The sequence below is a fragment of the Mustela erminea genome, chromosome Y (genome assembly GCF_009829155.1).
Source record: "Mustela erminea isolate mMusErm1 chromosome Y, mMusErm1.Pri, whole genome shotgun sequence".
Lineage (NCBI taxonomy): Eukaryota > Metazoa > Chordata > Mammalia > Carnivora > Mustelidae > Mustela > Mustela erminea.
Genome location: NC_045636.1, coordinates 689,934 through 834,112, shown reverse-complemented (window position 1 = coordinate 834,112; position 144,179 = coordinate 689,934). Strand labels below are relative to the sequence as shown.

At 42.1% G+C, this 144,179-nt stretch overlaps 1 pseudogene; it reads right to left on the bottom strand.

Moving 5' to 3' along the window:
* Positions 1-51,523: 51,523 nt before the first annotated feature.
* Positions 51,524-122,297, bottom strand: LOC116583936 (annotated as a pseudogene).
* Positions 122,298-144,179: the final 21,882 nt, after the last annotated feature.

The window sequence follows — 144,179 nt, the reverse complement described above, 5'->3', positions numbered from 1 at the left end:
TGGCCCTAATCAATTCCATTTTGCCATCCATGGCTTTCTCCAACCTAGCTATTGCCTGAATAATTGTTAGCCTGAATTTTCTTTCTGACATATTTTCTATGTTGATAGCCTTTAGCTCTGATGTAGAAGGTTCATCCTCTGTAATTTTCTTATGTTGGGCATTCCTCCTACTAATCATTTTGGTGAGAGATGAGTGAAAAGATGTAGCTGGATGTATTGACCGTGGTGCAGTCAAGGTGCACCCTGGAACACTTCTGAACAATCAGGATTCCCCATCCGAACGAGAGACAAAAGAAAAGAAAAAAAAAGAGTGAGGGAAAGAGACAGGAAAGAAAGGGAAGATGAAAGAGAAGGTTCAACCGAAATAGCCACAAGGTAAGATTTATGAAGTAGACAAACAAAAACAGACAAACAAAAAGGCTGATAAAAGTATATGACAAGAGAAAAAAATATATATGCAAATAAAGGAAGAACATCGTCAAAAAAACCCCAAGTGTAAGATTTATATGCTATCAGGACAAACACAAAAACACAGAAACACTGGTGGAAGAAAAAGATGGGAGAGTGGTTATAAATTCTCAGTGTGGGCGAGGAAGGTTGTTTTGATTCTTCCTGGATGTATCTTGATATCTTGGTTAAAGGACTCAACTTTCCCTAGATAAAGGGGCATTAAAAATTGGTTTACCTTTAGGGGTAGTATTGATAGGGAAAAGTGGATTACTTTGAAGTTTAACTCTATATGAATATTAGAAAATAAAAATAAAAAGGAATAAACTAGACTAACCTAAAGTAAAATTGAAAAAAAGGAATTCAAAAAATAGAGATGCAAAAGAAAAACATAGGTGTATGTATCAAAAAACTTCAGGTTAGAAGGTTATTATGGAATTTGATGTACTGGAGAGCTCGTTGTGATGGTAAGTAGGTTAAGAAAATTATCTATATATAAAAAAATTAACCATAATAGTGGGAAGGAATAAAAAATAAAAGTTTTCCTATGAAGTAGTGGTTGTTCTCTTGTCATCCTTTTTTTTGTCTTTTTTTTTTTCTTTCTTGGTTTGTTTTCTGGGGGAGGGGCCTGCTACGTGTGTTTTCAGACAATGATGTTCCCTGAGTTAAGTCCTCCCGTCCCCTCAAGGGGGTGGGCTCTGAGGATACTGTTTTTTTTTTTTTTTTTCAGGCTTTTGTTCTCTGGTGGTTTTTATGTTTGTTCACTTTTTTTTTTTTCTCTCACCTTGACTGCTTTTAATGGTTTTTGTAGTTTTAGAGGAAAACAAACTGCACCCTGACCTCCCTTTCAGAGAGAAGTCTCAGTCTGGCTGCAGAGCCCAGAGAAGTTCCCCCTTGGCCGCTGGCAGAGCAGGTTCCAAGTCACAGTCCCTGGGGATGCAGGATCTTTTGCTTGTACCCAAAGCCACAGTAGTGGCAGCTATCTGGGCAGCTCCAAACCGCCAAAGAGGTTCCAAGCAGCAATTGCTCACTGAGATTTTCCCACTGGCCTGGGCTAGGAGTGCCTGGTTTCTTTGTCTAAGAGTGACAGGCTTGCACGCACCAGTTTCAGGGGAGACTGTGGGTCGCATGCGGGTCTCAGGCCCTGAGAACGGAGAGCAGGTCCGAAAACACCTGGCTGGGCCTTTGGGAACCTCTCTGTGGGGAGAGTTTGGTGCATGCATCTTAGGCTCTGAAACAATGGCGTGCATCAAAGGGCTCCAGCTGGGCCTTTGTACATCTCTCAGGGAAGGAGGTAGGGTGCAAGTATCTCAGGCTCTATAGCAGGGCTCTTGCGTTCTGCCATTCGGTGTGGCTCCTATCCATTCACAGAAGTCAAACCCCACGTGTTCTCGGGTGCGCTGGCAGCTTAGGGACCAAGAACTGGTTTCTCAGCCTCACTCTCTCTGGCTTAGCGCCAGGGGAGGTCCTGGGACCAGGGGCTTAAGCCCCTGACCCTACCTGCCCCAATTCCCACAATTTTAATTCCGTAATCCTTTGCTCTTTTGGAACCAGACTCCAAGTTAATGCGGGTCCCCAGATACAGGGCACTCTCATATTAGCTGTATTACTTTCCCACCATTCGCCTCTGGTGACTCCCTCCCCCTTTTATCTTCTGATATCAGTTTGCCGTTCCCACTCCACTTTTACTGCCCACTGGCATCTTCTGCCCCTGTAGAGATTCAGAAGTGTATAATTCTGATCTCAGGCTGATTTCATGGGTGATCGGAGTTCTTTGGTAGGTAACCAGCTCACTTTGGGGTACAGGTTGGAAAGGCCCTTCCTCATACTTCCCTGCCATCTAGTCCCCCCGTCTGAAATTCTCCTTTTTGGTAGGATTTTTGCTTGGTTTAGGGATCAGGGTAATGCTGGCTTCATAGAAAGAGTCAGGAAGTTTTCCTTCGCTTCAATTTTTTTGAAACATCTTCAGGAGAATAGGTGTTATTTCTTCTTTGGATGTTTGGTAGAATTTCCCAGGGAATCCGTCAGGTCCTGGGCTGTTGTTGCTTGGGATGTTTTTGATCACTGCTTCAATCTCGTTACTATATATCAGTCTATTCAAGTTGTCAATTTCTTCCTAGTTCAATTTTGGGAGTTTATAGTTTTCCAGAAATGCATCCATTTCACCTAGGTTGCTTAGCTTATTGTCATATAACTGTTGATAATGACTTTTGATGATTGTTTCTACTTCCTTGGTGTTAGTTGTGATCTTTTCCTTTTCATTTATAATTTTATTATTTTGGGCTTTCTCTCTTTTCTTCTGGATTAGTGCAGCCAATGGTTTATCAATCTTATTGATTCTTTCAAAAAACCAGCTTTTGTTTTATTGATATGTTCTACTGTATCACTGGTTTGTATGTCATTGATCTCTGCTCTAATCTTGATTGTTTTCCTTCTTAGGTGTGGAGTTTGTTTGATTTGTTGTTGATTCTCCAGTTCTTTTTTTTTAAATTGATTTCTTATTTATTTTCAGCATAACTGTATTCATTATTTTTGCACCACACCCAGTGCTCCATGCAATCCGTGCCCTCTATAATACCCACCACCCGGTACCCCAATTTCCAACCCCTGCCCCTTCAAAACCCTTACAGTGTTTTTCAGAGTCCATATTCTCTCATGGTTTATCTCCCGTTCCAATTTTCCCCAATTCCCTTCTCCTCTCTAACTCCCCATGTCCTCCATGCTATTTGTTATGCTCCACAAATAAGTGAAATAATATAATTGACTCTCTCTGCTTGACTTATTTCACTCAGCATAATCTCTTCCAGTCCCGCCCAGGTTGCTACAAAAGTTGTGTATTCATCCTTACTGATGGAGGCATAATACTCCATAGTATATATGGACCACATCTTCCTTATCCATTCATCTGTTGAATGGCATCTTGGTTTTTTCCACAGTTTGGTGACTGTGGCCATTGCTGCTATAAACATTGGGGTACAGATGGCCCTTCTTTTCACTACCTCTGTATCTTTGGGGTAAATACCCAGTAGTGCAATTGCAGTGTCATAGGGAAGTTCCATTTTTAATTTCTTGAGAAATCTCCACACTGTTCTCCAAAGAGGCTGCACCAACTTGCATTCCCACCAATAGTGTAAGAGCATCCCCCTTTCTCCACATCCTCTCCAACACATGTTGTTTCCCGTCTTTCTAATTTTGGCCATTCTAACTGGTGTAAGGTGATATCTCAAGGTGGTTTTAATTTGAATCTCGCTGAGAGCTAGTAGTGATGTACATTTTTCCATGTGTCTGATATCCATTTTTATGTCTTCATTGGAGAAGTATGTGTTCTTATCTTCTTCCCATTTTATGATATGATTGTCTGTTTTGTGTGTGTTGAGTTTAAGGAGTTCTTTATAGATCGTTGATGTCAACCTTTTGTCTGTACTGACAAAAGGTTTTTTTGAGGGAGACTTGGATGACTATGTATTTCCCCCTTAGGACCGCTTTTGCTGTATGCCATAGGTTTTGGACTGAAGTGTCTTCATTCTCATTGGTTTCCATGAATTGTTTCAATTTTTCTTGATCTCCTGGTTGAAACAAGCATTCTTTATTTTTTAATTAATTTATTTATTTTTAATAAACATATAACGTGTTTTTATCCCCAGAGGTGTAGGTCTGTGAATCACCAGGTTTACACATTTCACAGCACTCATCAAAGCACATAACCTCCCCAATGTCCATATCCCCACCACCCTCTCCCATCCCCACACCCAGCAACACTCAGTCTGTTTGCTGAGATTGAGTCTTTTATTGTTTGTCTCCCTCCCAATCCCATGTACTTTTATTTATTCTTTTCCTACCCCCTCATCACCCCACATTGTATCTCCACTTTCTCATATCAAGGAGATCATATGATAGTTGTCTTTTCTGATTGGCTTTTTTCACTAATCATAATACCCTCTAGTTAAATCCACGTCATTGCAAATGGCACATTTTCATTTCTTTTGATGGCTACATAATATCCCATTGTGTATATATTCCACATCTTCTTTATCCACTCATCTGTTGATGGACATCTAGGTTCTTTCCAAAGGTTGGCTATTGTGGACATTGCTGCTATAAACATTCGGGTGCATGTGCCCCTTCAGAGTAACATGTTTCTGTCTTTAGGATATATACCCAGTAGTTCAATCGCTGTGTTATAGACTAGCTTTATTTTCAGTTTTTTAAGGAACGTCCACCCTGTTTTCCAGAGTGGTTGCACAATCTTGCAATACCACCAACCGTGCCAGAGAGTTCCCTTATCTCCACATCCTCGCCATCATCTGTCATTTCTTGACTTGCTAATTTTAGCCATCTGGCTGGTGTGAATTTTATTTCCCTGATGCCGAGTGTTGTGGAGCATTTTTCCATGTGTCTGTTAGCCATCGGGATGTCTTTTTTGCAGAAATGTCTGTTCATGTCCTCCGCCCATTTCTTTATTGGATTATTTGTTCTTTGGGTATTGAGTTTGCCAAGCTATTTACAGATATTGGATACTAGCCCTTTATCTGATACGTCATTTTCAATATCTTCTCCCATTCTGTCAGTTTTCTTTTGGTTTTGTTCACTTCTTTGCTGTGCAAAAACTTTTAATCTTGATGATATCACAATAGTTCATTTTCCCCCCTTGTTTCTGTTGTTTTGGTGATGTTCCTAGGAAGAAGTTGCTATGGTTGAGGTCAAAGAGGTTGCTGCCTCTGTTCTCCTCAAGGGTTTAGATGGAATCCTTTCTCACATTGAGGTCTTTCATGCATTGGAATCTATTCTTTTGTGTGGTGATCCAAACATTTTTTTTAATTAATTTTTTTATTTTTTATAAACATATATTTTTATTCCCAGGGGTACAGGTCTGTGAATCACCAGGTTTACACACTTCACAGCACTCACCAAAGCACATACCCTCCCCAAAGTCCATAATCCCACTCCCTTCTCCCAACCCCTCCCCCCAGCAACCCTCAGTCTGTTTTGTGAGATTAAGAGTCACTTATGGTTTGTCTCCCTCCCAATTCCATCTTGTTTCATTGATTCTTCTTCTACCCACTTAAGCCCCCATGTTGCATCACCAATTCCTCATATCAGGGAGATCATATGATAGTTGTCTTTCTCTGCTTGACTTATTTCGCTAAGCATGATACGCTCTAGTTCCATCCATGTTGTCGCAAGTGGCAAGATTTCATTTCTTTTGATGGCTGCATAGTATTCCATCGTGATCCAAACATTTTTAAGAAAGGAGCTCTTTAGCTTCCAGGTGTTGGAGTGCCTTAGGAAATTTTCCTCGTGATTGAGCTCCAGTTTCAAAGCATTGTGACCTGAGAATATGCAGGGAATAATTTCAGCCTTTTGGTATCGGTTGAGTCCTGATTTGTGTCACAGTATGTTTATTCATGAGAAGGTTCCATGTGCACTTGAGAAGAATGAGTAGTCTGCTGTTATATGTTGGAATGTTCTGTATATATTTATGAGTTCCATCTGGTCCAATGTGTTATTCAATGCTCTTATTTATTTATGGATTTTCTGTTTGGATGATCTGTCTATTTCTGAGAGAGGCGTGTGTTAAGATCTCCTGCTTCTATTCTATTCATATCAATTTGACTATGTTGACTAACAGTTTTCTCATGAAATTGGCTGCTCCCATATTGGGGGCATAGATATTTACAATTGTTAAATCATCTTGGTGGATAGTCCCTTTAAGAATTATGTATTGTCCTTCTGTAACTCTGACTACAGTCTTTAGTTTAAAACCTATCTTATCTGATATGAGAATCATTACCCTGGCATTCTTTTTATGTTCATTGTCATAAAAGATGCTTCTCCATCCCTTCACTTTCAGTCTGCGTGTATCTTTAGTTTCAGAATGGGTCTCTCGTAGACACCATATAGATGGGTTCTGTCTTTTTATCCAATATGCAACCCTGTGTCATTTTATGGGCGCATTTAAGCCATTCACATTAAGTGTGATTATTGATAGATACGTTTTTATTGAAATCGTGTTACCTTTGAAGTCTTTCTTCCTGTAGATTGTCTCTATATTTCTGTTCAATGCTATTTTCCTCTTTTATAGAACCCCCCTTAATATTTCCTGCCGTGTCGGCTTGGTGATTGCATAGTCTTTTAAGCCTTGTCGATCTTGGAAATTCTATCTCTCCATCCATTTTGAATGTCCGTCTTGCTGGATAGAATATTCCTGGCTGCATGTTCTTCTCATTTAGTGCCCTGAATATATTTTGCCAGCCCTTTATGCCTTGCCAGGTCTCTGTGGACAGGTCTGACCTTATTCAGATGGTCTTTCCTTTGTACGTAAGGAACCTCTTTGTCCTAGTGGCTTTGAAGAGATTGTATCTACACTTATGATTTCTCAATTTTACTATCAGGTGCCTTGACTTATTATTTTTTTTTTGAATCTGTAATCTTGGGGGGAGACTGCTCTGCCTCTAGTACATGAACGCTGGTTCCCTACACAAGATTGGGAAAATTTTCATGAAGAAATTGGTCCACTATATCGTCTAGACTTTTTTCTTTCTTGTCCCCCTCATGGATTCCAGTGATTCTGACTTTGGAATATTTCATGGCATCATTTATTTCCTGATTCTGTTTTCATAGCTTCTAAGCTATGAAAGCTGTTTGTTCTAAGCTGTTTATTCCAGGATTCCTCATGATCCTTTTGTTCTATCTGTTTGTCCTCCAGATCACTAATTCTATCTTCTTTTGCTGTTACCCTAGCTTTTAGAGAATTTAGATTAGACTGGAACTCATTGAGAGCATTGTGAACCTCATCCCTGATGGCTTTTAGTTCTCCCTAACATTAGGAACATTATCCCTGGTGGCTTTCAGTTCTGCCCTAATCGATTCTTTTTGGTCATCCATGGTTTTCTCCAACATAGCTATGGACTGTATTATTGTGAATCTGAATATTCTTTCCGACATATTGAATATGTTGATAGCTGTTAGCTCTGTTGCAGAAGGCCCATCCTCTTTATTTTTCTTCTGTTGGGCACTCCTCCTTCCAGCCATTTTGGTGAGAGATGACTAAACGGATGTAGCTTAATATATCGACAGTGGTGTAGTCAAGGTACACCCTGGGATGCTTTTGAGCAATAGGTTTCCCCACCAAAACGAGTGAAAAAAGAAAATGGAAAGAAAAAAGGGAGAAAGAGACACAGGAAAAAAAAGAGAAGATAAAAGAATAGGCTCAGCAGAAAGATTTGTGAAGTATAAAACAAAAACAAAGAAAAAACTGATAAAAGTATAAGCAAATGAAGGAAGAACCTCGTCAACAAACAAACAAAAAAAAAAACAAAACAAAACAAAAAAACAAGTATAAGATTTATATACTATTAGGACAAACACGAAAACCTAAATTCACTGCCGGAGAAAAAAGATGGAAGAGTGGTTATAAATTCTCAATGTGGGCGAGGAAGGTTATGTTGATTCTTTTGGATGTATTATGATATCTTTGTTAAAAAACTCAACTTTCTGAAGATAAATGGGGATTAAAAATTGGTTTACCTATAGGGGTAGTATTTATTGGGGAAAGGAGATTGTCTTGACATTTAACTCTATATGAATATTGGAAAGTAAAAATTAAAAAGGAATAAACTGGACTAAACTAAACTAAAATTAAAAAAAAAATGAAAAAGAAATGCAAAAACAAAAACAAAAATAAACCAGGTGTATATATCAAAAAGTTCAGATTAGAAGGTTATTATATAGTTAGATTTACTGGACATTGCACTGTTATGGTAAATAGATTAAAAATTATCTACATAAAAAAAGAACCAAAATAGTTAAAACGAGTTAAAAATGAAAGCTGTATCTATGAAGTAGTGGTGGTTGTTCTCTTGTACTCTTTTTTTTTTTTTTCCTGGTTGTATTTCTGAGCGAGAGGCCTGACACGTGGGTTTTCAGTCAATGAGATTCCCAGAGTTAAGTTCTCCCATCCTCCCCAAGTGGAGGCTATGAAGAAACCGGTTTTTTCAGGCTTTTGTCCTCTGTTTTTATGTTTATTCACTTTTTCTTTCTCGCCTTGACTGCTTTTGATGGTTTTTGGAGGTTTAGAGGAAAGCTAACTGCACCCTAACCTCCCTGTCAGAGAGAAGCCTCAGTCTGCTTCTCTGTAGGTGCTGCAGAGCACATATAAATTCCTGCCACTGGCAGAGCAGGTTTTGAGATGTGTTCCCGGGGGACACAGGATTTTCCCTTGTACCCAAAACCATAGCAGCAGCACTGTCTGGACAGCTCCAGACCACCAGAGTGGTTCTAAGCAATGATTGCACACTGAGATTTTCCCACTGACTGGGGCTTGGAGTGCCCGGTCTTTCTGGGTCTAAGAGCACCAGGCTTGTGAGCACCACTCTCAGTGGAAGGTGTGGGTCACGGGCGTTTCTCAGGCTCTGATAGTATTGAGAGGGTCTAAGAGCATCAGGCTGGGCCTTCGTGCACCCCTCAGGGGAGTGTGAGGGGTGTGCACATATCAGGCTCTGTTAGCAAGGCTTAGTGATATGTTGTCTGGTGAGGCTTCCACCCCTCACAGGAGCCGGACCCAACATGTCTCGGGTGCACTGGTTTCTCCAGGCTGTCTGCACCTGGTTGCTTGTTGGTGTCCTCTGCAGGAGAAACACAGTGTTCTCTCAAGTCGATGTCTGCCAAGCCTGCTGATCTGAAATCTCAGGGCCTCAAGACCCCTTGTTGGCAAGAACTCTTTCCCTTCAGACCCTCTGCTGGTCACAGCCAATGGTATTGGGAAACATGCTCCTTGTGGGTTCCCAGTGTGCTCTGCTTTCCTGTGCTTTTGTCTTTTGCATTGGCTGACTGCCATCTGAAGCACCAATTGCCCACGTATTCCCTAAGCCATGTCTCCAATCTTTTCCCATAGTCTCTGCAACTTCTTTTCTCTTTCTCTGTAGAGTGATTTGTAGGCTTCAGGTCAATTTTCTCCAAGTTTCAGTTCATGTTGTAATCATCCAGTTGTGTTCATGGGTGGACAAGCCTCTGGTTCCCAGACACTACCACCATCTCACTGTCCTCCAAAGGCACCACAGACTCTTACCAAGACATAAGCAAGAATGAATTCTTGCCACTTGCCTCTTGTTGTGGATTTGTGAAGTGCATTGGGTTACGTCACATCTATTAGTCTCTGAAAGACAAATAACATATGATTTCATTCTCTCATGGTAGTGAAGAAACATGTGAAAAAGCAGGGAAGAGGGACAAACAATATAACTCTAACCAGACACAAAAAATTTTGTGTGTCTTTGAAGGCAGTTTAGTGAGAATGGGTGTTATTAAAAGAAGACTAAATTTGACATTTTTTACAGGTATTCTGGATGAAAGTAATGGAATTTGAGTTTTCAAGGCATATCAAATTGAATTGCTATCCAAAAAGACCAACTTCCTATATCTTGATTTTACATTATGAGATATTGTGAGATGACTCAAGATAGCGGGGAAGTAGAGGAGGTGCCATTTCAACCTACCCTAAATTGAGCTGATTACCTACCAAAGAACTCTGATTAACTATGAAATCAGCAAAAAATCAGAATTATACACGTCTGCTTCTTTACAGGGGCAGAAAACGCCAGTGGGCAGGTAAAGCAGAGTGGGAATGTCAGACTGATATTGAAAGATAATAAAAGTTGGAGGGAGCCATCAGAGCCAACCAATTGGAAAGTAATACCCCAGTATGAGAGTCCCCTGCATCTGGGGACCAGAATTAAGTTGGAGTCTGGTTGAAAGCACTCAAAAAGAGCAAAGGATCAGGGGTTAAATTGTGGGAATCAGGGGCTTAAGGACAGGGGCTTAAGTCCCCTAACTGAGACAGTCTCCCTTTGTGCAGAGCCAGAGAGAGTGTGGTGGAGAAACCAGATCTTGGACCCTGATCCACCAGCACACCTGAGAACTCGTGGGGTCTTTCTCCTGTGATGGGCTGGAAGCCTTGCCACACAACAGAATGCACAGCCTTGCTAACAGATCCAGAGATGCTGGTGCCGCTCATGTGTGAAGGCCCAGCCTCGTGCTCTCAGACCCTCATTCTGCTATCAGAGCTGGAGTCGTGCTTGACCCACACAATCCCTTGAGAGAGGTGTGTACAAGCCCGGCGCTCTTAGACCCAGAAATCTTAGACCCAGAATCCCTTAGACCAGGCTCTCCCAGCCTGGGCACGCAAGAAATTCTCAGTGTGCAATCGCTGTTTGGATCCTCTCCGGTGGTCTGGAGCTGTCCAGACAGCCGCCACAACCGTGGTTTTCAGTACAAGCATAGGATCCTATGTCCCCGGGGACCGCATCTCAAAACCTGCTCTGCCAGTGGCCAAGGGAGAATTTTTATGTGCCCTGCAGCACCCACAGAGGAGCAGACTGAGGCTTTTCTCTGACAGGGAGGCCAGGGTGCAGTTTGCTTTCCTCTAAACCTCCAAAAACCATCAAAAGTAGTCAAGACAAGAAGAAAATGTGAACAGACTTAAAAACCTCCAGAGAACAAAAACCATGATAAAAGCGGTTTTCTCAGAGCCCAGCACCTTGAGGGGGACGGGTGGACATAACTCAGGGAACATCATTGACTGAACCCACGTGTCAAGCCCTTCTGTGAGAAAACCAGCAGGAAAGAAGAAAAAAAAAAAGAAAAAGCCTACAAGAGAACAGCCAGCCTTTCTTCATAGATACTACTTTTACTTATAATTCATTCCCACTATTTTGGTTCTTTTATTTATATAGATAATTTTTTGACCTATTTACTGTCACAGTGAGATGTCCCGTAAGTCAAAATCCATGATAACCTTCTAACCTGAAATTTTTGATATATACACATCTATTTTTCTTTTGAATTTCTATATTTTTATTTTTTTAAATTTTAGTTTAGTTTAATCTAGTTTATTCCTTTTTATTTTTATTTTCTACTATTCATATAGAGTTAAACTTACAGGTAATCCCCTTGCCCCATTCAATGCTACCCATATAGGTAAACCAATTTTTAATCTCCTTTTATCTTAGGAAAGTAGAGTTTTTTAACAAAGATATCAAGATGCATCCAGGAAGAATCTAAATATAATTCCTTGCCCACACTGAGAATTTAAACACTCTGCCATCTTTTTCTTCTGGCAGTGTTTCGGTGTTTTTGTTTGTCCTGATAGTATATAAGTCTTATATTGGGAATCTTTTTGACGATATTCTTCCTTTATTTGCTTATATTTATATTTTTTCTCTTGTCATATACTTTTATCTGTTTTTTGTTTGTCTGTTTTTGTTTGTATACTTTATAAATCTTTCCTTGAGGCTCATTTAGGCTGAAACTTCTATTTCATCTTCCCTTTTTTTCCTGGCTCTCTCTCTCCCTCTTTTCTTTCTATCTCTGTTCTTTTTCTCTCGTTTGGGTGGGGAATGCTGATTGTTCGGAAGTGTTCCAGGGTGCAATTTGATGGCATGACGTTCGATACATCCAGTAACATCCATTCAGTCATCTTTCACCAAAATGACTAGGAGGAGGAATGCCCAACAGAAGAAAAATACAGAGAATGGGCCTTCTGCAACAGAACAAATGGTTATCAACATATTCAATATGTCGCAAAGAGTATTCAGGCTTACAATAATACAGTCCATAGATAGGTTGGAGAAAGCCATGGAAGACCAAACAGAATTGATCAGTGCAGAACTGAAAGCCACCAGGAATGATGTTCCCAATTTTAGGGCAGAACTAAAAGCCACCAGGGATGAGGTTCACAATGCTCCCAATTAATTCCATTCTAATCTAAACTCTCTAAAAGCTAGGGTAACTGCAAAAGAAGATAGAATTATTGATCTGGAGGACAAACATATAGAGAGAAAGGATCAGGAGGAAGCCTGGAACAAACAGCTTAGAAGATACGAAAACAGAATCAGGAAACAAAAGATTTCAGAAAATGTTCCAAAGTCAGGATTATTGGAATCCCTGAAGGGGACATGAAAGAAAAAGTCTAGAAGATATAATGGAACAAGTTCTTCATGAAAATGTTTCCAATCTTGTGAATGGAACCAACATTCATATAGTAGAGAAAGAATGGTCTCCAACCAAGATTATAGATTAAGAAAAAAAAAAATCAAGGCACCTGAGAGTAAAAATGAGAAATCATAAGTGTAGATACAATCTCTTCAAAGCCGCTAGTACAAAGAGGCTCCTTACGTACAAAAGAAAGGCCATCAGAATAACGTCAGACCTGTCCACAGAGACCTGGCAAGGCATAAAGAGCTGCCAAAATATATTCAGGGCACTAAGTGAGGAGAACATGCAGCCAAGAATACTTTATCCAGCAAGACTGACGTTCAAAATGGATGGAGAGATAAAGAGGTTCTAAGACCGGCAAGGCTTAAAAGACTATGCAACCACCAAGCCAACACTTCAGGAAATATTAAGAGGGGTTCTATAAAAGAGAAGATATCCTTGAACAGAAATACAGACAATCTACGAAAGAAAGACTTCAAATGTAACACGATGTCAATAAAAACATATCTATCAATACTCACTCTCAATGTGAATGGCCTAAATGTGCCCATAAAATGACACAGGGTTGCATATTGGATAAAACGATAGTACCCATCCATATGGTGTCTACGAGAGACCCATTCTGAAACTAAAGATACACGCAGACTGAAAGTGAAGGGATGGAGAAGCATGCCCTTATGACAATGGGCATGAAAAGAATGCCAGGGTAGCGATTCTCATATCAGATAAATTAGAGTTTAAAATAAAGACTGTAGTCAGAGATACAGAAGGACACTATATAATTCTTTAGGGACTATCCACCAAGATTATCTAACAATTGTAAATATCTATGTGCCCAGTATGGGAGCAGCCAATTACATAAGAAAACTGTTAGTCAAGATAAAGAGTCATATTGATACGAATAGATTAATAGTTAAAGATCTTAACACACCTCTCTCAGAAATAGACAGATCATCCACAGAAAATCCATAAAGAAACAGAGCATTGAATGACACATTGGACCAGGTGGATCTCAAAGATATACACAGAACATTCCACCCTATAACAACAGAATACACATTCTTAAGTGCACATGGAACCTTCTCAAGAATAGACCACATACTGGGTCACAAATCAGGATTCAATCAAAACTACAACACTGAGATTATTCCCTGCATATTCTCAGATCACAATGCATAGAAACTGGAGCTCAATCACAAAAAAAGTTTCAAAAGGAACTCAAACACCTGGAATTAAAAGACTACCTTGCTTAAGAATGCTTGGATCAACCAGGAGATTAAAGAAGAACTGAAACTATTCATGGAAACCAATGAGATTAAAGACACTTCTGTTCAAAAACTATGGGATACAGCAATGGCAGTCCTAAGCGTGAAATAAATAGCCATCCAAGACTCCCTTAAAGAAATGGAAAAGAACAGAATACACCAGGTGTCTCTACACCTTAAAGAACTGGAGAATCAACAACAAAAAACCAACTCACATAAGTAGGGAAATAATCAAGATTAGAGCAGAGATCAATGACATAGAAACCGGAGATACAGTAGAACGTATCAATAAAACTAGAAGCTGTTTTTTTTAAAAAGAGTTGATAAGATAAACAAACCATTGGCTACACTAATATAAAGAAAAGAGAGAAAGCTGGAGTTAACAAAATTATGAATGAAAAGGGAGAGATCACAATTAACATCAGGGAACTAGAAAAAATCATTGGAAGTTATTATCAACAGTTATATGCCAATAAGCTAAGCAACCTAGATGAAATGGATGCATTCCAGGAAAACTATGAACTCCCAAAATTGAACCTGGAAGAATTTGACAACCTGAATAAACTGATATTGAGTAAGGAGATTGAAGCAGTGATCAAAAACCTCCCAAAAAACAAGAGCCCAGGACCTGATAGATTCCCTGGGGAATTCTACCAAACATTCAAAGAAGAAATAACACCAATTTTCCAGAAGCTTTTTCAAAAAACTGAAGCAGAAGGAAAACTTACAGACTCTTTCTATGAAGCCAGCATTAACCTGATTCCCAAACCAGGCAAAGATCCTACCAAAAGGAGAATTTCAGACCAATATCACTGATGAATATGGATGCTAGGATTCTCAACAAGATCCCAGCAAACAGGATCCAACAGCACATTAAGAAGTTTATCCCACATGACCATATGGAATTCATCTCTGAGCTACAAGGATGGGTCAACATTCGCAAATAAATCAGTGTGATAGATCAAATCAATAAGAGAAGAGACAAGAACCACATGGTCCACTCAACTGATGCAGAAAAAGCATTTGACAAAATCGAGTCTTTGTTCCTTATTAAAACACTTCAAAGTATAGGAATAGAGGGAATATTCAGGAACTTCATCAAATCTATCTATGAAAGACCCACAGCAAATATCATCCTCAATGGGAAAAAGTTTGCAGTTTTCCCGTTGAGATCAGAAACAGGACAAGGAAGGTCACTCTCACCACTCTTTTTTAACATAGTATTAAAAGTCCTAGCAATAGCAATCAGAAAACAAAGGGAAATAAAAGGCATCCAAATTGGCAATGAGGAAGTCAAACTATCTCTCTTCACATATGACATGATTCTTTATGTGGAAAACACAAAGGACTCCAACCCAAACTACTAGAACTCATACAGCAATTCAGTAACATAGCAGGATACAAAGTCAATGTACAGAAATCAGTGACCTTCTTATACACTAACAATGAAAATACATAAAGGAAAATTAGAGAATCGATTCCATTTACTATAGCACCAAGAACCATAAGATACCTGGGAATGAACCTAACCAAAGAGGTAAAGTATCTCTACTCGAGGAACTACAGACCATTCATGAAAGAAATTGAAGAAGACACAAAAAGATCGAAGACATTCCATGCTATTGGTGTTAATGTCTATACTGCCTAGAGCAATCTGTACTTTTAATGCCATTCCAATCAAAATTCCATTGGTATTCTTCAAAGAGCTGGAACAAATAATCCTAAAATTTTTATGGAATCTGAAGAGACCCGAATCACTAAGGAAATGTTGAAAACAAAAGTAAAACTGGCGCCAACACGTTACCTGATTTCAAGCTTTACTACAATTCTGTGATCACCCAGACAGCATCATACTGGGATAATACAGACACATAGCCCAGATATGGACCCTCAACTCTATGGTCAAATAATCTTCCACAAAACAGGAAAAAATATACAGTGGCAAAAGGAAAGTATCTTCAATTAATGGTGCTGGGAAAACTGGACAGCTATGTGTAGAAGAATTAAACTCGACCATTCTCTTACACAGTACATAAAGATAAACACAAAATGGATAAAAGACCTCAACATGAGACAGGAATCCATCAAAATCCTAGAGGAGAATATAGGCAGTAACCTCTTGGATATCAGCCACAGAAACTTCTTTCAAGATATGTCTCCAAAGGCAAAGGAAACAAAAGCGAAAATAAACTTTTGGGACTTCATCAAAATCAATTCTGCACAGCCAAGGAAACAGTCAAGAAAACAAAGAGGCAACCCACGGAATGGGAGAAGATATTTGCAAATGACAGTACAGACAAAAGGTTGATATCCAGGATCTACAAAGAACTCCTCAAACTCAACACATACAAAACAGACAATCAGATAAAAAATGGGCAAAAGATATAAACTACAAATGGCTATCAGACCTACAAATGGCTATCAGACATATGAAATATTTTTCATCATCATGAGCCATCAGGGAGATTCAAATGACAACCTCATTGAGATACCACCTGACACCAATTAGAATGGACAAAATTAGCAAGACAGGAATCAACATGTGTTGGAGAGGATGTTGAGAAAGGGGACCCCTCTTACACTGTTGGTCAGAATGTAAGTTGGTGCAGACACTTTGGAGAACAGTGTGGAGATTCATCAAGAAATTAAAAATAGCACTTACTTTTGACCCTGCCATTTCAATACTGGGTATTTACCATAAAGATACAGTCGCACTGAAAAGAAGGGCCATCTGTAACCCAATGTTTATAGCAGCAATGGCCACAGTCACCAAACTGTGGAAAGAACCAAGTTGACCTTCAATGGACGAATGGATAAGGAAGATGTGGTTCATATACACTATGGATTAATATCTAACATTTGTAGCACCATGGATGGGACTGGAAGAGATTATTGATGAAAGTAGTCAAGGAGATAGAGTCAATTATATATGGTTTTGCTTATTTGTAGAGCATCACAAATAACATGGAGAACAAGGGAAGTTGGAATGGAGAAGGGAGTTGAGGGAAATTGGAATCAAGGTGAACCTTGAAAGACTTTGGACTCTGAAAAAGAATCTGAGGGTTTTGAACGGACGGGGGGTGGGAGGTTGGGAAAACCAGCTGGAAAGGGCATGGATTGCATGGTGCTCTTGGTGTGGTGCAAAAAACGATGAATACTGTTTAACTGAAAATAAGTAAGAAAAAAAGAGAAAGTAAACAATAAACTGGTAACAAGTAAAAAAAAAAAGAGAGAGAGAGAAAATTACTGTGTACCAGAGATTCTTGTATACCTTCCCTTTTTCCTTTTATTGTTTCTATTTAAATATATTTAATATATATTGTTATATTAGTTTTGAATGTACAATAAAATAAGACAACAATTCTAAAAAACAAACAAACAACAAAAAATATCTGGCCCTTTCAAAAACAGATGAAGACAGACAGAGAAAAGGAAATATTAATATTTTATTATCTATACTTATTAAAATGGCATGTAATTTGTTTCCCATAATGTCCTTATCGGAATTGGGTCTTTATGCTTGTAATTAGAGTCTAACTGTATCCTCCATTTCTGGAATCAATGAGAAGACACGACATTGCCTTCATTAAATGTCTAGAAGTGTTGACCAGGAAAATACCCGAAAAGGGACTTTCCGTCCCTTAGTCTTCCCTGACCCATAAGGAAAAGATGCTGAGAAAGGACTCTCTCACCCACTGGATGATAAAACTCACAGAGAGCTGATAATACCCAAGAGGCCTCACTGTTTCTTGAGATCTCTAGAAATTGCAGTGGAAATAGGAAAACCTTGCCATCTCTGGAGAAATGTTGCCCTAAAGGATGCTATACCGAATATCATTTTCTTTTCTCTTTCTCTAAAAAGGGGAAGTGGGAAATTAACACACAAGACAACCTAAGTTCTTGTTCAATCTCAGAGGGCTCTTTTTCTATCCTTCCTGCGGCTTAGTACCTAAAGCATAGGACTCAAATGTCATGAGAGAGGGACTGCTGTTTCAGTGAAGCCAACTTCTGTGATGTATCCAAGTTTTGAGGTCATAGTAACTTCTCCTCGTCAGCACACACCTGATCACTACACTCGGCTGGAGTAGTCATGGGTGGGCCAAGAGGATCCCAAGCCCTCCCAAACCACTGGAGCAGCCTTGGTCTCTCACCAAGGCAGTTGTGAAGTGAGTCACTGTCCCCTTCTCCATGACCGAATTCATATTCTTTGGTCGTGACTATCACCACTAGCCCTCCGGAGAAAGGCAAGAATCCACCATTTTATCTTACCCACCATAGGTCAAGAAAGAATCAGGTGTCAAATAATGACTCAGGGGAGGAACTCTGTGCCCTGTACATGTCTATGGTCCTCTCACCCAATCAGGGCGCTTCTGATCAGAAAAAAATGTCACCCAGGAAAGCTCCCAGGGAACATCTGTAACCATGCCAAAGACATGTCTGGTATCTTTAACACTGAGGTCACGAGTAACCCTAGCGTCTCCAGACACCATGCCAAAACGGCCTCCCAATCTTCAAAAGTGATCAGGCACCAAAAGTAGACACTACACCCGAGAACTGGAGGCCCAGGATGGACTCATGTACTTCGAGTCCACAGGAGCAAACTTGGAGCTTGTTGGAAGAGAGCCAAAGCCCAAGTGAAACCATCTGAAAGACTTTCATGCCCGTTTCAGGATGACGACCTGTATGTCCAAAAGGACGCAAGGAAGAGGATTCGAATGTCACAGAATCTTGAGCATTCCCACAGGGTGGTAGGTACCCTCTGGGGAACTGAATGGAGATGTGGCAGCACAGGACTGCCTTAACCCTCTCATGATGATTCCCCAAATGGTTTCATGCGATAAGCAAAGAGGTTTCATGCCTCTTTTGGAAGATGGGCATATTCTAATGGAACAAGGAGAGAACAATGTGATTATAAATGGCCACTCTAGCCGGAGAGAGAGTGGATACTACAGGTTGGTGAGGAGATACAGGAAGACAAAGAAGAACAGAATGAACAGAGGAGCTAAGAGCGATGGTCTGGCACTTCAGGATTGTGGGAGGAGCTCTGTACCTGGTTGCATTCCATAGAGACCTAAATCCAAATTAACTAAACCATCCTCTGGCCCCAGTAAACACTTGCACACAGTTTTTTTTGTTTGTTTGTTTTGTTTTGTTTTGTTTTTGTAAATATATGGACATGCACGTATTTGACAGAGAGTTAGGGAGATTAAAATCAGGAGATGGAGCAGGGAAAGGAGAAGCAGAATTTCCCCTGAGCAGGGAAACTGAGAACAGAGTCGATGCCATGACCCTGGGACCATGAGTTGAGCTGACACCACCTATATACTGATGGACACACCACAGGACCCAATCATTGTCTTCTTGATACATCCTAGTTCTAGAGAAGAACCACTGCTCTGTCATTGTTCAGAAATGCAGGAGATACGGATTTGGGCTTGGGTTGGTGTTGCTTGCTTTATACGACTGGCTTTTAGAGCTGGTATAGCATGTCGTTTTGAAGTCAGTGACTTGGCTATGGACAAACTACTCTCCCGAGCATATTTGGGTAAAGGTAATTCCACCATTGCTAGCTTTTTCAGGGGGAATGACACTATGACTTGTTTTACACTGCTTCTGTGAACGTAGATGGGACACCTCTGTGCCTCTGAATCTGGATCTCTATTTCTGCTCCAAGATGAGGGACATTTTCAGCTCTGATTTCTCTAAGAAATGTTCTGCACTCTTTTTTTTTCTCTGACTCCTAGGTCTCCTACAATAGGCACCTCTTTCCATTCCTTGGAGTAGATGATTTCCCTAAGCTTATTGTCTTGTTCCATCATTCTTCCTTCTCTCTCTGGATTTGCTTCCTTATTTTCCAGTATGTGTCTTCCAGATCCCTAATTTTATCCTTTGCTTCTTCCAGCTTTCTGCCCTTTGTATTCAGTGTGCTTCCAAACTTTTCATCAGAGACTCCTCATTTTATTATTTTCATCACTTTTATCTCTGTGGTTCGAGAATCCCTGATGACTTCTGTATTTTTCTGATGTACAGTCAGTATCCTGACTGCTGCTTTCCATCTCCCATCGGGTGTGCCCCATGTAGACGTTTCACTTCTATTGCATGAACATGATCATTTCTTGTTCTTTTTTGTCAGTGTTAAATGATTCTTCCATCTTTGCATTGGATCCAGGTCTCTATCTTCTTCTCTATATTCGAAAAGCCCATTCTGTTTTCTACCCTGAGAGTAAATTCTTTAGGATTACAACATCATGGGGTGCCCAATGGCTGGCCCTTGAGGGAGTCGCATTTGTGTGGCATGCATGCCCTCTTCTGTTGTGTTGTGACTGTCCCCTGACCTTAAGGCAAGTAATATTCAGAGGCTCTCCTTGCCTGCCATTTGGAGTGTTTGGTGTCTGGGCTGAATATGGTAAGGTTTAGCATGGTAGGCTCCTGTGTGCCCGTGAAATGAGACTTTCAACCAACTCAACAGAATGAAGACTTGTAGAATGCTATGGTCAGGAGACAGCATGTGGGCAGGGCTTTCTTCTAGTCCCCCCTGGGAGAGTCTGTTCTCTGGGGCAAAGCAACTTGGACTGAGAAAGGGAGTACTCCGGGTGTTCAACGGTCAGAACTTCATATTTGCAGGTTAGGCAGCTAATGTCCTCACCATCTCACCAGTAGCACCATCTTTATGCTGCTGGTGTGAGAACCCAAAATGTTGTGTGCCCCCATCGAGACATCTCCAAAAAACACTGCCTCTCACGAATGCACTGCCACAACTCACCATCTTCCCACTATGTCTCCTGGGATTGTGTCTGATCATGGATTGCAGGCTATCTGCACCTGGTTGCTTGTTGGTGTCCTTTCCAGGAGAAGCACAGTGTTGTGTTGAGTCGATGTCTGCCAAGCCTGATAATCTGAAATCTCCAGGCCTCAAGACCCTTTGTTGGCAAGAATTCGTGCCCTTCAGACCCTTTGCTGCTCACAACCAATGGCATTGGGAAACATGCTCTTTGTGGGTTCCCAGTGTGCTCCTCTCTCCTGTGCCTTTGTCTTTTTCATGGTCTCACTGCCTTCTGATGCACCAACCGTCCACATTCTCCTGAGATATTTCCCCAAACTTCTCCCATAGACTCTGTTACTTCTTTTCACTTTTGCTATGGAGTTACTTTGTAGGATTCAGGTCCATATCCACCCTGTTGCATTTGATGGAGTAATTTTCCAGTTGTGTAGCTAGCTTACGACAAGCCTGGAAATCCTAGACACTACAACCATTTCACTGTCTTCCAAAATCTCCGCATACTCTTGACCAGCCATAAACAAGAATGAATTCTTGCCGTTTGCCTCATGTGGCCAAATTGTGGAGAGCACTGGGCAACATCACATATATCCGTCTCTGGAAGACAAATAACATGATTTGCTCTCTCAAGCCAATCAAGAAACATGTGAAAATGCAAGGGAAAAGGGTACAAACAATATGACTCTAACCAGGCACTTAAAATTTGTTTTTTGTTTTGTTTTGTTTTGTTTTTGAGGCAAGTTAATGAGAATATGTGTTTATAAAAGAGGACTAAATGGGACATTCCTTGCAGGAAATGTGGCTAAAATTGATGGAGTATGAGTTTTCAAGGCATAGCAAATTGAATTTCTATCCATAAAGGAAAGAATCCTACCTCTTGATATTTTATTATAACTGTTATTTGAAACACACACAGACAACACACACACACACACACACACACAGATAAGACACACGAAAAATGGAGAGAATGGGAAAAATCGCACTAAAAGGATGCAAACCCCAAAGAAAATACCATAAAAGGGAAAGACACAGAGAATCCAAGTCAGAAAACAACAAAAATGAGAAAGTTAACTCCTTACATGTAAATAATTAGTTGAAGTATTCAGGACTAAATACTCCTATTCCTATAAAGACATTGTTGAAAGGATGAAAATTTAAAAAAAAAAGGCAAAAAAGGTCAATAAGAAAACAAGGAAAAAAAAAAAACAGCTCAACCTTATGTTGGCCAGAGGAGATTTCCTTCGACAATAAAGATACAAGAGCTTGAAAGTGATGGAATTGGGAAGATGTATGTAGTGCAATTTCCAAGGATAATAGAGCCAAAGTGATGGTGCCTATTGCAGATTGAGAGATTTTGTGTGTTCAAGAAACTAAAGATTACCAGAAGGTGTTTTGTCTTGATGCAGCATCAAACATCAGAAACGGAGGAATTGCCAACATATACACCACCAATTTGGTTGATTCTAATTTTGGAAGCACATTAACAGAAAGGAAGGGAGATGGGGACCACAATCCAATATTTTGTGGATGACGATACCCACATACAGCACAGGAAAGATCATGCGGATGGAAAGGTGGTAAGGAATAAGAGACGTCATCATGGGCACTCTAGACCACCTGAGCTTTGGGGAAACATGCATAAGATTGTGTCTCTGAGGACCATAAGAGACGTTCTTCCCAAGGGCAGACCTAACTTTGTCTATCAGAGATCCTGTGCTGGCATTCAAATCCAGTTGTAATTAATAGAAGAGAATGCACATCCTAACTTGTATACTTATGACCATGAAGATATAAAAACAGAAAGAAATCACTTATGTATGGGAAACACAGCCAGACACTCATAGGTGGAAAACACAACACTCTCCCAAAATAGCAATGAGTCAAGGAAGAAAAAGCAAAAGGAAAATCAGAAAGTACCTTGAATAAAGGAAATTAAAGAAATTTATGGGATGATGCCAAAACATTTTATGGGGAAACAATATAGGGTTAAACGCGTGTATTTCCAAAAATTAAAAACACCTAATAAAAGCAACCTAACCAATGGCATAAGGAACTAGAAAATGATGAAACAAACTGCAAAGTGAACATAAAAAAAGAAATAATATATATGATCATTGAAATATAAAAAAATACAAACAAATCAATAGGAAAAATCCAGGAGGACTCACATGTCAGTTTTGAAAACTTAAACAAACTGGAATAGCCATTACCTGGATTACATGGGGAGACAAGCATACAGCTGAAATTATGAGACCACAAGCCAACTGATAGAAAGGAAAAACAACAACAACAACAGTGAAAACGCCCCTCTACACAATTATGCTAGCAAATCCTACACTGAGGAAAAGGATAAATTCGAAGACACATATCTACTCCCAAGATTAGGTCAGGAACCCTACAAAACCTTAGCCTTCTAGTAGTGACTAAAGCGTTTGAAGCATTAATCAAACACCTCCCAACACACAGAAGGTCAGGTCCAAATCATTTTCCTGTGAACACTTCTAGAAATTTAATGAAGACAATGTCATTTCTTCTCATCGATTCCAGAAATGGAGGAGGCGGATAGACTCTACTTTAAAAGTATAAAGATCCAATTCAGATAAGGAAATTATAGGATACATATTCCATGACATTTTAATAAGTAGAGATAATAAAAATATAATTTTTCCTTTTATTTGTCCATCTTTACCTGCTTTTGAAAGGGACAGCTTGTTTTTATTTTAATTTTTTTGTTCTGTTGAGGAAATAGGCGTATCATCCATCATATGTTTTTTACAGAGTATTCACGGATGCTTTAGTTCCATATACGAACTAGTGCTCCTCCTAATATATGCCACAACTCCTGAACACCCATTAAACAGTTCCCTTCTTCCATGCATCTCTCTCTTTTCTGTAACCCTAAGCTTGATTCTTCAGAGACCTGAGTCACTTCTGGTTTGTCTCCTTCTCTGACTTCTTCCACTTCGGTTTTCCCTTCTTTTTACTAAGGCCCATGGTATTCCTCCTGGGGCACATATGAGAGAAGCTATATTATATTTCTTTTTGTCTGCTTGCCTTTTTCATTTTGCATCACCCAGTCATGGGACATTCATGTCAATGCAAGTACCAGGAGTTCCTCTTCCCTGCTGACTGAGGAATACTCTGTTGCCAAGATAGAACACACCTTCTTTATCCTCTAGTCTTTGCAATGGCATTGAAGCTCAATCCACAGTTCTGCTCGATTGGACCTTACAGGCCATCAATATAGTCTGTTCCTTTTCCTCTGATTAAAGAGAATTAGTCTACATGGCTATACCCATTACCACAGTAGGTAGAGTTAACTAAAGATGACAAGGAGTGCTGTCCAGGGCTCTTCCTTAATGGTAAGCTATCACTCTCCTTGAAGCCTTTGCAAAGGTGTTCAAGGTAAAGCCAGGTAGACAGAACACTAATCCCTTATGAATAGTATTTCTTAACATGAGGAGATGAGGACACAGACAGCACAATACATCCATTCCTTAACATTTTTCCTTGAAAAGGGACTTTCCGTCCCTTAGTCATTACTGACCCATAGGTAAAAGACGCTGAGCAAGGACTCTCTTACCCACAGTATGACACACCTCACAGAGAGCTGATGATACCCAAGAGGTCTGTCTATTGAGATCTCTAGAAATTGCAGTGCCAAATTGCAGTGCTAAACGTTGCCATCTCTGGAGAAATGTTGGCCTAAAAGATAGTAGGTTGTACGTTATTTTCTTTTCTCTTTGTCTAGAAAGGGGAAGTGGAAATTAACACACAAGACAACCTGAGTTCTTGATTAGGCTCAGAGGGCTCTTTTTAGTTTTTACCGGGCTTCCTACCTAAAGCCATAGGACTCAAAGGTCATTAGAGAGGGACTGCTGTTTCAGAGAAACCAGCTTCTCTGATGTCACAAAGATTTGAGGTCAGAGCAACCACTGCTCCCCAAACCATGCCTGATCTACACTTGGTCGTAGTAGCCACGAGTGGGCACAGAGGATCCCAAGCCCTCCCAATCACTGTAGCCCACTGGGTCACTCATCAAGTCATTTTGCAAAGTGAATCAGTGTCACATTCTCCATGGCCGATTTTGTACTCTATTGTTGTGAAAGTCAGCAAAAGCCATCTGGACTCTGGAGAAAGACAAGTATCCATCATTCCATCTTACCCATGAAATGCCAAGAAAGAATGATGTCTCAAACAAAGAGTCAGGGGAGGAACTCCGTGTCCCGCACATGTGTATCATCCTCCCACCCAATCAGGGTGCTTCTGACTAGGGAAGGCCACCCAAGAAAACCTCACAGGGAACACCTGCAACCTTGTCAAAGATATGTCTGGAGTCTTCAACAGTGAGGATAATATAACCTCTAGCATCTCAAGAAATCATGGCATACGGCCTCCCAATCTTCAAAACTGACCAAGCACTAAAGTCTACACCCTAGAACCTGAGTCCCAGATGGACTCATTTACTTGGAGTCCACAGCAGCAAGCAAGGAGCATGGTGGAGGAGACCTATAGCACAAGGGAAACCATCTGAATGACACTCTTGCCTGTTTCAATATGAAAACGTGTATCTACAAAAGACACATGGAAAAGAATTTGAATGTCGAAGAACCTTAAACATTCCCACAGGGTGGTGAAACTATACACTGGGGAACTGAATGGAGATATGGCAACACAAGCTTGCCTTAAGCCTCTCATCACTATCCCCCAAATGGCTTCATGTGATAACCAAATTGTGCTTCTTGCAGAAGACGGGCATGTTCTAATGGAGCCAGGAAAGGATGAACAATGTGACAACAAAGGGCCACTATAGCGGGACAGACAGTGGATGATTCAGGTTGGTGAGGAGATACAGAAAGACAAAGAACAGGAGAATGAACAAGGGAGCTCAGAGCAAAGGCCTGGCATTTTAAGATGGTGGGAGGTGCTTTGTACCTGACTGCATTCCATTGGTACCTAGGTCCAAATTAAAGAAACAATTCTCTGGCCCTAGTAAATCATTGCAAACTGTTTTTTGTTTGTTTGTTTGTTTATTTGTTTGTTTTTGTCAAACGAATTACATGAACGTACTTGAGAGAGAGACAGAAAGATCACACTCAGGGGGTGGAATGGGGAGTGGAATCAGACTTGTCCCTGAGCAGGGAACCTGAGACCAGAGACGAGGCCATGACCCTAGGATCATGAACTGAGATGAAGACTGGTCCTGAACTAATGGCCCCACCCCAGGAGCCAATATTTGTCTTATTATAAGCTCAGAGTTCTAGACAAGAACCACTACTCTGTCATTGTTCAGAAATGCAGGGGATATGGATTTTGGCTAGGGAAGGAGTTGCTTGCTCTATCTGACCTGCATCGAGAGCTGGTATAGCTTGTCATCTTGACGTCAGTGACTTGGCTATGGACACACTACTCTCCCACGCATTTTTGAGTAAGGAGAATTCCTCCCTTCTTATCTTTTTCAGGGGTAACGACACTATGTCTTCTGTTGCTCTGCATCTGTTGATGGTGATGGGAGTCCTCTGTGCCTCTTAATATGGAGCTCTGTTTCTGCTCCCAGATGAGGGACATTTTCATCTCTGATTTCTCAAAGAGCTATTTGGCCTTCTTTATTCTCTCACTCTAGGTCTCCTAGAATAGGCACCTCTTTCCATTCCTTGGAGTCGATGATTTCCCTAAGCTCATTGTCATGTTCCATCATTCTTCCTTCTCTCTTTCGCTTATCTTCCTTTATTTTTCAGTATTTTTCTTCCAGGTCACTAATTTGATCATCTGCTTCTTCCAGCTTCCTGGCCTTGCATCCAGTCTGCTATCAATCTTTTCATCAGGCACCCTGCATTTTATTTTTTTTTATCACATTTATCTCTGTGATTCGAGACTCCCTGATGTCTTCTTTGTTTTTCTATGTACAGTGCTGCTTTCAACCTCCATTGGGCTTGTTACATTTAGAGGTTTCACTTTGATTGCCTGGCAATGATCATTTCCTATTCTTTTTCCTTGGCATCAATTGAATCTTCTATCTTTGCGTTGGTCAGAGGTCAGAGGTCTCTGTCTTCTTCTCCCTATTCACAAAGTCCATTCTGTTTTCTACCCTCAGGGTAATGTCTTTAGAAAGAAGAGATCATGGAATGGCCAATGGCTGGCCATTGAGGGAACCTCGGGTGTGTGTGGGGTGCATGCCCTTTGCTGTTGTGTTGTGGCTGTCCCCTGACCTTAAGGTAGTCATCTGCAGGGGCTTTCCTTACCTGCCTTTGGAGAGTTCGGTTTCTGTGCTGAATATGCTGAGGCTTAGTTTTGTGTGCACTGGTGTGCCTGTGAAAGGAGACGTTCTACCAACTCAACAACGAACGCCTGCAGAATGCTGTGGTTAGGAGAGAGCATGTGGAAAGGGCTTTCTTCTAGTCTCCTATTGAAGAGTCTGTTCTCTTTTATTTATTTATTTATTTATTTATTTTTAATTTTTTTTAAAGATTTTTATTTATTTATTTGAAAGAGAGACAGTGAGAGAGAGCATGAGAGGCGGGAAGGTCAGAGGGAGAAACAGACTCCCCACGGAGCTGGGAGCCTGATGCGAGACTCGATCCTGGGACTCCGGGACCGTGACCTGAGCCGAAGGCGGTTTCCCAACCAACTGAGCCACTCAGGCGCCCCATGTTCTCTTTTAATTAAGAAACTTGGACTGAGCAAGACTGTCCCCCTGGTGTTCCACAGTTGAGACTTCGTTTTTGTACATGAGACAGTTAATGTCCTCATCGTCCTATCTTTTTCAGTAGTTCGATCTTTATGCTTCTTGTGCGAGAGCCCCAAATTACTTTGCCTGCATCGAGTTATCTCCAAGAACACTGCCTCTCACGGATGCACTGCCAGAACCCATCATCTTCCCTCTGTGTCTCCTGGTATTGTCTCTGATCATGGTTTCCAGAATCTCTGCACCTGGTTGCTTGTTGGTGTCCTCTCCAGGAGAAACACAGTGAGCTCTCAAGTCAATATCTGCCAAGGCTGATGATCTGAAATCTCCAGGCCTCAAAACCCTTTGTGGGAAAGAACTCATACCATTCAGATCCTCTGCTGAACACAGCAAGTGGCATTGGGAAACATGCTCCCTGTGGGTTCCCTATGTTCTCCTCTCTCCTGTGCCTTTGTCTTTTTCATTGGCCACTGCTCTCTGTAGCACCAACCGCCCACTTCTCCTTAAGTCACGTCTTCAGGTTTCTCCCAAGGTCTCTGTGACTTCTTTTCTCTTTTGCTGTGGAGTTTGATTTGTAGGTTTCAGGTCAATTTCCACCAAGTCGCAGTTGATGTAGTCGTCTTCCAGTTGTGTTCATGGCTGATGACAAGCCTGGAATTCCCAGACACTACTGCCATCTCACTGTTTTCCAAAGGCACCACAGATTCTTACCCAGACTTAAGGAACAATTAATTCTTGCTACTTGCCTCATGTGGCAAAGTTGTGGAGATCATTGGGCTATGTCACATCTCTGAGTCTCATAAAGACAAATAATGTATGATTTCACTCTCTTATTGTAGTAAAGAAACGTGAAAAAGCAGGGGAAAAGAAACAAGCAATATGACTCTAACCAGACACATAAAATTTTGTCTTTCTTTGTAGGCAGGTGAGTGGGAATACGTGTTATAAAATAGGACTAAATGGGACATTCTTTGCAGCAAATATGGCTGAAAGTGATGAAATTTGAGTTTTCAAGGCATATGAAATTGATTTGCTATCCATAAAATGCTGACATCCTATCTCTTGAAATTTCATATGTGTTATATGAGATTAGACAAGATGACGGGGAAGTAGGAGAAAGCGCTGTTTCAACCTGTACCCCACAGTGAGGTGATTTCCTACCAAAGAACTCTGATCACCCATGAAATCATCCTGAGATCAGAATTATACATGTCTGGATTTCTACCAGGCCAGAAGACCTCAGTGGGCAGGAAAAGCAAAGTGAGAACGTTGGACTGTTTTTGAAATAAACAAAAGTGGAAGTGATGCACCCAAGGCGACCAATTAGAATGTAATACTCCAATACAAGAGTGCCCTGCATTGGGGAATAGCATTAACTTTGACTCTGGTTGAAAGCACTCAAAAAGAGCAAAGGATATTGGTGGTAAATTATGGCGGTAAATTATGGTAAATCATGGCGGCTAAGGACAGGGTCTTAAGTCCCCAGACTCAGTTCAGACTCCCCTGGCACTGAGTCAAAGAGAGTGTGTTAGAGAAACAAGGTCTTGGTCCCTGAGCTGCCAGCGCACCCATGATCGTGTGGGGAGCAGCTACTGTTAGGGGCTGGGAGCCTCACCAGACAGCAGAACAACGAGACTTGCTAATAGAGCCTGAAAGGCATGCATCCCTCACCCTCCCATGAGAGAGGTATGGGAAGGCCCAGACCCTTGCTCTTAGACCTGCACCATACTATCAGAGCATGAGACGCACGCGTTCCCCACATACTCCCCTGAGAGAGATGCTTGGAAGCCCAGAACTCTTAGACAGAGAATGAAAGACCAGGCATTCCCAGCGAAGGCCATCATGAAAATCTCAATGTGGGATCGCTGCTTGGAACCTCTCTGGTGGTCTGGAGCTGCCCAGACAGATGCTGCTGCCATCGTTTTAGGTACAAGCAGAAGATTCTTTGTTCCCTGGACCGCGACTCAAAATCTGCTCTGCCAGCGGCCAACGGCGTATTTATATGGGCTCTGCAGCACCCACAGGGGGGCAGACTGAGTCTTCTCTCTGAGAGGGAGGTTGGCGTGCAGTTTGCTTTACTCTAAACCTCCAAAAAAATCCAAATAGGTGAAGGCAAGAGAAAAAATATTGAACAAACATAAAAACCTTTAGAGAACAAAGACCTGAAAAAACAGGATTCCTCAGAGCCCACCCCCTTGAGAGGGGTGGGAGGACTGAAATCAGGGAATATCATTGACTGAAAACCCACCTAGCAGGCCTCTACACCAGAAAACCAACCAGGAAAAAAAAAAAAAAAAAGACTACAAGAAAACAACCACCACCACTTCATAGATAAAACTTTTTTTTTAACTTGTTCCCACTATTCTGGTTCATTTGTTTTATATAGATAATTTTAGCCTATTTACCACCACACTGAGATGTCCAGTATATCAAATTCCATATTAACATTCTAACCTGAATTTTTTGATACATACACCTTCTTCTTTTGCATTCTATTTTTTTAATTTTTTTTATTTAGTAGAGTTTTGTCTAGTTTATTCCTTTTTGATTTTCATTTTCTATTGTTTATATAGAGTTAAACTTGAAGGTAATCCCCTTTCTCCAATCAATGCTATCCCTATAGGTAAAACAATTTTAAATCCCCCTTTATCTTAGGAAAGTTGAGTTTTTTAACAAAAATATCAAAGATATCAAGATACATCCAGAAAGAATCACAATAAACTTCCTTGCCCACACTGAGAATTTATAACCACTCTCCCATCTTTTTTTTTCCATCAGTGTTTCTGTGTTGCAGTGTTTGCACTGATAGTATATAATTCTTATACTTGGAGTTCTTTTTTACGAGGTTCTTCCCTTATTTGCATATAAATATATATGGGCATATATATATACATATAGATATAGGCATATATGTCTATATATATGCCCACATATATGCATATATATGTCTATAGATATATATCTATGTCTATCTAGATCTATATATCTACACATAGGTATATATCTATGTCTATCTAGATAGATATAGATATATATTGATAAATAGACATGTATAGATATCTAGATAGATAGATATAGATATATATAGAGAGATAGATATAGCGATATATAGGTATATATCTATGTCTCTAGACATGTCTATGTCTATATAGATATATATTTATGTCTATATCTAGATATATATATGTATATATTTCTATATGGAAAGACATCAAAAAGACTGAAAAAATATATGAAAGAGAAATATATTGTCTTTTCATATACTTTTGTTTTTGAAGTTAAATGAATTCTTATTGTTTTCTTTTTTTTAAAGATTTTATTTATTTATTTTACAGAGAGAGATCACAAGTAGATGGAGAGGCAGGCAGAGAGAGAGAGAGAGAGAGAGGGAAGCGGGCTCTCTGCTCAGCAGGGACTTGATGTGGGACTTGATCCCAGGACCCTGAGACCATGACCTGAGCTGAAGGCAGCGGCTTTAACCCACTGAGCCACCCAAGCACCCTGCTTATTGTTTTCTTAATTTATTTTTTATATTCAGCATAACAGTATTCATTATTTTTGCACCACACCAAGTGCTCCATGCAATCCGTGCCCTCTATAATACCCACCACCTGGTACCTCAACCTCCCACCCCCCGCCCCTTCAAAACGCTCAGATTGTTTTTCAGAGTCCATAGTCTCTCATGGTTCACCTCCCCTCCCAATTTCCCTCAACTCCTTTCTCCTCTCTATCTCAACAGGTCCTCCATGCTATTTGTGATGCTCCACAAATAAGTGAAACCATATGATAATTGACTCTCTCTGCTTGACATTTCACTCAGCATAATCTCTTCCAGTCCCGTCCATGTTGCTACAAAAGTTGGGTATTCATCCTTTCATATGGAGGCATAATTCTCCATCGTGTATATGGACCACATCTTCCCAATTCATTTGTCCGTTGAAGGGCATCTTGGTTCTTTCCACAGATTGGCGACCATGGCCATTGCTACTATAAACATTGGGGTACAGATGGCCCTTCTTTTCACTACCTCTGTATCTTTGGGGTAAATATCCAGAAGTGCAATGGCAGGGTCATAGAGAAGTTCTATTTTTAATTTCTTGAGGAATCTCCACACTGTTCTCCAAAGAGGCTGCACCAACTTGCATTCCCACCAACATTGTTTAAGTGGGTTCCCCTTTTTCCCCATCCCCTCCAACACATGTTGTTTCCTGTCTTGCTAAATTTGGCCATTCTAACTCGTGTAAGGTGATATCTCAATGTAGTTTTCATTTGAATCTCCCTGATGGCTAGTGATAACATTTTTTCATGTGTCTGATAACAATTTGTATGTCTTTATTGGAGAAGTGTCTGTCTATATATTCTGCCCATTGTTTGATATGATTGTCTGTTTTGTGTGTGTTGAGTTTGAGGAGTTCATTATAGATCCTGGATATCAACCTTTTGTCTGTACTCTCATTTGCAAATATCTTATCCCATTCCTTGGGTTGCCTCTTTGTTGTCTTGACTGTTTCCTTTGCTGTGCAGAAGCTTTTGATTTTTATGAAGTCCGAAAATATCATTTTCATATTTGTTTCCTTTGCCTTTGGAGACACATCTTGAAAGAAGTTTCTGTGGCTGATATAGAAGAGATTACTGTCTATGTTCTCCTCTAGGATTCTGATGGATTCCTGTCTCACGTTGTGGTCTTTTATCCATTTTGAGTTTATCTGTGTAGGGTGTAAGAGAATGGTTGAGTTTCATTCTTCTACATATAGCTGTCCAATTTCCCAGAACCATTTATTGAAGAGACTGTCTTTTTTCCACTGTATATCTTTTCTGCTTAGCCGAAGATTATTAGACCATAGAGTTGAGTGTCCATATCTGGGCTTTCTACTCTGTTCCACTGTCTATGTGTCTGTTTTTATGCCAGTACAATGCTGTCTTGTTGATCAGAGCTTTGTAGTAAAGCTTGAAATCAGGTAACGTGATGCTCCCCGTTTTATTTTTGTTTTTCAACATTTCCTTAACGATTCAGGGTATCTTCTGATTCCATACAAATTTCAAGATTATTTGCTCAGCTCTTTGAAGAATACCCGTGGAATTTTGATCAGAATAGCATTAAAAGTATTGATTGCTCTAGGCAGTATAGACATTTTAACAATGTTTATTCTTCCAATCCAAGAGCATGGAATGGTCTTCCATCTTTTTCTGTCTTCTTCAATTTCTTTCAGGACTGTTCTGTAGTTCCTCAAGGACAGATTCTTTACCTCTTTGGTTAGGTTTATTCCCAGGTATCTTATTGTTCTTGGTGCTATAGTAAATGGAATCGATTCTCTAATCTCCCTTTGTGTATTTTCATTGTTAGTGTATAAGAAAGCTACTGATTTCTGCACATTGACTTTGTATCCTGCCACATTGCTGAATTGTTGTATGAGTTCTAGTATTTTAGGGGTGGAGTCTTTTGGTTTTTCCATATAAAGAATCATGTCATCTGCAAAGAGAGAGAGTGTGTCTTCTTCACTACTAATTTGGATACCTTTAATTTCTCTTTGTTATCTGATTGCTGTTGCTAGGACTTCTAATAGTATGTTGAACAAGAGTGGTGAAAGTGGGCATCCCTCTCATGTTCCTGATCTCGAAGGGAAGCCTACAAGCCTTTTCCCATTGAGGATGTTTGCTGTGGGTCTTTCATAGATCGATTTGATGAAGTTCCTGAATGTTTCCTCCATCCCTATACTTTGAAGCATTTTAATCAGAAACGGATGCTGGATTTTGTCAAATACTTCTTCTGCATCAATTGAGAGGATCATGGGGTTCTTCTCTCTTCTCTTATTGATTTGCTCTATTACTTTGATTGATTTGCGAATGTTGAACCATCCTTGTAGCACAGGGATGAATCCCACCTGGTCAGAGTGCATAATCTTTTCAATGTGCTGTTGGATCCTGTTTGGTAGGATCTTGTTGAGAATCTTAGCATCCATATTCATTAGTGATTTTGTCTAAAATTCTCCTCTTTGGTAGGGTTTTTTCCCACTTTGGTCCTCAGGGTAATTCTGGCTTCATAAAAAGAGTCTGGAAGTTTTCCTTCTCCTTCAATTTTTTGAAAGAGCTTCTGGAGCATTGGTGTTATTTCTCTTTGAAAGTTTAGCAGAATTTTCCAGGGAATCCATCAGGTCCTGGGCTCTTGTTTTTGGGGAGGTTTTTGATCACCGCTTCAATTTCATTACTAGGTATTAGTCTGTTCAGGTTGTCAATTTCTTGCTGGTCCAATTTTGGGAGTTTATAGTTTTCCAGAAATGCATCCATTTCATCTAGGTTGCTTAGCTAATTGGCATATAACTTTTGATAATAACTTCTGATGATTGTTTCTACTTCCTTGGTGTTCGTTGTGATCTCTCCCTTTTCATTCATAATTTTATGAATTTGAGCTTTCTCTCTTTTCTTTTGTATTGGTGTCACCAATGGTTTATCAATCATATTGATTCTTTCAAAAAAACAGCTTCTAGTTTCCTTGAAACGTTCTTCTGTATCTCTGGTTTCTACCTCATCGATCTTAGCTCTAATCTTGATTATTTCCCTTCTGATGTTTGGAATTGGTTTGATTTGTTGTTGATTCTCCAGTTCTTTAAGGTGTGGAGACGACTGGTGCTTTCTGGATTTTTCAATAGTTTTGAGGGATGCTTGGATGACTATGCATTTTCCCCTTAGGACCGCCTTTGCTGTATCCCATAGGTTTTGGATCGAAGTGTCTTCATTCTCTTTGGTTTCCATGAATTGTTTCAGTTCTTCTTTGATCTCATGGTTGATCCAAGCATTCTTAAGCAAGATGGTCTTTAGCCTCCAGGTGTTTGAGTTCATTCTGAACTTTTCCTTTGCTTGAGCTCCAGTTTCAAAGCATTGTGATCTGAGATGTTTCAGGGAATAATCTCAGTCTTTTGTTATTGTTCGAGTTCTGAAACATGCCCATAAAACAGCACAGCATTGCAGATTGGATATAACAACAGGAACCACCCATATGTTGTCTACAGGAGAGCGATTTTGAACCTAAAGATACACCCAGACTGAAAGTGAAGGGATGGAGAATCATCTTTCATGCCAATGGGCCTCAAAAGAAGGCTGGGGTAGCAATTCTCATATCAGACAAATTAGATTTTAAACTAAAGACTGTAATCGGAGATAAAGAAGGACACTACATCATTCTTAAAGGGACTATCCACCAAGATGATCTAACAATTGTAAATATCTATGCCCCCAATATGGAAGCAGCCAATTACATAAGAAAACTGCTAATCAAGATAAAGAGTCATATTGATATGAATACACTAATCGTTGTAGATCTTAACATGTGTCTCTCAGAAATAGACAGATCATCGAAGCAGAAAATCAATAAAGAAACGAGAACATTGAATGACACATTGGACCAGATAGACCTCACATATATATACAGAACATTCCACCCTAAAACAACAGAATACTCATTCTTCTCGAGTTCACATGGAACTTTCTCGAGAATAGACCACATACTGTGTCACAAATCAGGACTCAACCAATACCAAAAGACTGAGATTGTCATATACTTTTTTCAGTACTTTTGTTTGTCTGTTTTTTTTTTTTTTTTTTTTTTTTTGTAAACTATATAAATCTTTCCTTAGGGCCCATCTGGGATGAATCTTCTCTTGTATCTTCACTTTTTTCCCTGTCTCTCTCTCTTTTTACTTTTTCTTATTTTTTTTCTCTCATTTCGGTTGGGAATTTTTTTGTTGTTGTTCAACTTCATTTATTGCTCAGAAGTGTTCCAGGGTGCACCTTGACTGCATCACAGTAGTTACATCCAGTTATATCCCTTCAGTCATCTCTCACCAAAATGTCTAGGAGGAGGAATGTGCAACAGAAGAAAAATACAGAGGATGGGCCTTCTGCAACAGAGCTAAAGGCTATCAACATAGGCTATATGTCGGAAAGAGAATTCAGGCTCACAATTATCCAGGAAATATCTAGGTTGCAGAAAGCCATGGATGTCAAACGGAATTGAGTAGGGCAGAACTGAAAGCCACCAGGGATGATGTGCACAATGTTAGGGGCGAACTGAGCACCACCACGGATGAGGTTCACAATGCTCTCAATGAATTCCAATCTAATCTAAATTCTCTAAAAGCTAGGGTAACTGCAAAAGAAGATAGAATTAGTGATCTGGAGGACAAATAGATAAAGAGAAAGGATCAGGAGGAATCCGGGAACAAACAGTTTAGAAGCAATGAAAACAGAATCAGGAAAATAAATAATGCCATAAAATGTTCCAACATCAGAATTATAGAAATATATGAAGGGTAGGAGAAAGAAAGATGTTTATAAGATACAGTGGAAAAAGTTATTCATGAAAATTTTCCCAATCTCGTGATTGGAACCAGCATTCATGTACTAGAGGCAGAACGGACTCCCCTCAAGATTATAGATTTCAAAAAAAAAATCAAGGCAACTGATAGTATAATTGAGAATTCATAAGTGTAGAAACAATCTTTTGAAAGCCACTAGGACATAGAAGCTCCTTATGTACAGAGGAAAGCCCATGAGGACCATGTCAGACCTGCCCACAGAGAACTGGCAAGCCAGAAAGGGCTGGCAATATACATTTAGGGCACTAAAAGAGAAGAACATGCAGCCAAGAATATTTTATCCAGCAAGACTGACATTCAAAATGGATGTCAGAGATTCCAAGACCTGCCAGGCTTAAAAGACTATGCAACCACCAAGCCGACACTGCAGGAAATATTAAGGGGGGGTTTATAAAAGAGAAAAAAACCCTAAGAATAGCATTGAACAGAAATATAGAGACACTTTACAGAAAGAAAGACTTCAAAGGTAACACGATGTCAATAAAAATGCATCTATCAATAATCACTCTCAATGTGTATGGCCTCAATGTGTCCATAAAACAACACAGGGTTGTGGATTGGATAAAACTACAGGACCCATCCATATGATGTCTATGAGAGACCCATTTTGAACCTAAAAATACACCCAGACTGAAAGTGAAGAGATGGGGAAGCATCTTTCATGACAATGGGCCTCATTAGAAGGCCAAGGTAGTGATGCTCATATCAGATAATTTAGTTTTTAAACTAAAGACTGTAGCCAGAGATACAGAAGGACAGTACATAATTCGTAAAGGGACATATTCTTAAAGGGACCAAGACGATCTCACAATTGTAAATATCTATGCCCCCAATATGGGAGCAGCCAATTACATGAGAAAATTGTTAGTCAAGATAAAGAGTCATATTGATACGAATAGATTAATAGTAAAAGATCTTGTCTCAGAAATAGACAGATAATCCACAGAAAATCCATAAAGAAACAGAGCATTGAATGACACATTGGACCAGATGGACCTCATAGATATACACAGAACATTCCACCCTAAAAACAACAGAATACTCATTATTCTCAAGTGCACATGGAACCTTCTCAAGAATAGACCACATACTGGGTCACAAATCAGGAATCAACCGTTAACAAAAGATTGAGAATATTTCCTGAATGGTCTCAGATCACAATGCTTAAAAACTGGATCTCAATCACAGGGAAAATTTCAGAAGGAACTCAGACACATGGAATCTAGAGCCCACCTTGCTTAAGAATGTTTTGATCAACCAGGAGATCAAAGAAGAACTGAAGCAGTTCATGGAAACAAATGAGAATGAAGACACTTCAGTGAAAAACCTATGGGATACAGCAAAGGTGGTCCTAAGTGAGAAATACATAGCCATCCAAGCCTCTCTCAAAAAAAAAGAAAAGGAAAAATCCACAATACTCTAGCTGTCTCTACACCTTAACGAACTGTAGAATCAACAACAAATCAAACCAACTCCACAAATAAGAAGGGAAATATTCAAGATTAGAGAAGATATCAATGAGGTAGAAACCAAAAATACAGTAGAATGTATCAATAAAATTAGAAGCTGTTTTTTTGAAAGAACCGATAAGATCGAAAAACCATTGGCCACACTAATCCAAAAGAAAAGAGAGAAAGCCCGAATTAATAAAATAATGAATAAAATGGGAGAGATCACAACTAACACCAGGGCAGTAGAAACAATCATCAGATGTATTATCAACAGTTATATGCCAAAAAACTAAGCAAACTAGAAGAAATGGATGCATCCCTGGACAACAATACTCCCAAAATTGAACCAGGAGAAACTGACAACCTGAATAGACCAATATTGAGTACGGGATTGAACCAGTGATCAAAAACATCCCAACAAAAAAGAGCCCAGGACCTTATGGATTCCCTGGGGAATTCTACCAAACTTTCAAAGAAGAACTAACACCTATTCTGCTGAAGCTGTTTCAAAAAATTGAAGCAGATGGAAGACTTCCAAATTCTTTCTATGAAGCCAGCATTACCCTGATCCCCAAACCAGGCAAAGACTCTACCAAAAAGTAGAATTTCAGACCAAGATCACTGATGAATATAGATGCTAAGATTCTCAACAAGTACTAGCAAACTTAATCCAAGAACACATTAAAAAGGTTATCCACCATGACCAGTTGGTATTCATCTCTGGGCTACAAGGATGGGTCAACATTCTCAAATCAATCAATGTGATAGAGCAAATTAATGAAAGAAGAGAGAAGAACCACCTGGTCTTCTCAATTGATGCACAGAAAACATTTGACAAAATCCAGGATCCATTCCTGATTAAAACACTTCAAAGTATAGGGATAGAGGGAATATTCCCGAAAATCATCAAATCTATCTATGAAAGACCCACAACAAATATCATCATCAATGGGAAAAAGCTTGTAGCCTTCCCGTTGAGATCAGGAACATGACAAGGTGCCCATTTCACCACTCCTGTTCAACATAGTATTAGAAGTCCTAGATCAGACAACAAAGAGAAATAAATGATATCCAATATGGCAATGAAGAAGTCAAACTCTCTCTCTCTTCGCAGATGGCATGATTTTTTATATGGAAAACCAAAAAGACTCCACCTCCAAACTCCTAGAAATCATACAGAATACAGCACAACCAAAGAAGTAAAGGAACTGTACTCGAGGAATTACAGAACATTCATAAAGAAATTGAAGAAGACAGAAAAATGGAAGACCATTCCATGCTCTTGGATCAGAAGAATACACATTGTTAAAATATCTATACTGTCTTGAATAATCTATAAATTTAATGCCATTCTGACCAAAATTCCACCGATATTTTACAAAGAGCTGGTGCAAATAATCCTAAAATTTGTATGGAATCAGAAGAGACTTTTAATCGCTAAGGAAATCTTGAAAAACAAATGTAAAACTGGGGGCATCGCGTTACCTGATCTCAAGCATTACTACAAAGTTGTGATCATCAAGACAGCATTGTCCTGGTGTAAAAACAGACACATATACCCGTGGAACAGAGTAGAGAGCCCAGATATGGACCCTCAACTCAATGGTCAAATAATCTTCGACAAAACAGGGAAAAAAATATACAGTGGACAAAAGACAACCTCTTTTTTCTTTTCTTTTTTTTTTTTTGTGCTCGGAAAACTGGGCAGCTATATGTGGAAGAATGAAACTCGACCATTCTCTTACGCCGTACAAAAAGATAAACTCAAAAAGGAAAAAGGACCTCAACATGAGACAGAATCCTAGAGGAGAACTTAGGCAGTAAACTCTTCGATATCAGCCAAAACAACGTCTTTCAAGATATGTCTCCAAAGGCAAAGGAAACAAAAGCGAAGATGAACTTGTGGAAGATATGAACAGTCACTTCTCCAGTGAAGACATACAAATGGCTATCAGACACATTAAAAATGTTCATCATCACTAGCCATCAGGAAGATTCAAATTAAAGCCACATTGAGATACCACCTTACACCAGTTAGAATGGCCAAAATTAGCAAGACAGGAAACAACATGTGTTGGAGTGGATGTGGAGAAAGGGGAACCCTCTTACACTGTTGGTGGGAATGCAAGTTGGTGCAGCCTCTTTGGAGAACAGTGTGGAGATCCCTCAAGAAATTAAAAATAGAACTTCTCTATGACCCTGCAATTGCACTCCTGGGTATTTACCCCAAAGATACAGATGTTGTGAAAAGAAGAGCCATCTGTACCCTAATGTTTATAACAACAATGGCCACGGTAGCCAAACTATGGAAAGAACCAAGATGCCATTCAACAGACGAAAGGATAAGGAAGATGTGGTCCATATACACTATAGAGTATTATGCCTCCATCAGAAAGAATGAATACCCAACTTTTGTAGCAACATGGACAAGACTAGAAGAGATTATGCTGAGTGAAATAAGTCAAGCCGAGAGAGTCAATTATTATATGGTTTTACTTATTTGTGGAGTATAACAAATAGCATGGAGGACATGGGGAGTTAGGAGAAGGGTGTTGGTGGAAATTGGAAGGGGAAGTGAACCATGAGAGACTATGGACTCTGAAAAACATTCTGAGGGTTTTGAAGTGGTGGGGTGGTGGGAGGTTGGGGGAACAAGTTGGTGGGTATCAGGGAGGGCATGTATTGCATGGAACACTGGGTGTGGTACAAAAACAATGAATACTCTTATGCTGAAAATAAATTTTAAAAAATTATTTAATAAAAAAAGAATTTTCCTTATTTGATGTTGAAATGCCTGATGGATTGCTGATTAGATGTAAACATAGGGGCCCCTTTAGGAATTATTATCACAATATTAGGGCCTAGATATCTATTCCTGCAGGGATACCACAGCCTGATGCCAGATAGGACACTGCATCCTATACATAAACAAAGGAAACACAGAAAGCTGGAAGACACACCACAGAGTGCAAAAGCATCTCTCACAACCCCAGGCCAGAGAAAGGTTCTGCTCCAGACTATACTCCAAGTTACAGGGTTCCACAGGTACAGACCAAACACATGCAAGTTCAAGGAGGAGGATATACACACAGGAAGCATATGTCAAAGATGCAGGAACTCCAGGGAAAGGACTCAGGCAAAGGAAACCATATGGAGGCAGCACTGGTCACCCTCAGATTAGCAAGTGTCTGGTCTGGGGAACAGCAGCCCCGGGTAGAATGTAAGGAAACAGAGGTCCAAATCAGGCCTACTGGAGGGAAGGTTTATGGATACTCCTCTCAGGAGAACAGTGAGAATCAACCAACCCAGGCTGCAGGAACACCCATCACTCATTAGGGTTTGTCCTTAGACTCACCCCAGAAAACTCAGGCACGGTTTTTCACAGATGTATTTTCAAGAGTGTTGAACACAATGGTGGTGGGGACAGGAGGGAATGGAACAGCTCTAATGCCCAAAGAGATGGATGGGATCCACAGTCCCAGTCCTCATGATAAAATATCTTGTAGCTACTGTCCCAGGGTCGTCTGGGCACAGGATCCAGGAAACCCCTCCAGAGAACCCCCCTTCTGCCACCCTGCCCCTGGGAACATTCAGAATTGTTTGAGGAGGTGGAGAGAATCAGGGTGACAGATGGCCAAGCAGAAGGAAGGTCACCCTGGGAGGATTGCTAGACTTGCCCTGAGCCACCATCCAGAGACCAGGCTGTGTTGCTCTTTATGTGGGTTCTCACCCCAAATAATGACACCTGATGTATGGACCAGCTTCTGTGGTATTACTATCTCACTACTTAACTCATCTATTCACTCCATCACTCATTCCCCCCTTCCTTCAACTTTACCCCCTTTCCCTCCCCACTCCATTCTTCTCCCTCTCTCAAATCCTCCCTTTGATCCTCCCTCCCTACATCCATCTCCACTTCCCTCCCATCCATCTCCCTCCTTCCTCTCTCTACTCCCTCCCAACATCCTGCCTCCCCTCCAGCTCACACTCATCCTTCCTCCCTTACTCTCTGCCATTCTCCTTGCCTCCCCACTACCGCTCCAAGCCTCCTTTCCCTTCTCCCTCCCCTCTCCCTCTCTTTCATCTTCCCTCTTTCTCTCTCTATTTCCCTCACTCCCTTTCTCCCTCATGCCTCACTCAGGAAAGGATATGGGGACCCTGCTCTGTACTGAGCACTGGGGCTTCATTAGTGAGCACCCCCAACCCACATGGTCATGTCCACTGTGGGAGGTGACAGGGGGCAGTTCTCAGGGCTAGCCATGGTGATGAACACCAGGAATCTGCTCAAGAACACACAGGCCATTTGCAAAAAGAAAATAATGTACTGCCTCTAGAAAAATCCAGTCCTGAAAAGTGACAAAAAATAAAAGTATCCTGGACTTCATATAATGTGAGTTCTAATGGCCCATACATGCTGAATCCTAGAACCAGCAAGGAGTAAATCATCAACAGCTGACTGGGAGTTTAGGACACAACTTTTCTGAACAAATGACCTCCCCAGGCCGTCTGAGTTTTCCTAAGGGTCTCTGTGATCCTCTGACTCTTTAATTGACCTCCTGGGGAAACCCTGTGCTGTCATCTTCCTTGTCTCCTGCCGTCCCAGTGTCTAGGGAGCCTGAGGGAGTTCATGGCACAGTGAGCACACAGAAGGGGAGTGAGCACTGTGGGGGACTGGTGTTCATGCCCCCTAGGGGACCATGTCCTAGAGCACTGGCTCTGTCCCCCGGGCTTGAGGAACTTGGGATATCCACCCTCCCAGGCTGCAAGTTAGCTGTGACTGGCAGGATAGATGCATGGCTAGTGTAGAAGAGAGCCTACTTCAGAGGGGAGGAGGAAGGTGTTCTTCCAGCAGCTGGTGGAACTCTGGGTATCCACCATACCAGGCTGCAGGCTGGAAGTAATTGTAAGGAGAAGAGAATGGCTGGTGCAGGAGAGAGCCCTCTGCAGACAGGAGGGGGCAGGCACTTCCCCAACTGCAGGTGCCCTGTGGTGGGCTGATGGGGCATTAGTGGACAGCAGTGTCTGCAGCCGGGATCTCAGCACAAGCTTGTCTGGATGGTCTTTGTCTCCCAAACACAAAATCTGGCCTAGGACCTCCCTTAAACTCCCACCCCAATCCTTTGTACTCAGCTCAAGTGACAAAAAAGGGATGATAGTTTCAGTGATTTAGGGTACACAGAAAAATATGTTTTTTCTGGCCCACACTGTAACAGTGCAGGAATTTTAAAAAACTTGGGGCTTTGATTGAAAAACTGTAGGATGCTGAATACCCCAGACAGCTTTCTGGAAATCTGTCTCTGTGCTTTGCAGCACTCCCATTCCACCTGCTCTATTCAGAATCCCTCCAGGCCACAGACCCACAGTCTTGGGTTTTCAGATGGCCCAGACGACGTGCCTTCAAACAGTGATCCAGGTGGGGCAGCAAGACACACTGTGGATTCCAGCAAATCCCCTCCTAGAATGTGAGGGTGCTGCTGAACAAGCCTACCGGTAACAGCCAGGTCAGGGTCACAGGAAGACACGAGAGGCACAGGAGTAAATGAAGAGCATCTGAAGTTCAGGTAGGGGCAGTGGTAATCATAGGGTGTTTTTGCCTAGGGGCAGCTCCTGTCCCCCTAAACCCTTGGTGTTATAACTCTGCTGGTGGGGGGATGAGGGAGGGACCATGCCTTGAGGACCCATGGCTCCACTGTCAGAGGTCACCAACTTGATCTTAGCACAGGTGGAGAAACCTGTCCACACCCCAAGGAATTCCTGGAAATTCAGTGATAGCTGACCTCAGAGGTCAACTTTCCATCTGCCTGAGGTGGGATGGAGACACAGACCAGCACACTAGCCAGAAATGAAAAAAAAAAAAAAAAAAAAGAAAACCAGTTCTTCATTTCAATAGTTTCTGAGTTACTGGTTTGTTTCTATGGTTGGTATACTTTGCAAGGCCTTGAAAATGTTCTCCTCGTGTTCTCTGCTAGAGAGGTTCTGAAAAATCTCTGGTTTATAGATACAATCACTCAGAACTGACTTTGGTTGGCACAACCATGCTGGAAAAATTATGGAGATTTCCCCAAATACTAAAAATAGAACTGTATGACCCCACTACCAAGTAGACATTTGCAGAAAATGAAGTCAGTTTCTAGAAGTAAAAACTGCACTCTCCCACCCAATCTCCATGAGGAGAGGTGACCACCTTTGCAATAGGGCACACATGAGGGAATTCGTAGGCAACCTTTCCCTGGAGGCAGGTGCCTCCCTGGACAAAAGGCTGCCCCAAGGCTTCGAAGTCTCTGTGGCGACACATCTGGTGTCCTGGATACTAGGTAGAGGCAGAGTACAGCACCAGGCAAGTGAGGGTCAGGATAAACTACTCCAAACATGGCACTTTGGCAAATTAAATATAGAAACTGAAAGAATTGTGCATAGAGCAAAAGCAGGAACATCCCTCTGATCCACAGCCATCAGCTCTTGTCCTGAACCAGGTTAGAATACTGCCACAGGGCACTTTCTCTCCCCAGACCATAGGGAGGACAAGCTTATCATGAGTCAAGGAATTTAGAGTCACAAAGGCTATAGGAACAAACATGGTTAAATTAACCTTTGTTTTCCTAGTTACCTTTTTACCATTTACCAGCACTCGCTCAAACCCCCATGTCTCTCAGTTCTTCACACACTGATTGCTTCTTTGCCTAAAACGTAGAAGAGCTGTCTGCTCCAATCCCCTCTGTTGGTTTCCATGTTCCTGTGAGGCTCCCGCCAGAAAAAATCCATACACTTTGCCAGCTTTTCTTCTGCTCATCTGTCTGTCAATTTCCAGATCCAGCCAGAGATCGTAAGAGAATCTTAAAGAGGATCTTAAAGATCTTCAAGAGAATCCTCTTAAGATCTTAAGAGGATCTTAAAGTTTTCTTAAGAAAACTTTCCTCTCTTGCAGCCCTGGGTGGGATAGTGGTGTTAGGTGGAGTCAGAAAAATCCATCCTTTCTCCCTGACCTTGGTTAAAACTGCCCTCTTCTGGGACGAAGCGTAGGGATGTGCATAGCTGGGGGAAGCAGGTGAACAAGTAGGAAGCTACCTGACCCATAGGCAGGGGACTTGGCCCCAATGACAAGTCCAGAGCGTGATGATGAATACTATGATGGAAGCATATGGAATAGCAGACCTTCCCCACCCCAGGCTTCATTATTGCTGCTCATTGGGGTTGCTACTATTGGCTTAGTGACTTTTCTGAACTAACTTTGTCCAGTCTGTGTTCTTTGCTGTATATGGCCACTGAACCTCTGTGCTGTTAACTTAATGGTCAGCCAATGACTGGGCAGAGAGGTCACCCGTGTTTCCTCGTCATGTCTACAGATTGGAGGGCCCCACAACCTCCTCTCAGTTTCAAATAATCAGCTCGAGTTGCTCACTGAACTCAGAGAAACACCTTACTTACTAGATGACCAGTTCATTAAAAGAGAAGTACTCAGGGCTAGGTAACTGGAAGTGATGAGCTGGGCAAGGTGTGTAGCAGAGGCTCAGAGCTCCCCCAATCTTGTATCTTACCCACCTGCATCCTGACCTTCATCTGTACTTCCTAACTGATGATGTCCCTCCTTCAGGCCCATCTGTTAACTCAAGTCAAAGACCTGGCAGGCACCAAAATGACCCTTCATTTGCGAGTTCTACTGGTCCTCCAGGAGCCTGCCTAGCCACCATGGGTCCCATAGGTCCTCTAGAGACAGTCTAGCAGCTGCAGGCCCCATAGGTCGACCTCCACCACCTGATGAGAAGCCAAGGTCAGTTGGTGAGCCTCCACCAATGATCCCCACCCTCCCCTTGCAAAAGGACCCAATTTAATAAAATTTGTTCTGGTCCCTGGGGATATGCACCCGGGACTGCAGCTGGCTGTCATAGCTGAAGTCCTCATGGGCCACCTACTAAAAATGGGTACATGGAACCAAAGAGTGGGACAGTGTCTCCACACCCACATGTGTTCATGGAACTTCAGGTCTGTGTCTTCTCACAGCAAGTTGTTGACCTCATGGAGGAAGCATTGTTCTGAGAAGCTGCTGATTATCTCCATGCAGTGAATGAACAAATAATGCCAGGTCAGGAGTCAGGTGCAGCCTCTGGTCAGGGAGGAGGAAATAAAACCCCTGGAAGAAAAGGAGATTAAGGCCCCAGCCTTGAACCCAATGGGGGTAATCTTCTCAGTCCAGATCTACATATCTCTTGCCACAAGAAGTTGAGTTTTCTGTCCAGCTATCTCACATGGCTGGACACCCTCTGAGGGGGCTACCTTCTCTGCACCAAGGGGACAGTAACTTTTACATCATCAGCTGATTATGTGTGTTGATCTCCCCTGAGCCTTAATTTTTGTGCAGACACTAAAGCTTGTTCCCTATTCCTGCCCCATCACTGGGAGGTTAGTAAATTTCTCACAAATGGAAGGCAGGCACTACATTTAAATAAGGGACACACACACACACACACACACACACACACACACACACACACACACACCCAGTAGGCATGAATCAAGTCATCAGGGGGCAAATCAAGGCCCAGCCAATGGGGGAACAAGCCAGACATGAAATGGGGGGAGAGAAGAGTGATCCAGGCAGAGGACAGAGAAAATACAAAGACTGGGAGTCAAGTATGAGGAAAGGTGGGGAAACCACACCCCTGGGTTCCCACAGAGGGGCAAGATACAGTGGGAGAGGTGAGGCTAGAGAGGATGTGCAGGAGGGGAGCAGGTCACAGAGAGGTCCAAAGGTTATTTTCCAAAATGATCGCTCTGTTTACTGTGCTGAAGAGGACAGGGAGACCTTCAGGTAATCCAACCATAATCCTAACCTTTAACCCCAATCCTAACTAATACCAACCTCAAGGATATCATCAAAAAATCAGCAAAATGTATTCCTATGCATTTCTTAAAATAGATGTCAGGAACTTGATCAGAAAAATTGCAAAACCAAGAGCTCTTAAATATATTATGCCCCATAAATAAGTGTCTCTTCACAAACATCTCAAAGGTTGTTCAATATAGTGAAACTAAGCAATGTTATCCACCACAATAAATTTTCAAGTAAAAATATGTGGTTACATTAATTAATGCAGAAAATATTCTAACCAAAATCTGATATCTTTTGCTGATATAAACACTCATGAAAGAAGGAAAAATGGGTAATTAAAAAAAATCTATGGCAAACACCCTGCTAAAGTATGAAGATTGTCAGCTCTACTCTGAAATCAGGAACAAAGACAGGATGCAGGTTTACACACAGGGGCAGAAATGGTATTATTCCACTTGGATGAGGTATCTGGAGACACAAAGTTGGATGTGGCTCCAGCGACTGAGGGGAACAGGAAATGGGGAGTTGGTATTTCATGCATACAGTCTCCCTCAGGAAGAATGAAAAAGTTCTGGAGAATTATGTACAACTATGTCATCAAGGTCAGAGACTGTGCACCTGAAATGTCTGACATAGTCAATGTTATTGTTTAGAAACACTAAAAAATGAAGGACTGATACATGTCACAATGTGGATGGAGACTGAAAACAGTCCCAGTCACCAAAACCATACGGAAAAAACCCTCAGATTGGAGCTGCCTATGCTCCTTAAATCCATCAGCATTGTGCAAGTAGGTGAAAGTCTTGGGAGAAGTTCTAGAAAAAGAAAACTGGACCAGAATAGAGAAGATATCTCAGACAGTGGGGTAGGAGACGACAGCTGGAGAGGGCCCATGGTCTGGGTTAAAATGTGAAAACTGTCATTATTTCTTCACTCGGGGTTAAATGGTGGTTCCATGGGAAAATTTCCCTGTTTGGGGTAAAATGCGCTGAAGTAGTCCATGTGCAGCGGCAAAATGGTAAAGAGATGACAGCTTGGGAATCTGAGGGTACACATAAAGCATATTTGTGCTGCTGTAACAAGTGAAATCACCATAGAGGAAACAAGTCTTCCAAACAACCACATCAGCACCACATCACAAAAACAGAGAGGACATCAGACTTTGGGATAGAAGCTGAGCCCTTCCAGATCCAGGTCACCCACCATGGAGAGGCCACTCACCCCTGGAGGAGGCCACACATTAGCAAGAGACCCATGGGAGGATTGAATCAGGCCACTCTGTCTTGGGTGCAGCAGAAGTAGTGGGATTTCGGTTCCAGTTTCCTACGATGCCCCCCCTCCCACAACCTGGTTAGAACTGTGAGGAAACTGGACAAGAGGCCTCAGTAAAGCAAGTGGGGATGCTGGAAGGGAGGTTGGAAGAGGGCCCCTAGTGCTCATAGCACATTACAGAAACCCATTAGAACTCCTGCATGAGAGATTCACCCAGTCCAGGCCCCAGAGGGGAAGCTGGAAGTTCATCTGCTACATGAAATCACCATCCCTGCAGCTCAGCCTGAGAACCCTCTGTCAGGCAGAACCCCTACTGCTGTTCATGGATTTTCTTTCAAAACAACCCTCCCAACTTCTTCCCCATTTTCCATGAAATAATGTTCCTCTCTTTTGCCTCTTACACTTGCCTGTGATGGCACCGTAGCTTGCTCAACCCAGATTATGAGTCTCTCCTATTCCCAAACAAACGCATTTTGCTGGCAAAATTACTGGCAGTTGGAGTTTAAGGTTAACAGAACTAATAAATTCAAGAAAGTCACAAGGAAGAAACTCAATATACACAAATCAATTGCATTTCTATATGCTCAGAAGGAACTACCAGAAAAAGACTATGGAGAACAATCACATTTATAACATCCAAAAGAACAAGACTCCTAGGAGTCCCATGAACCCAGGTGACAGACCTGTCCTCTGACAGCCATGAGACACTGATGACAGACATGGAGGGAGACACATGAAGGTGGGGAGACATTCTGTGTTCAGGGAAGAACTGATGCCAGGAAAATACCTACTTTCCTCAAAGCCACCAACAGAATCTGCATTGTCTCTCCCAAACTCCCAGACTCTCTACCCACTCTGCAGGGGGTGTGGATGTGGGAAGGACTCACAGGGCCAAGGCAGGGAGACAACAAGCACTGAGGTGGGTGGCCGCTCCCTGACTGCAGACATTCTGAGAAACCACAGAAATCAAAATCATGGGCACACAAACACAGCCGTAGGACCAGGTAGGATCCAAGCCCAGAAAAGACGGACTCCCCAGCCCCACACACAGCCCCATGGGAGCCCCACCTCCCCGCACACAAAGCCACAGAGGCCCTACCATTCACACAGTGTGCCCTTCCTCTGCGGAGCCCTGAGAGGATGCACCCCTCCACAGTCCCAGCTCAGAGAACTCCTCCTCACGTTCTCCTACCACAGTGGGTCCTGAGGAAGCCAGGCTTTTGTTGGCATGCAGGTGGCCCCACGTCATCAACTGCAGGTACTGTTAGTGTAGATGAGGATCCACGTTCTCCATAGCAGTTTCTGATGATGTAAGGGCTCCTCCAGCACGAATGCAGCCCAAGTCCCTCCGAAGCATCCACAGAAGATCCTATATCATGGTGGTGAAACCCACGTCCACCCAAAGGCTCACAGAATTTCTGAGAAAACCGAGATCCTCAGTGTGGAGGCAACTGCACATTTTTCATACTGACTCCTGGCGAGTTCTGGGCTTCTGTTGCGTCCACAGAGCCCTAGGTCCTCCGCAAGCATGCAAATCCTCAAGGCTCCCATTACTGCAGGCAAAAGCCTGGGACTTCTAAGCTCCAGTGTGTCAGAAGCTGTGCTCGGGCGCCCCCCGGGAGGCGGTGTAGACAGTGCAGGAGGCGGTTGTGCACTCAGTTCCAAGGATGCACCTAGACCTTTCCCAGGACTAGCCTAACTCAATAAACTCCGGGAATTTCTAACTGAAATAGAGTACAATATCCTGGCTTCCCAAGAAATACTCAAGGAACAATGAATTGGAAACCATATAATAGGAAATGAAATGTAGACAAAACCTTTACACTTTCCACCAAAATTCACTCAAATTTGTACACAAATTTAAATATACAACTATTAAAATATCAGCAATAAAACATGCAAGAAAACCTACACGACCTTGGATTTGGTGATGAGTGTTGACATACAACACCAAACTCCAGTCCAGGAAAGAAAAAAAAAAAAGTGATGATGTGAAATTTACACAGTTAAAACTAATACTCCGTGAAAGACCTTGATCAGAGAACCAAAAGACAATCCACAAACTGTGAGAAATATTTGCCAAACATACATCTGATAAACTATCTGCATTTAAAATACACAAAAAACTCTCAGAACTCAACAGTAAGAGCACAAGTGACCTAATTAACATTGGGTTAATATTTCAATGGCCACCTGGACAAAGAAGATGTACAGATAATAGATAAGCACGCAAAAGTGCCCTCTCCTTCCTCTATCAGTAGGAAGTAATCAATGTAGACAACAGTGAGATAGTGCAGCACACCCATGGGAAAGGTAAAATTCCAGAAGATGAGGATACCAGTTATTGTAGAGTGAATGACAGAAATGTTTCTTCATGCTGGGGATACACATACAGCCACTTTGGAAAACAGTTTGGCAGTTTTATCAAGGCTAGATAAATGTCACCTGAATTTTCAAAAATCACAGTTCTACTATTTAGACAACTGCTTTGAGAAAATATTTCCTCAAGAAAACAAAAACAAAAACAAACAAACAAAAAAACAAACACAAGCAAACAAACAAAAACCTGTCATGAAATGGTGCACAGAAACTCCATCAGAGTTAAAAACTTAGAGAAATCAGGAAGCCCTTCAATAGATGAATCCATAACCAAATTGGGGTGCATCAAAGGGAAGTGTTCAAAGAAGGTCCCACCACTCTGCAAAAAGGGTGAACATGGGGACTGTGGGGCCCCCCCGCACTCAGTCCTGCATAAATTCACACATGTCTACTGAGTGCCCTCACAGGTCAGGGCTGTGCTGACACCTGGAGCTTCCCCCTACAGAATGGGGCCAGCTGCACCCTTGCCAGGTGGGACAAAGGAAAGAAGAATCCATGACCTCTGACACCCTGCACAAGCCTTCACTGGGGTTGGGTTGGATTTGAAACACTCAGTGACAAGAAAGATGTTTCACTCTTCTATTAGAGCCCAGGACTTAAGGGTGGAGAACCAAGGCTTCAGCTCAATCCTGAATTCATGTGTGACCCTGAGCAAGTCCTATCCACCCTGGAGGCCAAGGCTGATGGAGAAGGGCAAGAGACCAGCTATGTCTAAACTTAATCTTGACCCAGACCCCAAACTCTAACCCCAGACCCTGAGTCTAAGCCCAAACCCAAATCGACATCTTATTTCCTAAACACATATTAAACCCATCTGCTCTGCACTACCCTACTATGTCATAGGCTGAGCATGTAGCACTTGGTAATAATGTGCAATTGTGACAAGCTGTCTGATTTTCTCTGCCTGTGAGAGATATCTAACTCTTGGGTGTTGACCATTAAGACCCCCTTATTCACATTTCAATCCATATCTCAAGTCATCTGTATGTTCAACAGTTCTCAGGACAATAATCTTCTAGGTGTTTGGGGATCTTGTTTATTTCCCGGTGTTCTTTATCTAAACTAGGTAAGCAAATTATTGCAAATCTGAACACATTTCTGAGTTTATATACTAATATTAATTATTCTGTTTATTTTGAAAACTAAATATAACATATCTCTTTTTTTGGATTTATAAGGAAGTTTGAATGTCAGTTATATTGCTGTGCAAATAAACTGCTTCCTACATTATCACCATGTTTAATCATTAGAATGTAGGTATAAACTTACCAGTTGTTCACAGTTCATTCAGTCGACAGTTCAAGGGAACTGGGATTCACCTTTTCTCTCTTTTTTTAATGATTCTATTTATTTATTTGACAGACAGAGATCACAAGTACGTAGAGAGGCAGGCAGAGAGAGAGGAAGGGAAGGAGGCTCCCCGCCAAGCAGAGAACTCAATGTGGGACTCGATCCCAGGAACCTGGGATCATAACCAAAGCTGAAGACAGAGGCTCCAAACCACTGAGCCACCCAGGTTCCCCTCACCTTCTCTTTTTTATATACCAATCTCTCCCAAGGGAATAAGTTGTATCTATGTCTCTCAAAACTTTCATATTTCCCTTTCTACTGACTGTCCAACATATTTCTGACATAACAAAGAATAGAGCAAAATTTAATAAACACACATACTTCATCACCTTGCTTATCATTAAGGTTACTTATACCAAAAAGTATCTATTACTTTTGGGGGGTTTATTGATTTGTAATTGTATGATAAATAATGATTCCTATGTTATGAAATAATCTACTCTTATGTGTTATTATATTTTTTAAATTTTAAAACTCATAAACATGATTTATAATGCAAACCTTACATTTAATGTCTAAATTCACAAAAACTTAATTATAGTTCTTTGGATTGGTTCGTCAGTTCAATGGTGACCATAAATAGAATTCATGTCACTGATAAGCCTCTTTCTCTGCATTCATACAAATGACTCCTGTAGTGTAGCAGAATGCTAAGGAGTGATAAATTAATTTTCTTTATTTTCTAATGATCAATTAATTTTCTTTAAGAAGACAAAATTCTGATTCCTCCTTTCATGAAATTTCTTCTAGAAATTCTATTTTCATTTTTAACTAGAAAAAAATAACAGATGATCAGATAACGTGATGGAAAAAGGCTGCTAAATTTATCCAGTTGCTGCATTTTCTTACTTCTATAAAATACATAAACAGTAAAAAAGGTGTTGGTCCAGTGAAATAAAACAAAGAAATTCACCAATATGAGAATAACATGGGTAGCTTTGTTTTCAGGAGAGCGTGATGGAGACTGGATGGTATTTTGAACATTCTAAGCTGTTTTGTGGTGTCTGTGAAGAATATTCACCATGTAAATACTATTACATGTCATCAGAGAGAGAGAAAAAATCTCAAATGAATATTGTGCTTAGAAATAGTGATGCTTGAGGGGGGGTACAAGATGGCGGGGGAGTAGGAGGAGGCGCTTTTTCAGCCGGTACCCCAAAGTGAGCTGATTACCTAGCAAAGAACTCCATTCACTCATGAAATCAGCCTGAGACAGAATTATGCACATCTGGATCTCTACAGAGGCAGAAGACGCCAGTGGGCAGATAAAGCAGAGTGGGGAGGCGGACTGATATCAGAAGATAAACAAAAGGGGGAGGGAGCCACCAGAGGTGACCAGTTGGAAAGTAATACCCCAATACGAGCGAGAGTGCCCTGCATCTGGGGACCAGCATTAACTTGGAGACTGGTTGAAAGCACTCCAAAAGAGCAAAGGATCGCATGGGAAATTGTGGGAATAGGGGCGGATAGGGACAGGGGCTTAAGTCCCAGGTCACAGGACAGCCTCCCCAGCGCTGAGGCAGAGAGAGTGCGAGGGAAAAACCAGGCCTTGGTCCTGAAGCCGCCATTGTGCCGGAGAATGCTTGGGTTCTAGCTTCTGTGAGGGGATGGGAGCCACGCCGGTTGGCAGAACCCGTGAGCCCTGCTAAAAAGCCTGAGATACATGCACACGCCCCTCATGCTCCCCTGAGAGAGTTACAAAGGCCGGGCCAGTGCTCTTTGACCCGCCGCGCCATTGTTTCAAAGCCTAAGCCACGCACCCCAAACTCTCCCCTGACAGAGGTGTGCAAAAGCCCAGCCTGGTGCTCTTGGATCTGTGCCCCATTCTCAGTGCCTGAGATGTGCGCGTGACCCATAGTCACCCCTGAAAGAGATGCAGGCAAGCCGGACACTCTTAGACCCATCAAGACCAGGCACTCCCAGCCCGGGCCAGCAGCAAAATCACAGTGTGTGATTGCTGCTTGGAACCTCTCTGGAGGTCGGGAGCTCCAAGACAGCTGCCACTGCCTTGGCTTTGGGTACAAGAAAAAGATCCTGTGCCCCCAGGGTCTGCAACTTGGAACCTGCTCTGCCAGCAGCCAAGGGGGACTTATTTAGGCTCTGCACCCAGACTGAGGCTTCTCTTTGAGAGGGAGATCAGCGTGCAGTTTGTTCTCCTCTAAAACTACAAAAACTACAAAACTACAAAAAACTACAAAAATAAAAAATCAAAGGCTGTCAAGGTGAGAGAAAAAAAAAAAAGTGAACAAACATAAAAATCGCCAGAGAACAAAAGGCTGAAAAAAAAAAAAACAGTTTCCTCAGAGCCCACCCCCGAGGACTTAACGCAGGAAAAATCATTGACTGACAACCCACGTGGCAGGCCACTCCCCCAGGAAACAAACCAAGAAAGAAAAAAAAAAGAGAGAGAGAGAAAAAAAGGAGGAAAAAAATCAAAAAAAGGACTACAAGAGAACAACCACTACTTCATAGGAAAACTTTTATTGTTGACTCATTCCCACTATATCGGAATTTTTTTTTTTTACACATAGGTAATTTTTTTAACCTATTTACGATCACAGCGAGCTGTACGGTACATTAAATTCCATAATACCCTTCTAACCTGAATTTTTTGATACACACAACTATGTTTGTCTTTTGCATTTTTATTTTTTGAATCCCTTTTTTAGTTTAGTTTAGTTTAGTCTAGTTTATTCCTTTTTATTTTTATCCTCTAATATTCATATAGAGTTAAACTTCAAAGTAATCCCCTTTCCCCAATCAATACTACCCCTATAGGTAAACCAATTTTTAATCCCCTTTATCGTAGGAAAGTTGAGTCCTTTAACAAAGATATCAAGATACCTCCAGGAAGAATCAAAACAATCTTCCTCACACACACAGAGAATTTATAATCACTCTCTCATCCTCTTCTTCCACCATTGTTTCTGTGTTTTTGTGTTTTTCCTGATAGCATATAAATCTTACACTTGGGGTTCTTTTTGACAAGATTCTTCCTTTATTTGGATATTTTTTTTTTCCTCTTGTCATATAATTGTATCAGTCTTTTTGTCTCTTTTTGTTTGTCTACTTCACAAATCTTACCTTGGGGGCAATCTGGGCTGAACCTGCTCTTTCATCTTCCCTTTATTTCCTGTCTCTCTCTCTCTATATATATTTTTTCTTTTTCTTTTCTTTTTCTTTTCTTTTATTTTGTCTCTTGTTTGGGTGGGGAATCCTGATTGCTCAGAAGTGTTCCAAGGTGCACCTGGACTGCAAAACAGTTGATACATCCAGCTACATCTGTTCAGGCATCTCTCACTAAAATGACTAGGAGGAGGAATAGCCAACAGAAGAAAAATATTGAGGATGGACCTTCTGCAACAGAGCTAACGGCTATCAACATAGGCAATATGTCAGAAAGAGAATTCAGGCTAACAATTATCCAGGCAATAGCTAGGTTGGAGAAATCCATGGATGACCAAAAGGAATTGATTAGGGCCAAACTGAAAGCGACCAGACAGGATGTTCACAATGTTAGGGCTGAGTTGAAAGCTACCAGGGAGGAGGTTCACAATGCTCTCAATGAGTTCCAATCTTATCTATACTCTCTCAAAGCTAGGGTAACTGAGACAGAAGATAGAATTAATGATCTCGAAGACAAACAGATAGAGAGAAAGGATCAGCAGGAGGCCTAAAACAGTTTAGAAACCACGAAAACAGAATCAGGAAATAAATGATGCCATGAAATGTTCCAACGTCAGAATTATTGGAATCCCTGAAGGGGAGGAGAAAAAAAGAAGTCTAGAAAATATAGTGGAACAAGTCCTTCATGAAAAATTTCCCAATCTCGTGAATGGAAAGAGCGTTCATGTACTAGAGGCTGTAAAGTCTCCACCGAAGATTATACATTCCAAAAACAAAACAAAACAAGACAAAAAAAAAAAAAATCAGGACACCTGATTGTCAAATTAAGGAATTATAATTGTAGGTATAATCTCTTGAAAGCCACCAGGGCAAAGAGCTCCTCACTTACAGAGAGAAGCCCATCAAAAAAACGTCAGACCTGTCCACAGAGAACTGGCAAGCCGGAAAAGGCTGGCAAGATATATTCAGGGCACTAAATGAGAAGAACATGCAGCCAAGAATACTTTATCCAGCAAGACTGACATTCAAAATGGATGGAGAGATAAAGAGTTTCCAAGACCAACAAGGCTTAAAAGACTATGCAACCACCAAGCCTATACTGCAGGAAATATTAAGGGGGGATCTATAAAAGAGGAAAAATCCTAAGAATAGCATTGAACAGAAATATAGAGAGAGTCTACAGAAAGAAAGTCTTCAAAGGTAACTCGATGTCAATAAAAACGTATCTATCAATAAGCACTCTCAATGTGAATGGCCTAAATGTGCCCACAAAATGGCACAGGGTTTCAGATTGGATAAAACGATAGGACCCATCCATATGTTGTCTACAAGAGACCCATTTTGAACCTAAATATACATCCAGACTGAAAGTGAAGGGATGGAGAAGCATCTTTCATGCCAATGGACCTCAAAAGAATGCTGGAGTAGTGATTCTCTTATCAGATAAATTAGACTTTAAACTAAGGACTGTAGACAGAGATAAAGAAGGACACTACATAATCATTAAAGGGACTATCCACCAAGATGATCTAACAATTGTAAATATTTATGCTCCCAATATAGAAGCAGCCAATTACTTAAGAAAACTGTTAATCAAGATAAAAGCTCATATTGATATAAATACACTAATTGTATGAGATCTTAACATGCCTCTCTCAGAAATAGATCATCGAAGCAGAAAATCAATAAAGAAACAAGAGCATTGAATGACACATTGGACCAGATGGACCTCATAGATATATACAGAACATTCCACCCTAAAACAATAAAATACTTATTCTTCTCAAGTGCACACGGAATCGTCTCCAGAATAGACCACATACTGGGTCACAAATCAGGACTCAACCCAACCAAAATACTGAGATTATTCCCTGCATATTCTCAGATTACAATGCTTTGAAACTGGAGCTCAATCACAAGGAAAAGATCAGAAGGAACTCAAACACCTAGAAACTAAAGACCACCTTGCTTAAGAATGCTAGGATCAAACAGGAGATCAAAGAAGAACTGAAACAATTCATGGAAACCAATGAGAATGAAGACACTTCTATCCAAAACCTATGGGATACAGCAAAGGTGGTCCTAAGGGGGAAATACATAGCCATTCAAGCCTCCCCCAACAAAATTGAAAAATTCAGAATACACCAGCTGTCTCTACACCTTAAAGAACTGGAGAATCAACAACAAATAAAACCAACTCCACACATAAGAAGGGAAATCATCAAGATCAGAGCTGAGATTAATGAGGTAGAAACCAGAGATACAGTAGAATGTATCAATGAAACTAGAAGCTGGTTTTTTGAAAGAATCAATAAGATCGATAAATCATTGGCAAAACTAATCCAAAAGAAAAGAAAGAAAGCCCAAATTCACAAAATTATTAATGAAAAGGGAGAGATTACAGCTGACAGAAGGAAAAAGAAACAATCATTAGAAGTTATTATCAACAGTTATATGCCAATAAGCTTAGCATTCTAGATGAAATGGATGCCTTCCTGGAAAACTATAAACTCCCAAAATTGAACCAGGAAGAAATCCACAACCTGAATAGACCAATATCTAGTAACGAGATTGAAGCACTACTCAAAATCCTCCCAAAAAAGAAGAGCCCAAGACCTGACGGATTCCCTGGGGAATTTTACCAAACTTTCAAAGAAGAAATAACACCTATTCTCCTAAAGCTGTTTCAAAAAATTGAAGTAGAAGGAAAACTTTCAGGTTCTTTCTATGAAGCCAGCATTACCCTGATTCCCAAACCAGTCAAAGACCCTACCAAAAAGGAAAATTTCAGACCAATATCACTGATGATTATGGATGATAAGATTCTAAACAAGATTCTAGCCAACAGGATGCAACAGCACATTAAAAAGATTATCCACCATGATCAGGTGAGATTTATCCCTGGACTACAAGGATGGTTCAACATTTGCAAATCAATCAATGTGATACAGCAAATTAATATAAGAAGAGAGAAGAACCACATGGTCCTCTCAATTGATGCAGAAAAAGCATTTGAAAAAATCCAGCATCCATTCCTGATTAAAACGCTTCAAAGTATAGGGATAGAGGGAACATTCCTGAACATCACCAAATCTATCTATGAAAGACCCACAGCAAATATCATCCTCAATGGGAAAAAGCTTGCAGCATTCCCGTTGAGATCAGGAACAAGACAAGGATGCCCACTTTCACCAGTCTTGTTCAACATAGTATTAGAAGTCCTAGCAACAGCGATCAGACAACAAAGAGAAATAAAAGGTATCCAAATTGGCAATGAAGAAGTCAAACTCACTCAATTCGCAGATGACATGATTCTTTATATGGAAAACCCAAAAGACTCCACCCCCAAACTACTAAAACTATACAGCAATTCAGCAACGTGGCAGGATACAAAGTCAATGTGCAGAAATCAGTGGCTTTCTTATACACTAACAATAGAAATACAGAAAGGGAAATTAGAGAATTGATTACATTTACTATAGCACCAAGAACCATAAGATACCTGGGAATAAACCTAACAAAAGAGGTTAATGATCTGTATTTGAAGAACTACAGAACACTCATGAAAGAAATTGAAGAAGACACAAAAAGATAGAAGACCATTCCATGCTCTTGGATTGGAAGAATAAACATTGTTAAAATGTCTGTACTGCCTAGAGCAATATATACTTTTAATGCCATTCTGATCAAAATTCCACAGGTATTCTTCAAAGAGCTGGAGCAAATAATCCAAAAATTAGTATGGAATCAAAAGAGACCCAGAATTGCTACGGAAATGTTGAAAGACAAAATTAAAGTTGGGGACATCACGTTACCTGACTTCAAGCTTTACTACAAAGCTGTGATCACCAAGACAGCATGGTACTGGCAGAAAAACAGACACATAGACCAATGGAACTGAGTAGAGGGCCCAGATATGGACCCTCAACTCTATGGTCAATTAACCTTCGACAAAACAGGAAAAAATATACAGTGGAAAAAAGACAGTCTCTTCAATAAATGGTGCTGGGAAAACTGGACAACTATAAGTAGAAGAATGAAACTTGTCCATTCTCTTACACCGTACACAAAGATAAACTCAAAATGTATAAAAGACCTCAACATGAGACAGGAATCCAACAGAATCCTAGAGGAGAACATAGGCAGTAATCTATTCGATATCACCCACAGCAACTTCTTTCAAGATAAGTCTCCAAAGGCAAAGGAAACAAAAGCGAAAATAAACTTTTGGGACTTCAACAAAATCAAAAGCTTCTGCACAGCAACGGAAACAGTCAAAAAAACAAAAACAAAAAAAAAAACAAAACAAAACAAAAAAACAAACAAAGAGACAATGTCGCTCTCGCCAGCAAGAACGACCCGCAAACGTGATGAGTGGCAAACTTCTTTATTAGGGGTCCCCGCTCAAGCAAGTTCTGGCAATATATACATGTAAGCAGTCCAGCCCGACTATCCAATCACTGCCCCGTGCACGCGGTCTCCTCGTGAACCCTTATGTAACCACGTAGGGCTCTATTGTTTTCAAGCAGTAATCATGCGTTTCTCTCTTGGCTCCTGGTGCTGTTCATGTGTCAGCCACGAGCGCACCCATACCCTACCTAGCCAATCATTCTCACTTCCTCAACCTTCAGGCATTTTCGTCTACGTGACTCCTTGCATCTGCTGGATGGCTCTCCACAGCTCCCCCTTTTTTATTTGTTTACAATAAAATTTGTTTATGGCAGGGATCGTGCCTGTCTTAGGTTGCCAATCCTCAGCACACATGCTTACCCGTCATCGGGTACTCCCCCTGGTCGAGGAGCCCCTGTCTTAGGTTGCTATGGTGAGGGATCAGTCTTACCCGTCTTTGGCTACCGATCCAGCATACTAAGCCATATTTGGGGGGAGGTACCGGCCTCCAGAGCCATCATGGCTTAGACCAAAGCCCGTTGCTATAGCCGCTGTTGTCGCGCAATTCTACAGATGCATATTAGAAGGAGTACTTGAGCCAGAATCATCAACATAATCAGGGCTCCTATGCCTGCCCAGTTTTTGAGGAACGAGACTGATTGTTATAACATACTAACCCAATCGCTGACGGAGCCAAGAGATACTTGAGTGGCGTTCAAGGTGATACTCTGAGCCCACCGCGGTTGACTAGCTGGTGGCTACGTATGATAGTTTTCACCTTATAAACTTCTGCGAATATAATTTTAAGTGCACAAGGCAAGAGGCACATGAAAAGAACAATTACCACTAGTACTCCTACAATTGTTCCTACAACATACCATGCGTGCGTCAGGGAAGGGAAGTGAGAGAATAAAGAGCTCACAAAGCTTTCAGCAAGCTGAGCAACAGTTAACTTGGCATGAGGAGCCTCCTCAATGTCTAATATTTCTTGATGTAATTGCAACAGATCAAGGGATAGATTGGAGTTAGACCATACCCCCTCGAGATGGCGTTGTACTCGTTCCCAAGAAGTCTCAGAGGCATTATATTTCTTAGAGGTTACACAAATCCAGTGATAATCGCTATGACACTGGATCCTGGTGCGCAATTTTAAGCTCTGAATTTCCTCCCCTAGAAATCTAACAGTATCATATAATGCATTTAACCGGGTTTCAATCCTTTTATCTATATCTTCCTGAATTCCCAGCACGACAGAAGTGTTATGTGCGAGCTGATCCACAGTATCAGCAGCATGCACAGCCTGAGCAAGGGACACAGACGCTGTGGTAGCTGTTGCAATTAGGGTGATTAAGGAAACTATCCCGAGTATCAACAGTCCTAGCTCTCGTCGGGGTCGACTTAGGGCAGCCTGTACGCGCTCCCACAATTCTAAACCGGGGTCAGAATACCATGGTTTGGAAATATTAACTGGGATCATAACAAATGGGGGCTGTTTTACTACTAATAATCCATCGCCTGGCAACATTCCTCGAATACAATTGGTTAGGGTACAGTTATAACAAGAGAAATGATAAGTGGCGTTATCCTTTGTTACTGTAAGGTTTCCTACAACCAGCATGAATGGATGGGGCACGCAGGCTTGGGGATATCTGAGTATCTGTCCAATATTCTCATATCCAAATATGGTCTTAGCGTTGCTGGTTTGCGGGACAAGGATGGAGGCGTTTCCAAAAGCGGCAATAAGTTTCCATATCTCAGTCTGCACCGGGTAGCCGCACTGAGGAGTGAGAATTGGGGGTATTTTCGGACGGCATTCAGGACAGCTGGAAGATATTATAGGCCCCCAATCCCAGAGCTCAAATCTATCTTCTAGTGAGTACTTAGTAGCATTTTGTCCTTGGCAGAGCCTCCAGGGTATTCCAATCCCCTTAGCGATACTTAAGTTAGCTGCACAAAGTGGAATATCCCGTGGGGCTATACCGGAGGTCACCATGGTGCTATTGGTAGTGTCAATGCTAGCTATACTCACATCACTGTAACTAGTTCGCGGGGAAACACTCAAACAGCGTGGTATTGTGCGCTTCATCGCAAAGCATATGGGATATACGTCAGAATAGCCCCTGTAGGATATGGCAGCCTGCTGTGGCCGGAGATGAACAGAAGAGGGAGGGCCTAGCAAGACAGTATCATTGACATACACAGGAAGAGGGCTCATATCCCATCCCACGGGCTGTAACAGGGGTGGGTCGGGGACGTATGCCCAATATAAAGAGCCCTGGATTGCCAACACGTGTTGCATTAAAATAAGCGTCAGTAACAAACATGAGTTAGGGTGAGAAGATTGCACTCTATGCTGAGCCATTTGAAGAAGGGCTTGAAGCTGGGCAGTCTCTTGTCTCGACCACAGTTGAACTGGCTCCGCCTTCATGGGAACAGGTTGCAGGACAGTCATCGTCGCTATCATCACCATCACCAGCACCCTCCACAGGTTCCACGGCCACCAGCCTGGTGAGACGTTCCGGCACCCAGAGTGGAGCAGGCGCATCCTGTGGGAAAACACAAAGGGAACCTCGGTGCCACCTAAGCACCGGGTCGGGTCCCTTCCATAAGCCAGTAAAGACATCTTTCCATTTCACCATTGACTGCTGCATTTTCTGTTGGCCCCAATGACGTTCGGCGGACGAAGTGCCGTCCTTGTCAACCGTGAGGAAATTTAAAATAAAGGTGACCAGATTGGTGAGGTCATTGGGTGTACGATACTCCTCTCCAATTCCCCCTTTTTGTATTTTTTGCAATGTGGTTTTGAAGGTTAGGTGCGCGCGTTCTACGATGCCCTGTCCTTGTGGGTTGTATGGTATTCCTGTGGTATGCTGAATATTAAAGCAGGCCATAAAGCTGCGAAAGCCTGCGGAAGTGTAAGCAGGGGCATTGTCTGTTTTCAAGTGTTTAGGTACTCCCCAGCAGGCAAAGCTGCGTAGGCAGTGGGTCATCACGTTTTTGACATTTTTCCCCCGTGAGGGGGTGGCACTAACAACCCCCGAGCAGGTGTCCACACTCAAGTGGACATACCTTTGCTGCCCGAAGGAAGGAACGTGTGTTACATCCATTTGCCACAGATGGTTAGGCAGTAGCCCTTTGGGATTTACCCCTAAGGAGGGCATGGGCAAGTGCACCACACAATTGCCACAAGACTTCACGATGTCTCGTGCGTCAGCTCTTGAGATGTGAAAGCGCGCCTTTAATGTTAGGGCATTAACATGCCATCTTTCATGATATCTTTTAGCATCTTCCAGAGCGCTACAAACATAAAAGCGCGCGGCCGCGTCAGCCATTCGGTTTCCCTCAGCCATAGGTCCCGGAAGGTCTGAGTGTGCTCTGAGATGTCCGATATAAAAAGGGGCACCACGGGAGAGTATAAGGTCTTGCAATTCAGTCAGCAGGGAGGAAATTTCTGATTGACTGGCTGAGATAATAGCAGTTTCAATAGATCTGGTAGCTGCAACTGCATATTTACTGTCTGAAATAATGTTGATAGGCTGATTTTGAAACCTTTGTAGAACACACATAATTACCAACAACTCTGTTCTTTGAGCTGAGGTCGATGGCACAACAACCGGAATTACCTTTCCTTCCACCACGTAGGCGCCAGTTCCCGATTTACTACCATCTGTAAACACTGTGAGAGCCCCGACCAATGGCTCCAATCGGCAGGATTTAGGCCAAATGAGGGGTGTATTTTTGTAGAACCCAATTAGGGGGTGTGAGGGATAATGATTATCAAATGTAACAGGGTAGGCAACCGTCAAAATGGCCCAATCATCATTTTCATGCGTCAGAATGTTCATTTGGGTTTTGTCATAAGGGATTATACATACATCGGGCAGTCTCCCGAGGACTTGTATGCTAGCTTTGAGTGTTTTGCTTGCCACCATAGCTACAGCTGTAGCATACGGGGTGATGACGCGGCTAAGATTATGGGGTAGGTAGATCCATAGCAGGGGTCCTCCTTGCCATAAGGCTCCTGTGGGTGATCCAGGGGATGGGATAACTATGGCATTTACAGGCTTTTCCGGGTCACATCTATCTGCTGCTGTTAAGGCTAGTCTGCTTTCAACCAACTGCAATGATCTAATGGCAGCTGGGGTAAGAATTCTTGGGGAGTCTAATCTAGAATCTCCAGGCAGGATATCAAATAAGGGTTTCAATTCTGCTGTAGTGATTTTTATATATGGTCGGATCCAGTTAATGTCCCCTAGAAGTTTCTGGAAGTCATTCAATGTGTGCAGGTGATCCCTACGGATCTGTACCAATTGAGGTTTTACTGCTGCGTTAGAGAGCTGCATACCAAGGTATCTCTGTAGGTTTCCTGCTTGGATCTTTTCAGGGGATATAGTTAGTCCCCACTCTGCCAACTGCTTCTGTAGAAAAGTTAGAGCCGAGGGAAGAGATCTCTCATTTGGCCCACAAATCAGGATGTCATCCATATAATGATAACAAAGTAGGTTTGGAAATGCTTTTCGAAAAGGTTCCAATGCTCGACTCACATACAACTGACATAAGGTGGGGCTATTAGCCATCCCTTGAGGGAGTACTCTCCATTCATATCTTTGATCTGGCTCAGCATGATTAATTGATGGCAGAGTAAAGGCAAAGCGCTCCATATCCACAGGGTGTAAAGGAATGGAGAAGAAACAGTCTTTGATATCGATTATGATAGAGGGCCAATTTTTGGGTAACGCTGTCACGACTGGGAGCCCCAACTGAATGGGTCCCATGACCTGCATTTGATCATTAATTTGTCGCAGGTCATGTAGCAATCGCCATTTGCCTGATTTCTTTTTTATCACAAATATGGGAGTATTCCACGGGGACGTGGATTCTTGAATATGTCCTGCTTTGAGTTGTTCTTGGACTAATTCTCTTGCCGCTTGTAACTTGTCTTTTGTTAAAGGCCACTGAGGCACCCAGCGCGGCTCCTGTTGTTTCCAAGTTATTCGAATTGCCTCAGTGGCCGCTAGGAAAAACCCTGACCTCCCATGGAAGGGGGATCGGGATCTCCCTGGCCCTTGGCTCCAAGGCCTTGGCCAGGCTTATATCCCATGTTCCTCATTATGGTTTGGGAGGCCTCACTATACAGTTTTTCAGTAGTAAGTCTAATATCCATCTGCTCCAGCACATCGCGTCCCCACAGAGAAACGGGGGTGGCACAAACATACGGTTGGAAAATGCCTTTATGTCCCTCCTCATCTTCCCAATCTAAGGATGCGGCACTAATATCTGGGCTGGTAGCTACCCCTAATCCTCGGAGGGTTTGATTAGCCTTAACTAGGGCCCAGGCTTTTGGCCAATCTAGATGATTGATAATACTTTTATCTGCTCCTGTATCTAGGAGCCCCCAAAATGGCCTTCCTCTGATCCTTAATTTAAGCATGGGCCTCTCTTTCATGCCCATGGTAAGGCACGCGAGGGAAGATCCTGTGGATCCTAGGCCACCCTTCCTCGCCTGGCCTGTGGATGGATATTTTTCGTGATTGCTGGGCAATATTAGGAGCTGTGCGACTCTATCCCCTGGATTTATAATGTTAATACCCCTCGGGGATGAAATCAGAATCTTAACCTCCCCTTCGAAATCGGGGTCAATGACTCCCGGGTGAACCTGAAGGCCCCGCATAGTGGAGGAGCTCCTACCAAGGAGGAGCCCCACCGTTCCTTTTGGAGGCCCTCCATGCAGGTCAGATGGCATGGTTTGCACCCCCATTTCAGGCGTTAGGACCATTCGGGTGGTGGCACAGACGTCAAGTCCGGCGGAACCTGTTGTGGCTCTCCTGGGCCCTGCGTGGATTGGCCCTCCTGATTGGAAGGTGGGAAAACCCATCGCGGCTTGGTAGGTAGGGACATTGCCACCCCGTACATTTGATTCGGGCCCCGGGGGGTGGGGCCCTGCCTCCCGTTTTTTGAATTCCCCCAGTTGTTAGGAGGCAACGGGTTCCCTTCAATGTCCGCCACGGAGCGACATTCATGTGCCCAATGATTTCCCTTCCTACATCGCGGGCAAAGCTGAGGCTTTGAGCCCCCTGGCGGTATTTTTGGGTATACCTTCCCAGCCTGGGTTCCACGCTGCGGGCAATCCCTCTTAACGTGTCCTTCCTGGCCACATTGAAAGCATCCTTTAGAGCGGGCTCCTCCCTGACCCTGCATGGCTTGCGCGAAAGCCGCTGCCATGACCTGTCCCTGAATTATGGGTCCCGTTATATCCCTGCAAACTTTGATATAAGCTGATAGGTCCTTTGCTTTCCAGGGTCTGATAGCCTCCCTACACCATTTATTAGCATTCTCGTAAGCTAATTGCTTGATAAGTGGCATTGCTGTATCAACATCCCCGAACATTCTGCCTGCGGTCTGCATTAATCTATCCACAAAATCAGCATAGGGCTCGTTGGGTCCTTGCAATACTTTGGATAATTGGCCTTGCAAGTCTCCTGCCCCTCTCAGAGTCTTCCAAGCCCTGAGGGCCGCCGTGGCTATCTGTTGATACACCGCAGGGGGGTATGTACTCTGCACTTGGGCCCCGAGGTATGGCCCCGTGCCCGTCAGCATTTCTAAATTCCATTGCGGGTTACCTGCAGCTGCATTTCTCCGTGCTGTGTCCTGACAATTGTCCTGATTTTGGATTTTCCATTCTAGATATTGTCCTCCACTTAATACCGCCCTGGCCAAGTTGGCCCAATCCTCGGGAGCGAGGTAGAGTGCTCCCAGCGACTCCACAAGGGAGACCGTAAAGGCTGCCTGGGGCCCATAGCCTCTAACTGCCTCCTTCAGCTGCTTTACCAACTTAAAATCTAGTGGCTGGTGGTACCTCTGCTGATTCTGATCTTCTAACACTGGAAAAAAGCCTTTTCCCGGGCCAAGGACCTCTCTCCAATTTTCCGCGGCGCAGCCCGAACAATAGCACGTCTTGGTGCAGCTGGGCTTATAAGGCGGGGGCCACTCATGGGGTGGCGCCATGTGGCTAGAATGCGGAAGCGGCGTAACTTCCGTTTTTAATTTCGACTGCGCCACAACTGCGGCTTCCGCCCCTGCTCTCAGCTGCGCCATTACTTCTCCCTGCACTCTTAACTCTCCTAATACTTTTTGCAATTCCGCCTCCTTATCCTCAAGTCGTTGCCTCATGGCTTCCAAGTCTGTCTGGAGACCGGGAGATTCCTCCTTCTTGTTGTTTGCCTCTATCTTTCCTAGCTCCTGCAACTCGCTTTCTGACATCCCTTCTGAGCTTTCGCTTTCGGGGTCAGAGTCTCGGGAGGAGCCCTTACAGGATTCTTCTTTCACTTGCTCAAAAACTTCCCCTCCCTGTAGTACTGCTCGCTGTAGGGGCTCTCGGGGGGATTGCAAACATACTTTCACCAGGGACCACACGGCGAGAGTCCCCGGGGATGTAGAGGGGCAGCGTTTTAAGTCCTCGCCCAGGTGTTCCCATTGTGGCACATTTAGGAGACCTTCTTCTATAAACCAGGGGGCAATCTCTCCCACTTCTTTCAAGAAGGCCCGGGCTGTTTTTGCCTTTAAGGGGGTACCGTTCATCTTGAGAACGTCTTTTAGGGGATCTTCCATCCTACGTCTACTAAGCTCGTTCCCCATCCCGAGGAAACCTTTACTTGTATCGTCCCTGCAGATCGTCACAAGCCGCCTAACCTCCGATCGTCTCCAGGGAACTTCCCTGTCAATGGACAGTTATTGGTGCACTCCTTACCTTATCGTTGCTCTATCTCAATCTCCGTTTTGCGATGCGGACAGATCCCGGGTTTCGGCACCAGATGTCGCTCTTGCCAGCAAGAACGACCCGCAAACGTGATGAGTGGCAAACTTCTTTATTAGGGGTCCCCGCTCAAGCAAGTTCTGGCAATATATACATGTAAGCAGTCCAGCCCGACTATCCAATCACTGCCCCGTGCACGCGGTCTCCTCGTGAACCCTTATGTAACCATGTAGGGCTCTATTGTTTTCAAGCAGTAATCATGCGTTTCTCTCTTGGCTCCTGGTGCTGTTCATGTGTCAGCCACGAGCGCACCCATACCCTACCTAGCCAATCATTCTCACTTCCTCAACCTTCAGGCATTTTCGTCTACGTGACTCCTTGCATCTGCTGGATGGCTCTCCACAAGACAACCCACGGAATGGGAGAAGATATTTGCAAATGAGAGTACAGACAAAAGGTTGATATCCAGGATCTATAATGAACCCCTCAAACTAAACACACATGAAACAGGCAAACATATCAAAGAATGGGCAGAAGATATGAACAGACACTTCTCCAATCAAGACATACAAATGGATATCAGACACATGAAAAAAATGTTCATCATCAGTAGCCCTCAGGGAGATTCAAATTAAAATCACATTGAGCTATCACCTTACACCAGTTAGAATGGCCAAAATTAACAAAACAGGAAACAACATGTGTTGGAGTGGATGTGGAAAAAGGGGAACCCTCTTACACTGTTGGTGGGAATGCTAGTTGGTGCAGCCTCTTTGGAGAACAGTTTGGAGATCCCTTAAGAAATTAAAAATAGAACTTCCCTATGACCCTGCAATTGCACTCCTGTGTACTTACCCCAAAGATACAGATGTTTTGAAAAGAAGGGCCATCTGTACCCCAATGTTTATAACAGCAATGGCCACGGTCGCCAAACTATGGAAAGAACCAAGATGCCCTTCAACAGACAAATGGATAAGTAAGATGTGGTCCATATACACTATGGAGTATTATGCCTCCATCAAATACGAATACCCAACTTTTGTAGCAACATGGACGGGACTGGAAGAGATTATGCTGAGTGAAATAAGTCAAGCGGAGAGAGTCAATTATCATATGGTCTCACTTATTTGTAGAGCATAACAAATAGCATGGAGGACAAGGGGTGTTAGAGAGGAGAATGGAGTTGGGAGAAATTTGAAGGGGAGGTGAACCATGAGAGACTATGGACTCTGAAAAGCAATCTGAGGGGTTTGAAGTGGCAGGGGGTGGACGTTGGGGTACAGGGTCGTGGGTATTATGGAGGGCTCAGATTGCATGGAGCACTGGGTGTTGTGAAAAAATAATGAATACTGTTTTTCTGAAAATAAATAAGTTAATTTATTTAAAAAATAATAAAACAAAAAAAAAGAATTAGAAATAAAAAAAAGAAATAGTGATGCTTTATGGTGATCATATGCACTGCTTTTGCAATAAGGAGTATAATACTTAGTCCATCAATGGTGGTATTCCTGTTGGCCTTAGTTTGTAAAATGACCACAGAATAAATGTCTACGTTGATCATCCAGAAGAAAACTAAGGAGTGTGGAATATAAACATAGAGATTCTGTGCTTGAGCAGGTCCATTTATGATTAATTGGAGTTATAATCATTCCCTGCAATGTACTCAGGATAGTGGTGGTGCACAGAGAAACACCTGGGTAACTCTCTGAATATAGAGCACTACTTTACATCCAGTATTGTCCATCTCCAGCCTAAATCCAAAGGATGGCATTGTCATTGGAATCCTTCTGACTGTGAGTTTCAAGACATTAGCCAAGTTAAGTGGACAGAAATCATATCTCAAGGCTTATTCTTATGAGGAAGAATTAATAAGGTATATATATATAAGGTAAATAACAAAGAATTCCCCATGAAACTAATACAGGTTTTAAAGATAAAGAAGATACCAAAATTATTTCACTAGAAATGATTGTCTTTCAGTTCACTTAAATCTTCAACCCAAGTTTATTACATCCTATTGACAAAGAATTTCATCATGAATGTAAATATTAAAGGTAATTAAGACTGAGAATGATGTTATCAAGTTTCAAGGAGTCTTACTGCAGAATCAGCAAATATAGAGCCATACAAGATCAATGGAACAGAATGCAGTGTTTATGAAGAATATCATGTGTTCTGTGAAAAAAATAATAAAAGTAAACTATGTTTAAAATTAAGCTGGGGTTCCATAAAAATTTAGGATTTTTGTTCCAACTATAAGAAAAAATGTCCATGTTATTTTGATTGTGATGGCATTGAAATTATAGATTGTGCTGGGAACTGTAGACATTTTAACAATGTTTATTCTTCCAATTCATGATCATGGATTGTTTTACCATCTCCTTGTGTCTTCCTCAATTTCTTTCATAACTGTTCTGTAATTTCTAGAGTATGGATTTTTTATCCCATTGGTTAGGCTTATTCCTAGGTATCTTTTGATTTTTGTACCATTGTAAATGGAATTGATTCCTTAATCCCTTTTTCTTCGGTTACATTATTGTTTATAGAAATGGAATTGATTTCTGTGGAACCAGAAAATACCACCAAATCAACTAGGGGAATGTTGAAAAAAGAAAAAAAAGGCAGAGAACATCATATTGCCTGACTTCAAGGTACATTACAAAGCTGTGATCATCAAGACAACATGGTATTGAGAGCAAAACAGACGCATATCAATAGAACAGAATAGAGGACCCAGATCTGACCCTCAACTCTATGGTCAACTATTCTTTGACAAAGCAGGAAAAAATATTCAATAAAAAAGACAGATTCTTCAAAAAGTGGTGCTGGGAAAATTGAACAGTCACATGCAAAAGAATGAAACAACCTTTCTCTTATAACATACACAAGATAAACGTGATAAAATCCTGAGGAGAACAAAGGTAGTAATCTCTTTGACATTGGCCTCAGCAACTTCTTTCAAGGCACATCTCCAGAGGGAATGGAAACAGAAGCAAAGGAACTTCTGAGACATTATCATAATAAAGAGCTTCTGCACAGCAAATGAAACAGTCAAAAACAAAATAAAATAAACAAAAAACAAAACAAAGAGGCAACCCACGGAATGGCAGAAGATATTCACAAATGGCATTCCAGACAAAGGGCTGATATCCAAGATCTACAAAGATTTTCTCAAACTCAACACCCAAAAAACAAATAATCCAGTTACAAAATGGGCAGAAGACATAAACAGACACTTCTCTAAAGAAGACATACAAATACAAATGGCTAACAGACACATGAAAATGTATTCTTCATCATTAGCCATCAGGGAAATTAAAATCAAAACCACATTGAGATACCACCTAACATCTGTAAGAATGGCCAAACTTAATAGGACAGGAAACAATGTGTTGGAGAGAATGTGGAGAAAGGGGAACCCTCTCACACTATTGGCAGGAATGTAAGTTCATGCAGCCACTTTGGAAAACAGCATGGAAGTTCCTTTAAAAATTAAAAATGGAGGGACGCCTGGGTGGCTCAGTTCGTTGAGCAGCTGCCTTCGGCAGCGTCCTGGGATCGAGTCCCACATCGGTCTTCATGCTCCGCAGGGAGCCTGCTTCTCGCTCTGTGTCTGCCTGCCACTCTGTCTGCCTGTGCTCGCTCTCACTCTCTCTCTCTCTGACAAATAAATAAATAAAATCTTAAAAAAAATTAAAAATGGAGCTACTCTATGACCAGGAAATTGCACTACTGGGTATTTACTCCAAATATACAGATGTAGTGTAAAAAAGGACCATAAGCCCCCTAGTGTTCATAGCAGCAATGGCCACAATAGCCAAATGGTGGAAAGAGCCAAGATGCCCTTCAACAGATGAATGGATAAGTAAGGTGTGGTCTACATACACAATGGAATATTACTCAACCATCAGAAAGCATGAATACCCGACCTGTGCATCATCATGGATGGGACTGGAGGAGATTGTGCTGAGTGAAGAAAATCAAGCAGAGAAAGCCAATTATATGGTCTTACTTATGTGTGGAACATAGGGAATAGTATGAAGGATATTAGAAGGAAGGGGAAAATGAAGGGTGAGAAATTGGAGGAGGAGACAAACCACGAGAGATTGTTGACACAGAGAAACAAATTGAGGGTCTTGGGGGGGTGGATATGGGTTGGCCTTGTGATGGGTATTAAGGAGGGGATGCATTGCATAGAGCAATGGATATTATATGCAAACAAAGAATCATGGAACACTACCTACAAAACTAATGATGTCAGGGCACCTAGGTGGATCAGTGAGTTAAAGCCCCTATCTTAGGCTCAGGTAATGATCTAGGGGTTCTGGGATTGAGCCACACACTGGGTTCTCTGCTCATAGGAGAGGATGCTTTTTCCTTTCTCTCCGCCTGCCTATCCAACTACCTGTGGTCTCTGTCTGTCCAATAAATAAATAAAATCTTTAAAAAGAACTAATAATATACTGTATGGTGACTAACATAACATAATAAACAAATAATAGTAATAATAATAATGAAAAGTATGTGAATTTGACAAATTTTTGGGATACAAGATAAACACACAAGATTCAGCTTTATTTCTTTATACTAACACTGAACAATCTAAGATTTTTTTTTTTAGGTCAGCTAAATTTAAAATGGCATTTGAAAGACCATGAGACTTAGGAATAAATTTAACCAAGGAGATGTCATATTTATACACTAAAGTCTAAGAAACATAGCAGTAAAAAATTAAAGCAGTAAAACAAATGAATAGAAACACGTTCTATGACCACGGACTGAAGGACTTATTTTTTTTTATTGTGTTATATTAGTCAACATAAAATACATAATTTGTTTTTGATGTAATGTTCCAACATTCATTGTTTACCTATAACACCCAGGGCTCCAAGCAATATATACCCTCCTTAACACCCTTCATCCAGCTAACCCATTTCCCTACACCCATCCCTTCTAAAATCCTCAGTTTGTGGAAGACTTAATCTTGTTACAATGGCAATGTTCCATGAAGGGATCTACAGGTTCGATTTAGTCCCAAACACGATCCCAATAGCCATTCATTTTTTTTAAAGATTTTATTTATTTATTTGAAAGACAGAAATCACAAGTAGGCAGAGAGGCAGGCAGAGAGAGAGGAGGGGAGCAGGCCCAGCCCACTGAGCAGGGAAACCAATGTGGGGCTCGATCCCAGGACCCTAAGATCATGACCTGAGTCGAAGGCAGAAGCTTAACCCACTGAGCAACCCAGATGTCCCCCCAATAGCCATTCTTGTAGAAATAGAAATCCTGAGCCTAAAACATCTATGGGATTTTGAAGAACCTCAAACTGCTTAAGAAATTTTTAAAAGAACAAGGCTGAAAGATGCACACTTCTTGAGTTCAAAACTTTCAATAAACCTAAAATCAAAGCAGTGTGGTACTGGCATAAAGATAGAGATAGAGATGAATGGAATGGAATGGAATGGAATGGAATGGAATACAGAGTCCAGAAATCAATGATGAACTGATTTTTGACAAGGATCCCAAGAAAATCAGTTGGGGGAAAAACAGTGTCCAGTGTTGGGCAGCTCAATATCTGAATGCAAATGAGAGATGTGGACCCTTATTTTGCATCATATGCAAAAATTAACCCAAAATAGATCAAAGGACTAAAGAACTACAGGGCAAATGTTTATGTCCTTGAAATCAGCAGTGTTATCTCAAATAGGACAACAAAAGAAAAAGCAACAAAAGAAAAAATAAGTGAATTGGAATTCACAAAATTAAAAGTTTTAGTACATCATAAGACACTCTCAGGCAGATAAAGAGATTTCCCAAAGGTCGGGAAAAAGTTATTAGCAAATAATATCTCTGATAAGTTTCTACTATATGGAATAGAGTATATCATATATGGAATATATTAAAGAAAAACCTGTTAAACCCAAACACAAAAGGCAAACAACTAAACTAAAATGAGGGCAAAAATCTTGAACAGATATTTCTCCAAAGAAGATATTTTAATGGCCAAGAAAAACAAGAAAACGTGTTCAATATTTATTAGAGAAAGACAAAGAAATTAAAACCACAATGAGATACTACTCCACACTCACTATGAGTATCATAATCAGAAAGAAAGAAAATAATGACAAGTATATGAGAAGTTGGAACTCTCACACATTGCTGGGGGAAAAGTAAAGTGGTCAGCCTCTGTAGGAAATATTTAGTGGTTCCTTCATACATTAAATATATTATTATATGATGCAGCAATTATAATCCTAGGCCTATACCTGAGTGGAAATAACTGTTCAGACAAAAACATGTACACAATCATTCATAGCTTATCCCATTCCAATAGCTACAAGGTGGAAACAACCAACTTGCCTAACAACAGGATGGATAAGCAAAATTTAGTACATTCATATGCCAGACTATTTTTTTCAGCTATAAAAAGGAATGAAGTTTTGATACACACTGCCAGCCTTGCCAATGTTATGCCGAGCAAAAGAAGCCAGACAGAAGGCGTCCATATTGTATGATTCTATTTATAATAACTGTAAATTTATATAAATATAAATATCCAGAAAACGTAAATCCACAGTGATGAAGAGAAGAGTAGCAGTTGCAGGAGACTGGTGGTGGGGAGGGAATGAAGAATAACTGCCCACATGGCATGAGGTTTTCATCTGGAATAATAAAAATGTTCCAAAACTATATAGTGGTGATGGTCTCTTAATATTATGAGTGAACATAATGCTACTGAAATATACTTAATAATATACTTAATACTATAATACTTTCTTACTAATACTATACTTACTAATACTATAATAATAATATACTTAAATACTTAAAATGTCAAAAGAGTAAATTTTATGTTATATGTATACTATCACAGTAAAAACATGAAGAAATAGAACTTAGCTCATCTTTGAGCTAAGTTTCATTATTATATGAAAGTTGAGATTATCATTCTTAAGAGTGTTTTGACACTTCTAGTGGAAATCAGAAAATAGAACTATATCTTTAGTGTGATAAAAAAAAAACTCCTAGAAATTAATTAATGGTGGGAATATTACTTCAGGTAGACTGAAGATATTTTCATATGGACACATGCAAACATGCACACATGCAAACAAACCACACCCCACAGACACACACGCGCACACACACACACACACACACACACACACACACACACAGTCATTACAAAAGGAAATTCTGAAGAATGTTTTTTAGGTATAAGAAAACTTCCCCTGAAGTACCAGCGTCCTAAGTTGGAATCTAAGAAGCAGCACCTACAGCACAGCTGCCAAAACCCATCCACAAGTAAATTGTAGACCCAGTGAACATCATGGCGAACTCTATTAAATAGTCAAGGTACAAGTAATTCCACACTTATATTTTGGCCAGTAGTTAAAATTGCGAGCATTCCACAACTCATTTTATTACACTAGTAATAAATGTGTTTATTTATTACACATTATATAATGTGTTTATTTATTATATAAATGTGATCATTTATTATATAGTTTATAATATATTATATATTATTTATTATATAAAGATATAAATGTATTATATAAATAAACATATATGTTTATTTATTATATAAATGTGTTTGTTTATTATACATTACACATTTATTACACATTTACAAATATAAAATGTGTTTATTTATAAAAATTATACATATTACAGTAGTAAAATTTTAAAATAAAACCAGGAAATGAAAATATGCAAAACATCAATACCATTCATGAAGATATAATCCTGAACAGGGTCAATTAATTAATCAACAATATACAAAATTATTGTTTCCATGAATGAGTTAGGTTTCCCCAAGAAAACAAATTTACCCTATTATTAAGATAAAATAGTTAATAAAATTAACTATATTCACAAGTTAAAGTATGATCTTCTAAATACTTGAATCAAAATTCCTTGATAAGCACTGGGTTTTATATGCAATTAATGAATCATTGAAGACAATATCAAAAATTATTGGTGTAAAATATGTTGGTTAATCAAACTTAATAAAAAAAAATAGAGCTATCATTTGACCCAGCAATCACACTACTTTGTCTTTACTGCAAAGATACAGATGTAATGAAAAGAAGGGCCACATGCACCCTAATGTTCATAGTAGCAATGTCCAAACTGGAAAGAACCATGATATCCTTCATCGGACAGATGGATAAAGAAGATGTAAACCATATATACAGTGGAATATTACTCAGCCATCAGAAACAATGAATTCCCCAATTTTTTTATCAACATGGATGAGACTGGAGAAGATTATGCTGAGTGAAATAAGTCAAGCAGAGAAAGTCAATTATCATTTAGATTCACTTACTTGTGGTGAGGAATAGCCTGGAGGACATCAGGAGAAGGAAAAGAAAAAAGGTAGAGGGGGAATCAGAAGGGGAGATGCACGATGAGAGACTATGGATTCCTGGAAGCAATCTGAGAGTTTTGGAGTGGAGGGAGGATGGGCAAATGGGTGAACCTGGTGATGGGTATTAAGGAGGGCACATATTGCATGGAGCACTGGGTCTTATGTACTGTATGGTGACCAACATAACATAATAATAAATAATTTAAAAATTAATAAAATTATTTAAAAATACAATAAAATATAATAAAAATATAATGAAATAAAAATATTAAAAATATAAAATAGAATATTATATTAATATAATTATAATAATATATTAATATAATTAAAAATATAAAACAATAAAATAAAAATAATAAAAATATAATAAAAAATAAAAATAAAAGGATACTTTAACAGAGAAAATACAAGTAAACAAACAAACAATTCCCTGATAAAACTCAGAATACTTTCAAAATTAAAACAAATGATAGAAAACTAAGAATAAAATGCCACATGCTTGACTCAGGAAAGTAATAATGCTCTGGGCCTGCAAGATGACAAAATACTGAAAACTCTCTATGAATGGGACAATTCCTGGTTATATCTTTTCATAATTTTTGTATGAGAGGAGCTTATCCACAACCTAAGGTAAGAAAATGACCAGTACACATTTTGGAAAGGGAAAAATACCCACAATTTTCTCATTAGATGATATTATTTTCTATGTATTAATTCCAAGGAATCTAGAGTTTAAAGGTTAAAAAAGAGAGTTTTATAAGGTAAATGAATAAAAATATCACTATGAAATAAATATTTGCAGTTATATATCAGAAACAAACTATATTTCTATAAAGCAAAGTTTAAGGTTTAGGATACTACATACACAGTATAAAATTACCAAGTAACTATAAATAAAAACAAGAGACATGTGAAAGAAGAGAAAATGCATGTAACTTTTCATGCTCAAGGACTCAATGATGTAATATCTAAATGATGTCCACATTTCCAAAGTGATGTATAAATATTGTAGAATCCATATCTGATTCTCAAAATGATTTTCCCAACTGTACAATGTCTGTGATATGCACAAAGTCAAAAATAGCCAAAGCAACTTTAAAAGAAGAAATGTTTACAAATAATTGTAAATATAATTCATTATAAATGAGTATGTAATTCATTATAAATGGCTATGAAATTATCTTATTAATATATGATGGGTTTGTTGCTAGGAGCCACCTAGGAAACAAATAAGAGTTCCAAGCAGTCAATCAACACATTTTTCTAGTCCTCATACATGATGAAGTAAAGAAGTGGGAAAAGAAGAGACTTTTACAACAATAGTGTTATCTCTTTTCTAAGTATGGTCTGAGATATTTCTGATATAAAGTCATATAAAATATAATTTTCTTATGCACTGAACACATAGCTGTAAAAACAAATCTATTAAATACTTTAGAATTAATATAGATAATATCTTCAAGAGATTAACCAGATATGTTTTTCTTAAAAATTTAAAAAGCACAAATATAAATAAAACTATTAAAGCCTTTACCACATTAAAATGAAGAACATAAAGTGATTGTGCTAACAAGCCCCAGGAAGGAGTAGCTACTTGTCACAAACATAATAGCAAATTAGAGCATACAGAATGTATTTGGAGATGCACAGTGTATTCCGTCTGAGCATAAAAGAAACAAAGGTAAAAGGGAGGAAATGCAAAAGGACAACAAATGTACCTCTGAAAATAGGGTATGGTAGTGAAGATCTTAGCAACAGCAGAAATAATGTGATTATTAGCAGAAAGGGAGAGAGTGATAGGGTTGTAGAAGTAGATAAATGGAAGAAAGAGAAAATTACATATAAATACTACCTTGTGGGGGACATGATTACATTCATACTTAAAAGAAATACAAGACTGTAAAGCATTAAGGCAATGCCCTAAAAACAAGTGCATATGGGGTGCCTAGCTGGCACAGTTGATTAAGCATCCAAGTCTTGGTTTTGGCTGAGGTCATCATCTCATGGGAAGGGAGAGTGAGCCCTTCCTGGAGTAAATATGGAGACTGCTTAAAACTCTCTCCCCATCTTCCACTGTCCCTGTCTCACCCCATGTTCTGTCTGTCTGTCTCTCTCTCAAATAAATACAGAAATCTTTAAAAACAAAACAACGGCCCAAAAAAGTGCATAAAGCTGAAAAGAAAGTGCAATAGCCACTAAACAAACAAACAAACAAAAAGAAAGAAAGAAAGCAATAGCCACTATATACATTGACATGCATGAAACTGGAGAAGATTATGCTAAGTGAACTAAATCAAGCAGAGAGAGACAATTACCATATTATTTCACTCATGTGTGGAACATGAGGAATAGGGCAAAGGACCACAGGGGACCAGAGGGAAAACTGAATGGGAAGAAATCAGAGGGGGAGACAAACCATGAGACACTAGGAACTCCAGAAACCAAACTGAGGGTCACAGAAGGGAGCGGATGGGGGCCTGGGGAGAAAAGGTGATGGGTATTAAGAAGGGCACGTCTTGGGTTGAGCACTGGGTGTTATATGGAACTAATGAATAGTTGAAAACTACAACAAAAACTTATGGTATTCTATATGTTAGTTAATTGAACATAATAAAAAATAATATAGGAAGGAAGAAGGAAAGAGAGAGAGAGAGAGAGAGAGAGGAAGAAACGGTAGTAGGATAAGTTGTAAGTCAGACAAGCTCCAAAGTGTGAAGAATAAAGAAGGGATGACAAGGAGGGATGGCAAAGAATAGGTGATATTATCAATACATAGTATATTTCTACCTACTATCAAGTATATATAAGACAATACACTCATAAAGTTATCTCAGTTATGTGTAGACAGATTTTTCTTAAATAAATTCAATGAAAGAAGAAAAATTGATAAGATCAGGAAAGCCAAAGGAGAAGTTTTGTATTGCATGGAGCACTGGATATGGTGCATAAACAATGAATCTTGGAGCACTGAAAAAATAAAGTAAAATTAAAAATAAAAGAGAAGAGAATTTGGTTAATGGGAGATTAACTTATAGAATAGAAAAATAAGGTACGCAATACATTTTAAAAGTCAGTATAGTAAAACCGATTGGGTTATTGTACCATAAAATAAGTTAATATAAAGAAGAAATCTGAAATAGAGGAAATTTTAAGAGATAGAAGGTAAAGTTTAGACTTTGAAAGAAGAGAATAAAATGATTGGTAGAATTCTGGAAAGGGTTTACTATCTCTTTTGCAGCCCTGAGCCCCAGTTACAGCAGCAACATCCTTACCAAAGCCAGCATCTGTGGCCACAGTGCAGAAGGGTAACACTCACAGGTTTTCTGAAACACAATAGCAGGATGTCAGGGTTAATGGGTAGGGGCTGTGGGACTTCATCTCCCCCTGGGCACTAGCTACTTTGCTATCCAAATTCGAAATGGCCTTCTGTACAATGACTCAGCCTGGCATGTACACAGGAGCTCAAACTCTGCTCCCTGGTGTGGGGTGTCTCCTCTTAGGGTCATTAAGATCGTCAGTTGCAAGGGCACAATTACCTTCTGATAGAACAGATTGCTCCCATGTTGAGCCAAGTTGTAAATTATTCCTCAGGGTTCCGGAAGAGTGATGGTACACTAACCAGAAGTTTAGTTCTCTCAGCTACGGAAATCACATTAATACTCAGTGTTACACCACCCACAGTGCAGCATCCTTGAAGCTGGGGTGGTGACTCTTCAGACTTGGGTTTCAAGTTTCTGAAACTTCTATGTAGAACAAGCAAATTGCTTTGTCTCATTCAGTGACTAAATTCTCAACAAGAGATCCATTATATAACTCACACAACGTTAACTATAGGAAACCTATACTTAGTCTTTTTTTTTAATTTAAGTGTTTTATTTTGAAATAATTATAGATTAAAAGGAGCTAGTCAGAGCAGAAAAGTCACACTAGATCTTCCCCAAGTTTCGTCTTGGTTACGTCTTTCATAACTAGAGTCCAATTCCGTGGGTTGCCTCTTTGTTTTTTTGACTGTTTTTTGACTGTTCCCTTTGCTGTGCAGAAGTTTTTGATTTTGATGAAGTCCCAAAAGTTCATCTTCGCTTTTGTTTCCTTTGCCTTTGGAGACATATCTTGAAAGAAGTTACTGTGGCTGATATCAAAGAGGTTACTTCCTAAGTTGTCTAGGATTCTAATGGATTCCTGTCTCACGTTGAGGTCTTTTATCCATTTTGAGTTTATCTTTGTGTATGGTGTAAGAGAATGGTCGAGTTTCATTCTTCTACATATAGCTTCTCAGTTTTCTGAGCACCCTTTTATTGAAGAGACTGTCTTTTTTCCACTGTATATTTTTTACTGTTTTGTTCAAGATTATTTGACCATAGAGTTGAGAGTCCATATCTGGGCTATCTACTCTGCTCCACTGGTCTATGTGTCTGTTTTTCTGCCAGTACCATTCTGTCTTGGTGATCACAGCTTTGTAGTAACGCTTGAAATCAGGTAACATGATGCCCCCCATTTTATTTTTGTTTTTCAACATTTCTTTAATGATTTGGGGTCTCTTCTGATTCCATACAAATTTTTGGATTATTTGCTCCAGCTCTTTTGAAAAATACTCGTATAATTTTGATCAGAATGGCATTAAAAGTATAGATTGCTCTAGGTAGTATGGACATTTTAACAGTGTTTATTCCGATCCAAGAGCGTGGAATGGTCTTCCATCTTTTTGTGTCTTCTTCAATTTCTTTCATAAGTGTTCTGTAGTTCCTCGAGTACAGATCCTGTACCTCTTTGGTTAGGTTTATTTCCAGGTATCTTAAGGTTCTTGGTGCTATAGTAAATGGAACTGATTCTCTAATTTCCCTTTCTGTATTTTCATTGCTATTGTATAAGAAAGCCACTGATTTATGTACATTAACTTTGTATCCTGCCACGTTGCTGAATTGCTGTATGAGTTCTAGTAGTTTGGGGGTGGAGTCTTTTGGATTTTCCATATAAATAATCATGCCATCCGTGAAGAGAGAGATTTTGACTTCTTCATTGCCAATTTGGGTACATTTTATTTCTCCTTGTTGTCTGATTGCTGTTGCTAGGAATTCTAATACTATGTTGAACAAGAGTGGTGAAAGTGGGCATCCTTGTCTTGTTCCTGATCTCCACAGGAAGGCTGCAAGCTTTTTCCAATTGAGGATGATATTTGCTGTGGGTCTTTCATAGATAGATTATATGAAGTTCAGGAATGTTCCCTCTATCCCTATACTTTAAAGAATTTTAATCAGAAACGGATGCTGGATTTTGTCAAATGCTTTTTCTGCATCAATTGAGAGAACCATGTGTTTTTTCTCTCTTCTCATATTAATTTGTTCTATCACGTTGATTGATTTGCTAATGTTGAACCATTCTTGTAGCCCAGGGATGAATCCCACCTGGTCATGTGGATAATCTTTTTAATGTGCTGCTGGATCCTGTTTGCTAGGATCTTGTTGAGAATCTTAGCATACATATTCATCAGTGATATTGGTCTGAAATTCTCCTATTTGTTAGGGTATTTGCCTGGTTTGGGGATCAGGGTAATGCTGGCTTCATAGAAAGAGTCTGGAAGTTTTCCTTCTGCTTCAATTTTTTGAAACAGCTAGGTGTTATTTTGTCTTTGAAAGTTTGGTAAAATTTTCCAGGGAATCCATCCGGTCCTGGGCTCTTGTTTTTTGGGAGGTTTTTGATCACTGCTTCAATCTCGTTACTAGATATCAGTCTATTCAGGTTGTCGATTTCTTCCTGGTTCAATTTTGGGAGTTTATAGTTTTCCAGGAAGGCATCCATTTCATCTAGAATGCTTAGCTTATTGGCATATAACTGTTGATAATAACTTCTGATGATTGTTTCTTCTTCCTTGTGTCAGTTGTAATCTCTCCCTTTTCATTCACAATTTTATGAATTTGGGCTTTCTCTCTTTTCTTTTGGATTAGTGTGGCCAATTGTTTCTCAAATTTTTGGTTCTTTCAAAAAACCAACTTCTAGTTTCAATGATACATTCTACTGTATCTCTGGTTTCTACCTCATTGATCTCAGCTCTAATCTTGGTTATTTCCCTTCTTATGTGTGGAGTTGGTTTGATTTGTTGTTGATTCTCCAGTTCTTTAAGGTGAAGAGACAGCTGGTGTATTCTGGATTTTTCAATTTTGTTGAGGAAGGCTTGGATGGCTATGTATTTCCCCTTTAGGACCGCCTTTGCTGTATCCCATAGGTCTTGGACCGAAGTATCTTCATTCTCATTGGTTTCCATGAATTGTTTAATTTCTTCTTTGATCTCCTGATTGATCTAAGCATTCTTTTTTTAATTAAATTGATTTATTTATTTTCAGAAAAATAGTATTTATTATTTTTTCACCACACCTAGTGCTCCATGCAATCCATGCCCTCTATAATACCCACCACCTGGTACCCCAACTTCCCACCCCCCCACCACTTCAACCCCTCTGATTGTTTTTCAGAGTCCATAGTCTCTTATGATTCACCTCCCCTTCCAATTTACCCCAACTCCCTTCTCCTCTCTAACACCCCTTGTCCTCCATGATATTTGTTATGCTCCACAAATAAGTGAAACCATATGATAATTGACTCCCTAAGCATTCTTAATCAAGGCGGTCTTTAGCCTCCAAGTCTTGAGTTCCTTCAGAACTTTTCCTTATGATTGAGCTCCAGTTTCAAAGCATTGTGATCTGAGAATATGCAGGGAATTATATCAGGCTTTTGGTATCAGTTGAGTCCTGATTTTTCACCCTATATGTGTTCTATTCTTCAGAAGGTTCCATGTGCACTTGAGAAGAATGAGTATTCCCTTGTTTTAGGGTGGAATATTTTGTATATATCTATGAGGTCCATCTGGTCCAATGTGTCATTCAATGCTCTTGTTTCTTTATTGATTTTCTGCTTCGATGATCTGTCTATTTCTGAGAGAGGCATGTTAAGATCTTCTACTATTTGTGTATTCATATCAATATGACTCTTTATCTTGATTAACAGTTTTCTTATGTAATTGGCTGCTCCATTTTGGGGGCATAGATATTTACAATTGTTAGATCATCTTGGTGGATAGTGCCTTTAAAGATTATGCTGTGCCCTTCTCTCTGACTACAGCATTTGGTTTAAAATCTAATTTATCTGATATGATAATCACTAACTCAGCCTTCTTTTGAGGCCCATTGGCATGAAAAATGCTTCTCCATACCTTCATTTAGGTTCAAAATGGGACTCTTGTAGACACATATGGATGGGTCCTATCATTTTATCCAATCTGCAACCCTGTGCCATTTTATGGGAGCATTTAGGCCATTCACTTTGAGAATGATTATTGATAGATACGTTTTTATTGACATTGAATTACCTTTGAAGTCTTTCCTTCTGTAGACTGTCTCTATATTTCTGTTCAATGCTATTCTTAGTATTTTTCCTCTTTTATAGAACCCCCTTAATATTTCCTACAGGGTTGGCTTGGTGGTTGCATAGTCTTTAAAGCTATTCCTGTCTTGGACCTTCTTTTTCTCTCCATCCATTTTGAATGTCAGTCTTGCTGGATAAAGTATTCTTGGCTGCATGTTCTTCTCATTTAGTTCCCTGAATATATCTTACCAACCCTTCCTGGCTTGCCAGTTCCCTGTGGACAGGTCTAACATTATTCTGATGGGCTTTCCTCTGTAAGTAAGGAGTGTCTTTGTCCTAGTGGCTTTCAAGAGATTATACCTACAATTATGATTCCTCAATTTGACAATCAGGGGTCATGATTTTTTTGGAATGTATAATCTTGGGTGGAGACTTTTAAGCCTCTAGTACATGAATGCTGGTTCCATTCGCAGAATTGGGAAAATCTTCATGAAGAACTTGTTCCACTATATTTTCTAGACTTCTTTCTTTCTCCTCCCCTTCAGGGATTCCCATAATTCTGACGTTGGATTGTTTTATGACATCATTTATTTCCCTGATTCTGTTTCCGTGGTTTCTAAGCTGTTTGTTCCAGGCTTCCTTCTGATCTTTTCTCTCTGTTTGTCCTCCAGGTCACTAATTCTGTCTTCTGTCTCAGTTACCCTAGCTTTGAGAGAATTTAGATTACATTGGAACTCATTGAGAGCATTGTGAAGCTCATCCCTGGTAGCTTTCAGCTCTTCCCTAACATTGAAAACATAATCTCTGGTCGTTTTCAGTTCAGCCCTAATCGATTCCGTTTGGTCACCCATGGCTTTCTCCAACCTAGCTATTGCTTGGATAATTGTTAGCCTGAATTCTCCGACATATTGTCTATGTTGATAGCCATTAGCTCTGTTGCAGAAGGTCCATCCTTTTCTTCTTCTTATGGGCATTCCTCCTCCTAGTCATTTTGGTGGGAGATGACTGAACAGATATAGCTGGATGTATTGACCGTGGTGCAGTCAAGGTGCACCCTGGAACACTTCTGAGCAATCAGGATGAATAGTATTTCTTAACACAAGGAGATGAGGACACAGACAGCAGTCAACACTTTTGAGCAGTCAGGTTTCCCATCCCAAACAAGAGACAAAAGAAAAAAAATAGAGAGAGAGAGGAAAGAAAGGGAAGATGAAACAGAAGGTTCAACCCAAATGGGCCCCAAGTTAAGATTTAGGAAGTAGACAAACAAAAACAGACAAACAAAATGACTGATAAAAATATATGACAAGAGAAAAAATATACATTTGCAAATAAAGGAAGAACCTTGTCAAAAAGAACCCCAAGTGTAAGATTTATATACTATCAAGACAAACACAAAAACACAGAAACAGTGGTGGAAGAAAAAGATGGGAGAGTGGTTATAAATTCTTAGTGTGAGCGAGGAAGGTTGTTTTGATTCTTCCTGGATGTATCTTGGTATCACTGTTAAAGGACTCAACTTTCCCAAAATAAAGGGGGATTAAAATTGGTTAACTATAGGGGTAGTATTGATTGGGGGAAAAGGATTACTTTGTAGTTTAACTCTATATGTATATTAGAAAATATAAAAAAAGAATAAACTATACTAAACTAAACTAAAATTTAAAAAAAATCAAAAATTAGAAATGAAAAGAAAAACAGGTGTATATATCAAAAAGTTCAGGTTATGGAATGTGATCTACTGGACAGCTCACTGTGATGGTAAATAGGTTAAAAATTATCTATATTTAAAAAAATGAACCAGAATAGTGGGAACGAATAAAAAATAAAAGTTTTTCTATGAAGTAGTGGTGGTTATTCTCTTGTCATCTTTTTTTTTTTCTTTCTTTCTTGTTTTGTTTTCTGGGACAGGGGCCTGCCATGTGGGTTTTCTGTCAATGATTTTCCCTGAGTTAATTTCTCCAGTCCCCCTCAAGGGGTTGGGCTCTGAGGAAATTGTTTTTTTTTTTTTTTTCAGGCTTTTGTTCTCTGGCGGTTTTTAAGATTGTTCACTTTTGATTTCTCTCACCTTCACCGCTTTTGATGGTTTTTGCAATTTTAGAGGAAAACAAATGGCACCCTGACCTCCCTCTCAGAGAGAAGCCTCAGTCTGACTGCAGAGCCCAAACAAGTTTCCCCTTGGCCACTGGCAGAGCAGGTTCTGAGTCTCGGTCCATGGGGATGCAGGATCTTTTGCTTGTCCCCAAATCCAAGGCAGTGGCGGCTGTCTGGGCAGCTCCAGACCGCCAGAGAGGTTAAAAGCAGCAATCTCACACTGAGATTTTCCCTCTGGCCTGGGCTTGGAATGCCTGATCTTTCTGGGTCTAAGAGAGCCCGGCTTGCGCGCACCTATTTCAGGGGAGTCTGTGGGTCATGTGCGGGTCTCAGGCTCTGAGAACGGGGCGCAGGTCCGAAAGCACCAGGCTGGGCCTTCGTGCACCTCTCTGGGGGGAGAGTTTGGTGCACGTGTCTTAGGCTCTGAAACAATGGCATGTATCGAAGGGCACCAGCTGGGCCTTTGTACCTCTCTCTGGGGAGGATGAGGGGCACTCGCTTCTCAGGCTCTATGGCGGGCCTTGCATATTCTGCCATCCAGCGTGGCTCCCACCCCCTCACAGGAGCCAGACCCCACTAGTTCTCAGCATGCTGGCGGCTTAAGGATCAAGACCTGGTTTCTCCGCTGCACTCTTCTCTGGCTCAGCGCCAGGGTACCTTTCCTGGGACCAGGGACTTAAGCCCCTGTCCCTAGCCGCCCTGATTCCCACAATTTCCCCCCCACCCCCGCGATCCTTTGCTCTTTTGGTCTTTTGGAGTTCTTTCAACCAGTCTCCAAGATAATGCTGGTCCCCAGACGCAGGGCACTCTCACTCGTATTGAGAGTATTACTTTCCAACCAGTCGCCTCTAGTGGCTCCCTCCCTCTTTTGTTTATCTTCTGATATCAGTCGCTGTTCCCACTTTGCTTTACCTGACCACTGGCCTCTTCTGCCCCGTAGAGATCCAGACATGTATAATTCTGATCTCAGGCTGATTTCATGGGTGATCGGAGTTCTTTGGTACATAATCATCTCACTTTAGGGTACAGGTTGAAAAGGCACCTCCTCCTACTTTCCCGCCATCTTGTCCCCCCCAATTAACTTCTTTTTTAATTTAAATTCAATTAACTAACATAGAATACATAATTAATTTCAGATGTAGTGTTCATTTATCAGTTGCATATAATGCCCAGTCTCATCACATCACATACCCTTCTTAATGCCCATCATGCAGTAACCCCAACCCTCCACCCACCTCCCCCACAGCAACTGTCAGTTTCTTCTCTACAGTTTAGAGTCAGTTGTGGCTTGTCTCCCCCTCTTATTTCATCTTATTTTATTTTTCCCTCCCTTCCGCTATGATCCTCTGTTTTGTTTCTTATATTCCAAAGAATTGGAACAGAGCACAGAGTCCTTCAACCAGAAGGAACCTGTGTGCCCACTGAGATCACCCCCAGCTCCTTTGGCCCTCCCAGGACACAAATCTGGAATCCGATGTGGTGACTGATGCCCATTCTTAATTCAACTCACTGGGGAGCCTGCCTTGGCACTAGCAGATCAGCCCTGCCATGCCCCAAGGACCTAACCCTAACCCTAGTTTTGGTTATCAGGATTACATCCCTAGAGGCCTGGCCACCAAGACCTCCAGATTAAGTACCCCTGAATGACACTCCAAGAATCTTCCCATAACTCCATAGTAACCCATGCTATTTGGTGTTGTGCCAAAGACTCAGAAATGGAGAAACCTGCATGTCCCCCTTCATCCACCTCCAGCATCGACTGCACCCCTGGCAGAAATTCAGATTCTTGCCCACCACTGAACACATGCCATCAATTCAGTCCTGAGGGGAGCCCACCTAAGTGCTGGTAGATCAGTCTTGCCATGCCCCTAAGCCCTAATCCTAACCTTAGATAGAGTATACATGTTTCCATACCCAGAGGCTTGGACCTTAAGCCCGTCAGACTGGGGAATGTCTTAGACTCACGCTGACACTCTGCCAGTCGCCTGGGTTAGAATGGTGCCATTTGGAGCTGTGTGGAGCCCTCTGAGCAGAAGTAACCCACATGCACCCTGAGGCCATCCCAGCTACTATGGCACCGCAGGACAAAAACCCAGAGTCTGATACTCTGACTGATGCCCACCCTCAATTCAGCCTACTGGAGAGCATGCCTCACCACTGGCAGATTGGAGCTGCCCTGCCAATAGGCCAAACCCTAACCCTTGTTTGGGATTACAGGCTTCCATCCCAAGAGGCCTGGCACCCAAGCCCCCTGGATTAAGCACCCATGTCTGACACCCCAGCACTCCGCCCACCACATGATAGGAAACCATGCCATTTGGAGCTACACCAAAACCTCAGAGGGAGAGAAACCTGCATACACCCCTAAAGCCACCCACAACATTCACAGCCACTCTGGCCAAAAATCCAGGTTCTGCCAAATCACAAGACGTATACTCAACTCAGCCCTGAGGGAATCCCACCTCAGTGGCAGCATATCAGGTCTTCCACGGCCCTAGTCCTTCATCCTAACCCTATATGGTGTGTACAGGATTCTGTGCCCAAAGGCCTCATCCCAAAGCCCATTCCACTGGGGATGCCTGAGTCTCACGACTTCACTCCACCAGTTCTCTAGGGTGAAATTGTGTCCTTTGGAGCAGTACAGAACCCTCCAATTGGAAGAAACCTGCAAACCCCATCAGGTCACCCCTGTCCCCTGCACCATACCCCAGGCACAAACCCGGAGTCTGATGTGCTGACTAACACCAGCCCTCAACTCAGTCCACTGGGGATCCCACCTCAGCACTAGAGGATCTGGCCTGCCATGCCCATAGGCCCTAACCTTAACCCTAGTTTGGATTTTTAGCCTTTTATCCCAAGAGGTCTGGTCCCCAAGACCCCTGGATTAAGAATCCCTGAGGGGCACCCCAGGACTCTCCCCACCACACAAGAGGAAAGAGTGCCATTTGGAGCTCTGCCAAAGTCTCAGAGGGGGAAAAACCTGCATGCCCTCCTAAAGCCCCCTACACCACTGGCGACACACCTGGCCCTAAAGCCGGATTCTGCCGTGCTGCAGGACACATGCCCTCAACTCAGCCCTAAGGGTGCCTGCAGTGCCATCATACCTAGCCTGTCATACCCCTAGGCCCTAACCCTAACCCTATGTCCGTTGTAGAGACTTCCATGCGCAGAGGCCTGACCCTTAAGCCCACCAGATTGGGGATGCCAGAGACTCACCTTGCCATTCCGCCAGCCACCTAGGGTAAAGTGGTGCCATTTGGAGCTGCGCAGAACACTTCAAGTGGAAAGAACCAGAATGCCCACTGAGGACACCCCAAGCTTCTTTGACCTCCCCCAGGACTCAAACAGGGAATCCGATACACTGACTTCCATGTCTCTAATTCAGCCAGAGAGCCCACTTCAGCACCAGCATATCAGGTCTGCCATGCCGCTAGGCCCTAACTCTAACCCTAATTTGTGTTATCAGGCTTCCACCCCTAGAGGCCTGGCCCCCAAGCTCCCTGGATTAAGAAATGCTGACTGAATCCCAGTATACTGCCCAGCATGCGGGAGGAAACTGTATACTGTTTGGAACTGCGCCAAAGCCTCAGAGGGGGAGAAATCTGCATGCCCCCACTAAAGCCAACCCCTCTATTGGCAGAACTCTTGGCAGAAAGCCAAATTCTTTTATGCCACTGGACACACACCCTGAACTCTGTCTTGACAGGAGCCCGCCTCAGTGCTGGAAGAATGGGCTTGCCATGCCCCTGGTCCTAACCCTAACACTAGGTGGGTTGTACAGGCTTTCATGCCCAGAGGCCTGGCTCCAAAGCCCGACCCACTGGGGATACCAGAGTCCCACATCAGCATTCCGATTGTCTAGTTGGGTGAAATGGTGCCATTTGGAGCTTCTCAGAACCTTCCTAGTGGGAGAAGACAGCATGCCCCTGAGGATATCCCAGCGACTGCATCCCCCCCCCGCCACGGACACAAACTGACATCTGACACGCCAACTGATGCCTGTCCTCAATTTAGCCCTGAGGGTAGCCTGCCTCAGCGCCCACAGATCAGGCCTGCCACAACCCTAGGACCAAACCTTAACCCTAGTTGGGGTGTAGGCCTCCATGCCCAGAGGACTGGCCCCCAAGCCATCACCACTGGGGAGGCCTAAGTCTCACACCAGCACACCTCTGACCTGCTAAGGTTAAATGGTGCCATTTTAGAGCTGCACAGAACCCTCTGAGCAGAAGAAACGTTCATGTAAACTGACACCACCCCCAGCTTCTGCATCCCCTTCTAGACACAAACCCTGAGACTGAAGCAGTGACTGATGTCTTCCCTCAACTCAACCCAAAGGGAACCCACCTCAGCACTGGCAGATTGGGCCTGCCATGCCCCTAGGCCCTAACCCTATTTTAGTTTGTGTTTTCCGGCTTCCATTCTAAGAGACCTGGACTCCAAGAACCTGGATTTTAAAAACTCTGAGCAACACTCTAGGACTCCACCCACCACATGGTAGGAAACTGTGCCATTTAGAGCTGCACTGAAGCCTCAGAGGATGAGAAGCCTGCATGCACGCCTAAAGCCACCACTACCATTGGTGGGAGAAATCTGCACAGAATTTTGTCCAGCACTCCTGGACAGAAAGTCAGATTTTTGCCCAGTACCCTAAGAGGAGCATGCCTCAGTGCCGGCAGATTGGGCCTGCCAAGCCCTTATGACCAAACCCTAACCCTAGGTGGGGTGTACAGCCTTCAGTGCCCAGAAGCCTGGCCCCCAATCCTGCCCCACTGGGGATGCCTGAGTCTCATGTCAACATTCAAATGACCCCCTAGGGTGTATGGCGCAATTTGGAGCAGCCCAGAAACCCCTAGCGGGAGAAACCTGTATGTACCAGAAGGCCATCCCAATGACTGTGGCCCCCCTGTACACAAACTGGAGTCCAAAGTGCCGAATGACACTTTCCCTCAACTCAGACCACCAGGGAGTCTACCTCAGCACTGGTAGATTGGGCCTATCATGCATCAGAGAGTGAGAAACCTCCAAGCGCCCCAAAGCCACCCTCACTATTGGTGGCAACCCTGGCCAGAAAGATGGTTTCTTGTGTGCCATCAGATGCTTGCCCTCAAGTCAGCCCTGAGGGGAGCCTGCTTCAATGCTGGCAAATAGGACATGCCACGCCCCTTGCCTTGAACCTAAACCTAGGTGGTGTGTACAGGCTTTGGTGCCCAGAGGCCTGGCCTCCAAGCCCAGCAGATTCGGGACACCTGAGACTCATGTTGGCACTCTGCCACATCCTAGGATGAAATGGAGCCATTTGGAGCTGCAATGAAACCTCTGAGTGGGAGAAACTTCATGCCTTCTGAGGACATGATACTGTAGCACACCCAGAACATTATCCCGGATTCTGACGTGCCAAATGATTCCCACAAACAACTCATCCCAAGGGGAGCTGGCCTCAGCTCCAGTAGATTGGGCCTGCTGTCCACAGACCTTAACCCTAAACGTAACCCTAGTTTGTGTTTTCAGGCTTTCACCCCATGAAGCCTGGAATCCAAACAGTACTTAATCCAGATTAAGGACCTGTGAGCCACACCCCAGGATTCCATCTGCCACGCAATAGGAACTGTGCAGGATGGTGTTGGGCCAAAGCCTCAGAGGGTGAGAAACCGCCAAGTGCCCCTAAAGTCACCCTCACTATTGGCGGCAACCCTGGACGGAAAGCCAGATTCTTGTCTGCCATCTGATACTCGCCATCAACTCAGCTCTGAGGGGAGCCCAACTCAGCACTCGCAGATCGAGACTGCCATGAATCTATGACATAACCCAATCCCTAGGTGATGTGTACAGCTTGTGTCCAGAGGCCTGTCTCACAAGCCCTCTCCACTGGGAACACCTGAGTCTCACACCAGCAATCTGCCGGCCTCCTATGAAGCACCGGTAAAATGGTGCCATTTAGAGCTACTCAGAACTCTCTGAGCAGAAGAAACCTACATTACCACGATGCCACCCCAGCTTCTGAGGTACCTCTAGACACAAACCCTGAGACCAATGCACTGACTGATGACTGCTCTCAACTCAGCCCACCAGGGAGACTGCTCAGCACTGGGAGATTGGGTCTGCCATGCCCATAGGCCCTAACCTAAACCTTTTTTGGGATTTCAGGCTTCCATCCCTAGGCCTGGCCCCAAGCCCTCCAGATAAAGGACCCCTGAATGACACCCCAAGACTCTGCTCACCGTGCAGGAGAAAACCTGGCCATTTGGAGCTGCTCTAAAGCTTCAGAGGGGAGAAACCTACATGCCCCCCTAAAGCCACTGTCACCATCGGTGGTGATCTGGCCATAATGCCGGATTCTGCTGCACTGCTGGATGCAAGCCAACTCAGCCCTGAAGGAAGCCCACCTCAGCACCCACAGATCGAGACTGCCATGCCCCAGGAACAACCCTAACCCTAGGTGGGGTGTAGGATTCCATGCCCGAAGACTGGCTCCCAAGCCATCCCTATTGGGGATGACTGAGTCTCACACTGATACTCCTCTGGACCCCTAGGGTGAAATAATGCCATTTACAGCTGTGCAGAACCCTCCAAGTGGAAGAAACCTGCATGCCCCCCAAGGATACCCTGAGCTACTCGCCCTCCCACACCTAGTACAATCCCGGAGTCCAACATGTTAACTGATGCCTGCCCTCATTTCAGCCCACTGAGGAGCCCATCTCAGCACTGGCATATCGGGCCTGCCATACCCATTGGCTTTAACCCAAACCTTATTTTATTTCATGCCTCCATCCTAAGAGGCCTGGCCACCAAGCCCTCCTGATTAAGGACCCTTGAGCGACACCTTATGATTCTGTCACCACGCAGGAGTAACGCATGATGATTAGAGATGCCCTGAAGCCACTGAGGGTGACAAAACGTCATCCACCCTGAAGCCCCCCACCAGAAGCAGCACAACAGGTATAGTGCCAGATTCTGCCATTCTGCTGGATGCATGCCCTCAAATCAGGCCTGAGGGTAGCCCACCTCAGTGCTTGCAGATTGGGCTTTCCAAAGCCCCTAGGCCCTAACCCTAATCCTAGGTGGGGTGTACAGGCTTCCATGTCTAGGGTCCTGGCCCCCAATCCCTCCAGACTGGAGATGCCTGAAATGCACGCCAGCACTCTGCGAGCTGCCTAGAGTGAAAAGGTGCTATTTGGAGCTGCACCGAAACCTCTGAATGGGAGAAACCTTCCACTCTTGGGGAGAAACACCAAGGCCACTTTAAGTTTCTGCGGCCTCGCCTGGGCACATACCAGGCTTCTGATATCCTGAGTGATGACCTCCCTCAACACAACCCACTGGAGCGCCCACCTTACGACCAACAGATCAGGCCTGCCATGACCCTAGGCCATAAACCTAACCCTAGTTTGAGTTCCCAGCTTCCATCCCAAGAGACCTGGTCCCCAAATCCCTTGGATTAAAGACACCTGAGTGACACCCCATGACTCCACTCACCATACAGGATCAAACCGTGCCATTTCAAGTTGCACCAAAGCCTCAGAGTGGGAGAAATCTGCTTGCCCCCATAAAGCCACCCCCATGATCTTCGGCCCCTTAGCCATAAAACCAGATTCTGCTGCAACACCAGATGCATGCTTCAACTCAGTGCTGAAGGAAGCCTTACTCAGCACAGGCAAATTGGGTCTGCCACTCCCCTAACCCTAACTCAAGGTGGGATGTACAGGTTTCTGTTCCCAGAGGCTTGGCCCCCAAGCCCACAAGTTTGGGAATGACTTACACCCATGCCTGCACTCAACCAGTCACCTAGGGCAAAATGTTGTCATTTGAAGCTTTTCAGAACACTCTGAGTGGGAGAAACCTGCATGCCCCCTAAGACCATCCCAGATCCTGCGGATAACCCTGGACACAAACCCAGAGTGTGACATGCCAAATACCACCCACTCTCAACTCAGCCCACCAGGTAGATCAGCACTAGCAGATTGGTCCTGCCATGCCCCTAGGCTCTGATCCTAGGTTGGGTTTTCAGTTTTCCATCCCAGGAGGCCTGGTCCACAAATCCCCCAGGTTAAGGAACCCTGAGCAGTACTCCAGGACTCCACCCACCATGCAGGAGAAAACTGTGCCATTTTTAGCGGGCAGAGGGGGAGAAATCTGCATGCCCCCCTAAAGCCACCCCCACCATCAGCAGCCCCCCAGCCATAAAGCTGGATTCTGCCGCACCACTGGACACATGCCCTCAACTCAGCCCTGAGGAGAGACCTCCTCAGTGCCAGAATATTGGGTCTTCCATGCCCCTAGGACCTGACCTTAATCGTAGGTGGGGTTTATAGGCTTCTCTGCCCAGAGGCCTGGCCCCCAAGCCCACCTGATTGGGGACTCTTGAGACTCATGGTGCCCCACGGCCACCCCAATTTCAGGGGCCACCCTGGACTCAAATGTGCAGTCTGACACAGCCTGAGCCCTGATCTCTGGTCAACCAATTAGGTAGTTGATCCCAGACCTAGCAGATTGGACCTGGATGCCCCTAGGCCCTAACCTTATACCTAGCCTGGATTTTCAGGCATGTCCCCAGAGGCCTGGTCATGAATCCCTGAATATGGGGGACCCCTGAGCCACAACACAGAACTTCTCCTGCCCTGCAGAAATTAACCTTGCTATATGGAGTTGTGTAAAACCCTCAGAGTAGGAGAATCCTTCATGAACCCTGAGGTCACCCCCGCTATCAGATTCCACCCTGGACCAAGCCCAGACCGTGACCTTCTTTCAAGCATCCATTCCCAGAGTCCTGCTTTCGTATTCCTCCATATGGGAGACCCCTGCACCATAAAACAAAACTCCTTCTGTCCCACAGATTGAAACCTTGCTATTTGGAGCTGCACAAAATCCCCAGAGCAGAAGAAACCTCAATGGACCCATGAGGTCACACCAATATTTGGAGGCACTTATGAATAGAAACTCCAACTGGAGTGGCCACCTGAAATTCTCCCTAACTTCAAATCCCAGGGATTTTGCCTCAGCATCTGCAGATCGGGCCTGTCATGCCCTAGGCCATAACCCTAAACCTAGCGTGTGTTTTCAGCTTCCGTCCCCAGAGTCCTGGCCCACAAATCCTCCTGACTGGGGATTCTGACTGCACTCCAGAAGGAAACCATGTCCTCTGGAGCTACAAAAACCCCACCAATTAGGAGAAACCTTCATGGCCCCTGAGGCCACCTTACTTTCATAGGACGCCCTGGACACTAACGTACAGTCTGACACAATCTGAGTCCCAATCTCCAGTCAACCATCTAGGTAGCTGGCTTCAGAACCAGCATATCAGAACTTCCATGCACCTAGGTCCTAAGAGTAGCCCTAGCTTGGGTTTAGAGGCATCTGTCCCCAGAGGCCTGGACATGAACCCCTCTATATGGGGACCACTGAACTACAATACAGAACTCCTCCAGCCCCACAGAAAGTAACCTTGGTATATGGAGCTGTGTAAAACCCTCAGAGGAGGAGAATTATGCATGGTCTGTAAGATTACCCCCCATATTCAGATTACGCCCTCCACATGGGGATCCCTGAGACATAAAACAGGATTCCTCCTGTCCAGCAGAATGAAACTTTGCTATTTGGAGCTGCACAAAACTCCAAAAGTGGGAGAAACCTTTAAGGCCCCATGAGTCCACTCCTACATTCAGAGGCCCTCATAAACACAAACTCCAGTCTAAGCAACCATCTGACAGTTGCCCTAATTACAGGTCTTGAGGAGCTTGCCTCTGGATCTGCAGATCAGGCCGGCCATGCCCTAGACCCTAACCCTAAACCTAGATTGGGTTTTTAGACTTCCATCCCAAGTCTCCAAGACCCCAAATCCTCCAGACTGGAGACTCTGGAGACACACCATAGAACCCTGCATATACTCCAAAAGGAGATAATGCATTTGGATCTACACAAAACTCCAAATTTTGAGAAAACTAAATGACCCCTGAGGACACCACTTGCTAGGACCTTTCAGAGTTACATCATGCTCATTTATTTTATCATCCCAGTCGTGCCTTTCAACACTCTCCTACCAGTCAGATGCTGGGCATAGACAAGGAGTCTTGGAATACAGCAGCCCAGACAGAGCAATGCTGTTTAGAGTGGTCCACAAAACACCATACTCATGCACCAAAAACTAGACAAACAACAACAAAAACCAGCATGAAACAGTAGACCTCCTCGCTGCAGGCAGCAAGACATAACAGGTACGGTCTAGTTCTTCATACGCCTGTTCAGAGAGAGAAGCCTCGGACAATTTCCTGTTGTTTCCCCTGCCCGTCCATGCAATGAGGCAAATCCCCTCCCTCGAAGGATATTGGTGTTCCCTCCAAGTGGCCTTCAGCACAGGCTTGGGTCCTTGCGTCAGGGAAATGACAGCTTCCCGAGCATGCCAGACAGTTTTGCTCTCCCCTCTCCTCTTGGAAATCAGCCCATATCGAAAATGCTGTCATCAGAAATGCCTTTTTCTCCAAGGTTAATGGGAGGTGGCTCCCTCATGAGTCCACCCGGCTCTTGGAACAATTTTCCCTCTGTTCCGGGCAGCAGAGTTGATTTCTTCATGGTGTGTTCTCTGCTTTCTCCATGGGAAAGGGCAGAGAACTTTCCTGACTCCTGAACTCAGACCCTGTAGAAAGCCCTCCAACGAGATTTCTCCTGGTGGTCACGACAGTGCAATCTTTTCCGCCTAGTTTTTGTACACAAGGGACTCTGGACATTCTTTACACTAGTCTGTCTCTGCTGAATGGAGAAATCATGCAAAAAGACCTCCCAATCTTCAAAGTTGACCAAGCAGCAAAGGCAGTCTCTACACCCTAGAACCTTAGGCCCAGGATGGACTCATCTGATTGGAGCACACAGGAGCAAGTTTGGAGCATGTTGGTAGAGAACCATGGCCCAACTGAAGCCATCTGAAAGGCTTTTGTGCTCATTTCAGGAAGACAACATGTATCTACAAAAGGATGTATTGAAGAGGATTCGACTGTCTAAGAACCCTTAGCATTCCCAGAGGGTGGTGTAGGGTCCCTCTGTGGAACTGACAGGAGATACTGCAACAAAAGCCTGTCTTAACCCTCATATTTCCATCCCCCAAATGTTTTCATGCGATAACCTAACAGTGCCTGTTGCGGATAATAGGTCTGTTCTTATGGAGCTAGAGGGGAATGAAAATACAAGAACTAAGGGCCATTGCAGCGGGACAGACAGCGGACACTACAGTTCGATGAGGAGATGCTTTAAGATGAATAGGAGAAAGAAAATGGGAGACCAGAGCCATGGTCTCGCATTCTAGGATTGTTGGAAGTGCTCTGTACCTGGTGGCATTCCATAGAGACATATATCCTAATTAAATAAACCATCCTCTGGCCCCAGTATATCCTTGTAATTTTTTTTTCAAACGATGTGCATGCATGTATTTGACAGAGAGAGACAGAGAGATCACTATCAGAGGGGGAGCTTGTGGTGGGAGAGCCCAAAGTTTCTTTTGCCCCCATCGAGGCATCTCCACAAACACTGCCTATCATGGATGCATTGCAAGGACCAATAATCTTCCCACTGCGTCTCCAGATATTGTGTCTGATCATGTTTTCCAAGCTGTCTGCACTTGGTTGCTTGCTGGTGTCCTCTCCAGGAGAAATACACTTTTCACTGGGGTCTATGTCTGCCAAGCCTGCTTATCTGAAATCTCCAGGCCTCAAGACCCGTTGGTGGCAAGAATTCATGCCATTCAGACCCTCTGCTTTTCACAACCAATGGCTTTGGGAAACATGCAACTTATGGATTCCCAGTGTGTTCCTCTGTCCTGTGTCTTTGTCTTTGGCCACGGCTCTCTGCCCTCTGAAGCACCAACTGTCCACATCTCCCCTAATCCATGTATCCAATCTTCCCCCATAGTGTCTGTAACCTCTTCTCTATTTCGCTGTGAAGTTTGATTTGTAGGCTTCAGGTCAATTTATGCCATCTTTAGGTTGAGATGGTAATATTCCATTTGTGCTTTTGGCTGAAGACAAGCCTGGAGTTCCTGGACACTACTACCATCTCACTGTCCTCCACATGCACTGCAGACTCTTACTCAGCCACAGGCAAAAAATAATTATTGGTACTTGCCACATGTGAACATATAGGTGAAGGGCATGGGGCTATGTCACCTCTATCAGTCACAGAAAGACAAATCCCATATGATTTCTCTCACTCAAGAAAGTAAAGAAATATATGAAAAAGCAATAAAAAAGGGACAAAAAATAAGATTCTAACAGGGCACACAAAATTTTGTGTTTGTTGGAAGGCAGGTTAGTGAGAATATGCTTTTATAAAGAGGACTAAATGTGACATTCTTTGCAGAAATTGTGGCTGAAAGGGATGGAATGCGAGTTTCCAAGGCACATGAAATTGAATTGTTATCCATAAAAGACTGACTTCGTATCTCTTGAAATTTCATTGTAAGTGTTATGTGAAACTCGCAAACACATACACACACACACACACACACACAGAAAAATGAGACACACAAAAGTTGGGGAGGAAGTGAGGAATCACACTAAAGGAAACAAACCCCAAAGGGACTACCATAAAGGGGAATAGCACAGAGAATCCAAATCAGAAAACAGCCAAAATGAAAAAGTTATATACTTTCCCATCGATAATTAGTTAAAATATTCAGGACTTAATTCTCCTATCACTACAAGCACATTGACTGGATGAAAATAAAAAAGGCAAAAAAATGTCAAAAAGAAAAGAAAAACAAAACAAACTAGACATTATGCTGCCCATAGGAGATTCCCTTTGACTAGAAAGATACACCTAGCTTGAAAGTAAAGGAATGGGAAGACAAAGGTTATGCAATTGTCACGGAGAAGAGAACAGGAGTGATTTTGCCTATGTCAGGTAGAGAGATTTTACGCCTTCATAAGACAAAAGATAACTGGAAGTTCCTTCGTCTTTTTTTTTTTTTAGATTTATTTATTTATTTATTTATTTGACAGAGAGAAATCACAAGTAGATGGAGAGGCAGGCAGAGAGAGAGAGGGAAGCAGGCTCCCTGCTGATCAGAGAGCCCAATGCGGGACTCGATCCCAGGACCCTGAGATCATGACCTGAGCCAAAGGCAGGGGCTTAACCCACTGAGGCACCCAGGCGCCCAGTTCCTTCGTCTTGATGGAGCTTCAAAACATCAGAAATTTGGAAGAATTGCCAATACATGTCTGTATTTAAATATTTAAAGCATATTAACAGAATGGTAAGGAGATAGGGATCACAGTCCAGTATTGCTGGGGACTATGATATCCACTTTCAGAACAGAGCAGATAATCTAGATGCAAAGGTGTAAGGGATAACAGACGTAATCATGGGCTCTCTAGACAACCTCAGCTTAGGGAAAACATGCATAATATTTTCTCTCTGAAAAACATAAGAGAAGTTCTTCCCAAGGGCAGACCTAACATTGTCATAGATCCTGTGCTGGAGTCCAAATCCAGCTGTAATTAATATAAGAGAATTCAAATCCTATGTCATATACTTATGACCACGATGGTATGAAAACGGAAAAAAAATCACTTTCAAAAGAAAAATACAGCCAGATGCTAATAGGTGAAATTCACAACACACTCCCGTACAAGCAAAGAATCAAAGAAAATAATCAAAAGGAAAATCAGAAAGTACCTTGAACAAAGGAAAAAAAAAAGGAAAAGAAAAGAAAGAAAAGAAATGTATGGGACAATGCCAAAACATTTTCTGGGGAAAGAATATAGGGATAAATGCATATATTACAAAAATTTAAAAAGACCTAAATAAAGCAAATTATGTTGACACAATACGGAACTGAAAAAGAAATAAGAAACTCCAAAGGTTTCAGAAAAAATGAAATAATACATATGATTATCGAAATATAAGAAATACAAACAAACCAATAGGAATAATCAGTAGAACTCACACGTTAGTTTTTTTTTTTTTTTAAGATTTTGTTTATTTATTTATTTGACAGACAGAGATCACAAGTAGGCCTGGAGGCAGGCAGTGAGAGAGGAGGAAGCAGGCTCCCCGCTGAGCAGAGAGCCCGATGTGGGGCTCAATACCAGGACTCTGGGATCATGACTTGAGCCTAAGGCAGGTGGCCATTACCTGGATAAAACAGGGAGAAAAGCATACAACTGAAAAAATGAGAGAGAAACCACGACAACTGATAGAAAGGAAAAAATATCCTAAAAGACTCCTATACACTATTATGCTAGAAAATCCAGTAACTGAGAGAAAAGGATTAATTCCAAAACACATATCAACTACCAAGAGTAGGTAATGAAACATACAAAATCTGACCTCCCTAGGAGTGACACATGCGTTTGAAGCAGTACTCAAACAACTCTCAACACACAAAAAGCCAGGTCCATATCATTTTCCTGGTCCACACTTCTAGACATTTAATGAAGACAATGTTTATTCTTCTCATATATTCCAGAAATGGAGGAGGAGGTAAGACTGTAATTTACAAGGTCCAAAGACTCAATTCAGATAAGGATTTTATGGGAAACAAATTACATGCCATTTTAATAATGAATATAATAAAACTATAATTCTTTCTTTTTCTCTTTCTTTGTTCATTTACTTGTTATAGGGCCTGTATTTTTTTTTTTAAATTTTTTGTTATGTTGAGGAAGCCAGCCTTTCATCCATCATACATTTTGACAGAATGTCCACTGATTCTTTAGTTGTATATAACATTCAGTGCTCATAATAACATTTGCCAAACCTCCTCAATACCCATGAACCTGTTCCTATACTCCCTGCATATATCTTCCTTCAGTAACCCTCAGCTTGGTTCCCAGAGTCCTGAATCACTCCTGGCTTGTCTCCCTCTCTAAAGTTTTCCCCTTCAGTTTTTCCTGCCTTCTACTAATTTCCATGTTACTCTTCATATGCCACATATGAGTGAAGCCATATGATATTTCCCTTTGTATTTTTGCCTCTTTCATTTAGCATAACCCCATCCTGTGTCTTTCATGTCTATGCAAGTATCAGGGGTTCATCCTCCCTGATGGCTGAGGAATACTCTTTTGCTTATATGGACCACACCTTCTTTATCCACTAGCCTTTGGAAGGGCATCTCTGCTATTTCTACAGTTGTGCTCGTGTGGGCATTGCAGGCCATCAATATATGCCATTTATTTTCCTCTAAATAGAGTTGGTTAACATGGCTATACCCATTACCAAGGCTTATAGACTTAACTAATGATGAAAAGGTGTGCTGTCTAGGGCTATTTCTTAAGGGGTAGCTCTAATGCAGAATGACACTGTATTTGAAGACTTTCCAAAGGTATTCAAGGTACAATCAGGTAGACAGAGGTCTAATAACTTATGATTGGTATTTCAGATGAGGACAGAGACAGCACAATGCATCCATGCCCCAGCATTTTCTTTTGAAAATTGACTTTCCTCTCCTTAGTCGTCACTGACCAATAGGGAAAAGAAGCTAAGAAAGAACTATCTCACACATATGATGACAAACCTCACAGAGGGCTAATGATACCCAAGAAGTGTCACTGTTTATTGAAATCTATAGAAATTGCAGTGGATATAGAAAAACCTTGCTCTCTCTGGAGAAATGTTGGCCTAAAGTATGGAATACAGAATGTCATATTCTTTTCTCTTTGTATAGAAAGGGGAAGTGGGAAGTAAACACAAAAGACAATCTGAGATCATGATCAGGATAACAGGGCTCTTTTTCTGTCTTTTCCATGGCTTCCTACCTAAAGCCATAGGACTCAAAGGTCATGAGAAATGGATTGCTGCTTCAGTGAAGCCAGCATCTGTGAAGTCAGAAAGCTTTGAAATTATAGCAACAACTCCTCCCAAACCATCCTGATTACTACACATTGCTAGGGTAGACATGGGTCAACCAAGACGATCAGAGCCTCCCAAACCATTGAAGCCACCTGGGTATTTCACCAAGGTACTTTGCAAAGCAAATCTGTGTCACCTACTCCATGGCTGAATTGGTAGTCCTTGGTTGTGACTTTCACCACCAGCTCTCTGGAGTCCTGAGAAGGGCAAAAATCCAAAATTCCATCTTACTGAAGAAAGGTCAAGAAAGATTCAGGACTACAGCCTAGTCTCATGTGAGGAATTCCATGCATCACACATGTGTATGGTCCTCCCACCCAATCAGGACAATTCTGACCAGGAAAAGGGCCACCAGAGGAAAGCTCAAAGTGAACACCCACAACCATGCCAAAGACAATTCTGGAGTCTTAATCAGCGAGGGCACAATTTCCACTAACATTTTCAGAAATCATGCCAAAACGGCCTCCCCATCTTCAACATTGACGAAGCACTGAAGGAAGACTCTACACCCTATAACCTGAGGCCCAGGATGGACTCATCTGTTTGTAGCCCACAGGATCAATTGTGGAACATGTTGGAAGAGACCCCTTGCCCAAGTGAAGCCATATGTAAGGCTTTCATGCCTGTTTCAGGAAGACAACGTGTATCTACAAAAAGACACATTGAAGAGATTTTGACTGTCTAAGAACCCTGAGTATTCCCACGGCGGGGGGGTACAGCTTCCTTCTGTGGAACTGAATGGAGATGTTGCAGCACAAGCCTGACTTAACCCTCTCTTTTCCATTCCCCAAATGTGTTCATACAATAACCAAACAGTGCTTGTTATGGATTATGGGAGTGTTCTAATGGAGCCAGGATAAAATAAAAAAATGTGAGAACAAAGGGCCATTGAAGTGGGACAGACAGCGGATGTTACAGTTCGGTGAAGAGATGCAGGATGGCAAAAAAAAAGAGGAGAACAAACAAGGGAGATCAGAGCATTTTAGGTCTGGCATTTAAGATGGGGGGGGGTGTTCTGTACCTGGCTGCATTCTAAAAGGACTAATGTCCAAATTTAATAAACCATCCTCTGGCCCCAATAAATCCTTGTAAACTTTTTTTTTTTTTTTTAAACAATGTGCATGCGAATATTTGACGGAGAGAGACAGAGAGATCACAATCAGGTGGGGAGCTGGAGAGGGAGAATCAGACTTGCCCCTGAGCAAGGAACCTCAAACAGGAGATAATCCAATGACCCTGAGATCATGAGCTGAGCTGAAGGTCGCTTCTGAACTGATGGATACACCCCGGTACCCAATCATTGTCTTCATAATACCTCATTGTTCTAGACAAGAACCACTGCTCTGTCATTGTTCAGAAATGCAGGGGATACGGATATTAGCTTGTGCTGGTGTTGCTTGCTACATCCCTCTTGCTTCTAGAGCTGGCATAGCTTGTCACCTTGAAGTCAGTGACTTAGCTATAGACACACTATTCTCCCAATCATATTTGGGTAAAGAGAATTCCTCCATTGTTAGGTTTTGCATGGTGAATGACACTATGTTTTGTTTTTCTCTGCTTCTGTTGATGGTGCTGGGAGTCATCTGTGCTTCTGAATCTGGATCTCTGTTTCTGCCCCCAGATGAGGGACGTTTTCAACTCTGATTTCTCAAAGAAATGTTCCACCTCCTTTTTTCTCTCACTTCTAGGTCTCCTACAGTTGGCACCTTTTTACATTCATTGTAGTCAATGATTGCCCTAAGTCCATTCTCATGTTCCATCCTTCTTCCTTCTCTCTTTTGCTTTGCTTCCTTATTATCCAGTATTTTGTCTACTAGGCAACTAATTTCATCCTCTGGTTCTTCCAGCTTCCTGGACTTTGCATCCAGTCTGCTACCAATCTTTTCATCAGGGACTCTTTATTTATTAACTTATTTTATCACTTTTATCTCTGTGGTCCGAGACTCCCTGATGTCTTCTTTGTTTATCTGATGTACAGTGAGTATCCTGGCTGCTGCATTAAATCCTTCATCGGACATGTTATATGTATATGTTTCACTTCGATTGCCTGGCCATGATCATTTCTTGTCCTCGGACTACATTGATTCTTCCATCTGTGCATTTGATCTAGGTCTCTGTCTTCTCTGTATTTGAAAAGTTCATTCTGTTTTCTACCATGAGTATAATGTCTTTAGGAAGAAGAGATCATGGGTTGTCCATAGGCTGGCCCTTGAAGGAGTCTCAGGTGTGTGTTGCATGCCCTCTGCTGTTGTTTTATGGATGTCCTCTGTCCCTTAGGACAGTCATCTGTAGAGGCTCTCTCTGACTTTAGTTTGGAGTGTTTGGTGTCTGCACAGAATATGGTGAGGTTTAGCTTGTTGGGCTCTGCTGTGCTGGTGAAAAGATGCTTTCAACCAACTCTACAGAACTAAGGCCTGCAGAATGCCATGGTAAGGAGAGAGGTTGTGCACAGGGATTTCTTCTATTCCCCTATAGGAGGATCTGTTCTCCTGGGACTAACCAACTTGGACTGAGGAAGGCAGTCCCACCAGTGTTCCAGGACTGGAAGTTCGTGTTTAGAGGTTAAGCAACTAATGTAAACACTGCTTTGTCTTTGGCCAGTATCTTAGTCTTTATGCTGCTGGTGGGAGAGCCCAATGTTTCTTTTGCCTCTATCATGGCATCTCCATGAACAATGCCTTTCACGGATGCACTGTGAGAACCAAGAATCACTCCAATCTGTCTCCAGGTATTGTCTCTGATCACGATTTCCAGGCTCTCTGCACCTGTTTGCTGGCTGGTGTCCTCTCTAGGAGAAACACAGTGTTCTCCGGAGTATATGTCTGCCAAGCCTAGTGATCTGATATCTCCGGGCCTTAAGACCCCTTGATTGCGAGAACTCGTGCCATTCAGACCCTCTGCTTTTCACAGCCAATGGCTTTTGGAAACATGCTCCTTGTGGATTCCCAGTGTGCCTCTCTGTCCTGTGCCTTTGGCCATGGCTCCCTTCCCTCTGAAATAAAAATAGCCTACTTCTCCTCTAAGCCCTGTCTCCAACCATCTCCATAGCCTCTGCCACTTCTCTCTTTCCCTGTGGATTTTTAAAAATAAAAATCAGGTAAATTTCCACCATGTTTAGGTTGATGTGATAATCTTACAGTTGTGCTTATGGCTGAAGACAAGCCTGGAGATCTCAGACACTACTACAATCACACTGTCCTCCAAAAGTACCACAGACTCTTACCCAGCCATAAGTAAGAAATAATTATTGCCATTCGCCACAAGTGGCAGAGAGATGGACAGCATAAGGCTACATCACATCTATCATTCATAGAATGACAAATAACTTATGAATTCACTCATTCATGGAAGGAAAGAAACATGTAAAAAGCAAGAAAAAAAGGGACAAAAATGACTAACTGGGGCACAGAAAATTTTGGGTTGTTAGAATGTAGGTTTCTGAGAATCTGTGATTTAAAAGATTTATTGTGACATTCGTTGAAGGAATTGTGACTAAAAGGTTTGTAATGTGACATTCCAATGTTTTTTAATTTGAATTGTTACCCAAAGACTGGCTTCTTATATTTTTGCTGTTGTTAAATTCTTTTGCATTTTTATTTTCAGTTTATAGTTTTTTTTTTTAATTTTTAATTTATTTTCAGCATAACAGTATTCATTGTTTTGACACCACACCCAGTGTTGCATGCAATCCGTGCCCTCTCCAACACCCTGATCCCCCCAACCTCTCACCCCCACCACTTTAAACCCATCAGATTATTTTCCAGAGTCCATAGTCTCTCATAGTCACACCCCCTTCCAATTTCCCCCAACTCCCTTTTCTCTAACTCCCCGGTTCTCCATGCTATTTGTTATGCTCCACAAATAAGTGAAACCATATGATAATTGAATCTCTCTGCTTGAATTATTTCACCCAGCATAAGCTCTTCCAGTCCCGTCCATGTTGCTACAAACATTGGATATTCATCCTTTCTGATGGAGGCATAATACTCCATAGTGTATAAGAACCACATCTTCCTTATCCATTCGTCCGTTGAAGGGCATCTTGGTTCTTTCCACAGATTTGAGACTGTGGCCATTGCTGCTATAAACATTGGGGTACAGATGGCCCCTCTTTTCACGACATCTGTACCTTTGGGGAAAATACCCAGGAGTGCAATGGCAGGGTCATAGAGAAGTTCTAGTTTTCATTTCTTGAGAAATCTCCACACTGTTATCCAAGGAGGCTTCACCAACTAGCATTTCCACCAAAAGTGTAAGAGGGTCCCCCTTTCTCCACATCCCCTCAAACACATGTTGTTTCCTGTATTGCTAATTTTGGTCATTTTGACTGGTGTAAGGTGATATCTCAATGTGGTTTTAATTTTAATCTCCCTGATGCCTAGTAATGATGAACATTTTTTCATGTGTCTGATAGCCATTTGTATGTCTTCATTAGAGAAGTGTCTGTTCATATCTTCTGTCCATTTTTTGATACGATTGTCTATTGTGTGTGTATTGAGTTTGAGGTGTTCTTTATAGATCCTGGATATCAATCTTTTGTCTGTACTGTCATTTGCAAATATATTCTCCCATTCCGTGGGTAGCCTCTTTGATTTGTTGACTATTTCCTTTACTGTGCAGAAGCTTTTGATTTTGATGAAGTCCCAAAAGTTTATTTTCGCTTTTGTTTCCTTTGCCTTTGGAAATATATCTTGAAAGAAGCTACTGTGGCTGATATCGAAGAGATTACTGCCTATGTTCTCCTCTAGGATTCTGAAGGATTCCTGTCTCACATTGAGGTCTTTTATCCATTTATAGTTTATCTTTGTGTATGGTGTAAGAGAATGGTGGAGTTTCAATTTTCAGCATATAGTTGTCCAGTTTCCCCAGCACCAATTATTGAAGAGACTGTCTTTTTTCCACTGTATATTTTTTTTCTGTTTTGTCGAAGATTATTTGCCCATAGAGTTGAGGGTCTATATCTGGGCTCTCTACTCTGTTCCACTGGTCTATGTGTCTGTTTTTATGCCAGTACCATTCTGTCTTGGTGATCACAGCTTTGTAGTAAAACTTGAAATCAGGTAACATGGTGCCCCCTTTTTATTTTTGGTTTTCAACATTTCCTCAGCTAAAATGAACCATTGGGATTTTATCAAGATCAAAACTTTTGCACAGCAAAGGAAATAGTGAACAAAACCAAAAGACAACTGACAGAATGGGAGAAGATATTTAAAACGACATATCAGATAAAGGGCTAGTGTCCAAAATCTATAAAGAATTTAGCAAATGCATAACCCCAAGAACAAATAATCCAATCATGAAATGAGCAGAAGACACGAACAGACATTTCTGCAAAGAAGACATCCAGATGGCCATCACACACATGAAAAAGTGCTCCATATCACTCGGCATCAGAGAAATACAAATCAAAACCACAGTGAGATATCACCTCACACCAGTCAGAAAGGCTAAAATTAATAAGTCAGGAAATGACAGATGCTGGCGAGGATGCGGAGAAAGGGGAACCCTCCTACACTGTTGGTGGGAAAGCAAGCTGGTGCAACCACTCTCGAAAACAGCATGGAGGTTCCTCAAAATGTTGAAAATAGAACTGCCCTAGACCCAGCAATTGCACTACTGGGTATTTACCGTAAAGATACAAACGTAGTGATCCAAAGGGGCACTTGCACCCGAATGTTTATATCAGCAATGTCCACAATAGCCAAACTATGGAAAGAACCTAGATGCCCATCAACAGATGAATGGATAAAGAAGATTTGGTATATAAATATAATGGAACACTATGCAGCCATCAAAAGAAATGAAATCTTGTAATTTGCAATGACGTGGACGGAACTAGAGGGTATCATGCTTAGCGAAATAAGTCAAGCGGAGAAAGATAACTGTCCTATGATATCCCTGATATGAGGAAGTGGAGATGCAACATGTGGGGTTAAGGGGGTAGTAGATACATAAATGAAACAAGTTGGGATTGGGAGGGAGACAAACCATAAGTGACTCTTAATCTCACAAAACAAACTGAGGGTTGCTGGGGGGAGGGGGGTTGGGAGAAGGGAGGTGGTGTTAGGGACACTGGGGAGGGTATGTGCTATGGTGAGTGCTGTGAAGTGTGTAAAGTTGGTGATTCACAGACCTGTACCACTGGGGGGCAAATATAAAATATATTATATGTTTATAAAAAATTAAAAAAAAAAGAATTATGTAGTGTCCTTCTTTATCTCTGACTACAGTCTTTAGTTTAAAATCTAATTTATCTGATATGAGAATCACTAACCCGGCCTTCTTTTGACGCCCATTGGCATGAAAGATGCTTCTCCATCCCTTCACTTTCAGTCTAGGTGTATCTTCAGGTTCAAAATGGGTCTCTTATAAACAACATATGGATGGGTCTTATCATTTTATCCAATCTGCAACCCTGTGCCATTTTATGGGCGCATTTAGGCCATTCGCATTGAGAGTGATTATTGATAGGTACATTTTATTGGCATCGTGTTACCTTTGAAGTCTTTCTGTAGGTTGTCTCTATATTTCTGTTCAATGCTATTCTTAGGATTTTTCCTCTTTTATAGAACCCCCCTTAATATTTCCTGCAGTGTTGGCTTGTTGGTTGCATAGTCTTTTAAGCCTTGCCAATCTTGAAAAATCTTTATCTCTCTATCCATTTTTTTAAAGATTTTATTTATTTACTTGACAGAGAGAGATCACAAGTAGGCAGAGAGGCAGGCAGAGAGAGAGGAGGAAGCAGGCTCCCCGCCGAGTAGAGAGCCCGATGTGGGACTCGATCCCAGGACCCTGAGATCATGATCCGAGCTGAAGGCAGCGGCTTAACCCACTGAGCCACCCAGATGCCCCTCCATCCATTTTGAATGTCAGTTTTTGCTGTATAAAATATCCTTGACTGCATGTTCTTCTCATTTAGTGCCCTGAATATATCTTGCCAGCCCTTTCTGGCTTTCCAGGTCACTGTTGATAGGTCTGACATAATTCTGAAGGGCTTTCCTCTGTAAGTAAGGAGGCTCTTTGTCCTAGGGGCTTTCAAGAGATTATATCTACAATTATGATTCCTCAATTTTTTGACTATCAGGTGCCTTTTTTTCTTTTTTGTAATCTATAATCTTTGGTAGAGACCGTTCAGCCTCTAGTACATGAATGCTGGTTCCATTCGCGAGATTGGGGAAATTTTCATGAAGGACTTGTTCCACTATATCTTCTAGACTTCTTTCTTTCTCCTCCCCTTCAGGGATTCCAATAATTCTGACGTTGTAACGTTTCATGGCATGATTTATTTTCCTGATTCTGTTTTCGTGGTTTCTAAGTTGTTTGTTCTAGGCTTCCTCCTGATCCTTTCTATCTGTTTGTCCTCCAGATCACTAATTCTATCTTCTGTCTCAGTTACCCTAGCTTTGAGAGAATTTAGATTAGATTTGAACTCATTGAGAGCATTTGATCTCAGATGATCCTCATCCCTTGTCGCTTTTAGCTCTGCCCTAACACTGTGAACATCATCTCTGGTCGCTTTCACTTCAGCCCTAATCAATTCTGTTTGGTCACCCATGGCTTTCTTCAACCTAGCTATTGCCTGGAAAATTGTTAGCCTGAATTCTCTTTCCGACAAACTGTCTAGGTTGATAGCCATTAGCTCTGTTGCAGAAGGTCTGTATCTTTCTTCTGTTGGGCATTCCTCCTCCTAGTCATTTTGGTGAGAGATGACTGAACGGATGTAGATAGATGTATCGACCATGGTGCAGTCAAGGTGCACCCTGGAACACTTCTGAGCAATCAGGATTCCCCACCCAAATGAAAGAAAAAAGAAAAGAAAAAAAATATAGAGAGAGAGACAGGAAAGAAAGGGAGGATAATAGAGAAAGTTCAGCCCAAATGGGCCCCAAGGTAAGATTTATGAAGTATACATACAAAAACAGACAAACAAAAAGACTGATAAAAGCATATGACAAGAGAAAAATATATGTATATATATATATATATATATATAAAGGAAGAACCTCATCCAAAAAAAACCCAAGTTTAAGACTTATATACTATCAAGACAAACACAAAAACACAGAAACAGTGGTGGAAGAAAAAGATGGGAGAGTTATTATAAATTCTCAATGTGGGCCAGTAAGGTTGTTTCAATTCTTCCTAGATTTATCTTAATATTTTTGTTAAAAGACTCAATTTTCTTAAATAAAGGGAGCTTATAAATTGGCTTACCTATAGGGGTAGTATTGATTGGGGAAAGAGGATTACCTTGAAGTTTAACTCTATATGAATATTAGAAAATAAAAATAAAAAAGGAATAAACTAAACTAAACTAACATTAAATAGAAATAAATTTTAAAAAATAGAAATGCAAAAGAAAAACACAGGTGTATGTATCACAAAGTTCAGGTTAGAGGGCTATTATGGAATTTGATGTCCTGGACAGCTCACTGTGATGGTAAATAGGTTAAAAAATTATCTATATAAAAAATGAGCCAGCATAGTGGGAACAAATTAAAAATAAAAGTTGTTCTAAGAAGTAATGGGGGTGGTTCTCTTGTAGTCTTTTTTTTTTCCTGGTTGGTTTTCTGGGGGAGGGGCTTGCCAGGTGAGTTTTCAGCCAATGATGTTCTCTGAGTTAAGTCCTCCCATCCCCCTCACAGGGGTTGGCTCTGAGAAAACTTTTTTTTTTTTTCCAGACTTTTGTTCTCTGGAGGTGTTTATGTTTACTTTTTTTTTTCCTCTCTCCTTGACCGCTTTTGGTGGTTTTTGTAGGTTTAGAGGAAAGCAAACTGCACCTTGACCTCCCTCTCAGAGAGAAGCCTCAGTCTGGCTGTAGAACCCATATAAATTACACCATGGCCGCTGGCAGAACAGGTTCTGATTCATGATCCCTGGGGACGCAGGATCTTCTGATGTTACTAAAAACCACAGCAGCGGCAGCACTCTTGGCAGCTCCAGACCACCAGAGAGGTTCCAAGCAGCGATCGCACACTGATATTTTCCCGCTGGCTGGGCTGGGAGTGCTTGGTCTTTCTGGGGCTTGCACACTCTTCTCTCAGGGGAGGCTGTGGGTCATACACACGTTTCAGGCTCTGAGAGTGGGATGCAGGTCCGAAAACACCAGGCTTTGCCTTCACGCACTTCTCTCAGGGGAGAGTTTGGGGCGCACGTCTCAGGCTTTGAAATTATTGCACAGGTATAAGAGCACCAGGGGAGCCTTTCTGCACCTTAAGGGGAGGCTGAGGGGCATGCGTGTCTTAGGCTCTGTAGCAGGGCTCGGCATTCTGCTGTATGGCTTGCCCTCCAGCCCCTCACAGGAGTCAGACCCCATGCAATCTCAGGCATGCTGGTGGCTCAGGGACCAAGACCTGATTTTTCCGCTGCACTCTCTCTGACTCAGTGCCAGGGGAGGCTGTCCTGAGTCCAGGGACTTAAGCCCCTGTCCCTAACCTCCCAGATTCCCCCAATCCCCCGCATGATCCTTTGCTCTTTTGGAATGCTTTCAACCAGTCTCTAAGTTAATGCTGGTCCCCAGATGCAGGGCATTCTTGTATTAGGGGTATTACTTTCCAATTGGGCACCTCTGGTTGCTCCCCCCTCTTTTATTTATCTTCTGATATCAGTCTGATGTTCCCACTCCACTTTACCTGCCCACTGGCATCTTCTGCCCCCATAGAGATGCAGACATGTATAATTCTGACCTCAGGCAGATTTCATGGGTGATCGGAGTTCTTTGGTAGGTAATCAGCTCACTTTAGGGTACCAGTTGAAAAGGCTCTTCCTATTTCCCCGCCATCTTGTTTCCCTCCAAGGGTGATTTCATGTCTTTTGAAATTTTATTATAAGCGTTATGTGAAACACACACACACATGCAGATGAATCCCACAAAAGCTAGCAAACAAGGGAGGAAAAACGTGAGTTTCCAAGGCATTTGAAATTGAATTGTTATCCCAAAAGGAGCAGCTTAATATCTCTTGAAATTTCATTATAAGTGTTATGTGAAACAAACACTCTGATGCAAACACACACACAAAGATGAGGCACTGAAAAGATGGGGAAGAAGTGAGGAATAGCACTAAAGGAAGCACCCCCCAAAGAAAATATGATAAATGGGAAAAGCACAGCGAGTCCTAGTCAGAAATCAAACAAAATGAAAAAGTTAACTCCTACCTATTAATAATTAATTAAAGTATTTAGGACTAAATTCTCCTACCAGTACAAACATATTGAATGAATGGATGAAAATTAAAAAAAAAAAAGCTAAAAAATTCAAAAAGAAAAGAAAAGAAAGAAATATCTCCTATAGGAGATTTTTTTTTTTTACTTAAAAGATACACATATATAGAAAGTGAAAGAATTGGAAGAGATAGGTTATTCAAATGTCAATGAAAAGATAGCATATATGGTTGTGCCTGTGTAAGAATGAGAAATTTTAAGTCTCATTGAGATGAAAGATAACTGGAAGTTCCTTCATCTTGATGGAGCATCAAAACATCAGGAACTTGGAAGAATTGATAATATATACACAAGCAACATTAGCATATCTAAATATTTGAAGCATATTAACAGAATTGAAGGGAAATAGGGACCACAATCAGATATTGCTGGGGACTTCTCTATCCACTTTCAGCACAGGACAAATCATCCAGATGGAAATGTGGTAAGGAATATAAGACGTCATGGACACTCTAGACCACCCGAGCTTAGGGGAAACCTGCATAAGATTGTGTCTCTGAGGACCATAAGAGAAGTTTTTCCCATAGGCAGACCTAACATTGTCTGTCATAAATCCTGCGCTGGAGTCCAAGTCCAGCTGTAATTAGTATGAGACAATTCAAATCCTATGTTGTATACTTATGACCACAAGAGTATGAAAATGTAAAGAAAACACTTATTTTTTTATTTTATTTGAAGATTTTATTTATTTATTTGGGGGAGAGAGAGAGAGCATGAATAAAGAGAGGGGCAGAGGGAGATGGACAAGCAGACATGTAACTTGAAGGCAGACACTCAACTAGCAAAGACACCCAGGTACCCCTAATTACTATTTTTATTTTTTTTTATTTTTACTTGGTTGAATTTTTTACTATATTTGTTGGCAGTGTCTAGATTCAAAGCAAAGGAAAACTCAGCCAGATACTAATAGGTAGAATTCACAACACAGGAGATTTGTTCACAGGAGATCCTGAACAAACAATGTATCAAAATAAAAATGAAAAGGAAAATCAGAATGTTTCTTCAACAAAGGAAAATGAAGAAACATATGGGATGATGCCAAAATAATTTCTAGGGAAAGAATATAGGGTTAAATGCGTATATTACCAAAAATTAAAAAGACCTAAATAAGGCAACCTAAGTTAACAAAATACAAAATTAGCAAAAGAAGAAACTAAATCCAAGGGTATCAGATAAAATGAAATAATACATATGATTATCAAAATTAAAAAAATACACACAATCCAATAGGAAAAATCAGTAGAACTCACACGTCAGTTCTGAAAACATTAACCAACTGGAGGAACCATTTCCTGGATAAATCAAAGAGAAATGCATACAGCTGAAATTATGAGAGAGAATACATGATAACTGATAAAAGGAAAAATTAATAACCTAAAAGACCCCTATACACAATTATGCCAGCAAATCCAATAATTGAGAGAAAGGAATATATTCCAAGACACATATCATCTACCAAGAGTAGGTAATGAAACATACAAACCCGAGCTCTCTGGTAATGACTAAAGCATTCGAAGCAGTAATCACACACTTCCCAACACACAAAAGCCATGTCCCAATCATTTTTCTGGTCCACTCTTCTAGACATTTAATGAAAGCAATGTTGGTTCTTCTTATCTATATCAAAAATGAAGGAGGGAAAACTCTAATTTACAAGGTCCAAAGACCCATTAAGATAAGGATATTATAGGAAACAAATTACATACCACTTTCATAAAGAATGATAGGCGGGAAAGAGTCAATATGGTGGAGAATAGCAGGCTGAGACAACATCAGGTAGCAGGAGATCAGCTATATAGCTTATCAAGCCATTATTAACAACCACAAATCCAACAGGAGATCGAAGAGAAGAATAGCAACAATTCTAGATCAGAAAATTGACCACTTCCTGAAAGTTAGGACCAGTGCAGAAGTGAATCCAATGTAACGGGAAGATAGACCACAGAGGAGAGGGCCCAGATCCCGGAAAGTGTCAGAAAAATGGGGAAAAAAAATCAGGACTTTTAAAAGTCTGCTGCACTGAGGGACATCATTCAAGAGGCTAAACTGGAGTGAAGTGCAACTGTCCCTCAGAATGATGTATTACTTAAAATATAACCCCTGGGAAATTTTACTAGTTACAAACACAGTTAGATATAGCCATATATATATATATATATATATATATATATATATATATATATATACTGGCAACAAGCCTCCGGGGGAAAGGATGATATATGACCTTGAAGCTGAGCAGCTGGGGATGCCCAATTAGCTCAGGGAAGAACGCTGCCTACTTCATGGAAACTGAGAAGCTGGGAACACCCAGCCCACTCAAAGTTGAACACTACCAACTTCATTTTTCTGTTATCTCCCCTTTCCCCTCAGATAGGCTACTTAGATAAGTTCTTTGAATGTTCTTTGAATGTTCTTGTTCAACTATAAACTTTATACTGCTTGTACAAACATATTTTGTCCTTCTTGTTTATCTACAAGGCATATGACTAATGTTTGACCTTCTTTGGCTCTTCTGCTGGTTACTATTTCTATCTAATAAAAGCAGAACTGAGGAGTTGTTTGGGGCAACAGTCTTTTCTACTGTTGTCCTGTGCTCCCTTTCTCTTGCAGCTGACTTCCTTGTGCCTCATTCTTCTCCATTTTGCTTACAGGAAGTTGCAAGTGGCTCCTGAACAGGGACTTGAAACAAAACAGGAGATCACCCCGTGAGTTTTTGCATGGCTGTGCTTTTTCACCCTGGTGAATTGTGGGTACTTATCGCAGGGTATGGGTAATCTAGAAAGCACAAATGATTATCGCCCTAATATTTGCTTACTGAGATGGCTCCTAAAGTCGGGAGGAGGAAAATTCAGCAAGGGCCAGCTTATGGAGAATTTAAAGGTAATTAAAGAACATTGCTCTTGGTTCCCTATATTAGGGACTTTAGATTTACCAACATGGGAAAAAGTAGATCATGAGTTAAAACTTTTGTATACAAAAGGAAAACCCATTCCAATTACTATATGGCCTACTTGGACCCTCATTCACTCTGTTTTGGGGCAATTACTAAACCCTGATTTGGAGAGTGATTATGAATGTTCAGGAGAAACTAAAAGATAGGAACCAGAACATGCCATCCAGAAGAAGAAAGAAATTACTAAGGCCGTCATAAAAGAATATATAAAGGAGGAAAATCCTCCTCCTCCTCCTCCAATAACAGAACAAATGTGCAAATGGCACTGCCGCCATCAGCTCCATCATTCTATAAGAAGCACCATTTAATGAAAAATAAAAAAAATACGTGCTATAAGCCATTCAGAAAGACCTCCTTGAAGCACAAAGAGCAGAAGACCTAGATGCCTTACATTTTAGTTTCTAGGTTATTATTAAAGACCACGTCACTCCGGGACATGATCCTAACAATCCTAATAGTATCTGAGTCCAAGCATGATCCATTTCACTTCAAATTATTGGAGGAACTAAAACAAGCAGTAAAAAACTGTAGAGTCAATACTCCATTTATGATGGGAATCATTCAAGGCATCACAGAAGGCAGTTGACTTATTCCTATTGATTGACCATAGTTAGCAAAAACAGTCCTATCTTCAAGTGCGTGTTTACAATTTAAAACATGGTGGAAGGTTATGCAGAAAAAGCAACTGCTCATAACAGAGCTAGTGATGTTCCTATTTCTATAGAGCAGATCATGAGTATTGGGCCATGGGCCCCGGTGCAAGACTAGGTACTAATAAATGATCAAGCTATTGAGCAGATCCAGGGTTGCTGTTTGAGAGCCTGGAGAGAATAGAATCACAAGGAGAGAAGTACTCTTCTTTTCAAAAGTTGGTACAAGGTCCAAAGGAATCCTATACTAATTTTATTGCAAGATTATAAGAGGCTATCAAAAAACATAAATATCTTGAGGCTGCTGATACCATTCTTCAGATGTTGACTTATGTGAATGCTAATGCTGGTTGTAAGAAATTTATATCACCTTTTAAAGGCAAGGGAGCATTGACAGATTATGTTAGGCAATGACAAGGAATAAGAACAGAGAACTCTAAAGTTTATTTGTTAGCTCAAGCAATGGCTGCTCTGACCACAGGAAAATATAAAGGATAATGTTTCAACTGTGGGCAAGCAGGGCATACTAAATCTCAATGTAGGCAAAAAGGAAAATTCCCTCTGCAAAATGTAAAAATTAAAACACCTGATCTTTGTCCTAAATGTAAAAAGGGAAACAATGGAGCAAGCCAATGTTATTCCAAATTTAGCAAGGATGGATACCCCCTTCAGGGAAACTTATTTTAAGGCAAGCCCTCAACCCTGAAAAACAAGGGGGGCAACTCTCCTTTAACACCCAGCTTTCAAACGAATGTACCATTTTATTTTATTTTTTTCTTTTTTTAAAAGATTTTATTTATTAAAGATTTTATTTATTTGACAGACAGAAATTACAAGTAGGCTGAGAGGCAGGCAGAGAGAAAGGAGGAAGCAGGCTCCCTGCTGAGCAGAGAGCCCGATGCAGGGCTCGATCCCAGGACCCAGGGATCATAACCTGAGATGAAGGCAGAGGTTTTAACCCACTGAACCACCCAGGCGCCCCCAAATGTACCATTTTACATTTATTACATGCAATGCCTGGTAGTGCTGGATTAGATATCCCCACTCCCAACAATTATCTTTTAATGCCTGCCAAGCTTCCTGTTAAATTCCAACTAATATTTATGGCCCTTTACCAAAGGTGACAGTGGGTTCTTTTGGAGAGATCTAGCTTTACTTCAAAGGGACCACTAGTTCACGCTGGCATTATTGATTCAGTTTATACTGGTGAAATTTCAGTGATGTTAACTATGTGGCCGCATACTGTTTTCAAAAAGGAGACTACATTGCCCAGTTGTAACTCTTACCTTATCTCCAGGACAAATCTAAAAACAGAGAAACTCCAAAGGGTTTGGTAAGTACTTGGAAAACTGGAGCATATTTAACAGAAAATTTATCAAGTAGACCAATTTGCAATCTTAAAATACAAGGAATGGAATTTTCAGGTATAATTTATACTGAAGCTGATGTCTCTATCATAAGCTTATTACATTGGCCTAAAAATGGCCATATAACTCCTCTTCTGTTATGATTACATGATTAGGACAGGCTGGCAATGTGTGTCAGAGCTCCAATATTCTATTCTATGAAGGACCTGAGGGTCAAAAGGGTTATCTACAGCCATATATTGTAGACTTACCCATTAAACTTTGGGGGCGAGATTTACTAAATCAATGGGAAGCCTCTCTGGCTATACCTTCCCCTAAAAAGGATTCCCAAATTTTTCACTGAGGGTCGCTCTTCCTAAACTCATTAAGTTAAATTGGAAGAATGACAAAACTATTTGTGTGGAGCAGTGTTCCTGAAACAAGAAAAATTATTTACTTTGCAAGCTCTAGTAGAGGAACAGATAAAAAGGGGCATACTGAAGTATCTCACAGTCCTTGGAATTCACCAGTCTGGAAATCAGGAAAATGATCACTTTTAACAACATGTGTATGGTTAATTCTGTTATCCAACCCATAGGGTCTCTCCAACCTGGATTGCCTTCACCTAATCTAGTCCCACGTGAATGGCCAATAAATATCATAGATTTACAGGATTGCTTTTATACTATATCACTTGCTAAGAAAGACTGTCCCCGTTTTGCTTTCATTATTCCCAGTGTAAATTTAAAAGAACCAGCCGAATGATATCATGAAAAGTGCTTCCACATGGAATATTAAAATGTCTCACTATCTGTCAGGAGTATGTGGCAAAAGTTATACAGCCGGTTAAAAATCAATTTCCACAAATTAATCTTATCCATTATATGGAAGATATATTATGTGCAGCCTCTGACAATGTGAAATTGCAGGATGCATTTAGAATGCTTCAGTTGCAATTTGAAAAATACAAACTAATGATAGCTCTGAAAAAAAATACAAGTCACCACAACTTTTTCATATTTGGGGTTCATTATGGACAGGATCTCAGTTAAACCACAAAAAGCTCAAATCTGTAGAGACAAAATTACAACCTTGAATGATCAACAAAAAATATTGGGAGAACTAAATTTGGAATTACCACTTATGCTTTACAGCATCTACTTGCCTCTTTAAAGGGAGATCCTAATTGAAACAGCCCTAGTATCCTATCAAAAGAGGCCTTAAATTGGAAGGAGAGGTGAACCAAGAGAGACTATGGACTCTATAAAACAATTTGAGTAGTTTGAAATGGCAAGGGGGTGGGAGGTTGGAGTACCAGGTGGTGGGTATTATAGAAAGCTCTGATTGCATGGAGCACCGGGTGTGGTGAAAAAATAATGAATACTGTTATGCTGAAAATTAATAAAAAATAAATAAAAGAATTAAATTTGTTGAAAGCCAGATTCATTCATTGCAAATGAATAGAGTCCAACATGAGATACCATTAGATTTCCTAATTTTTCATACCCCACATACACCCACTGGGTTAATTATTCAGGAAAAACTAAGTGTAGAATGGATTTTTCTCCCAAATAATACTGTTGAAACACTCACAACCTATATAGATGATATTGGCAGTATTATTCAATTAGGAAGAAAAACAACTCTCCAAATAAGGAGTATGATCTGCAGGATATTTTTCTGTCTTTAAATAAGAAACAAATTGAAATGGCATTCCAAAATAATATAAATTAGCAAATTGCCCTTAGTGAGTTTACTGGAAACACTTTTTTTTTATTATCCTTCTTTATCTGTTGTTTCCTTTTTAAAATACACTGCTTTTGTCCTTCCTATAATTACTTCTAAAAATCCAATAACAGATGCCCCTACTTAATTTTCTGGTGGTTCTGTCAATGACAAAGCTGGTTATTATGGTCCTACTTTGAAGGTCATATCTACTACCAGTCTCTGAGCACAAAAATCAGAATTAATGGTGGTTATTACATTGTTCCAAGACATTTCTTCTGTGTTTAATCTGTTATCTGATTGTTAGTAAACAGTATATATTTTACAGCATATTGAAATTGCTACAATTTCTTCATCTGATATCTCCCTCCACTCATTATTTCATTATTTACAATCCCTCATTCATCAGCATTCTGCTCCTTTCTATGCTACTCATATCTGAAGTCACACTGGCCTTCCTGGGCCATTAACCAAACTTAATGAAATAGCTGATTCTCTTGTTTCCTCATCTTTTCAGGAAGCCTCCGATTTTCACTCTCTTACACACATTAACCAAAAAGGACTTTGGCACAAATCTCTTATTACTAAGGAACATGCAAATTCTATTGTCCACTCCTGCCCTTCTTGTGCTGCCATCAATCTCCCTACAGAGCCAGCGGGTATCAATCCATGATGCATAGAGCCAATAGATATAGTAGATGGATATTACTCACATCCCTTCATTTGGGAAACATTTTTTTTTGTTCATGTCACTATAGACACATATTCTCACTTCATATGGGCTACAGCTCAAAGAGGAGAAACTGCTGCACATAATATTAGACATGTCCACTCTGATTTTGTAGTTATGGCAATGACTAAAACCATAAAAATTGATAGTGCACCTGCTTATGTTTCCAATAAGTTTCAACCCTTATTTAATCTATGGAATATTAAACATTCCAATGGCATCCCATATAATCCTCAAAAACAAGGAAATGTAAAACGGGCTAATCAAGTATTAAAATTACAGCTTCATAAACAAAAAGAGAAAATACAAGGTCCTCCTCAAGAGTTATTAGCACAACTTTTGTTTACTCTTAATTTTTTAAATTTGATAATTAAAATAGAAATTGAAATAGAAAGCAGCAATAGAAAGACATTTTAGTAAACAAAAACAATACAAAATCTATCGTCTAATCTGGTGGAAAATATTACTTTTAATCAATGACTCCCTGGTAACTTAATTAGCTAGGGAAAGGAATATGCATGTGTATTACACAGTGAGGCCATCAAACCTGTATGGGTGCCCTCTCATTTCAAAAAGGTTTGTCATGACCAAAAGGAAAAGATTCGAATTCAAACTGGTACAACCTATCATCAGATTCGAGGGTCTCACCTTAAAGAACACTTGAATCACAATACCTGAAGCAGAGAGTAAAGATTACAACTTATGACCAGTAAAGAAGCTGACCAAGAAAGCAGAGGAAATTCTGGAGAATGAGCAGTGTCCTTTTACCTCTAACAACCTGTCAGTAACTATGATGACTCTCACGTTAGCCATATGTCTTCCTGGATGTGATGCACAAATAAATAACTTTACTTACTGGACTTATATACCCAATCTTCCCCTGTTCAGTCCAGTAGAGTGGGGAAAAGATATAATACCAATTTATTTGAATGCCTCAAAATCGGTATCTGGAATTTTGGATCCTAGATTGCCACTAATTTTTGGAAATAGACACATTTAATCCTATATTGTTTCCTCATAAAATGTTTTGGCATCATCCCATAAGTTTCCTGACTTCCCTTTGTTCATGGCTCTTTCTGATTTTCCTTTGGATGTTCTTTCTTTGATTCATCGTTAGTTCGTGAGTGTGTTGTGTTTTCCACCTATGTGTCTCGCTGTGTTTCCTATTCGCAAGGAATTTCTTCCCGTATTCATACCTTCATGGTCGTAAGTATTCAATACACGATTTGAATTCTCTTCCTTTATTATTAACCTGAATTGGAATCCAGCACACGATGTGTGATAGAAAAATTTAGGTCTGCCCTTTGGAAGAACATCTATTATGGTCATCAGAGACACAATCTTATGCATGTATCCCCAAAGCTCAGGTGATCTAGAGAGCCCATGTTGACTTCTGTTACTCCTTACCACCTTGCCATCTGGATGATCTGTCCTGTCCTGAAGTGGATAGTGTAGTCCCCAACAATATTGTTTTGAGGTCCCCATCTCCCTTCCTTTCGGCTAATATGCTTCCAACATTTAGATACACCCATTTTGGTGGTGTGTATGTTGGCAATCCTTCCAAGTTGATGATGTATTGATAGCCCATCAAGACAAACACCTTCTGGTAATCTTTTGTCTCTGCAAGGCATAAAGTCTCTCTAGCTGACATAGGCACAATTACTTTGGCTCTCTTCTTGCCAATTGCATAACCAATGTCTTCCTAATTTTTTTTCACTTTCAAGCTATATGTATCTTTATAGTTGAAGGAAATCTCCTATGGACAACAGAAGGTCGAGCTTGTTTAGAAATTGTTCTTTTTTTTTTGCGTAAACCGTTTTTCCTTTTTTTTTTTTTTTTTAATTTCTTCCAGTCCAACAATCTGTTTGCCATGACGGGAGACTTTAGTCCTGAATACTTGAACAGATCATTGATAGTTAAGATGTTAACTTTCTCAGTATGGCTGGTTCTGACTTGGATTCTCTGTGCCTTTCCCCTTAATGGTATTTTCTTTAGGGTTTGCTTCCTTTAGTGCAATTCTTCACTTCCTCTCCATCTTTTGACTGTCTTATCTGTGTGTATATGTGTGTGTGTGTGTGTGTGTGTGTGTGTATTTTCTGTGTGTGTTTCAACACACTTATAATGAAATTTCAAGGGATAAAAAGTCATTCTTTTATGAATAGTAATTCAATTTACTATGCCTTGAAAACTCACATTCCTTCACTTTCTGCCACATTACTCTAAAGAATGTCGTCTTTTGTCCTAATTGATAAACACGTATTCCCACAAGCCTGCCTTTAAACAAACACCACATTTTGTGTGCCTGCTTAGAGTCGTATTGTTTGTCCCTTTTCCCCTTGCTTTTTCATATGTCACTGGACTACCCTGAGACAGTAAATTTTTCTGTTATTTCTCTTTCTGAGACTGAAAGTTGTGATGTAGCCCAGTATCTCCACAACACTACCACATGAGGCAAGTGGAAGACTTTATTCTTGCTATGCCTCGGTAAGAATCTAGGGTGCCTTTGAGGGACAGTGAGATGGTAGTAGTGTCTGAGAACTCCAGGCTGTATTCAGCCATGAACACAACTGGAAAATGACCACATCAACTGTAACTTGGTGGAAATTGACCTGAAGCCTACAAAGCAAAGTCCACAGCAAATGAGAAAAGAAGTCGCAGAGACTATGTGAAAGATTGGAGACATGGCTCGGCGAGACGTGGGCGTTTGGTGCGTCAGAAGGCAGAGAGCCATGCCAGATATGAAGGCACAGGGGAGTTGAACACACTGGAAACCAAAAAGGAGCTTGTTTACCAGTGTCATTGGCTGTGACCAGCAGAGTCTCTGAATGGCATGAGTTCTTCCCTACAAAGGGTCTTGAGCCTTGCAGTCATCACCTCGAGAGAACACTGTGTTTCTCCTGTAGAGGACACCAACAAGCCACAAGGTGCAGCCTCTAAACCTTGATCAGAGGCTATACCAGGAGACACAGTGGGAAGACGGTGGGTTCTGGCAGTGCACCCGTGAGAGGGAGTGTTCTGGTGATGCCTCGATGGGCGCAAAAGAAATTTTGGTCTCTCACACCAGTAGCGTCAAGACCGAGCTACTGGCCAAAGACAGGGCGGAGAGGACATTAGCTGCCTATCCTGCAAACACCGAATTCCCAATCGTGGTACTCTTTAGAAACTGCCTTCGTCATTCTGGTTGCTTCATCCCAGTTGAACAGACTCTCCCTTAGGGGATTAGAGGAATGCCATGCCCACATGCTCTCTCCTGACCACAGCAGGCTGCAGGCCTTCATTCTGTTGAGTGGTTTGAACATCTCCTTTCACAGGCACACTAGAGCCCACCAAGCTAAGCCTCAGCATAGTCATCCCAGACTAGAAACACACCAAACGGCAGGCAAGGAGAGCCTCTGTACATGACTGACTCAAGGACAGTGGACAGTCCCATCACAACAGCAGAGGGCATGTGTGCCACACACACACACACACACACACACACACACACACACACACACACACACACCTCCAAGACTCCCTCAAGAGCCAGCCATTGGGCACTCCATGATCTCTTCTTCCTAACGAAAATTACCCTCAATTACAAAACAGAATGGGATTTTTGAATACAGAGAATTCAGAGACTTAGATCCAAGTAGGATTTAAGAATCAATTGATGCCAGGAAAAAGGACAAGAAATGATCACGGTCAGGCAATCGGAGTGAAACCTCTACATTAACATGCCCGATGGAGGAAGGAACGCAGCAGCCACGATACTCTTTGTACATAAGAAAATACGGAAGATATCAGGAAGTTTCGCACCACAGAGGCAAAACTGAAAAAAAAAAATATTAAATAAGGAGTTCCTAATGGAAAGATTGGTAGCAGAATGGATGCCAAGTCCAGGAAGCTGGCAGAAGCAGATGATCCAATTAGTGACCCCGTAGAAAAAGACTAGCAAATAAGGAAGCAAAAACAAACAGACAGGAATTATGGAACATGACAAAGAGCTTAGGGAAGTCATCGACTTCAAGGCATGGAAAGAGGTGCCTATTGTAGGAGAACTAGGAGTGAGAGAACAAAAAGTGGGCTGAGAAATCTGGGCTGAAATTTTTCCTCATCTGGGAGCAGTAACAGAGACCCAAATTCAGAGGCACAGAGGGCTCCCATCACCATCCACAGAAGCAGAGCACCAAAAGACTTAGGGTCATTTCCCCTTCAAAAGCAAGAAATGGAGGAAATCTCTTTACCCAAATATGCGTGGGATAGTAGTTCCTCCATAGCCTAGTCACCGACTTTAAGAGGACAAGCATGACCAGCTCTCGAAGCAGCTCAGATAGCTCAAACAACACCAGCCCAAGCCAAAATCCTTATCCCCTGCATTTCTGAACAATGACAGAGCAGCGGTTCTTGTCTAGAGCCAGGAGGTATTCAGAAGTCAAAGGTTGGGTCCCGTGTTGTGTCCATCAGTTCAGAGGCGGCCTTCGGATCAACTCATGATTCCAGGGTCTTGGCATTGACTCTGGTCTCAGGTTCTCTGCTCAGGGGCAAGTAAGCTTCTCCCTTTCCAGCTCCACCCCTCTGCTTGAGATCTCTCTGCCTCTCTGTCCAATACGTGCATGCGCATCGTTTGACAAGATGACAAAGACAAAACCAGTGCACAATAATTGACTGGGGCCAGAGGATGTTTTATTGAATTTGGACCTAGGTTCCTATGGAGGGCAGCCAGGTACAGAGAACCTCCCACCATCCTAAAATGCCCGACTTTCGCTCGGAGCTCCCTTGTTCATTCTCCTGTTCTTTGTCTTCCTGGATCTCCTCACCAACCTGCAGCATCCGCTGTCTGTCGCGCTGTACTGGCCCCTTGTCGACACATTGTTCATCCTCTCCTGGCTCCATTAGAACATGCCCATCTTCCGTCAGAGGCACTGTGGTCTTATCGCATGAAACCATTGTGGGAGATGGTCACGAGAGGGTGAAGGCAGGCTTGTGCTGCCATATCTCCATGCAGTTCCCCAGAGGGTAGCGGCTCCACCCTGTGGGATTGCTCAAGGTTCTTCCACATTAAAATACTCTGCAGTGCGTCCTTTTGGACATACAATTTGTCGTTCTGAAACGGGCACAAAAGTCTTTATGATGGCTTCACTTGGGCTACGGGTCTCTTCCAACATGCTCCATGCTTGCTCCTGTGGACTTAAGTATATGAGTGTGTCCTGGACGTAAGGTTCTAGGGTGTAGAGACTGCCTTGGGTGCATGGTCAGTTTTGAAGATTGGGAGGCCATTTTGGCACTATTTCTAGAGATGCTTGAGGTACTCGTGTCCTCGCTGTTGAAGACTCCAGAATGTCTTTGGCATGGTTGTGGTTGTTCCCTTTGTGCTTTCCTTGGGTGGCCCTTTCGTGGGAGAGGCGCCCTGATTGGGTGGGAGGACCATACCCATGTGCAGGGCATGTATTTCCTACCCTGAGTCTTTGTTTGAGACCGGATTGTTTCTTGGTCCTTCAAGGCTCAGATGGAATGGTGGATTCTTGCTTTTCTCTGGAGTCCAGAGGGCTGGCGCGGACAGTCACAGCCAAAGACTATGAATTCGGCCATAGAGAAGGTGAAATCGACTCCTTCGCAAACTGCCTTGGTGAGAGACCAAAGTAGTTCCAGTGGTTTGGGAGGGCTTGGGATACTTTGGCCCAGCCATGACTACTCCAGCCAAGTGTAGTGATCACTCATGGGTTGATAGGACTCAAAGCTTTGTGACATCACAGAAGCTAGCTTCACTGAAGCAGCCGTCTCTCTTCCATGACCTCTGAGTCCTATGTCTTTAGGTAGGAAACACCGGGAAGGACAGAAAAAGAACCCTCTGAGCCTGGACAATAACTCAGGTGGTCTTGTGTGTTAATGTCCTACTTCCTCTTTCTAGACAAAGAGACAAGAAAATGATGTTTGGTATACCATCTTTATGCCAACATTAACCCAAAGACAGCAAGGTGTTGCTATTTCCACTACAATTTCTAGAGATCTCAAGGAACAGTGAGGCCTCGTGGGTATCAACAGCTCTCCGTGGGGTTTGTCATCCTGGGGGTGAGAGCGTCCTTTGTCAGCATCTTTTCCCTATGGTTCAGTGATGACTAAGGGGCGGAAAGTCCCTTTTAAGGAAAAAGTTGAGGGCATGGATATATGGGGCTGTCTGTGTCCTCAACTCCTCGTGTTCTGAAACATGAGCCGTAAGGGATTAAGACTCTGTCCACCTAGTTTTCACTTAAACACCGTTGCAAAAGAGAGTGACATTCGGCATCAGAGCTAACTCTTAAGGAAGAGGCCTGAACAGCACCCGCTGTCATCATTAGGTAACTCTACTGTTTTGGTAACAGGTATAGTAATGTTGACCAAGTCTCTTTAATCAGAGGAAAAGGGACAGCCTATACCGATGGCCAGCAATGCCCACTCCAGCAGGACTGTGGTTTGAGCCACAATATCCTTGCAAGGACTTGTGGATATAGAAGGTATGGCCCATCTTGGCAACACAGTATTCCTCAGCCAGCAGGGAGGATGAACCCCTGGTCTTTGCATTGACATGAATGTCTCATAACTGGGTGATGCAAAATGAAAAAAGCAAGCAGACCAAGGGAAATATCATATGTCTTCCCTCCATATGTGCCCCAGTAGGAATCCCATGGCTTTTAGTAAAGGAAGGGAAAACTGAAGGGGAAGAAGTCAGAGGAGCAGAAAAAGAGGAGTGACTCAGGACTCGAGCACCAAGCTGAGGGTTACAGAAAAGAGAGAAATGCTGGGAACGAGGGAACTACTTAAAAGGGTGTTCAGGAATGCTGGCATATATGATAAGGAGCGTAGGTCGTATATGGAACTAAAGCATCCGTGAATACTCTGTCTAAAACGGATAATGGATGATAGGCTGGCTTCCTCACAAAAACAAACCAATTAAAAAAAATAATCTTGCCCTTTCAAAACCAAGTGAAGACAGAGTTTAGAAAAGGAAAGAAATATATTTTTATCATCTGAAATTATTGAAATGGCATGGAATTTGTTTCCTATAATGTCCTTATCTGAATTGGGTCTTTATCCTTGTAAATTAGAGTCTACCCGCTCCTCATTTCTGGAATCGATGAGACGAAATGACATTGCCTTCACTACATGTCTAAGAGTTGCCCAGGATAAGGATTTGGACCTGGCCTTCTGTGTGTTGTCAGGTGTTTGATTACTGCTTCCAACGCTTTAGTTACTAGTAGAGAGCTGAGATTTTGTAGGCTTCCTGACCTAATCGTGAGAGCTGATATGTGTCTTGGAATTTATCCTTTTCCCTCAGTTCTTGGATTTGCTAGCATAGCATAATTGTGTAGACGGGTCTTTTATGTTATTATTATTATTTTTTTCTTTCTATCAGTTGTCATGTGGTTTCACAGTTTCAGCTGTGAGCTTCTCTCCCTCTTTTATCCAGGTAATCGCTCCTCCAGTTTGTTCACATTTTCAAAACTGACGTGCCTTCTCCTGATTTTTTCTTATTGGTTTGTTTGTATTTCCTTTACTTCGAAAATCATATATGTAATTTCATTTATTCTTTTAACTTTTGAGTTCCTTTCTTCTTTTTTTGTTGGCCTGGCATCCAGATAGGTTGCTTTTTTTCGGTGATTTTTATTTTTGCAAATAGACACATTTAATCCTTTATTTTTTCCTCATAAAATGTTTTGGCATCATCCCATAAGTTTCCTGACTTCCCTTTGTTGATGGCTCTTTCTGATTTTCCTTTGGATGTTCTTTCTTTGATTCATCGTTAGTTCTTGAGTGTGTTGAGTTTTCCACCTATGTGTCTCGCTGTGTTTCCTATTCGCAAGGAATATCTTCCTGTTTTCATACCTTCGTGATCATAAGTGCACAGGATAGGTTTTGACTTCTCTTCCATTAATTACGACTGGATTAGGACTCGAGCTCATGACCTGCGATAGACAAAGTGAGGTCTGCCGTTGGGAAGAACATATCTTATTGTCCTCAGAGATGCAATCTTACTCATGGATCCCCAAAGTTCAGGTGGTCTCGAGAGCCCATGTGGACGTCTGTTATTCCTTAGCACCTTTCCATCCAGATGATCTGTCCTGTGCTTAACGTGGATATCATAGATTCCCAACAGTATTGGATGAAAGTCCCCATTCTCCCTTCCTGTCTGTTCATAGGCTTCCAACGTTTAGATACACCCATGTTCGTGGTGTATATGTTGGCAATTCTTCCAGGTTTCTGATGTTTTGATGCTCCATCAAGACAAAACACCTTCCGCTAATCTTTTGTCTCTCGAAGGCATAAAATCACTCTCGCACAAACACTTTGGCTCTCCTCTCTCCTTGGCAATAGCATAACCTACGTCTTCCCAATTTCTTCACTTGCAAGCTATGAGTATCTTTAGAGTCGAAGGAAATCTCGTATGGGCAACAGAAGGTCGAGCTTGTTTAATATTTGTTGTTTTCTTATGGATCATTTCTACCTTTTTTTTATTTTTTTTTTTTTGTAATTTCAACCACTCCTACAAACTGTATTGACGGGAGACTTTAGTCCTGAATACTGAATGAATTATTGATAGGTAATAGTTCACTTTCTCATTTCGGTTGGCTTATCACTTGGATTCTATTTGCCTTTCCACTTTATGGCATTTTCTTTGGGGTTGCTTCATTAGTACGATTCCTCGCTTCCTCCCCATGTTTTGCATGTCTTATCCTTGTGTGTGTTCGTGTGTGTGTGTGTGCATGTGAATGTGTTAATGTGTGTGTGGTCTGTGTGTGTTTCACATAACACTTATTATTAAATTTCGAGAGATAGGAATAAGGTCTTTTATAGATAGTAATTCAATTTGTCATACCTTGTATACTCACATTCCATAACTTTCAGCCACATTACTATAAAGAATGTCGTCTTCTGTCCTAATTGACAAATACGTATTCCCACAAACCTGCCTTCAAACAAACACCACATTTTGTGTGCCTGGTTAGAGTCGTATTGTTTGTCCCTTTTGCCCTTGCTTTTTCATATGGCACTGGACTACCCTGAGACAGTAAATTTTTCTGTTATTTCTCTTTCTGAGACTGAAAGTTGTGATGTAGCCCAGTATCTCCACAACACTACCACATGAGGCAAGTGGAAGACTTTATTCTTGCTATGCCTCGGTAAGAATCTAGGGTGCCTTTGAGGGACAGTGAGATGGTAGTAGTGTCTGAGAACTCCAGGCTGTATTCAGCCATGAACACAACTGGAAAATGACCACATCAACTGTAACTTGGTGGAAATTGACCTGAAGCCTACAAAGCAAAGTCCACAGCAAATGAGAAAAGCAGTCACAGAGATTATGTGAAAGATTGGAGACATGGCTCGGCGAGACGTTGGCGTTTGGTGCATCAAAGGGCAGAGAGCCATGCCAAAGACTAAGGCACAGGGGAGTTGAACACACTGGAAACCAAAAAGGAGCTTGTTTACCAATGCCATTGGCTGTGACCAGCAGAGTCTCTGAATGGCATGAGTTCTTCCCTACAAAGGGTCTTGAGCCTTGCAGTCATCACCTCGAGAGAACACTGTGTTTCTCCTGTAGAGGACACCAACAAGCCACAAGGTGCAGCCTCTAAACCTTGATCAGAGGCTATACCAGGAGACACAGTGGGAAGACGGTGGGTTCTGGCTGTGCACCCGTGAGAGGGAGTGTTCTGGTGATGCCTCGATGGGCGCAAAAGAAATTTTGGTCTCTCACACCAGTAGCGTCAAGACCGAGCTACTGGCCAAAGACAGGGCGGAGAGGACATTAGCTGCCTATCCTGCAAACACCGAATTCCCAATCGTGGTACTCTTTAGAGACTGCCTTCGTCATTCTGGTTGCTTCATCCCAGTTGAACAGACTCTCCCTTAGGGGATTAGAAGAATGCCATGCCCACATGCTCTCTCCTGACCACAGCAGGCTGCAGGCCTTCATTCTGTTGAGTGGTTTGAACATCTCCTTTCACAGGCACACTAGAGCCCACCAAGCTAAGCCTCAGCATAGTCATCCCAGACTAGAAACACACCAAACGGCAGGCAAGGAGAGCCTCTGTACATGACTGACTCAAGGACAGTGGACAGTCCCATCACAACAGCAGAGGGCATGTGTGACACACACACACACACACACATACACACACACACCACCAAAACTCCCTCAAGAGCCAGCCATTGGGCACTCCATGATCTCTTCTTCCTAACGAAAATACCCTCGATTACAAAACAGAATGGGATTTTTGAATACAGAGAATTCAGAGACTTAGATCCAAGTAGGATTTAAGAATCAATTGATGCCAGGTAAAGAACAAGAATGATCACGGCTAGGCAATCGGAGTGAAACCTCATAACATAGAACAAGCCCGATGGGGATTGAAAGCAGCGGCCTGGATACTCCCTGTACATCAGAAAACATAGAAGATATCAGAGAGTCTCGAACCACAGAGATAAAACTGATAAAGAGAAAAGAACATAAAGAGCTCCTGAGGAGAAGATTGGTAGGAGAATGGATGCAAAGTCCGGGCAACATGGAAGAAGTGGAGGATCCACTTAGGGACCTGGAAGAACAGGCTAGAATATTAGGAAGCAAATTCTAAGAGAGAACGCAGAATGATGGAACATGATAATGAGCTTAGGGAATCATCAATCTCCAAGGCATTGAAAGAGGTGCCTCTTGTAGGAGAAGTCAGAGTGAGAGAAAGAAAAGAGGGCTGACCATAGACTTGAGAAATCGGGGCTGAAAATGATCCTCATCTGGAGCAGAGACAGAGGTCCAGAATCAGAGGCACAGAGGACTCCCATCACCTTCCACAGAAGCGGAGCACCAAAAGACATAGTGTCATTCCCCCTGGAAAATCTAGGCATGGAGGAATTCTCCTTAGGCAAATAGGCATGGGAGAAGAGTTTGTCCATAGCCCAGTCACTGACTTCAAGAGGAAAAGCTATACCAGCTCTCGAAGCAGGCCGGATAGCTCAAGCAACCCCAGCCCAAGCCAAAATCCTTATCTCCTGCATTTCTGAACAATGACAGAGCAGCGGTTCTTGTCTAGAGCCAGGAGGTATTCAGAAGTCAAAGGTTGGGTCCCGTGTTGTGTCCATCAGTTCAGAAGCGGCCTTCGGATCAACTCATGATTCCAGGGTCTTGGCATTGACTCTGGTCTCAGGTTCTCTGCTCAGGGGCAAGTAAGCTTCTCCCTTTCCAGCTCCACCCCTCTGCTTGAGATCTCTCTGCCTCTCTGTCCAATACGTGCATGCGCATCGTTTGACAAGATGACAAAGACAAAACCAGTGCACAATAATTGACTGGGGCCAGAGGATGTTTTATTGAATTTGGACCTAGGTTCCTATGGAGGGCAGCCAGGTACAGAGAACCTCCCACCATCCTAAAATGCCCGACTTCGCTCGGAGCTCCCTTGTTCATTCTCCTGTTCTTTGTCTTCCTGGATCTCCTCACCAACCTGCAGCATCCGCTGTCTGTCGCGCTGTACTGACCCCTTGTTGACACATTGTGCATCCTCTCGGGGCTCCATTAGAACATGCCCATCTTCCGCAAGAGGCACTGTTTGCTTATCGCATGAAACCATTTGGGGGATGGTCACTGAGAGGGTGAAGGCAGGCTGGTGCTGCCACATCTCCATGCAGTTCCACAGAGGGTAGCTGCTCCACCCTGAGGGAGTGCTCAAGGTTCTTCCACATTCGAATCCTCTTCAGTGCGTCCTTTTGGACATCCAAGTTGTCTTCCTGAAACGGGCACGGAAAGTCTTTCAGATGGCTTCACTTGGGCTATGGGTCTCTTCCAACATGCTCTCCGTTGGCCTCCTGTGGACTCCAAGTACATGAGTCCATCCTGGACCTAAGTTTCTAGGGTGTAGAGTCTGCCTTGGATGCATGGTCATTTTGGAAGATTGGGAGGCCTTGTTGGCACCTTTTCTGGAGATGCTCGAGGTACTCGTGTCCTCGCTGTGGAAGACTCCAGACATGTCTTTGGCACGGTTGCGGGGGTTCACTTTGAGCTTTCCTTGGGTGGCCCTTTTCCTGGTCAGAAGCTCCGTGATTGGGTGGGAGGGCCTCACCCTTGCCCAGGGCTCGGATTTCCTCCCCTGAGGCTTTGCTTGAGGTCTGATTGTTTCTTGGCCTATCGTGGCTAGGATGGAATGAGGGATGCTTGCCTTTCTCCGGAGTCCAGAGGGCTGGTGCTGACAGTCACGACCAAACACTACGAATTGTGCCATGGAGAAGGTGACACCGACTCGCTTCGCAAACTGCCTTGGTGAGAGACCCTAGGCGGCTCCAGCGGTTTGGGACGGCTTAGGGTCCTCTTGGCCCACCCATAACTACTCCAGCCAAGTGTAGTGATCAGGCGTGGGTTGCTGAGGAGTGGTTTTATGACCTCAAAGCTTTGTGACATCACAGATGCTGGCTTCACTGAAGCAGCTGTCCCTCTCCCATGACCTTGGTGTCCTATGGCTTTAGGTAGGAAGCCCCGGGAAGGACAGAACAAGAGCCCTCGGAGCCTGATCAAGAACTCAGGTTGTCTTGTGGGTTAATGTCCCACTTCCCCTTTCTAGACAAAGAGGAAAGAAAAGGACATTCAGTATACCTTCCTTTAGGCCAACATTTCCCCAGAGACGGCAAGGTGTCCTATTTCCACTACAATTTCGAGAGATCTCAAGAAACGGTGAGGCCTCGTGGGTATGAGCAGCTCTCCGTGGGCTTTGTCATCCTGTGGGTGAGAGCGTCCTTTGTCAGCGTCTTTTGCCTATGGGTCAGTGATGACTAAGGGACGGAAAGTCCCATTTCGAGGAAAAAAGTGAGGGCATCGATAGATGGTGCCGTCTGTGGCCTCATCTCCTAGTGTTCTGAAACACGCAGCTAAGGGATTAGGCCTCTGTCTACCTGGCTTTCCCTTAAACACCTTTGCAAAGTCTTCGAGGAGAGTGACATTCTGCATCAGAGCTAACTCTTAAGGAAGAGGCCTGGACCGCACCCGTTGTCATCCTTAGTTAACTGTACTTGTGGTATCGGGTATAGACATGTTGACCAAGTCTCTTTAGTCAGAAGGAAAGGGACGGCCAATACCGAAGGCTTGCAAGGCCCATTCGAGCAGACCTTTGGAATGAGCCGCAATGCCCTTGCAAGGACTAGTGGATCAGGAAGTTTTGGTCCATTTCGGCAACACAGGATTCCTCAGCCGTCGAATTGAAGGAACCCCTGGACCTTGCCTTGACATGAATGTCCCATGCCTGGCTGATGGGAAATGGAAAAGGCAAGCAGACAAAGGGAAATACCATGTGGCTTCCCACAATATGTGCCTCGGGAGGAATACCTTGGCCCTTAGTAAAGGAAGGGAAAACTGAAGGGGAAGAAGTCAGAGAAGGAGACCCACCAGGAGTGACTCAGGACTCTGAGAACCAAGCTGAGGGTTACAGAAAAGAGAACTGCTTAATGGGTGTTCAGGAGTTGTGGCATATATTCGGAGGAGCACTAGGTCATAATGCAACTAAAGCAACCGTGAATACTCTGTCAAAAGCGGATGATGGATGATAGGCAGGCTTTCTCCACAGAACAGCAACAACAACAACAACAATTCATTGGAAAACAATCTGGCCCTCTCAAAACCAAAGGAAGTCACAGGGAGAAAAGGAAAGAATTATATTTTTTATTATTATCTTTCCTTATTGAAATGACATGGGATTTGTTTCCTAAAATGTCCTTATCTGAATTGGGTCTTTATCCTTGTGAATTAGAGTCTACCCGCCTCTTCCATCTCTGGAATCGATGAGAGGACATGACAATGCCTTCGCTAAATACCTAGAGAGTTGCCCAGGATAAGGATTTGGACCTGGCCTTCTGTGTGTTGTCAGGTGTTTGATTACTGCTTCAAACGCTTCAGTCACTACTAGAGAGCTGAGATTTTGTAGGTTTCCTGACCTAATCATGGGAGTTGATATGTGTCTTGGAATTTATCCTTTTCTCTCTAAGTTCTTGGATTTGCTAGCATAATTGTGTAGACGGGTCTTTTATGTTATTATTATTATTTTTTTCTTTCTATCAGTTGTCATGTGGTTTCACAGTTTCAGCTGTGAGCTTCTCTCCCTGTTTGATCCAGGTAATCGCTCCTCCAGTTTGTTCACATTTTCAAAACTGACGTGAGTTCTCCTGATTTTTTCCTATTGGTTTGTTTGTATTTCCTTTACTTCGAAAATCATATATGTAATTTCATTTATTCTTTTAACTTTGGAGTTCCGTTCTTCTGCTTGTTTGCTTGGCATCCAGATAGGTTGCTTTTTTTCGGTGATTTTATTTTTGGAAACAGACACATTTAATCCTATATTGTTTCCTCATAAAATGTTTTGGCATCATCCCATAAGTTTCCTGACTTTCCTTTGTTCATGGCTCTTTCTGATTTTCCTTTGGATGTTCTTTCTTTGATTCATCGTTAGTTCGTGAGTGTGTTGTGTTTTCCACCTATGAGTGTCTCGCTGTGTTTCCCATTCGCAAGGAATTTCTTCCCGTATTCATACCTTCGTGGTCATAAGTATTCAATACACGATTTGAATTCTCTTCCGTTATTTTCGACCTGATTTGGACTCCAGCACACGATGTGTGATAGACAAATTTAGGTCTGCCCTTGGGAAGAACATCTATTATGGTCATCAGAGACACAATCTTATGCATGTATCCCCAAAGCTCAGGTGATCTAGAGAGCCCATGATGACTTCTGTTAGTCCTTACCACCTTTCCATCTGGATGATCTGTCCTGTGCTGAAAGTGGATAGTGTAGTCCCCAACAATATTGTTTTGAGGTCCCCATCTCCCTTCCTTTCGGCTAATATGCTTCCAACATTTAGATACACCCATGTTGGTGGTGTATATGTTGGCAATCCTTCCAAGTTCATGATGTCTTGATACTCCATCAAGACAAACACCTTCTGGTAATCTTTTGTCTCTCGAAGGCATAAAGTCTCTCTAGCTGACATAGGCACAATTACTTTGGCTCTCTTCTTGCCAATTGCATAACCAATGTCTTCCCAATATTTTTCACTTTCAAGCTATATGTATCTTTATAGTTGAAGGAAATCTCCTATGGACAACAGAAGGTCGAGCTTGTTTAGAATTTGGTTTTTTTTTTTTCGTTTTAACCATTTTTCCTTTTATTTATTTATTTATTTTTTAATTTCTTCCAGTCCAACAATCTGTTTGCCATGACGGGAGACTTTAGTCCTGAATACCTGAACAGATCATTGATAGTTAAGATGTTAACTTTCTCAGTATGGTTGGTTTCTGACTTGGATTCTCTATGCCTTTCCCCTTTATGGCATTTTCTTTGGGGTTGCTTCATTAGTACGATTCCTCGCTTCCTCCCCATGTTTTGCATGTCTTATCCTTGTGTGTGTTCGTGTGTGTGTGTGCATGTAGAATGTGTTAATGTGTGTGTGGTCTGTGTGTTTCACATAAGACTTATTATTAAATTTCGAGAGATAGGAATAAGGTCTCTTATGGGTAGCAATTCAATTTGACATGCCTTGGAAACTCACATTCCATCAGTTTCAGGAAAATCTCCTGCAAGGAATGTCATCTCTTGTCCTCTTCGATAAACACGTGTTCTCCCAAAACTGCCTTCATACAAACACCACCATTTGTGTTCCTCATTAGAGTCGTACTGTTTGTCCCAATACCCTTGCTTTCTCATATGTTTCTTGACTGTCATGAGGGAGTGAAATCGTCTGTTTGATGTCTTTCTGAGAGTGATAGATGTGAAGAAGCCCAATGCTCTCCGCAACACTGCCATATGAGACAAGTGGAAAAATTCATTCTTGCTTATGTCTCAGTACGAATTAGCGGTGACATGGAAGACAGTGAGATGGTAGTTGTGTCTAATAACCTCATGCTTGTCTTCAGCCATGAAGGCAACAGGGAGATGACCACAAAAACTGCCACGGGGTGGTAATTGACCTGAAGCCTACAAGGTAAACTCCACAGCGAAAGAGAACGCAAGTCGCAGAGATGATGGGAGGTGGTTGGAAACATGGCTCAGGAAAGATATGGTTAGTTCATGGATCAGAGGGACGTGAGCCCATGCAGATGGACAAAGGCACAGGAGAGCAGGGCACACTGGGAAGCCACAAGGTCTCCTGAATGCCAGTGCCGTTGCCTGTGATGCACAGAGGCTCTGAAGGGCACGAGTTCCTGACAACACAAGTCTTGAGGGCTGGTTTTTTCAGAACAGCAGGCTTGGCAGACATCGACTCGAAAGAACACCATCTTTTTCGTGCCTAGGACACCAACAAGCAACCAGGATCAGACAGCCTGGAGACAATGATCAGAGACAATACCAGGAGACGCAGTGGAAGATGGTGAGTCCTGGGAGTGCATCCGTGAGAGGGAGTGTTCTGGAGATGCCTCGATGGGCGCACAAAAAATTTTGGGCTCTCACACCAGTAGCGTCAAGACCGAGCTACTGGCCAAAGACAGGGCGGAGAGGACATTAGCTGCCTATCCTGCAAACACCGAATTCCCAATCGTGGTACTCTTTAGAGACTGCCTTCGTCATTCTGGTTGCTTCATCCCAGTTGAACAGACTCTCCCTTAGGGGATTAGAAGAATGCCATGCCCACATGCTCTCTCCTGACCACAGCAGGCTGCAGGCCTTCATTCTGTTGAGTGGTTTGAACATCTCCTTTCACAGGCACACTAGAGCCCACCAAGCTAAGCCTCAGCATAGTCACCCCAGACCAGAAACACACCAAACGGCAGGAAAGGAGAGCCACTGCAGATGACTGACTCAAGGACAGTGGACAGTCCCATCACAACAGCAGAGGGCATGTGTGCCACACACACACACACACACACACACACACACACAAACACAGAGACACAAACACACACGCACTCAACAAACCTTAAAAGCCAGCCCTGGGTCACTACGGATCTCTTCTTCCTAAAGAAATTACGCTCAGGTTAGAAAACAGAATGAGTTTTGAATACAGAGAGGAGACCGAGCCCTAGATCCAATACAAAGATGGAAGAATCAATTGATGCCCATGGAAAAGAACAAGATTTGATCACGGCTAGGCAATCGGAGTGAAACCTTTAACATAGAACACGCCCGATGGGGGATTGAAAGCAGCGGCCTGCATACTCGCTGTACATTAGAAAACATAGAAGATATCAGAGAGTCTCTAACCACAGAGATAAAACTGATCAAGAGAAAAGAACATAAAGAGCTCCTGAAGAGAAGATTGGTAGGAGAATGGATGCAAAGTCCGGGAACATGGCAGAAGTGGAGGATCCACTTAGGCACCTGGAAGAACAAGCCTAGAAAATTAGGAAGAAAATTCTAAGAGAGAAGGCAGAATGATGGAACATGATAATGAGCTTAGGGAAGTCATCGACTTCAAGGCATGGAAAGAGGTGCCTATTGTAGGAGAACTAGGAGTGATAGAAAAAAAAAATGGGCTGAGCATGTCCTTGAGAAATCTGGGCTGAAATTTTTCCTCATCTGGGAGCAGTAACAGAGACCCAAATTCAGAGGCACAGAGGGCTCCCATCACCATCCACAGAAGCAGAGCACCAAAAGACTTAGGGTCATTTCCCCTTCAAAAGCAAGAAATGGAGGAAATCTCTTTACCCAAATATGCGTGGGATAGTAGTTTGTCCATAGCCTAGTCACCGACTTCAAGAGGACAAGCTAGACCAGCTCTCGAAGCAGGTCAGATAGCTCAAACAACACCAGCCCAAGAGAAATACTGTATCCCCTGCATTTCTGAACAATGGGAGAGCAGCAGTTCTTGTCTAGAACTAGGAGGTATTCAGAAGACAAAGATTGGGTGCCGGGGTGTGTCCATCAGTTCAGAGGCGGCCTTCAGTGCAACTCATGATTCCAGGGTCTTGGCATTGACTCTGGTCTCAGGTTCTCTGCTCAGGGGCAAGTAAGCTTCTCCCTTTCCAGCTCCACCCCTCTGCTTGAGATCTCTCTGCCTCTCTGTCCAATACGTGCATGCGCATCGTTTGACAAGATGACAAAGACAAAACCAGTGCACAATAATTGACTGGGGCCCAGAGGATGTTTTATTGAATTTGGACCTAGGTTCCTATGGAGGGCAGCCAGTTACAGAGAACCTCCCACCATCCTAAAATGCCCGACTTTCGCTCGGAGCTCCCTTGTTCATTCTCCTGTTCTTTGTCTTCCTGGATCTCCTCACCAACCTGCAGCATCCGCTGTCTGTCGCGCTGTACTGACCCCATTGTTGGACACATTGTGCATCTTCTCGGGGCTCCATTAGAACATGCCCAATCTTCCGCAAGAGGCACTGTTTGCTTATCGCATGAAACCGTTTGGGGGATGGCCTCGAGAGGGTGAAGGCAGGCTGGTGCTGCCACATCTCCATGCAGTTCCCCAGAGGGTAGCGGCTCCACCCTGTGGGAGTGCTCAAGGTTCTTCCACATTCGAATCCTCTTCAGTGCGTCCTTTTGGACATACAAGTTGTCGTTCTGAAACGGGCACAAAAGTCTTTATGATGGCTTCACTTGGGCTACGGGTCTCTTCCAACATGCTCCATGCTTGCTCCTGTGGACTTAAGTATATGAGTGTGTCCTGGACGTAAGGTTCTAGGGTGTAGAGTCTGCCTTGGGTGCATGGTCAGTTTTGAAGATTGGGAGGCCATTTTGGCACTATTTCTAGAGACGCTTGAGGTACTCGTGTCCTCGCTGTTGAAGACTCCAGAATGTCTTTGGCATGGTTGTGGTTGTTCCCTTTGTGCTTTCCTTGGGTGGCCCTTTCGTGGGAGAGGCGCCCTGATTGGGTGGGAGGACCATACCCATGTGCAGGGCATGTATTTCCTACCCTGAGTCTTTGTTTGAGACCGGATTGTTTCTTGGTCCTTCAAGGCTCAGATGGAATGGTGGATTCTTGCTTTTCTCTGGAGTCCAGAGGGCTGGCGCTGACAGTCACAGCCAAAGACTATGAATTCGGCCATAGAGAAGGTGAAATCGACTCCTTCGCAAACTGCCTTGGTGAGAGACCAAAGTAGTTCCAGTGGTTTGGGAGGGCTTGGGATACTTTGGCCCAGCCATGACTACTCCAGCCAAGTGTAGTGATCACTCATGGGTTGATAGGACTCAAAGCTTTGTGACATCACAGAAGCTGGCTTCACTGAAGCAGCCGTCTCTCTTCCATGACCTCTGAGTCCTATGTCTTTAGGTAGGAAACACCGGGAAGGACAGAAAAAGAACCCTCTGAGCCTGGACAATAACTCAGGTGGTCTTGTGTGTTAATGTCCTACTTCCTCTTTCTAGACAAAGAGAAAAGAAAATGATGTTTGGTATACCATCTTTATGCCAACATTAACCCAAAGACAGCAAGGTGTTGCTATTTCCACTACAATTTCTAGAGATCTCAAGGAACAGTGAGGCCTCGTGGGTATCAACAGCTCTCCGTGGGGTTTGTCATCCTGTGGGTGAGAGCGTCCTTTGTCAGCATCTTTTCCCTATGGTTCAGTGATGACTAAGGGGCGGAAAGTCCCTTTTAAGGAAAAAGTTGAGGGCATGGATATATGCTGCTGTCTGTGTCCTCATCTCCTCGTGTTCTGAAACATGTGCCGTAAGGGATTAAGACTCTGTCCACCTGGTTTTCACTTAAACACCATTGCAAAAGAGAGTGACATTCTGCATCAGAGCTAACTCTTAAGGAAGAGGCCTGGACAGCACCCGCTGTCATCATTAGGTAACTCTACTTGTTTTGGTAACAGGTATAGTAATGTTGACCAAGTCTCTTTAATCAGAGGAAAAGGGACAGCCTATATCGATGGCCTGCAATGCCCACTCGAGCAGGACTGTGGATTGAGCCACAATATCCTTGCAAAGACTTGTGGATAAAGAAGGTATGGCCCATCTTGGCAACACAGTATTCCTCAGCCGTCGAATGAAGGAACCCCTGGACCTCGCCTTGACATGAATGTCCCATTCCTGGCTGATGTGAAATGGAAAAGGCAAGCAGACAAAGGGAAATACCATGTGGCTTCCCACAATATGTGCCTCGGGAGGATTACCGTTGGCCCTTAGTAAAGGAAGGGAAAACTGAAGGGAAGAAGTCAGAGAAGGAGACCCACCAGGAGTGACTCAGGACTCTGAGAACCAAGCTGAGGCTTCCAGAAAAGAGAACTGCTTAATGGGTGTTCAGGAGTTGTGGCATATATTCGGAGGAGCACTAGGTCATAATGAAACTAAAGCAACCGTGAATACTCTGTTAAAAGCGGAGGATGGATGATAGGCAGGCTTTCTCCACAGAACAGAGACAACAACAACAACAACAATTCATTGGAAAACAATCTGGCCCTCTCAAAACCAAAGGAAGTAACAGGGAGAAAAAGAAAGAATTCTATTTTTATCATTTGAAATTATTGAAATGGCATGGAATTTGTTTCCTATAATGTCCTTATCTGAATTGGGTCTTTATCCTTGTAAATTAGAGTCTACCCGCTCCTCATTTCTGGAATCGATGAGACGAAATGACATTGCCTTCACTACATGTCTAGAAGAGTTGCCCAGGATAAGGATTTGGACCTGGCCTTCTGTGTGTTGTCAGGTGTTTGATTACTGCTTCCAACGCTTTAGTCACTAGTAGAGAGCTGAGATTTTGTAGGCTTCCTGACCTAATCTTGAGAGCTGATATGTGTCTTGGAATTTATCCTTTTCTCTCAGTTCTTGGATTTGCTAGCATAGCATAATTGTGTAGACGGGTCTTTTATGTTATTATTATTATTTTTTTCTTTCTATCAGTTGTCATGTGGTTTCACAGTTTCAGCTGTGAGCTTCTCTCCCTGTTTTATCCAGGTAATCGCTCCTCCAGTTTGTTCACATTTTCAAAACTGACGTGCGTTCTCCTGATTTTTTCCTATTGTTCTATTTGTAGTTCCTTTATTTCGATAATCGTAGAATGATTTCATTTTTTCTTTATCTTTGGAGTTCGGTTCTTCTGCGTCTTGTTCCTTCTGGTATCCAGATAGGTTGCTTTTTTTTCGGTGATTTTAACTACTGGAAATACACGCATTTAACCCTTTATTTTTTCTCCATAATATGTTTTGGGATCATCCCTTAAGATTCTTGACTTTTCTTTGTTCATGGCACTTTCCGATTTTCCTTTGGATGTTCTTTCTTTGGTTCATTGCTAGTTCGGGAGTGTGTTGTGTTTTCCACCTATCAGTGTCTGGCTGTGTTTCCATTCATACGTGATTTCTTTCTGTTTTCATACCTTCATGGTCATAAGCATGCAAGATATTATTTGAATTCTCTTCCATTTCTTATGACTTGATTTGGACTCCAGCACATGATCTGTGATAGACAAAGTTAGGTCTGCCCTTGGGAAAAATTTCTCTTATGGTCATCAGAGACACAATCTTATGCATGTATCCCCAAAGCTCAGGTGATCTAGAGAGCCCATGTTGACTTCTGTTACTCCTTACCACCTTGCCATCTGGATGATCTGTCCTGTCCTGAAGTGGATAGTGTAGTCCCCAAAAATATTGTTTTGAGGTCCCATCTCCCTTCCTTTCAGCTAATATGCTTCCAACATTTAGATACACCCATGTTGGTGGTGTATACGTTGGCAATCCTTCCAAGTTGATGATGTATTGATAGCCCATAAAGACAAACACCTTCTGGTAATCTTTTGTCTCTGCAAGGCATAAAGTCTCTCTAGCTGACATAGGCACAATTACTTTGGCTCTCTTCTTGCCAATTGCATAACCAATGTCTTCCTAATTTTTTTTCACTTTCAAGCTATATGTATCTTTATAGTTGAAGGAAATCTCCTATGGACAACAGAAGGTCGAGCTTGTTTAGAAATTGTTCTTTTTTTCTTTGTGGACCATTTTTGATTTTTTTTTTTAATTTCATCCAGTACAAAACCTGTTTGCCGTGACGGGAGACTTTTGTCCTGAATACTTGAACGGATTATTGATAGGTAAGAAGTTAACATTCTCAATATGGTTGATTTCTGTCTTGGATTTTCTCTGCCTTTCCCCTTTATGGTATTTTCTTATAGGTTTGCTTCCTTTGTTGCGATTCCTCACTTCCTCTCCATCTTTTGAGTCTCTTATCTGTGTGTATGTGTGTGTGTGTGTGTGTGTGTGTGTGTCTGTGTTTTCTGTGTGTTTCACATAACACTAATAATGAAATTTCAAGAAATAGGAAGTCATTCTTTTATGGATAGCAATTCAATTTGCCATGCCTTGAAAACTCACATTCCATCACTTTCAGCCACATTTACTACAAAGAATGTCATCTTTTTTCCTCTTTGATAAACACGTATTCTCACAAACCTGCCTTCAAACAAACACCACATTTTATGTGCCTCATTATCGTCATATTGTTTGTCCTTTTTTCCCTTGCTTTTTCATATGTCACTTGACTACAATTAGAGAGTGAAATCGTCTGTTATTTATCTTTCTGAGACTGATAGATGTGACATAGCCCCCTGCTCTCCACAACACTGACACATGAGGCAAGTGGAAGAATTCTTTCTTGCTTATGACTCGGTAAGAATCTGCAGTGCCTTTGGAGGACAGTGAGATGGTAGTACTGTCTGAGAACTCCAGGCTTGTCTTCACCCATGAACACAACTGGAAGATGACCACATCAACTGCAACTTGGTACAAATTGACTTGCAGTATACAAAGTAAACTCCATATCAAAAGAGAAAAGAAGTCGCAGAGACTATGAGACAAGATTGGCAACATGGCTCAGGGGAGACGTGGGCCGTTGTTGCGTCATAGGGCAGTTAGCCAATGCAAAAGACAAAGACACAGGAGAGAGGAGCACACTGGGAACCCACAAGGAGCATGTTGACCAATGGCACTGGCTATGACCAGCAGAGGGTCTGAACGTCATGAGTTCTTGCCAACAAAGGGTCTTGAGGCCTGGAGATTTCAGAGCAGCAGGCTTGGCAGACATTGACTCAAGAGACCACTGTGACTGTCTTGCAGAGGACACCAACAAGCCACCAGGTGCAGACAGCCTGGAAACCATGATCAGAGACAATAACAGAAGACACAGTGGGAAGATGGTGTGTTCTGGCAGTGCATCCATGAGAGGCAGTGTTCGTGGAAATGATTCTACGGGGGCACAAGGAAGTATGGGCTCTCACACCAACAGCATCAAGACAGAGCTACCGTCCAAAGACAGAATGGTGAAGACATTAGCTGCCTATCATGCAAACACCGTAATCCCAACCGTGGAACACTTGAGGGAATGTCTTCCTCAGTCCAAGTTGCTTCATCCCAGTTGAACAGACTCTCCTGTATGGGACTAGAAGAAAGCCCTACCCACATGCTCTCTCCTGACCACTGCATGCTGCAGGCCTTCGTTCTGCTGAGTCGGTTGAAAATCTCCTTTCACAGACAAACCAGAGCCTACCAAGCTAAACCTCAATATAGTCAGCCCAGACGGCAAACACACCAAACGGCAGGCAAGTAGAGCCTCTGTAGATGACTGGCGTCAGGACAGGGGACAGCCCCAACACAACAGCAGAGGGCATTCGTGCCACACACACACACACACACACACACACACACACACACCCAAGACTCCCTCAAAGGCCAGCCCTTTGGCACTCCATGATCACTTCTTAGTAGAGAAGTTCCTAGAGGAGGCTAGAAAGCAGAATGGGCTTTTTGAATACAGAGAAGAGGACAGAGACTTTGATCCAAGGAAAGGATGGAAGAATCAATTGATCCTGAGGAAGAAGAACAAGAAATGATCACGACCAGGCCATCGGAGTGAAACGTCTACATATAACACGCCCAATGGAGGACTGAATGAAGCAGCCAGCATACTCCGTGTACATCAGAAAAGAGAAGATATCAGGGAGTATCAAACCACAGAGGTAAAACTGAAAAACAGAAAAATAATAAAATAAAAGGAGGAGTTCTTGATGAAAAGATTGGTAGCAGACTGAATGCAAAGGCCAGGAAGCTGGCAGAAACAGAGGATCCACTGAGTGACCTGGAAGAAAAAGACTAGAAAATAAGGAAGCAAATCCAAAGAGAGAAGGAAGAATGATGGAACATGACAAAGAGCTTAGGGAAGTCATCAACTCCAAGAAGTGGAAAGAGGGGCCTACTGTAGGAGAACTAGGAGAGAGAGAAAAAAAATAGGGATGAACATGGCTTTGAGAAATTGGAGCTGAAAATGTCCCTCATCTGGGAGCAGAAACAGAGATCCAGATTCAGAGGCACAGAGGACTCTCTTCACAATCCACAGAAGGAGAGCACCACAAGACATAGTGTCACTCCCCCTGCAAAAGCTAGCAATGGAGAAATTCTCTTTACTCAAATATGCGTGAAAGAGTAAAGCCAAATCACTGACTTCAAGAAGAAAAGTTAGACCAGCTCTCAAAGTAGGTCAGAAAGCTCAAGCAACACCAGCCCAAGCGAAAATCCGTATCCCCTGCATTTCTGAGCAATGGGAGAGCAGTAGTTTTGGTCTAGAACTAGGAGGTATTCAGAAGACAAAGATTGGGTCCCGGGGTGTGTCCATCAGTTCAGAGGTGGCCTTTAGCTCAACTCATGATTCCTGGGTCATAGGATCAACTCTGGCTTCAGGTTTCCTGCTCAGGACAAGTCAGCTTCTCCCTGTCCAGCTCCACCCCTGATTGTGATCTCTATGTGTATCAGTCAAATATGTGCATGTGCATCATTTAAAACAACAACAAAAACAACAACACAACAACAAAACCAGTGTACAAGGATTGACTGGGGCCAGAGGATGTTATATTTAATTTGGACCTAGGTCCCTATGGAAGGCTGACAGGTACAGAGCACCTCCCACCATCCTAAAATGCCAGACCTTCGCTCAGAGCCCCCTTATTCATTCTCCTGTTTTTTGTCTTCCTGGATCTCCGCACCAACCTATAGCATCCGCTGTCTGTCCTGCTGTAATAGCCCCTTGTTGACACATTGTTCATCCTCTCCTGGCTCCATTAGATCATGCCCATCTTCTGCAAGAGGCACTGTTTGCTTATCACGTGAAAACATTTGGGGGATGGTCATGAGAGTGTTAAGGCAGGCTTGTGCTTCCATATCTCCATGCAGTTCCCCAGAGGGCAGTTGCTCCACCTTGTGGGAATGCTCAAAGTTCTTCGACATTCGAATCCTCTTCCATGCATCCTTTTGGACATACAAGTTGTCATCTTGAACAAGGCACGAAAGTCTTTCTGATGTCTTCACTTGGCTATGGGTCTCTTCCAACATGCTCCATACTTGCTCCTGTGGACTCCAAGTCATGAGTCCGTCCTGGAACTAAGGGTCTGGGGTGTAGAGTCTGCCTTGACGTATGGTCAGTTTTAAAAATTGGGAGGCCACTTTGGCACAATATCTAGAGACGCTCGAGGTACTCGTGTCCTCGCTGTTGAAGACTTCAGGCATGTCTTTGGCACGCTTGTGGATGTTCCCTTTGAGTTTTCCTTGGGTGGCCCTTTTTTTGGTCAGAAGCGCCCTGATTCGGTGGGAGGACCATACTCATATACAGGGCGCGTATTTACTCCCCTGAGGCTTTCTTTGAGGCCTGATTGTCTCTTGGTCTTTCATGGCTCAGATGGAATGGTGGATTCTTGCCTTTCTCCAAGTCCAATTTTTAGATATATCAAGAAACAGAAGGCCTCTTGGGTATCAACAGATCTCGGTGGGGATTGTCATCCTGTGGGTGAGAGGGTCTTTTGTCAGTGTCTTTTTTTGTAGGTTTCCTGATCGAATCATGGGAGCTGATATGTGTCTGGTAATTTATTCTTTTCTCTCAGTTCTTGGATTTGCTAGCATAATTGTGTAAAATTGTGTAAAATGTTATTGTGTAATATATTGTGTAATAAAATATAATTGTGTAAAATATAATTGTGTAAAATAAATTGGTCTTTTAGGGTTTTTTTTTATTTTTATCAATTTTCATGTGGTTTCATATTTTCAGCTGTGTGCTTGTTTCCCTGTTTTATCCAGGTAATGGCTCCTCCAGTTTGTTAACGTTTTCAAAACTGACGTATGAGCTCTCTTGATTTTTTTCTATTGGTTTGGTTGTATGTCCTTTATTTCGACAATCATATGTATTATTTCATTTTCTCTGTTAACTTTGGAGTTTGTTTCCTCTTCTTCTTGTTCCTTCTGGCATCCAGTTAGGTTGATTTATTTTGGTGTTTTTAATTTTTGGAAATACACGCATTCAACCCTATATTGTTTCCTTTGTACATGGCACTTTCTGTATTATATTTGGATTTTCTTTCTTTGATTCATATTTATATTTGGATTTTCTTTTCTTTGATTTCTTTCTTTGATAGTCAGTGTGCTTTGTTTTCCACCTATGAGTGTCTGGCTGTTCTTCCATTCGTAAGTGATTGTTTCCCGTTTTCATACCTTTGTGGTCATTAGTATACAGGATAGGATTTGAATTCTGAAAACAACTATGGAGCACTGGCAGGAGGACTGCCTTCCTCTCTCCACATTGCCCTGTCTCAGGAGAGCAGACCTTCCTGTAAAGAACTAGAAGAAAGCCCTGCCCACATGCTCTCTCCTGACCACAGAATTCTGCAGGCCTTGGAGACTGATTGTGTTGAGTTGATTGAACGTCTCCTTTCACAGGCACACCAGAGCCCAACAAGCTAAACCTCAGAACATTCAGCCCAGAACCCAAACGCACCAAATGGCAATAAAGGGGAGCCTCTGCAGATGAATGGCCTCAAGGACGGGGATGACCACAACACAACAGCAGAGGACATGCGTGCCACACACATACACCTGAGACTCCCTCAAGGGTCAGCCCTTGGGCACTCCATGA